At 31.7% G+C, this 127362-nt stretch overlaps 8 protein-coding genes across 14 annotated transcripts; 5 read left to right on the top strand and 3 right to left on the bottom strand.

Moving 5' to 3' along the window:
• The first annotated feature begins 10392 nt into the window (after positions 1-10392).
• Positions 10393-75869, top strand: LOC125064498 (diacylglycerol lipase-beta). 6 transcript variants are annotated; one of them, XM_047671574.1, is made up of 15 exons: positions 10393-10775; positions 59203-59298; positions 65111-65335; positions 66428-66540; positions 66882-67103; positions 68054-68369; positions 68921-69044; positions 69679-69802; positions 70321-70446; positions 70652-70744; positions 70878-71032; positions 71153-71305; positions 72525-72637; positions 72927-72947; positions 73118-75868. In XM_047671574.1, the coding sequence occupies exons 2-15, from the start codon at positions 59204-59206 to the stop codon at positions 73290-73292; spliced, it is 2055 nt and encodes a 684-aa protein (XP_047527530.1). In that variant the 5' UTR covers positions 10393-10775; position 59203; the 3' UTR covers positions 73293-75868. The 6 variants fall into 6 exon arrangements, with proteins under 6 accessions (XP_047527530.1, XP_047527527.1, XP_047527529.1 ...); XM_047671571.1 differs by lacking the exon at positions 10393-10775 and adding an exon at positions 18200-18534 and having other exon boundaries at positions 73118-75869; XM_047671573.1 differs by lacking the exon at positions 10393-10775 and adding an exon at positions 18200-18726.
• An 871-nt stretch (positions 75870-76740) lies between these two features.
• LOC125065005 (spatacsin) lies at positions 76741-88317 on the bottom strand. The gene is made up of 14 exons (XM_047672388.1): positions 87811-88317; positions 87207-87621; positions 84306-86179; positions 83964-84134; positions 83624-83815; positions 82905-83187; positions 81862-82794; positions 81465-81622; positions 80551-80712; positions 79906-80442; positions 79607-79804; positions 77820-78337; positions 77425-77571; positions 76741-77036 (listed from the first exon to the last, which is right to left on the bottom strand). The coding sequence occupies exons 1-14, from the start codon at positions 87985-87987 to the stop codon at positions 76964-76966; spliced, it is 5838 nt and encodes a 1945-aa protein (XP_047528344.1). The 5' UTR covers positions 87988-88317; the 3' UTR covers positions 76741-76963.
• A 151-nt stretch (positions 88318-88468) lies between these two features.
• Positions 88469-90082, top strand: LOC125065007 (intraflagellar transport protein 20 homolog). Its single transcript, XM_047672391.1, has 4 exons — positions 88469-88492; positions 88945-89130; positions 89600-89754; positions 89830-90082. The coding sequence occupies exons 2-4, from the start codon at positions 89007-89009 to the stop codon at positions 89944-89946; spliced, it is 396 nt and encodes a 131-aa protein (XP_047528347.1). The 5' UTR covers positions 88469-88492; positions 88945-89006; the 3' UTR covers positions 89947-90082.
• A 186-nt stretch (positions 90083-90268) lies between these two features.
• Positions 90269-95484, bottom strand: LOC125065006 (probable protein phosphatase 2C 11). 2 transcript variants are annotated; one of them, XM_047672389.1, is made up of 10 exons: positions 95276-95484; positions 94755-94989; positions 94571-94662; positions 94189-94312; positions 93598-93785; positions 93261-93513; positions 92857-93078; positions 92462-92593; positions 91934-92343; positions 90269-91544 (listed from the first exon to the last, which is right to left on the bottom strand). In XM_047672389.1, the coding sequence occupies exons 1-10, from the start codon at positions 95384-95386 to the stop codon at positions 91311-91313; spliced, it is 2001 nt and encodes a 666-aa protein (XP_047528345.1). In that variant the 5' UTR covers positions 95387-95484; the 3' UTR covers positions 90269-91310. The 2 variants fall into 2 exon arrangements, with proteins under 2 accessions (XP_047528345.1, XP_047528346.1); XM_047672390.1 differs by having other exon boundaries at positions 90271-91544; positions 92462-92590.
• A 6962-nt stretch (positions 95485-102446) lies between these two features.
• Positions 102447-105770, top strand: LOC125064756 (solute carrier family 22 member 7). The gene is made up of 8 exons (XM_047671957.1): positions 102447-102681; positions 102752-102834; positions 102926-103085; positions 103478-103804; positions 103873-104097; positions 104227-104444; positions 104854-105053; positions 105494-105770. The coding sequence occupies exons 1-8, from the start codon at positions 102464-102466 to the stop codon at positions 105683-105685; spliced, it is 1623 nt and encodes a 540-aa protein (XP_047527913.1). The 5' UTR covers positions 102447-102463; the 3' UTR covers positions 105686-105770.
• Positions 105771-106809: 1039 nt separating this feature from the next.
• LOC125064753 (BTB/POZ domain-containing adapter for CUL3-mediated RhoA degradation protein 3) lies at positions 106810-109794 on the top strand. Its single transcript, XM_047671954.1, has 3 exons — positions 106810-107167; positions 107250-107509; positions 107621-109794. The coding sequence occupies exons 1-3, from the start codon at positions 107002-107004 to the stop codon at positions 108071-108073; spliced, it is 879 nt and encodes a 292-aa protein (XP_047527910.1). The 5' UTR covers positions 106810-107001; the 3' UTR covers positions 108074-109794.
• A 495-nt stretch (positions 109795-110289) lies between these two features.
• LOC125064752 (INO80 complex subunit B) lies at positions 110290-111555 on the bottom strand. The gene is made up of 3 exons (XM_047671953.1): positions 111382-111555; positions 110951-111303; positions 110290-110883 (listed from the first exon to the last, which is right to left on the bottom strand). Exons 1-3 carry the CDS (start codon positions 111431-111433, stop codon positions 110338-110340), a joined length of 951 nt encoding a protein of 316 aa, XP_047527909.1. The 5' UTR covers positions 111434-111555; the 3' UTR covers positions 110290-110337.
• A 243-nt stretch (positions 111556-111798) lies between these two features.
• On the top strand, positions 111799-117086 carry LOC125064678. Its single transcript, XM_047671845.1, has 5 exons — positions 111799-113084; positions 113404-113657; positions 114624-115698; positions 116350-116535; positions 117042-117086. Exons 1-5 carry the CDS (start codon positions 111810-111812, stop codon positions 117084-117086), a joined length of 2835 nt encoding a protein of 944 aa, XP_047527801.1. The 5' UTR covers positions 111799-111809.
• The last annotated feature ends 10276 nt before the right edge of the window (positions 117087-127362 follow it).

Raw genomic sequence — 127362 nt, 5'->3', positions numbered from 1 at the left:
TTCTGGTTCTGTTCTTATAAAAACTCGTTCCTTATTTTATATTCATATGATTTAAGTTTTTATGTATTTGAAATTAATACCCGTAAGTACTAAAAAAAATTATTCTTAAAATTAAAAAATAATAATAACACGCTGTGTGACGAACAAGTGTTTAATTCGAAGGCAGTAAAATGTGAACGTATTATGAAAATATCGTACTTTTGGTAAATGAGCACAAGCCTTATTATAAAATAAACTGAATTTATTTTACGAAATTCCCACGTATCGGGAAAATTTTTAAAACATTATTGAAGTTAAAATGACTTAAACTTTTTATCATAGTATCAAAAAGTCAATCTGAACATGCAGTTGTGATTAGGATTGCGACCTGTCTAGCCGTCACCCTGATGAGAAATTTAACGAGTACTCTTTACATAACCTTAAAGAGGTTCCTTTAAGGTAAAAATCTCATTTTCCTCAATTAAAAAAATTAAAATCATGATTTAAACTGCCTTTTCAATATGGTTGTCTTATAATGTAGATTTTTTTTTATAATATCAAGTACACATGACAAAGGCACTACTTTGCGTTAAATCATTCTTTTTTTAATTAAATTTTTTATTTTCATAGTTTACAGTCCATTGTTTGTAAAGCAATTTAACTTATCGAAAACCTTAAACGAGATACAAGAGATTAATAAAATCTGAATACTTGTTCTGATCTCGACAATATTACCCCTTCCTTACCTACGCTTTACTAAACATAATCTCCGTTGTGTAAGTATAGAACGTTACCTTATAATTTAAGTTAAGGTTCATCCACCTCGTCTTACCAAACTATAACAACTTACAGGTCATTCGGTACTTAATTAGAAGGTGTAAGCTGTCACACACATGGTCGGATGAATCTAAAGGCAGTATAGGTATCTATCTTTTACCGCTAAGGCGCCCTACAGACCGAAGCAAAAAATATTTTAATTTATTAAACGTGAATAATTAATGTTTTTTTCTGTTATTTAAAGTCTGTGCGATACGGTCTTAGTTTTAAGTGACTTTTTTGTGACTTATCTAACTTGTTGAAAAGTGTCTTACTATAGAGAGAATTGATAATTAATGTTTTTTTTTTTTTAATTTAATTCAATTGTTTGTATGGCAAAATAAGACAAGCATATTGAATGGTAGTCGCATTAAGGAATGTGTAAATATTTCTCATGTTAATATTAAGCAAATGAATGTTAGGCTATAAATTGTGTATATTACATACATTCCTACTTAATTCCGCGTTTAAGTCCAGAAATCAAAGAAGCTTTAAAATGTCTACTAGTTTATAAGATAAGCTGTAATAAAAAATAAAATGTTTACTTTAAAATGACTGAGTTTGGTTGATTCAATGCTAGGTATTATTTGTATCCATGGATATATTAATAAAAAAAATGATTATAAATAAAAAAATAAAAACACGTTAATTGTATTCCAACATACTTATTATATACACGTGCTTCAGTTTTTCTCATAATTGTGATATTATCGTTGTAATTAATTGATATATTAAATACCGGTTCATTATAGTGATATTATTGGATTTTTTTTTTAGTATAAAGAATAGTTTTAAAATATATCTCATGTAAATAGAAGAGTGAAAAAATCACCTAGTTCAATTTTATAATTATATTCAATATGATTTTACGATTTTGTATTGATTTTGTTATTATATTATGAACAAATGTTTAAAATTAAATTTTGCAAATATATAGTTTGCATACGTGTGCCTATTGTCTGTGCATAGACAAGTTCGTTCAAGTGGGGTATCGTTTTGTATAATTTATGAGATTATAATAATCATTACGATCGGCCATCTGTACCTTAAATAAATAAGTATTATCTCTGTGTTGTTGTATTTATTTCCCTCACATTTCAAAAGGTTATTAAATCGAAAAATGAAGAAGAAGGTAATACTCTACTATCAGCTTAATTATAATTGAATGTTTTTTATTTTTTTTATTACAATACCTTTCGGTAGATATTTTTACAAAAAAAGTACTGCTTGTTAGAAGCATTGCTTCTTGAATCAAGCTTGAATCTTTGAAAATTAGTGTTATATTGTTTTACTTACAAACTATTCATCGTACGTAAGAAAGTGATTTGTTTATTTTTAAAAGTACAAATCTGTTATTAAAAAAGCAAGAAAATTTGTTTAACATTTGTTATAGATTTCACTGGTAGGGCTTTGCGCAGGCCCGATGAGATGACTACCCACTCGTTCTTTATTCTACCGCCCAATATCAATGCCCTTGTATTGCTGTACTCCGGTCTCAAGGACAAAAACAGTGTAATCACACTGTCTGTTGATTTTATCCTTGTTGTTAAGTCATAGTTAACTTTGTTAAAAGTGATATACACTTCGATTTATTCGTCTGCATCTCAAAAATAAATTAAAATAATACCTACTGATAACAATGAACGCAAAAACAGTGAAATTATGTCTAAAATATATGATTAAAATTGATTTAAAACCTTTTTAATTAATAAAGCGAGTGTCGTTTGAGTGTTAAAAAGTTTTTTTTTTTCATAATTTATTTTCAAATTGTTCAGTATAATACACTTAACTCGATTACTTGCGATTCTCGTGTAACTGAGCACTTATCTTAACAATACCGTTGTTAGAAAGGGCAAGGCCGATGCTCGCATGTCTTGTACAATTTATCGCAAATTGTATTAGTTCCTTATTTTGATTGTCCTTAGAAAGTACAACCTCTATAAACCATACCATTATTAAAATTTTAACTAGATACAAAAAATGGTGGAAAATTATCATAAAAGCATATTATAAAACATAAGAACTAGAATATACAAATTAGTTTGTAGACATAAACAAAAATATATTGTTAAATATATAACGAATAAGGTTTAATATAAATAATATCAAAAACTTTATTTAATATAGTTACAAAGATTCAATATAAACATTGCTTATAATTTTATTGTTTCCAAAATATTGTGTTTTCTTGTCATTTTTATTTGTATCATTCTCGATGCACAAAACACATGGCTTACGTTAAAATTTCTAACATTTTTTTTACATTTTCCACTTATAATTTTTTAAGATTTCTGTGATCCTGATTTGATTATACTTCTTTTTTGTGTAGTCCAGTCATTATATACATTTGGAAATGCAAATGAACAGAGGAAGCTGTTTTTTGGATATGCTGTAGGGACTGTGTGGTAGGGACGGAAAAGTTTAACTTGAAATTTTATACATTTCTGATCTACGGTTGATGATTATTGAAATATTGAGACCGAAACTGAAAAATAAAGGCATCGTACAGAGTGCTGGTACCCACAAAATCACAAATTTTACACAAAAATTACACTTTTCATTATTTATATTCTTCTACGTTTCGCTGGTCCTGGTTTCGCAGTCTTCTTGTTTGTGCTGATTGATTCTTGAACCACATAAAGCAAATTTTAATAGTCAAAGAATCGTCGTAATCCTCATCTAGCTGGATGTTGACTTTCGCGACGTTGTTGCATGTTTGCCCATAACCGACAACGGAGTCACAATCCCTGCTTTCCTACACCCACAGGCAGATTCTCATTTCCCTTTGCATTTGTAAGATATGAACTTCAAAAAGTCCCACCGGACTTTCGAATGCGCGGGTTCCGCTTTGTTGCTAATTGGTCCAAGTGCTTGGTTTGTCTTGCCCCCAAAGATGAGGTCTTTGAGGATCTTTGTTAAATCCGATCTGAGATATCAGGTACATGCTGTATGCGCTCTAAGATCAAAAGAGCAAAATCATCGTTATGTTCGCGCTCGGTATCTCAATAACCATCAACCGTAGGTTAAAAATATATAGGACCTAAATTGTATCATTGTATCATAATTCTCGTATCAGGTCACACATCACAAGCTATCGCAAAAAAACGAAATTCAACCCTGTTTTCAAGATGGCAGCGAATAGGAAATCAGCCTTCTCAGTTCATTTCCATTTCTCGGCCTTTTTTTGTCTATAATGCCTGGACTAGTAGGTATAGACGGTTTTGCTATGACTGACGGATGTGCTGTGTACTTTGTTTAATTCAATGTTTTTATTACAGTTTTTTGCTAAAATCAGGAAATACGCCTGGGAATCCAATTATTAAATATAATAAACTGCACCGATTTTTTTAATTAGCAACGCCACTTAGATAATTACTTTATCATTGAATTATTATATAATTAAGCAGTAGACACTCGATAGTATAAATCCATGAGATCATTTTAGTATACAAATTATGAAGACTATTATTAGGACAAATGAAATTGGCGTTTTGTACGGGAGGAATATAAAGTATTTTTTTTCTTTTAAATATATTTAATCAATCAATCTGTGCACTGTTGTTATTTATGCATTTTTGCCATCTCATAGGTAATTTATTGATCCCTTTACTAAAAAAACCATGGAGGCGAGAATCAATAAACTCCTTGAAGGCGGTTTGGACTGCCACATCGGAGTTGAATTTTTTCCCTTCTAAAAAGTTGTTCAAATTCCGTAAAAAATTGTAATCTGTTGGAGCAAGGTCTGGGGAGTACGGCGGATGTCACAGACATTCCAATTGTGGCTCATCTAACTTAGTGGTTGTTTGTTGTGCAGTGTTGTAGTCTTGCGTTGTCGTGAAGCAGCATTGGCCTAGAGCGATTGACCAAGCTTGTTTAGCAGCTATGTTTAGTTTTTTGAGTCAATTGTCGTTAAGTCAAATGACTGTTTTCAAAACTCAAATGTACCAGCTAAATTAATTTATAAATTTGAATTTGGAATTCTTAACCAAAGAGGAGATATTTCAGACCAAAGTGGTCAGTACGACAAAACGCTAATTTCATTTGTAAGGAGCGTAAAATATATAGTGGTAATTCAATGACGCAAAACATTTTAGTTTTAGAATAATCATACATAGTTACGGTATATGCATGTAAAATTAAACTTACTGACTGTAACTAATATTTGTTATATATGAGCTGTTCGCCCGACATACATAGTTCGCGATGAAGTTTGAGAATAACCGCAGGCGTGCAAATACAGCAACCGTCACGTTGAAACTCAATTTAATTAAATATTATCTACAATGAAATACCAATAATTTAGACATATTTGATCACGTGTGCTTTCTCCTAGTATCAAAATTGCGATGTGTGTGTACATAATATACTTTGTGTTTGTAATAATGATAAATATGTAGAAGATAGTTTTGCAATTAAAATAACCCACTTTTTCGTCTATCCTTATTTATTTTACGCGACAAAAATGATCATAATCTCTACAGAGTATAAAACAAAGCCTTTCTTTTATAATGTAAATAACGTTTACGAAATCATCAAATTCTGAGAACAATATTAAATAGAAAAGAAATTTTTGAACTATATGAATTATGTTTTCACATTAGCCGACCGTAACTTTTCTTGATGCTCAATTTACAAAACACATCATACTTTTCAGAATTACGGTATCATATTCTATTAAATTTTTCAATATGTTAGTAATTTTGTCAAGATAAGTTAAAAAAAAATATATAACAACACATAGAAGTGATAGTTGATAATGATTTATTTTTTAGGAGATATTTCGTTGATAGATCTTACCGTTACGTATTTTCTAAAATAAAAAAAAAAAAACAAATTTACGCACTTCGGCGAATACGAACTGTTTATATCATGAATTAATATCTAATATATGCTTGGAATCTTTTCCAATAATTGCATATTATATTACAGCACCATATAAAACAGCGGATACGTAAAATCCCATGACGTCAATCGAAAAGGTCGCCCCTGAGGTAATTTATCGTAAAAGGGAGGCAAAATATCTGTCGGAAGCGAGTTTAGAAGCTTAGCATAAAGAATTAAAGATTCAAGTTTCGGAGGAAAAACGTGTCGCTACTCGAGCTGTTAATCATGTGACCACATCATGTGTCATGGCATGTCATATTCTTATAATTGACTTGTTTAGAATGTCCATATTTTTTTGTGATTTAATTTATTATTCGTGGTACGTTCGAAATAAATGTATTACGTAAGTAGGAAATTGTCATTATAAATAAAAAAAAACAATACCTATTCGTATCAAAGGCCATTGAGCTGAACCTCAGACAAGTTAATTGCTTTACTCCGTTATTGTTGTTTGGTAACGATTCTCATTATGTGTTATATTTAGTTTTTATTGTAGTAAATATTTGAGCTCGCCTGAAGGCAGAATAATTTCAGATTACACCCGAACGGCTTTTACGCGATATGCGATCTCATTTATATGCTTTTTCACGCCTGTGTTTGCGCACAGACATGTGCACTATAATATCACCTGCGTGAGATAGGCTGTCGTAACCGAATTCGTTCAGGACGAAATCAATGTGATATTTTTTATAAGCGCAGCCAAATTTCTTTCCATCGTCCTCTCGTCCTCAGTAGCGACTAAAGAATATATTATTATATTTGAATTAGATGTGATTTTTCGTGAAAAGAAAAAGTGGTAAGCGCCAAAAGCTTTTAATCGTTATAAAATGAACACAAAAAGTCTTACAAAAAAATAGGCATAGCTAGTTCCATACATAAATTATACAGTTTTTGTCTCAATAAAGTAAGTAAAGTTATACAAGCTAAATAGACGAAGTACTGAAACTACATCGTAAAAGTAAATATTCTTATTGCTTAGAACACGGTAGGTATCACTCACGTTGAAGCTTATTTTAGGGTTTTTATTGCATTAGAAACGATGTTAGTGTAGTATGTAGTGAGTATGTGAGTAGTGTTGTGTTCAAACAGTAACAGTAGCTAAAATTATTTTACACATATATTAGGCTATCCATGTTTAGTATATCTCGTTTATTTAATACATTGCAAGCAGCGCAAGGCCAATTACAGGCTAGGAAAACCGCAAAGAACGTAGCAGATTAATATCAAGTAACTTAATTGCTTGTTTACTATTTTACTTAAGCGCAAAACTAGTTCATTGCATAGGAGTCCTTCTAAGAAAAGTAGTTTTGACACTTACGCGTGTCCTCGAAATAGATAATTATTAGCACGTGATTCGTATCTACTTATTAACTAAATTATTAGTATTTTAATATATTCTTGTTGAAAATTCTTGATATCTATTTTAATATGGCTAATAGAGCTACCTATACCGAGATTCTGGGTTCAGATCGCAGGCGCTTAGCTTAAGAAGCAATTCAATTAACAGCCTAGCCTTTTTACAATTTGCGCTGACCAATCAGCAGCCTGTATCTGTATTATCGTACTCCCGGTGACGTCTACGGCGGGGGGGGAGAAGGTACGCATAGCGCCAACGCCTGCTCCCTCTCCTCTTCTTCAGTTGCGGCGGTTAGCGGCTCCTCGCGCTACCGCTTCGTGGCTTACTTTTGCGACATGATACTTTAGCAGAATTATGTTCAAACCTAACCTAACAAATCTAAATATTATCCTAGAGCAAATAAGCCTATCCTATGAACGTTTTTTTTAACGGAAATTTGATTTCTGTTATTTGCAAGTAAAAAAAATAAAATATTGCTTAGAATATATGAAATACTAAAGCCGAACATTAAACTTGTCATAAATAATCAAATATAATAAATAATAAAAGTTTTTTTTAACATAGTCGCTACATAATTACAACGAATATTAATTGAACAGACTGCCTGTTGAATTTACGTTTATATTTTTTTATTTTTTTAGCATTAGCAGCCTGTAAATTTCCCTCTGCTGCGCTAAAGGCCTCCTCTCCCTTGAGGAGAAGGTTTGGAGCATATTCCACCACGCTGCTCCAATGCGGGTTGGTGGAATACACATGTGGTAGAATTTCGTTTGATATTAGACACATGCAGGTTCCTCACGATGTTTTCCTTCACCGCCGAGATGAATTATGAACACAAATAAGCACATGAAAATTTAGTGGTGCCTGCCTGGATTTGAACCCGAAATCATCGGTAAAGATGCACGCGTTCTAACCACTGGGCCATATCGGCTATCATATCGTTCATAAATCATCTTATTATTATTATTCGTGGGTAAGGCCGCGGAGCTAAGGTAGGCTCTCTCTGAGTTATAGGCCATTGGGCCACCTGATGGTATCGCCCATAGACATTGGGGCTGTAAAAAACAACCATTTCCTACATTGCCAATGCGCCGCCAACCTTGGGAACTAAAATGTTATGTCCCTTGTGCTTGAATTAATGTGCCTTCCCACCCAAAGTACAGATTTTGTGACCCGTGTAGTATATGATTTATCTATATATATAATACGCCTTCTAGTTGGTCACGATATTTTGAGGTTGGTTACACTGAGGTGTATTAGCCATTTAATTTTGATAGGATTCGTTTATTTAATAAGGTACTTATAATGTTTTTTTTTAAGTTTGATATTTTTTATTTGATTAAAATAAAATAAGGTTTTTTACATGATGGCACAATAAAATATATTCTAATGTGATGATTTTTATTTATGTTATTCTGATTTAAAGATGGTAACACTGTTGCATGGCGGTTGGCTGGTTGAAAAAGCAGCCAATCACGATCGAGCTCAGCTGACCTATTGGATGATCGCGTACATTTTGATGTGACATAAGAAAGTTGGAAGGAAGAAGGCAGACTGGTGTCAGACGGGGAGCTCAAAGGGGTTATCTTAAAATTAAGGGTGATTGATTGTACAACTTGGATAATTATGCCGATTAAACCTATTGTGTTAAAATAAAAGTATTTACATATAATTGAACTGAGTTTTGATTTACGAAACTAATATAATCAGTATCAAGCTTATCTATCCGTTTGTGCCTACTGTGTTAAATCAACTTATAGGTACCGCACACCGTAAATTTGTTTTGAGTTTATTAAAAAATGATTCTGATCCATGTTGCAAAATGTAAAAAAAAATTGTTATTTAGAAAAAAACAACTTAAAAATAATACGATATTTACATAAAATAAGAATTATCGCAAATACATTAATCGAATTCAAGATATCTTTTAATTTATTTGTATTTACCTTAACATAATATAAATATTTAGCGTGACTTATTTAATTAAAAGAAGCTGTCCTGGTTTTTGGTGCAGACATATTTAATGGCTTTTTTATTGTTTTTGCTGTTTCTTTTAAAAACCCCTCGAAATGATTTTTGACTCTGATTACGTTGAGATAATAAGATATGCAACAAATAAACATATTTGCTCGTAAATGTAAACGATCACAATTTGATAATTTTATACAAAACATACTAGTAGTTACTGCTTGAATCCCGAAAAACAAACCAAACTTACTTCTTTATATAAAAGTATATTCGTGTGATACAAGTTTCAAAAGTAACTTTCTCTTTTTTGACATACAATTTTATCATGTAATGTTTGTGTAAATAAATACTAATACTTGCAGTAAATGTTTTCTTTTCAAATATTTTTATTTACTTATACGATTTATTAACGGTACCATCATTTAACCTTTATTGGAGAGATGTTTGACGATATCATTACGGCTAGACAATAATAAGCGTATAAAACTATTGTCCTTGTTTATTATTCATTATCACAGTTAATCCGTGTTTACAATAACATTTTTTTTTTCATCGATGCTGTCTGCTTGTATATATTTGTTATAATAATTGTTTTAAATTTAGAATGGATAATAATGAATAAAAAAATCTTTTAATGTTGTAACAAAAACATTATAATTTTAACAAATCTTTTAAAAATACACTGTTTCCAAACGCTATTTGCTTCGCATATTTTATTAAATACCTCCTTAATTAATCGTGTCACAATCATGACAGAAATGCAAATAATTTGAATGGCACGATGTCAAATAAAAGCCAGAATAAAAAAATAAAAAATATCTTTTTATATTTTTTTTTCATATGTATTTTTTTTAATATATTTATTCATTAGATATAAAATAATTACGGATAATTGATAATGCAGTTGAACGCCTGATAAAGAGATATTGCCATTTTAGTAATTATTTAAAGAATTTTATGCAAATAACAGTACCTACTACTGAACCACGAATGAGCAATTAATAGTAATTATTAATTAAATGTTTTTTATAGTTCAACTCCCCAGACACACTTTAACTACTATAATTGTATGAATACTTAATCGGAGAAACACATTTTCATAGTGTTAAGTTTCTTTCGCACTTATTATTGTAAAACAGTTATATTTATTAGTGTAACGAGCGCGTACAAAATGTCTTAATATGAAAACATAGTATCCGATGGCGAAAGTGACGCTTGTGATGATTGATAATTTCTAGGGCATCCAGCAGACTAGGTCGACGTTCGCTTGCTCGAAGCAGCCCACCACTTGGTGGCAGGCGGCGGCTATGCGGTCGCGGTTGGCCGCCGACGGGCGACTACTAACCAGTCTTAGTTCTCACTATCTGTCTCAGTAACTGTTTGCCACGCGTCCTTCCACCGCGTATCGCCCGAGCGCCGGCGCACACGCTGCATCTCGCAACGTTCGTCATCGACATTTCGCCTAATTGTATTAACAATAAATATTTAAAAAAAAAGTGCAGGTGAAATCGCATTAGTTCGTTGTGGCTCATTTGTGTGCAAGCAAAAGTGGCTGTTTGTATTTACAGCTGAGCGAAAGCGGTCAGGCTGTCTGTGTCTTATTTTCTACGGTGTTTGTCTGTGTATGTTTTTTTTTTCTTATGATGTGTTGCAATTAAATTAAGTGTTAAAATGTTGAAATTTGGTTCGCGACGAGCTCAGTGAACGCGCTCATGCCACTGTAAAAACGAGCACACGTGCTTATGTAAGCCTGAATCAGTGGAAGGAACAAGTACGTATCTTCTCAATTATACATAAAATTAATTAAATTGCAATATTTGTTCAGCAAAGCGAAGGCAACTTCACCGACGATTTCTTGCACTGCGCTATATGAATGCGCGTATTCGAAAATAATAATAATACTTTTATATACATTATTGATTTAAAGTTATTTAGGGCACAAACATGTAATTTCACGTTATTTTTGTCTGAGCATCATTTTTACCTGCCCCCGTACCTTTAAAATTACAATACCTCATTCGCTTCATAAAATATGTCCTACATTGCAAAAAGTATTTAATAAGGCTTTTAAATATTTTTATTATACGATTGGCGAATCGTAAAAATATAAGTACCTTTTTTGCAATCTTTGCATACAAATATATTTATTTTTCAAGCTGATTTATAAGTATTTGCTGAAAGTTGATTACAAACGAATTAAGCATTTTAATTGCTCAACTTAGCATTTTCAAGCATTACAATAAATAATTGGTATAATAAGTACTCGTGAGAAATATAATTTAAGATTTATATAGACATTAGCTTAAAATTTACTCCGTATGTGATAAAGGTTCTTCGTATTTCGATTTTGAGCTTCTTGGCTCCTTGCCGGCCATTTCTGTTTATAGCGTGTTTGGTTTTGTTTACACACTACTATTGAGAGCGGCAATACAGTAACAGTTTAGTTATCATTACTGACGGATCGCACACATCTTTGATCGTCTTCAAAAGAAATTAGTTTCGTAAACGGATCCTTGGTGTACGTCGAAACTCGAAAGTATGTCGATGATGTTTATGAAAATTTATTTAAATATCGTTTATTCACTAAGTACTTTGATGTCACAACGATGTGTATTAAAATTTGTATGTTCCAATTTAGTTTTAGTTGTGAAACTTTAAGGAAATACTTTAATTAACATGACATGCCAAATAATTGTGATGACCCATCGCTGTTTGTTCAATTTATTGTTCGAGCTGAAGAGCGAAACATCAGTTGTTCAGGCGGAGTTAAATATTTTGGGGCTTCAGATTGAAACAAAAGTTTAATAACAATCGCAATCTTTGCTTAGTGCATCGTTGTTTTTACTTTATTTTCAGATCCAAATCTTTGTATGTATATACGTGTCACATCTCACTATGTGCGTCGATAACAAACATTTAAGAATTTACTTACCTTTCACAATATGTATATTAAATCTTGGACATCTTTGTCTATCCTTTATTTGCACTTGGCATACACCGCATTTGGTAGTAAGGCTTTGTGCAAGCCCGCCTTGTTAGTTACTACTCACTCATCAGATATTCTACCACCAAACAGCAGTACTCAGTATTGTTGTGTTCCGGTTTGAAGGGTGAGTAAGCCAGTGTCACTACAGGCAAAAGGGACATAACATCTAAGTTCCTAAGGTTGGTGTCGCATTAGTGATGTAAGGAATGATTAATATTTCTTATAGCGCCGTTGTCTATGGGCGGTGGTGACCACTTATCATCAGGTGGCCCAATTGTTCGTCCGCCTACCGTCGTATATTATATCTCTATTAAAATAAGCAATAATACTTATTATTATAATAATACATATTTAAAAACATGCTTATCACTTCTCATATTAATGGTCATGGGGCATATCTTGGAACTACAACAGAACAGACTACAAGAGAACAGTTTTTTTTTAATATATTGCAGGTATTATCAAAGATTAGTGAATCATCAACGAACAATTTACATGATATGTTGCTTACAGCCTCAATCATCAAAATAGTCTATGAACTTCTTTAAATAAATCCTGTAGTAAATCTCAACATATATTTTTACCGCAATTTAGCTGCACTGCTATTTGATAAAGGTAGTTTAGTCAACCGAACTATTTATAATTATACCAAATTTATACTTACATACTTCTCGTACGGCTTATATATACATACGGCTTTATTAAAATTCGTCCCACTTAAATTCTTCATCTGAAGAAATATATTTTATAAATCCGAACTCATCGGTCTGTACAGCCAACTGGCTTATATCCCGAATGCGTTAAAATGCCTCTATAAATTTGTTTTCAAACGGTCAATAGCGCAATGGTTTAGTTTAGCTTGTTTAAAAGTCTTATGATTGAACTAACTGCTCGAGCTATTATCGTCCTATCACAGGCTTTGCTTCTAATATGAGTAAGTATTTACAATGTAATTATTCGTAAACGGATATATATTTTTTGCGCCAAAATATTCGCCGTAGGTACTCAAATGTATGTCAATTGTCATGTCGGTCGGTTGAACAGTAACGAAGTTGCGTGTTTCTACGCCATCTAGTAGTGAGTTAGAACCATTGGTTAATACGAAAATATTCTCTAGGAGAAAACACATTTAAAATTCATGGGTCGTAGATACAATCGTAGGAGAACTTTAACGTTTTGCACGTAAGATATTAGAAGTGATTCTGTGTGAGTACAGTATTTTCCACGAACACAAAACTAACTTCCTAAAATGGAAAGAACAAACACGAGCGTTCATAAATACATTTCCTTTGTCTGCAATACAATTGTACTTTTGTCATATATGTGCACGAAACGACGTTCATTTCAAATAGTGTTTTTATTATTTCAAGATTGAATTTAAACTATCCGTTAATCTTGTTAGGATTAGGTATTCCTTGATGAGTTTAGCGACGACCGAAATAATGTAACGCACTTTACAAAATGTATGAACTTCTCCACTAACGCCCTTGATACACGAGAACGTTTTTAGTGGGAAGGAATAAATACATAATAGAATAAAAATATTTTAGACAATATTTCGTATGGGTTAAAACAATAGATTTCTTAATACTCATATAGATTTTACTATCTTAAAACATTACATTCATTTTATATTACAAACAAAAAGACCGCCGACATTTTGTTGTATAAGTAATGTATATTATTCTACGTGCGAGTTCAATTTAGAGATTTCCTGGACTTATCAAATTTTGTCCATCACAGATTATAAGGGTGATAGAATGATGAAAGTATAAATGTTCGGATTAAGTAAAAAAAATAAAACTGTACCCAGCTTTCAGCTTACTAAACTAAAGAGTCATTTCACTGGCACAAATTACCTTCTGGAAATCATAAAGAGGCATTAAGGAAAAAAGTGGACTCTCACGGTCTACTTCGTCTTTATTGTCCAAGGAGACTGTCTCGTTTGTTAATAGTACAATTAAAATAGCTCTTTCTGGCGTTTCAAATTCTTATCGTCCATCACAACTAAAAGACCTGACGGGCTGACACTGGATCCCTGGATGAAAATAGGATCTTTTTTAGGACGCTACATTCGTGACATTTTAAATTACAGACGAATATATTATTTATATCTTTGTGTCAATTAAAATACTTGGATTAACAGTGCGATAACATTTCTTTTAGGTAGACACCCTCTTCCGTCCCATTGTCTACACTGCTTACAGGGGAGATTCAAAGGGGAAATGCTGCTAACATTCTTGCCACCATTCCTCGCAGTCATGACTATTTAGGCCCTCAATGTAAATAATTATTTGTAAATAAATGTATTATTATCCATATTGATTATTACAATTTAGAATTTATTCTACAAAATTATCACTGCTGAGAAGATCAACAACACAAATATAATTCAATTCACAATTGGTAGAGTTATAATTTCAACAAGTATTAAATTGTCTGTCAGTAATCAGACAAATGCTGATGAGCTTCAATCCACCAATAAAGCAAGTACGAGTATCTGCTAAATGGAATCCAATTTTTAACTTTGTTAGTGATACTTATTGGAAGGCCCATCAGCTTGGGGATGTCACCTAAGAAAAGTATTATTTAGTGATAGATTTGAATATTTCTTAAAGGCTAACAATTTGGTTAATTATTGTTTGGCTTCTCGAGAAATACGGTTTAAATGTTCACACTTTAAAATATTCCAGAAACATTATCCTAAGTCCTTTTCTCCTCAAATTTTTCACTTGTACTAGTTATTTGCGATTACGAATCATAATAAAGAATTTATTATGTAATTTTATAACATATATTAAAGTAATTATTGCTGTGATGTGTTAATTAGATTCCAAGTAATGTACGTAACTCAAGTAAGTACGTTTAATCACTATATTATTACGCACAGAATACATTACTTTGTTCCTCAATGTGCTTTGTGTTATCGACTTCAACAATAAATGTATTAATACTCAAAGGTACAACTTATAAATACGTATATGAACTATTGAATACTTCGCGTATACCTAACGATAGGTAAATCGTCAAGCAAATCAATCCGTTATAAGATATAACAATGTATTAAAAGCACATATCATAAGTACCACTTAAAATGTTAAACTCGAGTGAATCTATAATGTTAGCGGGAGATAAGATAGAAGCAGGATCCGGACGGCCGTAGATACGACGTCCGCTTCTTTCGACCAAGCATTTGATATGACGCACCAGGTCAAACGTTATCTTACCGGAATCAAAGCTTAGCCCCGAAAATTTACGAAATGTTATTTTTTTATAAATAATCAACGTAAACAAATATATACATAGACACAATGAATAATACGCTATTGTTTATAAGTAATTGTAAGTTTTTTTGGGTTTTTAAATAAAGCGTATTTTTTTAATATTTTTGTTAAAAATTCATATGCATTGTAAAGTTTTAGTTACTAAGCAAATTTGACTTAATTTTATTTTTATAAAATACATATTTAACTTAAAAAGCGTATACATAGTATATGTCAAGTAAATAGAAAGTTTTTATGTAAGTGAGAGTAAGTTAATAATAATTGATGATTTCATTTTAATCTCAAAATTATACAAAATAAACAATTCTTTTTTTATTCTTTCGATCCTTTTCGCTGTATTCTTAATCCTTAAACTTCACTATTTATTTTCAAATAATAAAAAGTTGCCACTTCATACTATAGTAATGAATATGGACTAGTTTTATTATTAAAACGAATCGCAGAGGAGCAAGTTTTGAATAATTAGAACAAAAAATATTATATGTATGTTAAAGGAAAATTTACACTTATTACAAATATATTTTTTCCTTATATTAAAAAAAAAAAAATAACGAAACATATTTCGATTATCGATCTACTGGGCAATGAACCATTTATTGTTATTATTATTTGCTCTATCTCGGCTCTTGTATATGATTTTACTGATCTTGTATATGACAAGAGCCGAGATAGAGCAGTGGCTAGAACATGTGAACCTTAACCGATGGTTGCGTGTTCAAACCCGGGACAAGCACCAGACAAAGCAACCTGCATGTAAAATTTTTCTGCGTGTGTATCACCCCGCACTGAACAATCGTGGGAGGGTCTCCAAACCTTCTCCTCAAAAAAGGATAGGAGTCCTAGCCGTGGGACGTTAGCCGTAGTTATCCTAGCTTAAAATAGAACAAGCGAATCGTCCCCGACCTTCGCGACTACACAAAATATGTTTTGAGCCTTCAATATAAATTAAACCCTGAATTCAGCATGCCTTTCAAGGTATAAATTGAAGTATTTGTATTGTAAGTACCGTCTATGTTTAGGTTTTGTTCTATTTGGTGATAAAGCTTTTGCATAAGCCCGTCTGTTTAGGTACTGACTTATCACAATTCACATATTCTACCGCCAAATTCTCAGTAGCTTGAAGTTTCTCGGCTTGAAGGGCGAGTAAGCCAGTGTAACTACAAACACAAGGGCATAACTAAAAAAAATAAAATAAATGAATAAATAATTAATATTTTTTACGGCGCCAATGTCTATGGGCGGTGGTGCACAATTTCAATCAGGTGGCAAATTTGTCCGCCTGCGTATGTAATAAAAAAAAAACTTGTTTATGCCACACGGAAGAATATTGTTACTTGATAACTCACAAAAAATGCATAACTTAAACGATAACTTCTTTTTTTAAGAATATGAGTAAAAAATTATAAATCCAATATCATTACAGACGCTTCTCATAAAAAAAATTGTATTAATGCTTTTCCGTTTTTCATTTCGTTTAAATTTATATAAATATATAATTTACCTGCTATTATCTACGATTATATAAACTTTATTTATATTGTGGATAAATTACTTAAATTAACCTTCGCATTATCCTGAATTTTCAATTATATTCACTAAAAAAATGTGCTGTTAAGTATACTTTTTGTACATTTTGTATTGTTTAATATAATCATAAGTTATTGTCTTATTATGTTATTGTTGTTTTTTAATGTTATAGCTAAATAATGTAATTCGATATTTTTTTGTAAGGTATCATAGAATGTTTTTTTTTAGTTGAAATCGTTGTATTTTGTAGCGTTTATTAGCGTAGAATCGTTACATATAACATCTCGGGCTGAGTACAGCGCTGCTCTATAACGAAAAATAATCAATACAAATCAAATGTCTCTGTCGTATTTTGAAATATCTTAAAAAATAATAATAATATAATTTTATAACAAGGTATTTGTTATATCTACATTTTTCCATTAACGGTATTTAAATAGATTTATATAATCGTATATGACAATTCATACTTAGTATGGTTTTAGAGGAATACGAAATATCGATAAAAAAAAATATTAATCTTCAAACTCAAATCGAGATGACTGACTGGTAATAAAAATGTGCAGGCACACAACAATAAAAAAATATAAATTAAATACCACCAAAACAAAAACAATATGTGTGTGGAGATATAAAATTAAAAAAAAAACGGTTTTAAAGAAATGATTAAATATATAAATACTATATATATGCTCAGTCGACTGTCTTTTCACACCATTAGCACGTAACATCACATCGCCACTTTCCATTCAAACGGCCGTATCTCTGAAAGTTGTGAATGTCATGTATGCTATTATGATCGTTCAAGCTTTAGAGTAGGAATTATTTTTCTTCTTTAGTCTAAACGAGACAATAGTTATTTAGTATTTCTGCTTTTACGACCGCGACGAGCAAAAACAATAATTCATTATTTATTTATAATATATGATTAAAATTTATTCTTGGAAAATTCTTACATTATAATAATATTTTTAGATCTCTGCCGAATCTACGTGTTTACAAATAAGTACTGTTAGTGTACTGTTTTATTGTTTTGTAGGATACATTGAATGAAAAGTTAATAAAAACCATTGCTTGTGATCATGTTATTAGTCAATATTTATAATATATTATTTATTCTATTATTATATAACCAAAACCAATAAAGGCGAGCCGTAATGCGTGATATATTGCATGCGATTATGAAAACTCGCAGTTCCACTTTTCTAGTTTCTCCTCGGTCCGTCTCTCTTGGCCCCCAGATGCCCGAGTGGTGGCGTGAGTGTAAAGGAAAACACGATTTGGCGGTAACCGGGCCCGTTTCGGCTCGATTCGGAACTCTTCGGTGGAAATTCACGGCACTAGAAACGGAACGTCGTAAGTGTACGGCGCGTATAGCGATCTCGACCGGCGCTCAGGGCATTCTGTACTTCTGACGGCACTAGGCTGCCGGTCGCCGGCCGACACGGACTTGACGTATTCGTATCGTGCCATTTCAATAACCATTGTAAACAAACTATGTGACAGAAACCTCTCTGTTTATTAATTAAACTGAATGTTTGGACAAATATCTACAGTGAAAACTATTTAACCGTTGTGAAAATTTTAGGCATTGTTGCTTTTTCGCAAATCTAGACGGCCGGCCCCGTGGAATTTAGTGGAGTTGCAGTAATCATGCCAGGTTAGAAGGCGTATTTTGGTGTGCAGTGTTTAAGTGAAAGGAGCTTGGGTATTGCGGTATTGTTTATGATTCGGTGAGTAACTGTTACGGAGATCGTTGATCATCTACCCGGTGTGACGTTGGACTCGGGTCGTGTGTGAACACAGATACGTTGGACTTGGGCATGAAGATGAAACATTAGTGCATGTGGAAGATGTTAACTCAACTTTATTCGTAAAATTCTTTTCAATATCATCAGCGACTCGTACATGATCATCTAGAGTAGGTAAGGAATTATTTACTATCAACATTTCGATATACTTTATTTATATTATGACTTATATCCGTCCTTGTATTACCGACAGCGTGTTGTATTATTCGTATATGGTTAAATAATGACATATTTAATTAAATATTTACAACATTGGTAATTATTTTAGAACAATGGTCACATGAAGCGATAAAAACTTAGACAACAAAAGCACTACAATCAATTTATTTATTAGGGTCCTTGTTAATTTAATACTCCTTCATTATAGAACTATCTTCAATATAAATAAAATTTGTAAAGGTTATGAAATCAATTAAATTAATCTATTCACTGCGGCTTTGGAGTAGGAATAATAAAAACAATTACCTACTCATAACTTAACAATACCGGTTTAATAAAAATTTATTATAAAATAAGTACATATTCTTAATGAAATACAAATATTATTATAAAAAGAGGTTATTATGTATAATAATACACAGAGATAATATGTCAGCGGTTTTTAAAGTTTCCTAGTTATTATCAAATCAAATAATTTCTACGTCTACATTATAAATAGTTTTAAACATTTTATTCAATCCGTATAAAATTTTTTTTTTTGTACAATAACCAGTTTTTAGAATGTATCATTATTATTCGGATTACGTACGAAAGTTTCATAAGTCATTTAATGTTAAGTTTCTTTGGAGAATTTCTTTGAAAGACTGTTCGCGTTTTAAAAATATAAAGCTTGAGAGTTGCGACGTGTCCCTGAATAAAAAAATATTCGTCTAACTATCAATACATTTGTATGTAAAGCTAGTATATCATTTATGACGATTAAAATTACTTATTAAAGGCATAATGAAGTGTTCAATATGTATAAAATGTATTCGATTGCGCAAGTGTCGTTGTTTCATGCAGTTTACCTGGTTACAGAACTAGATATGATGCTTGATCTGAACCAAGTACTTATCGTTGTTATTATTTAATTTATTATCCTGTATATAATTATTATGCGGATAAATTATTTATAAAAGAGTAACAATAAACTGTGAACGGCAGCAATGCGAACAGCTATACTTATCTTCGGTTGTCAGCTATTTTTATCCGTTAGTAGTCAACCGTGACGTGTTGCGGTCTTTGATGATTTTATAAATTATTGCATTTTTCTGCTGGTACCTATCAAAATTATTTCGGTGCGACATCTTTATGTGATATTTTTTTTTGTAGAGTAAAAAAAGTAAAAAAATTTATGCTATATCAAAAATACAAGATATATTTAATAAGTTTTGGAGTCATGTTACTTTTAAGCATTATGAGTACTATAATATTCTATTTATAATTAGATTTGGCCTAAGAGCGCGCTATAAAGGCTTTAGAGATCGTGTATATTTAAATAAATAATTTATACGTAATTAAAAATATGAAGAAGCCGAACCGGTCAATTTGTATCTTCATTTTTAACTGGGCCAAGTTGACCTACCTTATAAATATTTCTTCGTCGTAAATAATGTTCAACTTGAGACTGGTAGCAGACCGGTACTTACAAGTGCTATGACAAAGTACTTGAGGATAAAATTACATGAATTTCACTTGCGTTGCGAAAATTTGAAGACAACAACACCTTTTTGCACCTTTTTTTCTTGATAATTGAAGCTTGTTAATAATTACCAAATAATATAAAAGAAAATCGGTAGTCAAACAAAATAGAAAAAGTTCCTGAACTGTTTTTCCTTTGTCTATTTACACATAGATACACTTGAAAATAACCCGCTGACCCGAAATGGGCCGGTAGATTGAACAATTGGACGTTATCCGAAGGTCATGAGTTCAGATCTTCACAAGCACTACTGAATTATTCATGGTAAATTTGTGCTTATAATTCATCTCGTGCACGACGGTGAAAGAAAATATTGTGAGAGAAACCTGCATATATTCGTAGAAATTCTATAAATCCATTTTAATAAGCTCCGAACTTTAGCACTGGATGATGTTTTTGTTCTACTGAGTGACATATAAAGAGTTTTATTGCCAAACATTAGTTATATTATAACTAATTAATTAATACATCAATAAATTGCGATAGATTTAAGAAATTTGCATAAAGATAATTGCTTCCATTCGTATACAAACATTACAGAATATTTTCTACTATGGTTTTGCATAAATACTCGTATATCAGTACATAGTACATAATAGTCAGACGCGACCTTTTTCACGTGTTTTTTATATTTTACTGTGTCAATTAAGAATTTATTAAATTTGGACAGTATTTTTAGAATCATGTATTAACTCGATACGACGTCTATTATCATTTTGATTGGTACTCCTATTTCCTGATATTTGTTTGATAATATAGTTTAACTTGTACACTGTATTTGTATATTTGATCTTATCGTATACGCTTAGTTAGAAACTTATTCGAGTTATGAAATGTTTACTAAGATTTACGGAGCGGAGGCAATTCGATAAATTAAATGGTTGTGTTTCGATCAATTCACTTAAAGGGGATTTGATGTTGCCTACAATAATATCGAACTTTTGTTTGACAATTTTAATTGACCTGCCAATAATTGATGTCATAGCATAAAATACAATTGTAATTATGTAATGTAATTAAACTCAAGTGAGAATAATGATTTCGGCTGTGTGAATTTCTTATAAGAATACAAAATTACATTTACATAGCGATTCGGAACATTCTTTTAGTTATTTATATTAAACAATTGTGGAGTGTGGTGTGCCGAGATGGCAATCAAACCGATGTCATCATTGTTTCAATAATATGAACATTTAGGTCGGGGACACAGCTTGCGTGTCGGAAAAATTTATGAGATGCTTTAAAAAGTTACTTCTTTACAGGATCGCTTTTGGCCCATAATCATGCCATCGAATATTCTACAAGCGTTTATTTAACTTCGCCTGTACGTATGAGTGAGACAAATGTTTTTTTTTTAAACCAGTTCTAGTTAGATCTAACATCTAACTAGAACTGGCTTAAAAAAAAAACATTAATTAGCTAAAAGCTAAAATTTTGCACACAATTAGTAATGGTGACAATACCATCTATTGTATTTTATTGTAAATCCGTAAATTAAAAGCTTGTTTCTAAAGAATATTTTTATTGTGAGTTATTAATATAACAATAAATTCATAACAAAACAGAAATAAATAATTTTGAATTATTAAATTATGCTATTCCTGTTATGACATATTTTTAGTGTAATTTGACATTATTATAAATACAGATAAATAAATCTTATCTCATATTGAATAATATATAAGTACTTTTTGGAGGCACATACTTTTTAGTAAGAACAGGGATTCAAGAAGTGTTAAAAATGTAGGGTATGGAGCGTAGGCTATCGATAATCTTTTGTAATTTATTTTGATTCAAATATACATGCCATTAACAAATATATATATTTGTTAACAATATGATTAATAATTCTTATAAAGTCTATTTAAGTTATTTGAAATTAAGAAAAACATTTTTATATATTTAATAATTCAAAAAACGTACAGCGAGTAAAGATGTATAGTACTGTACTGTACTGGGAACTTCTTGAGAATTTTACGAAATAAAAAATAAGCTCGTGTGAAAGTCACATTACAATCTTCTACTTCGAAAGTCATACGTACCTTTCGTTTTTACCCCTTAACCTAAATACTTATAACTTTCGGCCGTAACGACGGTGAACTAACACAGATTAATTTTACACTAGATAAAACATGAACCAGGATAAAACACGGTTATCGGACACGATCCTGTGGGTGGATACCTTGTTATAACTACATTCGTCTAAATTTAGCCCGACAGCTACCCGAGCAGGCTCTGACATTGATATATTCCAAAGATAACTAAGGGCTTATAAAGCGGCTTCGTATTCCTCAAGGAAAAGTAAACTAATTTGTAAGTCTATTTTTTCACGTGACAATCAATGTCTAAAAAGTTTCTGGTCAATTTTAGTTAAGTAAAGTTACTCAGTCAAACTGCCACGTCTTTTGTGGAAAATTAGCCAAAATCAGGCAAGATGAGATTTAATTGAGAATACCTTTGAATTTTTTTTTTTACTTTTGTAATAATTAATTTTTTGATACATATTTTATAATAGTACTATTAAAAATATTATCTAAATCAAAGTTTCGTCGTAATCATATTTAAATTTATTATTTAAGAATTTATATTTAATTATATTAAAATATATTATTTTTAAATTCCCAATAAATTTACTCGTGGTTAATTTCAATTACCACTTCAAAATTAACCTTTTTATTGTATAAGTAGTTTTGATGGAACAAATCTTGACCTTTTATTGAGAGCTACTCATCGCAGGAAAGAGGCTTTGTTCTTAGTAAAAAAAATCTTTAACATTAACTAAATAATTTATATTTTGTTACAATGCTAAAATGTAATATTTTAACCGTTAAATATTATATTTGGAATAATCTACCTAGTTTTCTACATCAAAATGGTCACCACGGTCCATAGACAATGGCACTATAGGAAATATTAACCATCTCTGCATCGTTAAAGCGCCTGTAATTCACTAGATCACTCACCTTTCAAACCGAAAAACAACAATACCACGTGTTGCTGTTTGAATATGCGATGAGTTTGCACAAAGTTCTGCCATCAAGTAGGCAAGGTTAGAAAAATAGTAGTGTTTTGAATGCCAAATCAATGGTAACAGAAATAGGGGAATCTGAATTTAACCCAACACCCGCTGAACGACGTCCATAAGTGAAGCCGTCAATGATTAAAATTATGATTATATACTTAAAATAGCTATGATTCAATGAATGTTATTGTTAACTCATACAACATGTTATGAATTTATTTGCAATTTACTAGCTCTTAGTCATAACACGTACAATACAATATAAATAAATCATTATACATAATATAACATCGTGACAGTCCAGTGGTTAGAAATCGTGCATCTTATCCGAAGATTGCTGTAACAAACTCTCAATTTATGGAAAAATCTCACTACCTTTAGATTTCACACATTGAAGCAGCATGGTGGAATGAGTGCAAGTTCTTCTCCAAGAAGGTTCATCTCCATTCATCGGGTCAATATCAGCCACTTTCGTATATCCCAAACTGGAGGAGCGTGGTGAAATGAACGCCATGTCTTCTCCAATGAGAGGACTACAGTACAATGGAATACTAAACAAATTGTAAATGTAATGAACATATTTTTTATATGATAGAGTTGCAAAACCAGCAATGCATCGAAAATTATTTCGATAATTATTTTATTACCATATTTAAAAGGTCTAGGAAGATATATTTAACGAATCTGCTGATAAAACTTTAAGAACTATATATACTTGTAAAATAGATTCTTATAATTCTAATAGAGTGAAATCTTATTCGATAGCTTGTCAAAACTACATTATTTCTTTTTAGTTTTCATTACTCTGTTAACTATTCGAGTGATGGATTATTCTTTAATTAAATATTATCTCTATCAACTCGCTCAAAACTTTAACATTTTATAAGTTTTATATTTAAAAAAAGATATGATTTCAAATATATTACCGTTTCTTGCAATCCGTTCGATATATATTCTAGGAATCATGTATAAAAACATTACACTATGATTATTTACATGACATACTTAGAATGCTGTTCAAATGGATTATTTTTTGTCTATTTTCGAATGATTGCATATAAAAATTGCAACAAACTTAGCAAATGTCTAATTTAACGCAATTTAATTTAAGTTGTTGCAATGTTCATATCACTCACGTTTTAAAATTAAAGTCTTAAAATTTCCGTTTACGTAAGTGTATTAAATTATAAATTAATTATTTATTCAAGGTCCATTTTAGTAACTCAGTTATGAAGAAAAAGAATTATGTGTTAGTGTTAATTTTTTATATACTACTAACGCGCGTACAGAAAAATGTAATTTAAATTCTTTTATAATATCAATTTTGTTTTTATTCGCCGGTAAAATTGTAAATAAATTTTACAACGAAGTCGTACGTCGTTTTAGTAAAAATTGTAAATAAATTTTACAACGAAGTCGTACATATAAATTTTTAACTTTAAAAATATTTAACAACTTAAAAATTAGCATAACTCGATTTTGTAATAAAACTTATAAGAGGAAAGTTTAGCGTTTATAAGTTCAAGAAAAACTGCTAGTAATATTAAACCAAAACCATTATGTTATCATGAAACGAGTAGCATCTGAATAGCTTATAGTTTTTCAAACATTAAAATCAAAAACGATGTTATGATATTTACTAAATAAAAATCTTTACTTCAACGAAAACTAGAAAATTAAAATTTCAAAAAATTATATGTTTTTCGCTATACAGCCCCATTAATTTCATTTAATCATGCAACTTAAGTATCGATATTTATCTAAAAAAAATTGTAGGTCTTTTTCACATCACTCATCATCATATTTGAATCACAGCGAGCTTGATGCTGGATTCATATATGATGCAACGCACGCGCACACGTCTCTACGTGTTACACCTTACCAATTAAATACGCATTACACATGTGTCGTAGATTTTAAATTATAGCAGACATGTTAAAAACTGGAGTAACTATTCAGCTTTGATAAATGTCTATCTTAATGATGCAATACTTTTTATCTATTTCTATGACAAATACATCTACAAACAATTTTATAGACATTTAAATTGTCCAGAGGCTTTTATTTTATTTAAACTTGTTAAATATTTATTTTTCGTATTGTGATTTCCTAAGTAATTTATATTCCACTAATCATCTCCAAAAAATAAACTTACCTGAGTTGATATATATTTTAATTTTTAATCAAATAATATTCGCATTCATATCAAATTGATTACTGACAGACTCTAATTGAATAATATAATATTATTATTGGCCTAGTTGCATAAAACAGCAACCTGTGGCATATTTTTGAGACGTTAAAAGATGCCAATCATGCTCATGGTACAATTATTATGTGCACGATAGATCGAACTATTTAGTTTCGTGCCAAGTTTAACAAACAATGAATTGAGTAAGAATTCCTTACCAGATTTACTATAGTAATTTACTAAACTCTGATACATTTCATTAATATTTATAATCGTAATAAAAATAAAGATTCTCTGAAAACAAAAATAGCATATAATGCCAATAAAAGAATACTAAATTTTGTCACACGCTGGCGCTAGTAGTAGATTAAATCGCGCTAACATTGTAATCTACCACTAGCACTTAACAAATTTTAATAAGAATTACGATTGCCATTATAAAAGACCCAACTGATACATTGCGTAATATGATAATGCATGGTGAGACTACCTGTAAGTAGTAGAACTTTTGCCTTTATAATTTTGAAATGTAATTTTTTATTTTTTATTTTGGATGTGATATTGTATCTACTGTTGGTTGTCCTAATGAAAATAAAATAAAACTGACTCGACTGAACAGCGAATGATGAATTTGGATATGAATCTCGTGATTATAATCTGCTCGTTCGTGCCTCAACTGACAACTATCGCAGAGGCACGTGTCGAATTACTGAATACGGACGCTGTTTATGAACTTAATTTAATTAAATACATTGCTACTAGCTGAGAGCCTTAACCTCCTCGCTACTTTGGCCGTTAAATTAACAGAATAGGGAAGGATTAACGGAATAGAAGAAATTAATAGTCTCATACCGATACGTTCAGTATTGTTCGAGTAATTGACGAACAAATAAAAAAAAAACTCTTACATAATTCTCTATATATACTGATAATATTACATGGCTTAGAGGTGTTCGATTTGAAGAATCTTTTTGCCAGTATTACAATAAGACAATATTACGTGATCATGCTTACGACCCACAGGCCACGAGAACTGACGTATATAAGTAATAATAACGCAGAGAAACCATTAATATTACTAAAACTCATGCTGTATGCGTTAAATCTTTATTTTGGACGTTATTTTGACGTTATTCATAGTTACATATATATATATAAAGAAAGACTACTTTCAGATGGCACGTACAAACTGTGCGCGATATTCATCAATAACCATTCCTATTCATCGATTTTATGTGTAATTTGTTAATGTAGCCTATAATTGCGCCGCTGGGATTGGTAGTATAGTCTGAAAAGCTTAGACTTTAAAGGTAATTTAAAGCGGACAGGCCATTTATCTGTGTTACCAAATTTTAAACACAACTATTTAGGGTTTTGCTGTGACTAAGTTTTACAATGTAACGCATTACAGTTATTACTTTCTGTTCTATTTATTATCGTAAAAATATCTATGTCCGACTTTCTTTTGTCACCGTAAAAGAAAAAAAAAAATACACTTATGTATATTCTTAGTGTCATAATGTGTTTGTGATTAAATATATATTAGGTACATTTAAATGGCATTTCTGATATTTATTTAGTACATCTTGTAATGTGTCCAGATTTGGATGAACTTAACTTTATTCTTCTTTTAAATAGTTATGAGTTTGTTGTATGAAATAAAATATTATACTTTCACTCAAAAGATTTTATAATTAATCTACAAACGAAAAGCTGACAATATATTTTCAGGGTCCAAGAAGTTAAATGGAAACAATCAATATGCAATAAATTTTGTTATTTAATGTCGAAAATACGATGTATTTTGTAGAGAATTTCGCTCTCTTTCATGAATTTGTTGAATTTAAGATGTCAATCAACGAGTCAGTCAATCTCATAGTAGTTATTCAGGTTAATTTATTACTTCGAGTTTCATTATCATTATTTGAAACAATCTGGATATTTTAATAAGCTGACAATATAAAAAAGTCAATTATCGTAATCAAGTTAAGGACTGATTAATCTTTAAGTACATTATGTAGAATTTACTATCTTATCGTCTTGAGTTAATTATCAAATGTATTCTATTTTATATTGACTAATTATAAAATAATTACTAAGTACATTATTTCTTCGATACAGATACAAAATACTTTATTCAAGTTTACACGACTACATTTGATTCGTCATTTATCAAAACTAATTTAAATTTAAAATTACCACATGTTTAGAGCTAACCAGAAAACCAGTAGTTCTCTCTTCTGTCGGTTAATTTACATACATACAAGAACTTAATTATTATTAATGGAAATTAAATAATACTCAATTTTTTTTTAATCGCCTATATATAATAATATTTTATTAAGTAATACTCTATTCTATCGGAATTTTTATAACTTTATAAATGAATGAAGAATCATCAGCAAACAATATAATATCATAAATAATTTTAACGTAAATATTGTAAATGTTTTTATTAATTAAAAATAAATTATTAAACACCTATTCATTCATTCAACCATCGACGTCTATTAATGTTTTCTTGTCTTTGGTCAGGGAATATTGCGGCAAAACCTCGATGTCTCTTATAAATAAATGCGTTGAACGGGGTTTTTAATACAAAACTTAGCTGCAGCGTGTGCTGATCAATATCAAGAGTAATTTCGGTATCCAGTGTTCATAAATTAAATATTAATTTTGTTTCGTTCATTTGTTGTTTGAATAGTTGATAGATAAGCGTTTGATAAGAGATAAATGACAACAAACGCAAAATTGTAGTCCGATTCTGCAAATGTAAATACAGATGAATGAGATACTGAGATAACACGAGATATTTTTTTAAATAAATACAATTAAAAGCGAAAGTATACCTACTTAAGTCTCGTGTATAAAATTTTACTTGTAAAATATAATAATTAAAAAAAATCACTGATTTATGCAATTAAACATATGATGCCGGGATGTGCGCGTTTTAATTTAACAAAAAAGTTTTGATTTTTACTCCTTATAAAAAGCTTTCTGCCAATGAAAGTTCCGTCAAAATCGATCCAGCCGTTCCAGAGATTAACCGGAAGAAACAGACAGACGGACAAAGATGAAAAAAAATGTTATTTTGGTACATATTTACCTGGTAGACATACATATGCATTTAATAAAAAGCGGTTATTTTAGTATTACAAACAGGCACTACAATTTTATTATATGTATAGATTAGTTGTACCCGCGGCCACTTAATCCCCTCGAAGGGTAAAAAATCTAGCCTATGTCCGTCCTTGATGTTTGTCAAATTTCAGCAATATTGGTTCTATTGTTTAGATGTGAACAGACAGACAGAGTCACTTTCGCATTCGTAATATTATTAATAATAAATAAAACTACAGTGTCAATTTTCGAATCTATTTTGTTGTAGATTTTATAAGTCAAGCATCCATATTTAAAGGTATACTATAAATACTATTCCTAAAGCTAGTCCAGACCGCTGTGTTTAAGTCTTAAAGAGTTTATAGCCTTCACAAAAGCTTCTTAAATAATGTAGGCCAGCGCTTAGTTAGGATTTTTAAATACAATAAAGCCGCTGCAGGGCGCTATTTTAATGCTATATAATATTGTATCCTTACTGATATTATAAAGGCGAACGTTTGTTACTCTTTCACGCAAAAACTACCGAATGTATTTTAATGAAACTTTACAATAATATATTTTATACATCAGAATAACAAATATGCTATATTTTATAAAGATAGATAGAAGAACCAACCCCTAAAACGCGAACGATGCCGCGGGCGATCACTAGTATAATTTTAGAACAAATATTACTTATACGGTATATAAAACTATGTCTGTCATCATATAGTTGTTCTCGTTCAAAGCGTAGGAGGTAACTGCAGTAAGGAAGTGCTAAAATGTGCTCGCATCCTTGAAACTATATGTTGTTTTAGTAATTAACTAATACGAGACTAAAAAATATTTAGATTTCAGACGTTTTATTAGGTTAGCGCTGCAACAAAACTATACGTTCTGAAAAACTGACTTCACTAAATATATTTTGATAATAATATATAAATGTAAATAATACTTTATAAATATTGGGGTCCTCTTGATGGAAATAAAACACTACAAGCGTTGTTATAATGATAAATTTTTTTCTCATTTTTATATGCATTTTTTTTTTTAGTTTCATTCTTTTATTTTTAAATAAAACAAAATTCAAAAATTTTATTTTATTCTTTGTTATTAAAGTTTTAAATTCAATTTGAAGTGCCACGGATTTTTTACTGTTTGCTTCCTACGTATAACTTTATCTTAATAAGATATAACAGAAGTTTTGTCATAGTTTCGCGGTTTTATCTCGTGGAAGTTTTCATTGAATTAATATATTGAGCGTGTGCATTACGTGATCAGTTACTATATGGGTTTAATACAATCTATATATGTATAAGTGTATCAGCAATTCATCATTTGCGATAATAATATCAAAACGGTAATGAAATATTATCTATTAATAAATAAAGATGAACGATATAAATAAAAAAAGTTTGTTCTCTATGCGTTCCTAAGCCGTTCATCTATGATGAAGTTTGTTAATTTATCCTGCGACCGGGAAGGTTCCTAGTCTTCATTTTTCTTTGTATTATTTTCCTTCAATGTAAACGTTTTGTGTACAGCCTTACCCTACCCGTGCAAAGCCGAATCGGGTAGCTAGTTATAAATAATTATCGTACATAGGTAATATCAATAAAAATGCAACTAGATTTAATTTGCTAGAACAATCGTTCCTTTACATGATAACCTTCGCATTATCGATTAGTTTGTTTCAATTAGAACTACGTCAGCATCAATCAGCTACGTTGCAAAGTCACTTCCATCATATGGTCTTTACATGTCAAATGTAATTACAGATATTCTAATTTGAACTTTATTTTTAAAGATATAGAGGCTATCCACCACTAATTCCTTAAACCTTATTATATGCACTGGTAGTTCCACAATCAGGTCACGGATTCCGACCACACCAATCAGATAATATGCAATTTAAAAGAGCCGGTCATTTAGCACTGCGCTTGCGCACGCTTTGCTTTGCATAGATTAAGCCATTGTGTGTACGACACAGTATTCATATTTTACTTATTTTTCCATCTGCTATATTGACATTGTTCAAGTTACCAAGAAAATATTGTGCAATTCTATAAGAAAATATAACATTTGTTAAGTAAGCAATGTAGGTTTTTCATCATACATATTTTATGAATTCTTATATTTTATTTATTTATTTAATGTTAAAGATAACCAGACACATACAAGGTACCGAAAAATAAATTTATTTTTATAAGAATAAAAAAAAATAAGTTATATTTTGACTTAATAGGCATGCATTACACATTTCAGAAAAAAATACCTTATTAATTTAATTAACGGTTAATTAAATTTAAAAAATAATAAAATCACGAAAAATTTAATATTATATAACTAATTTAAATATTCATAATATAATACTGTGATTTTCATAACTATATGAGATATGTATCTATTCTATCTATTCTATCATAAAAAAATAAAATGGAACTGACAATGAATTTTAAAATGGCGGCGAATAAACAACACTGACGCAACGCTATAATGACACAGTGCAAGCAATAGCAATTCTAGCTAGCAATTCCTTTTTAAATATTTCATTATATGATTATACGATTAAAAATATGGATACAATATGTTATATTTATTATTGTCATCCATGCCTATTTCAGTTATATGTATATGTAGATATTACAGAGGTGAGTGGGTTCACGAAAATCGAGTTCGTGAACCCACTGAGAGAGAGAATCGTTTAATCGAGTCATATTTTCATTTCAAAAGTATTACGCTAGATTCAGATAATCTCCAACATAGTCAAGTTTAAGTAAATCCTTACAAATGTTAGAAATATTTATTTATGCAGCTACATTTATATTATTATTATATATTTAATAAGCTCATATTTTGTTATTGTATCCGATTCCATAAAAATAAATGTAATCGATTTCAGAACGTCATTCGATTGGCTTTAAAAATTAATACAAGAGAGTTTCCCGCGTAAAATTAGAAATAAAAAATGGCAGTCACCAATTTAATGTAAATAGGAGATTTTTGTTATTTTAATCCAACGTCAGGATTATAAGGTTTATAAAATTAAACAAATATTCCGTATACTGATGTATTTATTACAAATGAAGTAGAGATCACTTAAGAAGATACCTTTAATCTTCTGACTGTCCATCCATATTATTTATATTATTTTTCTTTCAAGTTCCTCACTAGTGATCCTTTGCGATGGCAATCCGACACGACCGTAAAGATTTCAGAATAAGGACCAACAGCTTTATGTGTTTTTCAAGTCAGGGGATTGTAAACAGTACCAAATTCCAAACTCCGTATACCCATTGACCCGGCCTTTAAGCCTTCGGAATCTGTAGCCTTATAAGCTAGCCAATAATCTAAAGAGGCAATAAGACAGCTAAAATATCAATTACTTAAGAAGACTAATTAATATCTTCGTACCTACATTCAATGCCCGTATAAGAAATATCAAATTGCGAGGCGCCAACACGTACATAAAGGAAATCTATATAGATACAAGTAAATAAATTCAATATTTCTTAGCGAAATAAACAAGACGAATATATCTTGTAGATTGAGCGTGGGAGGTTCGTGGAAAGTATTAAACAAGTCTTATAAAATGTTTGTAGATATACATCCATCTTTTATATACCTACGCTATAGCTTACAATTTGGTATTTATTGAATAATCTCAATGGTAATAAATTAAATAAGATTTGAAAAACTAAGATACGAATTGTAATTGGCAGTTTGTTCGTGTGGTTTTCAAAGAAGTGATACAATTTTCACCGGTGGCTTGCGCGGCCTGTTTGTATAGGACTCCGCTCACTGTGAAATTAGCAAATAATCAAACTGGAACACTGATCGAACCAGTTTAATTACGCCACAATGACCACAACATCTTAGATTCGGTGATGACCCAGACGTGCATACGTGCATGTTGTAGTTTTATATTTTTTAGTGTTTTTTATAGTAGTTATATACTTACTTTTGAGTCGCTCTTTTGCTTATCTGCCTTCGTGAAAAAAGGTAATTTATTATAATGATGAGTTGCGTTTGGTTGCGTTCCTTCAACAATAAATAGTGTTTGGTCCATTAAAAATAATTAAATGCATTTCGTTTTCGTTATCAGTATAATGTCAAAATGAAATTTTGAAATATTACAAAAAAAAACTCTTTTGTACGGAGTTGGTGAAACGAATTGAACGGTTGAAACGGATAAAAGCCATTTCACACAAAATTTAGCTTTCCTTTAATTTTTAGGATTAAATATTAAATTACATACATACATTTGTTGGTAGTTATTAAATTGTTTCACCTTTGTTAGTTATTACAAATTAGGAGGAAAAAATTGTTTACAAACACAAAATCAACATCATTACACGTTTCATTTTGTTTTTGTTGGATTATGAACTTTATTGTGACTGTCGCAAGTTATGTAATACATAAACTTGTTTACAAGTTCGTTTAGCAGCATTTTTTTTTGTTTATCGTATTATTACTTCATTCGCTTGTTTTCGAACTAATGAAGCATAAAACTTCAAACTTATTATGTGCGTAAGCTTTGTATATACATAATATATATAAATATATAAAAAAAATGCAAACTGAATTTCAAACACACGAATCGAAAATAAATATAATTGAACATGATGATATCGCTTGTAATGATCTGAACACGAAAAATATTTGCGTTAGAAAAGTTTTACTAAAACGTTACGTACAGAAAGGATGCACTCTTTCAACTTGACAAGTAGTCACATTCATCATTATATTACATTAAATATAATTAATTAAAAAATTGAGCTCGAGCAATGTCACGCTCAAAAATAATTATAGCTGCAATCTAAATCAGGAAGCGGCACCTTGTGATAAATTTAAGTAAATTTATCCCAGAAACAAACCTATTTAAATATTTTATATAAAATATCTTTTCAAGATAAATTTATGCAGATGTTTTATTGTTTTATTTGTTAAATTTAACACCGCTTAAAGTTTTTCTAGAATTTAGGTCAACGTCACCTTCGGTCAAAGACTTCTCAGGTCTATAAGGGGAGTCCCTTATAAATATCATATTCATTATGCGTTTAACGACAGGATCTAAGTCATTATGTGTGTAATTACACTGCGTAATTCTCTAACATCTAAACAAGTATAATAAAGCACATGTTACCGTTCAAGTCATTACATTCAAGGCTGAAATACCTACTTTAGTCGAGGAGAGACTCCTACGTCTCAGGGCCCTTGTATCCTTATTAACTTTCTAAATAGTTTTTATTAACATTTATAAGCACAACGTGGGTACAATAATTCGTAAAATAAAAATAAAAAGTTAAATTATATACAAAAATTTACTCGGTTGTAGGGCTTTGTGCAAGCCCGCCTGGGTAGATATCACTCACTCATCAGATATTCTACCGCCAAATAGCAATACTCAGTATTGTTGTGTTCCGGCTTAAAGGGTGAGTGAGCCAGTTGTAACTACAGTCACAAGGGACATAACATCTTAGTTCCCAAAGTTGGTGGTGCATTGGCGATGTAAAGGTTGGTTAATATTCCTTACAGCGCCATTGTCTATGGGCAATGGTGACCACTTACCATCAGGTGGCCCATATGCTAGTCAACCTATTAAATAAAATTAAATATAAAAAATGTAAAATTTCACACTTTTAATGCTTGTGTGTATGAAAAATACATAAAAAATTTAGTATACTATAAACGGCGTAAGGAGGATTTTAAGCCAAGAGCCACGAAGCGTCTCTAAGCCATACTTACGGTGTTCAAAAAAACACGTTCAAGTAGACGTTATGTTAATTATGATTAATCTTTTACTTTCAACTGTGGCATTTATCTAGATTACATTTAGACTAATTCGGAAACTATATCAAGTGGAGCCAGCATCCTGTTTTCCCTAATATATTATATTTAATCGATTAATTAATCCTATTCTAGCGAATACTCAAGAACTTTCCGGCATAAAAAACAAACATGTCAGCGGTTAAAAACAGACTTTAGATAAATATGTAGATAATATGAGTTTTACAATATATATAATTTATTTTATTCGACGGTTAGAAATATGTTTTTTATAATTTATTTTTAGTTGTTTTATAAATAGTATTTTTTAATAAACAAATCTTACAAAAATGATAAGATTGAGAAAAATGATACTTTATTATGACGCCAGTAATAGTTGTAATCTTTATATCAATATGAATCTTCGGTACGTGTGTATGTGAACTCTTCCTAAACGGTTAGACCGATTCCGATTAAATGTTTTGAGTGTATTTGAGTCCTTGGATATTTTAGATCTCGGTAGGTGACGCGTACAACTGTCATTAGTATGCAATGCAAAAAGAGATTTTTAATTATTTGAAAAGAAATAAATTGAATGAATACATATTACATTACAAATTAACTTCGAAGAAACTAATATTGCTTTAATTGTAAAGTTTTACGGACTTAATTCGACACCCTTACTCTCGCTCAAACAAAGTCGTTCAAGTGTTTTGTAATGCAGCCAACAGCGAACAGTTTCTGACTCAACATATTGATTTTTAATTAATGAATGCGATGTTATTTAAAACCACATTATACATTCAAGTATTGGGGCCATCGCGTTTCTATTTTAACACGGATAATATTCGTAGTCAACTGTAACTAACTCTGTCTTAAGTATATTATTATTTTTGATTGGTAAATTAATTTCAATTTGAAATCATAACAAAGTTTAAGGTTGACTGTCGACTTGTACATTCCAATGTCACGTGTTACATGTTTAAAACGTATACGATTCACGTGGCCAGCAAGAAACAGCCTATGACATTTTTATTTTCTATCTAACATTTCAAACAAACCTATTTGTTTACGACAGTTGCCTCAATTTTGCATAATGACGTCATAGTATCTTAAATTATTCAATCCCATAAATTAAACTTGTCACTATTATATTTAATTTTAAAATTGGTATTTTTATGTTTTCCAAATTTATATTGTAAAAATGGTATTAATTTTTTCATTAAGATGAATCAATAAACAAGAATCCCTTTGTTATTTAAAAGTAAATGTTTTAGTTTAGACTTTACTTATCTAAATGGAAATCAATTTGCAGTTCTCGCGTGCACTCTATCAATCTTATTTGCGAATGCTTCCATAAAGTTAACCACGAGAGTTTACACGTGGACGTCAAACTATTGTTTCCAAAGCTTTTATGTTGTATTTACTCATCAACGTTGTTTTAAACTAGGTGTAGGTATTTAATATCTTTATTATCGATGTTTATATCAGTAGTTATTATCTGCAGTCTACATGAAGGTAGTTTCTCAAGATTATAAGAATAATAACTTCAAAGAAAATTATGATCAACTTTCAATTTATATCAAAATTTTGTTTTGTTATTAGTCGAGCCAGTGTTGTTATGACAGTCGAAAAGCATTATAATTTGAGTTATTGTCTTTGGTATGAATATTATATTAAAAAAAAAAAATTACATTGAGGCTTTTAAAGTGTATTTAATTGAACGCTTTTGCTCCTTCGTAATAATCTATCCAGGGATAACGTTTTTGTTTTTTCTAAACTTTCTTTTAATTAATACGAAGCAATATAGAGAGAGAAAAACACTTTCTACATACACATATAAACAATAATTATAGCTTTTTAAAATAATTCATACAAAATCAAAATCAAAATATATTTTATTCAATCTATTTGAATCGTCATTTTTACAATACTATATAAATATAAGCTATATAATAGATTCTACCGAGAAGTACGGGTAAGAAACTCAGTAGTTACTCTTTTTCAACATTTAAAAATACAAAGTTATATTAGTTAAATGCAATTTGTATATGCATTCAATATATCTAGGGAATGCAGTCCCGGCCCTTATTTTCAATCCCGGGATTACGGGATTGAACAAAGACAATCCCGGGATTTCGGGATAACCCCGGGATTGAAAATTTGTATTAAAAACGACAAAAAAATCATCAGTTATCATTTTTATTTAAACTCAGCAGTCTTTCATCAACTTCCTACATTAACTTTTTAACTAAAACATATTCAACTTGAAATCATTTTTAAAACTAACAAATTAAACATAAAATTCTTCTTAGGAAACAATTAGGAACTTAGGAACTAAAATAAAACAATCATTAACACTTCAATGTGCACAAACAAAAAACAAAGAAGTCTTCTAAAACATTAACCAAAATGACTATGACTTGAAATTATCTTAAACATAAAAATTTACTAAGAAAACAACTTTGAGTTGAGACTCAATACGTACGACTAATAATAATCAGCTGTCAATGCAAGATGGCCGACATTGTGTTCTGTCATGTGTGACATTGACTGTAACATTGCGTTTACAAAGAAAGTTACGATAGGTAATTTCTAAAAAAAAATTACAGTTATAAACTTTTAGCATTTTCGTTAATCCTGAAAATGCCAGGATTGGACAAATCTAATCTCGGGATTTTCAGGACTGAAATAAGGCCAAGATTCCGGGATCTCGGGATCCGGATCCCGGGATTCCATTCCCTAAATATATCCTGCCTGGAAATCAGCAATTATTAGCTCCAAGCTTTTTATCAAATATAATATGTATATACTTTGATTGAAAAAAGTCCTTGACTTCTGTAAAATTAAAACCAGATTAATTTTGTTAAAATATAAAACAGGATTTTGAGTGAATTTTGTAAGTCAGTATTTATAAATGGATGAGTTTTGTAATCAAGCCCACATTGCGCCTTCTCATTTCTATTTCACATGAATATTTCAATTCCTTTGCGTAGTACCCAATAGCGCAAAACAATACTGTACAAGGTTTTTTTTTATTTTAGTTCTTATTACTTGAGCAATAAGATGTTCTCCTTATGCTTTCCAGCTCATGAATACCAAATGCGTTTTCTTTCATCGCGAATTCCCGTTGTTTTAGCTCGACGCAGGCGCTTTTTAAATATTAATAGTAACCGCCCCTCGTAGGTGCTATAGGTTTTCAGTTTAAGTAGGTAGTGCCTACAACATTGTATTTCAGAATATATGCATGTTTTTAATATTTTAAATGCTCTTGAACGTTTAAATATCTTAACTTATATTTAGATGTTGTTGTTGTAGAACTCAGTATTTGAAGAAAGATTTATTATTATTTTTACCGACTTCTAGTTTGTTAAAATTCCGAAATGTTACCAATTCGGAAATTTCATGAAAATCTGATGATAATTTTGGGAGATAGACAACGGAACTTTTCGAAAATGCCAGCAAATTATTCCTGTCATATTATTGATATATAGGCTAAAGTTATAATTATTATTATTTTATATGAAATATTTGATCCCATATATACATATAAGTGTAAAAGATAAATAATCGATTAATACAAAAAGTCATAGAAACGGACATAATATGCACGATTTTACAAGAATATCGTTGTCAGGTATGTTCAATTTCAGCTGTACGGTTAATTGAGGTTACATCCATAAAAAATAATTAGTTTTTACTTCGAGTACCACAATGTCGCACAACGGTAAGGCACGATGTCTCTCAGGAGACACTAAATGAGCTGGCCCGGTTTTTAAACACTAGCCTACAATTTGCAATTTCATTAATTGCTTTTCTTTCATTCGGTTGAATAATTTACTACAAACATATTTATGTATATCTGTGGTCTTAAAATAAAAACATATACGCTCGTCGACTTTTTGACAATTGGTTTTTCGATAGTTTGTCTATATAAATAATTTGAATAGCTTTATTTACGACTGCAATTCGTAGACTAATTTATGCATTTTTTATAATGTTCATTACATTTCATTGTATAATAATGTGCGATAACGTGGATATAATTAATACGAATGTGGGTTCATTATTTCATATGCACAGATAAAAATATTATATAAAAAGAGGTTTTATGTGTCCTAAAAACAGTTTTTATAATTTATAATGTTATAAAACATATAGTGTTAACGTTATTGAAGATAATGTAAATATTCCATGCATGTTAAAGCTAACTACCGTTCCTTTTATCCTTACCGTGGCACAATTTCTGCATAATTATATTTCGAGGATGCTTTGTTGAGTTAGGCGGAAGAAACTGGAATTTAATATACGGGAATATGTTTACATTATTAATATGATACCTAATGTATAGCTTGCTGAAACAGCTATAGATAATATTACCCTCTACCTTAATGTACCCTCATATTTTAATAATCAATATGTTTTAAGACTAACCTACCGGGATTCGTAATAAAATACGCGCTATATAATACAGATTATAAAATATGAATACTGTATTAGAAAAGAATCCACCTTAAAACTAAATTATATAAATACTTTTTATTTCTAACAATATAACATATATTTTATGGTTAATGCGGCAAAATATTTTGCATAAAAAAATAAAATTGGACTTATACGGAGATAAGTTGATCTGTTAGGCTATTAGGCTGTAACACGAAACTCGAAAGTCACCGCAGAACACGATCATGAAATGTCAGAATGTGATATACGACATTGACTATAATAATTATAAAATTGATACGATACACGTGTCAAAATGGCGTATCACTGTAAGTCGGTTGTCAATATTTCACGAGTGAGATGAGAAGTAATTTCTTATAATACTGAATACTAACTAAGTGGATGAAGTTTGTTACAAATTGAAACGCATTAGCCATAAAATATATGTTATTTTCTTAGAAAAAAGTATTATAAATTAGTTTTAAGGTGGATGAAGAATAATACTGCTGCTGCTGGTTCGAATTTAGGCAATAATATTAAGGATTTCTGGTGTTAATTATGCATTAGTTAATCCGCAGTCTACCTTTACGAGTTCACGTTATATCAAAATTAATACAGTTCGTATAAAATTCATTTCCAAAGTGAAGCGTCACACTTGATTTTGCAAAGCAAGGTATAATTTGCTTTCAATTACAATTACAAATGGTAATTATTAAATTATATTTAATTTAATAATTAGGTAAAAACAAATGCTGACTCAAAAGCGATACACGTGTGTCGTTTGAACATAATTATGAATATTTTTCTACGACGATATTTTATAAAAGTACTGAATTAATTAATTCCACGGAGGCTTGTATTGGAAATGAAGTGGAAAGGAGTGGCAAATTAATTAATTGCTCTGAAAGAGTACCGTCGTTTTAAACGTACGGATGGCGAAACAACAATTGGATAGTTTGTTTTATTTGTTTTGGCTTAGTCGTAAATCAATTATAGATTAAATCCTGTAATGTAGAGTGGAAACTTCTATCGTATTATCGGTCTGCGAGATCCATTGGCACGTACACTAATCGTTTTTATAATTACTTTATTGATTTTTTTTCGGATAATTTTCATAATACATTAATAAAGATTAACAATGTGTTGACGTAAATTAAAATTATTTTAAGATTTGTTATAAACTGGAATATATATTTTTTTAAACCTAAATAAAATTATTTTGCAACAGTGTTTTTTTAATTATTTTTTTGTTTGTAAGGGTATATAAATTCAATCCCTTGGTTAATGGAGCTGATTTTAAAATGAGTTGTAACATTCGGCACACATATCAAACATGGGAAGTTAAATAAAAGCTTGTACATACACGCTTTTATTCTTTTATGAATGTACTTTTGGTACGTTCGTCCGGTGGTCGAAATCGAACCGTAGTCATTATTAACTTAATTATAAATAATATAATATTTAATGAATTTGACGTTTTGAAAATGAACAAAAAGATACGAATAAGATATCGTTTTTTCTTTGCCTATTTACGTAAAGATAACATTTGACATTTATTTAAAATCAAAATGCTTTTGTTTCTGAATTAAAAAAAAACCTACTAAAACGTTAGCTTTTAAACAAATCTCTATTCAAACATAATTCAGCACAAACCAAACAACAAGGCAATCCGATTGTCTGCGATAAATATAAAGGTATTAGCTAAGTGCTGTTGTGTAACTATAATCCGTTCACCGCGCCTTTACTCCTAAAGCTTCCTTTCAACCCTTTCTTAATACAATAAATTATGTAAGACTAACATTTTGCATATGAAAAGTCGAAACATTTTAATTGGACAGTGAATGAAACATGTGTATCTTAGTTGTAGGTCGCGGGTTCAAAGTCGGACGAGATGTTTTTATAATTTACATTTCGCATTACAATTACTTAATTATAAATTCTTTATCTCGGGTATTGTGAGTAAAATTATGTATGTATGTTGAAATGGAAAGTTATGTATGTTAACTTCATCAAGTAAAGTAAGATACAACATCCAAATCATTGTTAATAATACTCAGTAATGGCATAGTAACACGTATACACAGTTAAGTTTAACATATTTTGTGAAATGGTAATTCAAAATATTTTTTATATATATAAAGAGTTTATAAATAATAAATATTTTCGACACAACAGACCGTAATTTAAACATGTGTGGGTTATATAATATGTAAGAGTGTATACTCAGTTAAACGCTTGGATAACTGTTAGCAATTTGGCTAGTGCAAAATTATTTTTGCGTTTTTGTTCGAGTTATTCATTGTATAAGAAAGTATTATTATTATTTATTATGTTCAAACGAAAGTATTAATTACACGATAAAATAAAAATTGACTAATTAAATATAATTTCTTAAAAATAACATCTTAAAGACTCGACGGATGATGATAAAAATGTATATATTAACAATATAATTAAATAATATTTTTAGAAAGTCAAAATAAATAACCAAATCGTACGAACGTGTTCAGGAGCAAAACTCTAACGTTTTTTAAAACACTTGGATCTTGGAATAATAGTGCAAAAACATTTCTGAAACGTATAACGCGTCTTATTGCCTCCACTGGTGACAAGAGGGCTGGTTCATTTTTCGCTTAGAGAATCTGAATTGCGATTCAATGGGGGCGCGCTGCTAGCATTATTGCTACCATTCCACGCAGTCATGATTTGTGGGTACAGTAGTTACTTGTGCTTAATGGAAATACTTTTATTGTAACGTTGCAAGGCTGATTTTCAAAATGTTTTATATCAAATATTCATCGGTTCAATTGAAATTTAAATGACACAGGTGACCTTGAAATAAAAACCTTTGAAATTCATCGGTGTGGAATGAGAATGCATTCACAAAGTTCCTCGCAGTTTGTTTAGTTCAGAGAAACTCGAATAGCTATTCGAAACTAGTAACAAAAGCGGTCAAAGCTTTCAACGCGAAATGGAGCGCAAAAGGACGTGAAAACTTGATGTTTTAAATACGACATTTGTATATCCAACGGGATAGTAAAGTTGGATAAATTGCTCCATACTTACTTACAACTACATAGCTTGAAACAAGAGAACTAATCCCAGCTGTGGGATACCATCAGGCTGTTTCTCTTCGTTTATTTACTATTTGTTAATAATAAAATAAATAAATCACGTTTTGTTATCAAAAAAGACTTTATTTACAAGATGTCCCTTGAGTCTTCATATCAATGTCGCGCAGGTAACTCTATATAAATGTGATCCCTAAACGTGTCTGCTTGCCTTTATGTTGAGCTATTATTGAAAACAATTGAATGAATTTAGATCCGATTTCCCCATAGAATTTAAAATAGAAAATAACTCAAGTACCGTTCGCTAATACAATTATGATATTGAAAAAACAAATTTAATTTATGTAAATCAAATAAAATATACATAAAGTAAAGCCTACTTTTACGGATTTTGAATCGTTATAAGCTTAAGATAAAATAATATATTATTTATACAGATGATTTTGATAAATAACTAATTTACATTATTAGGCATTTGCTAACAGTTCTGGCTGCGCATGTATAGGATAAGGGTCTACATAAAATGTTTATACCGTAATATATGTCTCCCAGCCGCCGTGACTTTTTCAACCCCCTCCTCCTACAACATCTTCAACAATTATCATCATATTAGTCAATTTACACAAAACCATAATAAATGGAAATGGAATAGGTGTACACTTAACTTTCTCCATAAAAACACTTCGTCCGTTGGTTTTGCTCAGCAAGTCAAGAGTATTTCGCGTCGGCCCATCGTCTAAGATTATACAGGCGAAAATTCGACCACATATGGAGTACTGCTCTCATCTGGGCGGTTGCTTCCCAGCACCAGCTCCTTCCATTTGACCGTATCCAACATAGAGCAGCTCGAATTATCGACGATCAAGCCCTTTAGATCGTACGATATATAGACGATATGTTTGATCCTTTGGCTTTGCGTGGAAATGTTGAATCACTCTGCATCTTCTACCGAATTTTTAACGGGGAATGTTCCGAGGAATTGTTTGGATTAATCCCGGCAGCTGAATTTCTCCTTCGGGCATCTCGTCAAAATTCTAAGTTTTACCCGCACCATTTAGATGTAAGAATATCCGCAACAGCGTGATTTTTAAGACATTTTTTGCCTCGCACAACCTCTCTGTGGAATCAGCTTTCGCCGGCGGTTTTTCCAAACCGATACGACTTGGGAATCTTCAAAAAAAGAGCGTACTCCTTTCTTAAAGGCCGGCAACGCACCTGCAAGCCCCCCGGTGCTGCAGATGTCCATGGGCGGTGGTAGTCACTTTCCATCAGGTGAGCCTCCTGCTCGTTTGCCATATATCATATGAAAAAAGTGAAAACTGTATGAAAATTGGATTGATAGTTTTTGAATTTACCGCGTACGGATATATAGACATTCAGAAGGGGCATAAGACTCTGTCTTGTAATAAGTATTTATAGGAGAACTTTGTATCATAAAATAGATGACGCACTGAGAAAGTATTTAATTCTAAATCATTTTTGTCATCCAACGCCCTTGAAATTGACATTATTTTTAAATATACGAAGAAAAATAAAATAAGATATTTTTGGATTTAAACCAAGTGTTGCACTAAAATCTGTTAATATTTATTATTTTCTTTCCGAGGACGAAGTCGCGACGCTATTATTAAATTTGATGATATAATTAAGTTAAATATTACGAACTTTTATGCGTATGTACTAAATATCAGAAAATACCGTTCAACGGCTTTCAATCATTTTTCATAAAATATCAAAGTAAACATTTTGAAGTAATTTATTAATTATCAGTACTTATGTTGTTTACAGCATTACTAATATTGTAAACCAGATAGTTTTTATACAGGATTATACACTTATAACGTTCTATACTTTGATTACTTAATGTGAACGGAAATTAACAGTAAATTTGTAAATAAAAATGTAATGTAAGAAAATTTTTTACAATTTCTGTGACGCTTGTAATAAAAATAATTAAAAAAATGTTTGTTTGATAAAATAAATAAAATGCTATACGTACAAATAGACTTATGATAACAAATTGTACGATTAAAATTAGTCCTGGTTGATAATAAGAACTTTATCTCTAAATACACTGTATAATACAAGATTTTCTTTGTGTAATTATACACTAAGAAAATCAAACTATATTCGACATTTATGTAAATGCTTAGGTATATGAAAACTATACCTACTTTTTTATTATTCAAAAAAAAGGAAGAAATATTTGGATTATTTGATGGTCCCTTATTACAAATGACAATAAATAATCCAATTCTTAGTAACTAAGATGTTATGTCCCGTATGCATGTAATTACAGGGTTCACACACCCTTAATAACGATTTTTCGTATGTGTGAATATGTGATTGTGTACTTATTAAAAATACTATTATATTTATAATGCTCGTGACGTTTTACGTTCAAACTTCTGGATTTCAGCCCCGTTATATGACGTCTGAAATAAGAAAAGTCACGATCCATCACAATGTTCCAATAACTCAAGACACTTTAAGTGTAGAATGCTGCGTCGTCGGTCACCGACCTCACAGGTGACGTCAATCGGGATGCAGAGTTGCGATTCTTTATTAAAATCATGCGTGATTTGCTGTTCGTGTAACCGCATTTGTTTGTTGATTGCCGATGATTATTGCAACATATATATAATGTTTAAACAATTTGAAACGCGAGTAAAGAAAAAAAAACACAGTTTATCTACTTAATACAATTTTAAATTGACTAACTGATGTCAGTGGTGTGTGGTGTTATTTACGCACTAAGTAAATAATATACCGGGTACACAACATTCAAATATAAAGGTCACGTAAAAAAAACGCCTGTAAAATGATAAGATGACAATTGGACAACTTTGAAAATTGGAATATTAAAATTTATTTTTATATTCCAATTGATTATGATTGAGAATGATTCAATTAAAAATAGCGAGCCAAGCAAATAAGTGCTTCAACGAATATAAATAAATATATAATTATAATTTTCAATTATCACATTTTAATCAAAATCAATCAAATGCAGATTATTATTTAAGTAAATATTAAACCCATTCAAATGTAGCCAGATACCTTCGTGAGAACAATACGCATTTATTTATTCAAAGGAGAGTTAACACTTATATTTTGACCTTATTTTAATACGTTATTATTAAAAGATTACAGTGTGATATTTAATGATGTGTCATAATTTGTATTTATGCATTCAACAATGTAAATATTATTTATTTTGTTAAAGCATGATATTACAGGCGATGGATTGCGCCGACAGCGATGGAATCGTTTTACATGCAGTCATGTTTTAATGAGTTCGAAAAATATCATATTTCGTCGACTAACGAATACTTTACCAGTTTACATTACTCTCAAGATAAAACGTTGAAGATAAGATCCCGTTAGGAGTCTCAACATAAATACCTTTATGCAAATCCAGCTCAAAGGTCACTCGTATCTGAAACCTTGGTTCGAAGGTCAGTGGGGTTAAAAATGAAATCGTGTAAATCGGAAACTTCGTCCCGTTTCAGCGAATAACCCCCTCCCGACGTCCACGGAGCCAGTTATATCGTTTCGTGAGGGAATAGCTATCATTAATCGGACAGTTAAGCTATAATGACATTATTATGTATGTGTCAATAATAATAACTGTACATACATAATATATGTTATCCACGGCCGGATTTACGGGACCGGGGCGACTGTCTCAGGGCCTCCAGACTTTTAAATCGGATTCTGATTATATACACAACTCTATTAAAACAAATATCAACAAATATTTATCATTTCATAATAAATATTTATTGATGCGCTTAAAACTATTTAATATATAATCATCTAAATTGGTTAGTTAGTATTTAGGTATAAAAAGTTAGTACAAAATGAAAAGCTTCGGCAAGTAAAATTGATTATAGCGAACGAACGTAGTTCATGGTGAAGATCACTAATGAAATTAGTGGAACCAATCACGTGGCGAGTATCTCTCTACGTATGTACCTATATAATCGTTACATGTATGTAAGTTTGCGCGTACACGTGAACGTGTCATATGATGAGAAAATGTAATTAAAACTAAGCAGAGGCTTAAAGTGAATAATAAAAAGATTACATGATTTATTTAAACATATCGAAGAACATTTCTACATCTAATAAATGTCTTAAATATTTGGTCGGCTTGTTGGTTCAGTGGATATTCAGTCTGTTCGGCTGCAGATTATGTACCTGGGTTTGACCGGGTCGAATAGAAAATTGAGAGCCCTGATCATTTGCAATCAAGGTGCTAAAGTTATAGACTAAAACAAAATGACTACAGATTATTAAATACGTATATTTTTATACATTAGTCCCAAAAACTAATAAAGTATGTGGAAATGTTATAAATTTAAACCATTAACATTAATCATTACCCTCGAACGGTATTTTACTTATTTATTAATTATTATTGAATTAAATGATATAAAAGTTCGAAATTAAACTTACACCAATAAGATTGAAATAGATTCTATACATTAAAAATAATCGAAATCAGGTAATTAGCAAAGAAACTACATCCGAACATATAAATAAATATATTGAGATAAACCTTCTAGTTCATTGAAGTTAAATACGTTTCAAAGCATTTAAACAAAAAACATTATGCCTCGAAATGATCATCAGAACATTTTTACACGTGCATTTTATAATGTTTATATTATGCTACTTACATAGGGCGAGTATTCAATACTATCACTTTGGCAATATTTTAACGCTTACTCGATTGTTTTATTCGAGAAAATATAGTAATTATTAATAATTGCTGGTTGTGATAAAATTGTTGAATAAAAACGTCAGTAGTCCGAATAAATTTCGTACTATATTATCTGAACACAAAATAAAAGAACCCAACACGCTGACATGTATTTAAAATTAAAAGAAATCCAATGACATATGAACAGACGGCAAAATAAAAAATACATACACTGTTTTACCTTCGTATAATATAAAAGCCATTTAAAAAAAAAAAGTTTTACTGATACTGCTTAAAAATAAATATTCTCGCACAAAGAAATTACGTTTATATTAAAATAGTGTTTCAATAATGATATCACAATGGCAACATTCTTATAATCTTAAATTCATACATTATCTTTGGATGTTGGATCATGGATTATTATTTTTTTTAAGCTACACAATAAGCATATTTATGTTTCCGTCAAAATTTTTTTCCGATTGCCACTCTATATTGGCTCTAGTCAGTATATGTATGTACTAAGCAAAGCGTACCTAACAAAATCCGAACTTGTATTATGATTCAATCTTATAAATCTTTTGCTTGCAATTATAATTCCATCATGACATTTGGACATTTTTTTATTGTTGCTCGGTAAAAATATGCTATTATAAAATTTAAATATAAATAAATTAAATTCCTTCGTTAAAATTCGTCAGTTCATTTTAAGTGTAATTTTGTATGTAATACACATAGATAAGTTATAATAGCGTGGCTTCGACAATAACCCTGTGACAGACATACTTGTACTAAACGTGCCTACAATATTTCACACATACGACCAAACTATAATAATTCAGAAATGTGCGGTTAGTGTGCGTTGAAAGCTTCACCACTATATACAATTAAGTTTTAATTTAAACTTGTATGGCGCTGTGTTCCGCTTTTATACATATCTTTGTAGGTCGCTCTTATGTACTCTAAATGCATTACCATATAAATTGAAATTCTGGTTTACTCACCGTTTGATAAACACAAAAACATTGCATTGATAATCATTTAATTATTTTGTGTGAACATTAAATATATAAACAAAGATGATTGAAATGTTAATGTAGTATTTGTAAACAAAACCTAGCTATATATTAATCCATATGGATGAAGAAGAGATGACCCAATACGAACACATAAATCTCCCATCTCCACTGAATTTTCATGTGCTTATTTCTGTGTTTACTATTAATAAGGTTAAGGATTCAATATTAGAAGTGAAGGTAAACATCGTGAGAAAACCGGCATGTAACGGATTTAATTCTGTCACGTGTGTACTGGAGCAGCGTGGTGGAAACGTCTTCAAATATTATCTCATGATCAAAGTAAATGTATGTAAATAAAAAACATGCGAACCAATAAAAATAAAACTGAATCAAATTAATAGAAAAATACCAAAGGTTCTGAAAAAACGTCCATGTATATAGAAAATAAATAAAATTCTTCACGACTTGAGAGAAAGAAATAAATGACTACATAACTTCGCGCTAACGATGTAAAGGGTTCAGAATCTATTATAAATTTCAACTTATCTGGAAAATCTAGGCAATTGCTCATCATATAAATACTATACAATTTATCATGAGTGTTACCAATGCACACCATTAGTATATATATATATATGTAATTATGTAAACTTCATCCATTACAGCAATAACAACCTGTAAATTTCCCACTGGTGGCCTAAGGCCTACTCTCCTTTTGAGGAGAAGGTTTGGAGCATATAGCACGCTGCTCCAATAAGGGTTGGTGGATAAAAGTTCATTATCAATCCAGTATTATAGGTACATTTTTGTATAGTTATAAATATATCCGAGATAAGTATACTTACCAAATTAAAACGCTTCTTTTTATTGCGAGAAAACCAATTCCAAGAATATTTCATTTTCTATTTTTAATAAATTTTCAGAGCGTTCTATATATAGGGACTTGAGTTTGAAGTGTAGACAAGAACCTTAATTAAACCGATGATTCACCACACCATCAAAAAAAAGAAAATTCTTATGACATATTTACATATATGTATTTAGTAACTAACTAACGCTTATAGTGATTGCCATTTGCCAGTGATTTTATCGTGCTTGCATATGGCATTGTATAGTTTTATTTAGACGTTAAAATACGATAAACCAAACCACTAATGAAATGTATATAAAGTGAGCCGATAAATCCATTCGTTAACTGGAGCTCGTAAAATTCGGAAGACGTAAAAAAGTAAATAAATATAAGACCCATCGAATAAATTACTATTTGTTTAGACTTTCTGCGTAAAAAGAATGAATAAACTACTCAATATAGTAAAATTATCAAGTATTGATGGGCTAAATTTTCTTCTATCAAGAATATTTCGGGAAACTTGTTCCGAACATTTTTTGCGAATATTATGTATAGTTTTTAAGCTTAAAAAAGTCAAGTTATAACTGTTTGGCTGTTTATCAGCGATTTAAATCAGTTACAAGTAAGGCTTTAATATTATCAGTATAAATTATTTGCAATACGAAAGTGTATCTATAGAGTATCGCGCAAGTTGCTCCGTTAACTTAATTATTATTTATCGATTGATACGATGAAGTATAAAAAATTATGATTTTCCTTTAAAAAAATGTAAACTGTATTGAGTAATGTAATTTTGTTAAGTGCAAGTATTAGCCGTATTAATTGCTTACATGCCTACGATATAAATTTATAAAACTATACTCCTAACCGTATCAATTATCAATCTTGATACTTTTCATGAAATTCACATATTTTTGATAGTTGTCAAAGTTTAAAAAACTACATATATAAAATGAATACGATGTATAAATAATATATTTTTTATTATTAAATGGTAATGTTAATCTGTGTTGAACTTAAACGTTTATAAAATAATGTCTTTACTGGTAAAATACACAAGTCTAATAACTATTATAATTATATAAATACTTGGAATCTCGTTAATCGTTTCAATTATATGATAAAATTGTTATATGTTGTTATGTGTTTACTTTTAAATCAATAGCTCGTAATATTTAAGTTTATTATTTTAGACTAGGTTCATTGTGTTCGAGTCACGAGTTAGAATAAAACATCAGTCATTAAAATATTTGCCTTTGCGTATTAAGGCCCTAGGTACATAAAAATTAAAAGGTATAGTCGTAAATTGCAAAGAAATAAATAAAATTACTTAGTTTTATAACAACACCGCACTTGTTCGCATATATGCACGATTCGACCGAACAGTGCGATGTGTGAAGGATTTGATTATGTTTGCTATTAATATGGAATACAATGCAAATATTAATTAGGTAATGAGTTACATTATTTCGCTAACTTGTCGGTTTTTAGTTATACATCGAATATGTCAAATTAGGTAAATATTTAATATGACCGACTACACGTGGATCGCTCTATGGAGTTCTGACGTTAATTTAAATATTTTAACATATTTGAGTTATTTGCTTTTTTCGACTGCCTCGTTCTATCGATTAGCTTTTAGCTCATACGGCCGCAAGGTTTTTCCGTCGAGAAGTTGGCAATGTTTACCGGGCCTCGAGAGGCATCGAAAATCGTTGATCTCGTTCCACTAGTACCTATAGGATTATATCATTTATTTCAAACTATTTGTCCATTTTTTAACTAACAATTTTCTGATCCTAGTGTTAGTACGATAAAAAAAAACTGTTTATAATCACTGCTGCGCCATTCTGTTAGAGATTGCACATTAGTTATTGATATACAAGTAGTCAAGTCTACTGGCAATCATGCTAAGGATGCTGTTAAAAAATTGTAACAAATTGCCCCGATAGGCCGCGAAAATTCCGGCCATACTACAGAATTGCGGTAGCCTCATCAGCAACCTGAAAACACTGTTGTATTGCGTCCGAAGGACGCTGTAGGATTTTTGACTATTATGAGCCCACAAACTGCACGAGTAAGAGGAAGTACAGTCTGATCTGAACAGAGTAGTTTTAACATCTCTAGAGCGTCGTGCAAGCGTCCGGGCTATCTTATTAGCCCTTACCGTCGCCGCCATTCGATCCCGCTCTACATCAACATCGTACTTGAAGTCAGAGGTCCAGAGTCAATAGATGTCCTAGGTTTTTAAATTTCTGTAGTCTATAAAGTTCCTTTCCATTTAATGTAACTTCTAGAAAGTTAACCTTATTCTTAAAATTATGAGAATGAAGGAACACACTTTGGTTAGTCTCACCAGATAGTCGCCTCAGCCGAAGTCGGTCTGAAACACTTTATCGTCATAATTTTCAGTTTTAATCCACTTGAATGACGAGCAATATTTGTTAATACTCGCTAAAACAAATAATTGGTCTAATAATATCCAAACAAAGAAACCAAGTGAGGAGCCATCGGGAGACTTTATTATAATATATTTAAGCAGCTGTTCTAAGACATTGAACTTTGAATCTAACCATTTAGTCTCGTTTATATGTAATTTAAAGTAGGTGCAAGCGGATCACGAGGTCATTGGCCTTCATTTAAAATATTAGATGTTAAAACGTTTAAACGTTAGAAGGTGTTAATTCTGCTTATACTTAACTTAATTGAATACTTTATGTCACCTTCACATACTAAAATTCCAATTAATATAATAAAAGTAACAAAAACATGAATTCATATTAATCCAATTTAATTTAGATTTATAATATAATAATTATTTATCTATATTATTAATAGATAAACGTCACTTAAAAAAAATAATTCAATGTTTTACTATGTATATGTCATTTATTAATTTTATTTTAAAATATATATTTATGTAATGAGGAAAAATTTCATTCTTTTTTGTATAAAAAAAAATACAGTTTCTACAAATAATTTTGTAATTTTTCAAATGAATAGCTTACAAGGCAGAATAGATTTACATGCTTAAAATAGTTGTTTTTTTTATGGTGTTATATAAAGGTGAACGGGTAAATGGACCACCTGATGGAAAGACCACCTTAGGCACTGAAAGAAATATTACCTTGGAAACTGAGATGTTATGTCTGAGACGCAGTTACACTGGCTTATCGTATTGCTGTTTGGCGGTATAATACCAGAGGGGCCTGTAAAGCCCTACCTAAGTTATTAGGTACATATAGTAGCAATGCGGAGCTTGGAACTTGGCACTCTTTCCTCTCCATGCTCCAAAAACACGATAATCTGTTGGTCTTGCGCCTGACTTCTATCCAATCGTGTTAAATTGCCGATTATGACAGTGAGGGAACAGGGCATCTTTGTTAGCGCACACACATGGGCACTATAATTTTCTGTGCAGTTAACTAATTTCCATTTCATAGTAAAAATATTATCATATGAGAAGACATCTAGTTAGACTTAATTTAATCAAATCATTTATATGTTATCATACATTTATTCATAGTATAAAACAAAATCGCTTACCGTTGTCTGTCTGTCCGTGTGTATGAATATATATATCTTTAAAATTACGCAACGGTTTTTGATGCGGTTTCTTTTTTAATAGATAGAGTGATTTACGAGGAAGATTTATGTGTATAATAAATGCACAATATAGTAGAGAAATACTATTATTTTTAGAGGTTTGTAATGTGATGTCGTAAATAAACACATTTTTTTTTGCGCTTACATTGCAAACACTAACTGAACCCACAAGAGAGATCAAAATAATGTACTACAGTATTTGTACACCTTAAAAAGGTCTACAAAAAATTCCGCGGATAATCTCTTAGGGATAACCCACAATAACCATTTCTTATCCTTTACTTTTTACGAGAAATAATGGCTTATTTTCGAAGCGATTTTAAGCAATACAGCATTAATACTTACCCAATTAAGTACCTTTATTACATTGTGCATTTAATATAGATCAATATGGCTTTTTATAACATGTAATTTAAATGAATATTTTTGAAAAAAAAAACGCAGGGAGTGTTTTAAATCTGTAATATCTCCGCGGTTTATATTGTCTAATGACTGAAAAACTGTCAATATTGTACGAGTATATAAAGACATACTGTAGTATATATAGTATCAGCATTGCACCCGTGCGAAGCCGGTACCGGTTGCTAGTATTTCATGAAGAAAAAAACTTCTTTTTTTTTCTAACAGAAACTTATAATTTATTAACTGAAAAAGTAAACTCAAATTGAAGCCGAAATGTCACTTCGTCTGTTTAAGATTCATTTCTTGCTCAGCTGTTAAGGAATCGTGAGGTATCCTGCTAGGCAAATGCAGCGTGCTGGTGGTATAAGTTCCAAACCTTCTCTCCAAAAAGAAGCCTCTCCAGCTTTGGGAAAGTATAGGCTGTAAAGTATAAATTATACAATATGTAATAATAAGTCTACATATATTTTTACATGTGCGGGTGCCCTTTGTCGGAATATTCAGTCCAAAGTCATGTAATGGTCGTTTTTATTGGTTGAAAATAAAATGGCACAACATCAACTTGCTAATAAGTGGTGGTATGATTGACGTCATTCGATCGACTGAGAGGAATTTTGCCGTACGTTTGTGGTCGCAAAAAACTTATACAATTAACAAAGCATTACCTACGAAGATCATTAATATCTTAGCGGAAGGTTTTTATTATTGTTTTTGTATAATTAACTTTAAATTAAATTAATAAAATGTATTATATTTAACATTTAAAGACATAATAAAAGTTTATATATATATAAACTTTTATCTACATATAAACTAAAACCTTGCTTACTTCGTATAAAATTTCATTACATTCAGTTCATAGGTTTAGCCGTGAACGTGTAACAGACAGACAGAGTAACTTCAGTATTCATAATATTAATATAGATAATCTATAATATAAATGTTTATTTAAGTTGTCATTAGGAACTACTTAATAATAATGTCACTTTTAAAAATACATTTTATCGTATAAATTATATTAATTCGACTTTCATAATTTAAGCTTCGCCAATTAATTAATTAAAATGTCATGTGAAAATTTTAGATTAAAAAATTAGATGAAAATTTATGCTTTATTAAATATATTACTATTGATTTATTTTTATGCAGATTAAACATCATTGTAGGGTTAAATTTATTTAGGTAGAATCTACATTCCGAAGCGATGACAAGGAGATTTAAAAGTTTATGCAGTCTACTTTAATAAAGTATAATTTGATTTGATTTGGTATCGATTACGAACTAATTTTATCCGACGCTTAATTGTGCAGCGAACTCATGATTAATGCTTAAACAACTGGCGAGCATTTCAGTACATGATTTAATCGAATTTGATACCGATAGAGATTATACCTGATTAATATTATACTATTTAGTTCAGTAAATTAAGGACGTGGGTCATCGTGATATTGCGTCTTAGGAATCGTAAAAAAATACAAAATTATATGATAAAATAATATAACTCGGGTCCTCTACATTATTTTAATTTATAGAAATAAGCATAGACAATATATGTCATTATTATTAACGTTATAAATAAACATTATAAATATATAAATCATTATTAATATTTTGTAAAAAAAAAAAAATTTTTTATTCTATTTTTACGAACAATTCAAATAATTTGAGCAACGACAGACCTACCTCGTAGATTTCTTTAATTTTTATAATAAAAATGAACTTCAGTCCAAGAGGCAGGTATATGTAAATTTGATAAGAAACATTTTTAAAGCGCTGTAAATTGAAAACGAAAAGATTTCCAACAGACAATTTTTCTATGGTCTTTCACATTGTATTGAATTTAACAAATCAGGTCTGCTATGTGCGCGTATCGTACACACATGCTTTTTTAAAAACATAAATAAGTCTTTAAAAAAAATCTAATCCTTTAGTGCTGTCAATTGATAACGATACTCTAATATTGAGGAAGTCCTTATGTTTCTTATTCTACAGGATGATGTCGTCCTGACCAAATTCAGCCACGGCGGACAATTTTAATGTTTGCAGGACATATTATAGTATACATTTGTGTGTGTAAAAACACAGGTGCATTATCTATTCCCTCACTTACATAATCCGATAGGAAGGCAAATCAGACACGACCGCAAAGAGAAAGTTCAGGCGCAAAACCAACGGCTTTACATGCTTTTCGAGGCATGGGAGTCAATACATTTCCAGACTCCCGGCTGTTAATGGGTATTTTTCGATCGAAAATCCAATAACTTTTTATCAGCCCGACGTGGGGTTTAAACCCAGAACCTCGGGGTACGCGGCCTTATATCTAGCCACTAGACCAACGAGGCAGTCATACAAGACAGTTATATTAAAATTACCACTATAAAGAAGGTCTGACAAATGATCTAATAAATCATTTGGAAATTTGCCTCTTCAGCTCCCTAACCATTATATGATTTAGCAGTTTTTGCACAATAAAGAAAACTTCATTAACAGTAGATGATTACTGTCTCTAAGCACGTCAAATGGAAATTGATAGTGTGGGCAGACCGCATTCAACATTTTGTCTTATAATAAATATTTAAATCTATAAATACGTCACTGTTACGTACGCACGTCATCTTATGCCCACGACTTCATTCGTGTGGAAGACAGTGTATGTAGATATTTTATTTTAGTAGCTTATTTTTTTCTTTAAAATAATATTTAAACTCTGTTTATAGTTATAATTATATATTAAAAAACTCGATCACACAAATAAAATAACGAAGTCGGTTCTGCCGCCGTTAACGCTGTATATATATATATATTATATATATATATATATATATATATATATATATATATATATATACAGCGTTAAGAATATACGGATTCCTCGAATATGTTTTCTTTCTGACTAACCTTGAATTTGTCTTTGAACATAGTTAAGTACATAATATAGTTTGGTACGCGCGTAAGAGATTTTATTCAATTACCGTTTATTAAATTTATTACTTGGTAGTAATTCAGTTAAATTCCTGTAGGTTGCAATATAACCAAGTTAAAAAGAGGTGAAGTTTGTAACTTTGTAAGTTGTTCTTTGTATTTAGTCATTAGATTTCAAAACATATTTTATTAATAATTAAAATAAAGCAAAATAAAGCGACATGTAAAAGGGTTATAACGAATGCGTTTCTCACGAACGAAGTCTTAAGAGATATATACATTATTTTAATAAACAGTTGTAGAGAATACGCTATAAAAAGGCACATATATATCTTACAGTTAATACACAAACTGAGAAAATAAAACTCAAAGTTAAATGTATTTAAAATTTAAATGTCATTAAATATTTGGAATAGTTTTAGAATCGTTCGAGTAATACTTTAATTTATCTCTAAAACCTTTACCTGAAAAGGCAATGACACGCTCTCTTTTTATAGATAAGGCTTGTAGAATAGTGATTCTATTACGGTGCTCCAGTGAGAAAAAAACAACGTCAAGATTTTGTTACTCTTGTCCCATTTATGTGGAGGCGATGCGATGTAGTCTCTAAGGTGTATGAAACAAAGATTTGATGGAATGTTACGGTCGATCCCTAGCGTAATGTCAAATTATAGGATTCATTGGAATGGTTTTATTGGTTGTGACCTATACGAACCACAATGCAACCTTAAGTATTTTAATAATTGAAAGAAAGAAAGGGCGAGTAATTAGCTTTCGTATATCAAAATTTACTTAAATGATATCATAATTAAAGAGTTCGAGACTCCCTTCCAGGTGTATTTTAGAAACTAACAGTGCTCGTAATATACTTATTTATACCAATATTATGTTTATCACAAAAAAAACATTGAGTATCTTGATAGAAACAGTAACAAAAATTGTATAAACATGACAAGTCACTGCTTTGTTTTTAGAAGTTAATCAATTGAAATCTTACTAAAAAAATTAATACGTAAACTACATACTCAATACAAGATTATATACTTGATAAAAAATGTGTGTGTGTTTTTTTTTCCTGTCTAATACCAAATGGTATTTAAGTAACACATTTAAGTATTATTTTTGGCACTCGAATAAGACATGGGAATTTGCCCATTAATGACATTATATATTTTTTCGTAACTACATTTGATTTAAAAGTGTTATTTTTTTTAATAATAAAATATGAACGATTCTGTACGAATTTTTTTTACGCAAAATTTAATTACTGGTGGTACCATTGCCAGATAGTAAAACGTAATTATTATACTTAAATACAATTAAGATTGTAAAACGTATTTCAAAATACTAATTCCAAATTATTTGTCTGTGCCACTTGTAGTTGAATAACTTGGACCTTGGACGAAGTACAAAAAAAAAAACAAACGTAAAACACTCTTATTGCTTCGACCGGTGACAAGAGGGTTGGTTAATTTTTCGTCAAGGAATTCGGATTAAACGGAGAAATAGAATAATGTTTATTAATCATCATTCTATGCGATCAAGATTTGGGCAGTAACTATTTAATTGAATTATATATGTAGTAGTAAATTTATTTCAATTATGTACAGAATAGTGTATATTATTACATTTATACACTGGGTATGAACTAGATATACTTCTACACAGATCGTACTACAACTAGGTACACTTAATTAAGAGAGGTATACTGATTTGAGTATTATTTAAAATCGTCGTTATTTACTTAAATAATAACATACATTACTTTAGCAGCCTGTAAATTTTCCCACTGCTGGGCTAAAGGCCTCCTCTCCCTTTGAGGAGAAGGTTTGGAGCATATTCCACCACGCTGATCCAATGCGGGTTGGCGGAATACGCATGTGGCAGAATTTCGTTGAAATTAGACACATGCAGTTTTCCTCACGATGTTTTCCTTCACCGCCAAGCACGAGATGAATTATAAACACAAATTAAGCACATGAAAATTCAGTTAAATAATAAAGAGTTTAAATATAAAACAACTGTTACGTTTATCTGTTTAAGCAAGGAAATATTTATCTAAAAAATATTAATTTCTTAAATAATAAATAGTTATCTCTGTAAAGAACAATAAAAATATGAACAAACTTGGGTTTGCACAATAGTAACAATGTACTTAATGAAAAGGAAAATGATTTAATGACGACTTTTCGGAGAAGCATTAAACATTTTACGAATTTTTCAGTAAACTCTTGTTTATTAAGTCCTATAATATTGGTATTAATGCAATAAATTGAATGTATACACGTAAAAAACACCTCATAATTTAGTAACTCCACATCGTTTACCCACTGACCGACTTCATTAGGCCAGATAGTAAACACGATCGAAGAAGATTCACTCGCATCCCGAAATATTTAGAATCCAGAGCATCCGGGTTCGGTGTACGATGCGGAATATAGGATACGAGGGCAGATTCGAGTAAAGACGGCGACACATCTTAACGTTGTTTATTTGTTTTATAAATATTTCTCATAATTATTCGACGGATCCTTTGAATCGAAAAGAAATAAGCTTCGTTTTTGTTGTGTGTCGAATAATTATAATTGACCCAATTTAAAGTTTCCAAAAAAATTGGCGCAGTGAAGAACATGTGAATCTGAACCGAAGATTGAAGATGAAGTTCAAACGCTGACGAGCAGCGCTGAAAATTCAGGTGTTTATAATTTTGTGCTTGGCGTTCAAGGAAAACATCGTGAAGAAAATAACCTGTTTATATCGGGTGAAAATCTGCCTCATGTGTATCCTTTATCCAACAACAGCATGGTGGAAAAACTTCATACCTCCGCAAAAGGAAAGGTTGTTACCAGTGTAGAACTGACCATATGAACTATATGGCCAGTTCTACACTGGTAATAGAAGGTGTGAATAATGCCTCAGAACGGACTGAAACGGTCTTAGCCTTACTTTAATGTTATAACTATGAAACGTAAAAATTACTTTTTAATATTTACTTATGAGTAATAAAGGGGTGACGCAAAGTTAAAGAATATCGTTATGGCTTTATTATAATTCACTTACCCAGAAACAAGATACATGTATACGTTACTCAATTTAACCTATAAGATAGGCCGTCGGCAGTTTTCGAAAACTTCACAAAAATATTCACAGACACGTAGCTCTCGTAGTATCAATGTACTCGTATAGAAACTTCTTCTCATTAGTCACTTTTGGAAATACCACTTTGTTAATTGCGCGTGAATTCAAAGTAACTGAATGTCGTAAAAGACGAAATATCATAATATAGATGGTTATCGTAGTTAAAGGAAAATAATGAGTCGTTTTTTTTAGGTTTTGTAATGGTTATTATGAATAACATAAGTTAGAAAAACATTATTTCATAATTTAAAATTTTAATTAAGTATTATTTTGTTTCGTTTCGTAAAAATGTATGAGTACGTTTACATATAATTAAGATCATGTTTTAATGAATATAATCAGAAGTTTGTTCATCTGAAGATTAAATATGATACATATCTATAATTTTATTCGTTCCTCTCCAGTTAAGTATTTTATGTATGGAAACATAGTTCAGGATGTATAGTCTAGGAAACGATGTGGAAAAAAACGCCCATTTAATGTTGTCGGCACCATTTACGCGAATTACGATATCGCCTTACGCAAAATAAGCAAATTCTCTTACACAACAGAACTGGATTTTCCGTAGCAAGAAGTACTATTCCACCATATCTATAATACGTGTTTTTGACATTGTATACTCTAATATGTATTTTAACTCATTTACTTAAGGTATATTTTTTGTTACAGAATGCCGGCGCTCCGGCTTCTGGGGCGTAAATGGCTGGCTGCCTCAGATGATCTTGTATTTCCGAGTATTTTCGAACTTCTTTTCCGTTTCGTCTGGTAAGTTGTGTTATTATCGAATATAGAATTTGCGATATTGATATTAATTGATTGGGTCAATTTTATTTCCAGTTACAACTATATTTTAATCCAATACAACATAGTTTGAGCATATGATATATAGTCAAAATCGTTGCGCGTATTTACATGGATTTTTACTAACATTTCTTAATTGAGTTAGCAAGAAATACCAAAGCAATGATTAATTAACCTTGTCAGCAATATGAAGTAAGTGCGACGCAGCCTAGTTAGCCAAGGCTTTACACCTCCAGTCATCTGACAGAAAGTGCTCGTGAAGACAGCAATTCAACGCTTTGAAATGTCACACAGTCACACTAATTGTCGTACCTAGATGCTATTTTTAACTAAATTTACAGTTACATTTTACTTGTGATACAAAAGTTTCTCACGTCTTTATTTTTGTACCAAATTATTATTTTTTCTTTAAAAAATCCTTAATTTAACAAATACGTATTGATGTAATATAGTCTAATTGCAAAGGTAATTAAAGCTCGTGTCGACATTGCACGTTCCTTTTTTTTAAATTACATTAATAATTACATTAAAACTAGAAATATTTTAAAAAATACAATCTAATTTAATAGAACATTATATATATATCAACATTCTATTAAATATGTATTTATTACACATACCATACACACACACATGTATTATTACATACAGTACATATGCATTTAGTCGATTTCACGTTATGGCAGAGTTTTTTTACATTAATTACAAAATAGATCGAAAAACATTTAAGATATGTATGAAATTATCTATTTTTTTACTATATTCAAAATATCAGCAATTGCCGTATGTTAATCGTGGTTGAGAAAGTATTAAAATATTTTTATTCTGTGGAACGATTTGAGGAAAAAAATATTTGGAAATAAGCATTTCGTATGACTAATAAAAAGTCGTTAAGATATTTATTATTCTCGTCCAATGTCACATTTGTTATCAATTTTGTATTTAATATATTATTACAAAATTGATTTTAATTAATACAGTAAAGACTAACTGCTTGGTTTATAGAAGATTTCGTAAAGAATCTCGTACAAAAATAATAACATTTTAAAACTCTGGTCGCTTCTGGTGACTTCTAAAAAAACTTGATTACTAGTTAGAAAGTTTTTATAAGAATTTTTTTTTTTTAATTAGGCATTTCTTTTGATTTCGTGGTAACCGACTTTCCAGTACAGTTGTAACTTGGTAATTATAATGAACAGTTTTACGATATAAAAAGTGTTTTTTTTTTAATATATATTCAGAAATATAGCAGTTTGATGATTTGCTGTCTGTCTGATGTATATTATTTAAGGTTTACGGGTTTTATTCCCATAACATACATATATATTGACCTTACACATACATTTTTTTTTTACTTTTCGATACTTTTTCTTCTCTAACTTTTTTTATCGCCTTAACAAGCTACTAACACAAAAAGTTGACAACAAGACGAGAATAAACTACTGGACTGTTTTGTCTATTGTTATGACGTACTAGAATCAATTAATTACATTTTAATAAGAGTGTAAGAGCCGAGATGGCCCAGTAGAGCCGAGATGGCCCAGTGGTTAGAACGCGTGCATCTTAATCGATGATTTCGGGTTCAAACCCAGGCAGGCACCACTGAAATTTCATGTGCTTAATTTGTGTTTATAATTCATCTCGTGCTCGACGGTGAAGGAAAACATCGTGAGGAAATCTGCATGTGTCTAATTTCAACGAAATTCTGCCACATGTGTATTCCGCCAACCCGCATTGGAGCAGCGTGGTGGAATATGCTCCAAACCTTCTCCTCAAAAGGAGAGGAGGCCTTTATCCCAGCAGTTGGACATTTACGGGCTGCTAATGCTAAAAAAAAGAGTGTAAAAACCCAAAGGAAATGAATTGACGACCTCCGTGGTCGAGTAGTGTGTACACCGGTTTTCATGGGTACGTCACTCTGAGGTCCCGGGTTCGATTCCCGGCCGAGTCGATGTAGAAAAAGTTCATTAGTTTTCTATGTAGTCTTGGGTCTGGGTGTCTGTGGTACCGTCGTTACTTCTGACTTCCATAACACAAGTGCTTTAGCTACTTACATTGGGATCAGAGTAATGTATGTGATGTTGTCCAATATTTATTTAATATTTATTTATAATATTTAATATTTCTTTTGTAATTTTCACCTTAATTTTAAAATGAGAATTAATTTGTAAAATGTATTATGTTCGAAAACAAGTATGAAGATTTTTGGTCATTCTCCAAAATTCGGTTTTGATGTTATCGTAATTATTGGCGGTGTTGTCGTTTTTGGCTCGGGAAATTAGTATGATATGACATTAAAACTGCTCTTTCACTATTTCATTTATAATTACACAATATTTGTATATATACATATATGTATTTTGAATGTTTTATAAATCATATCGTCTATTCCATTAATAAAACCCTTTAAGTATGTCCTAGATCATATGATTCCATTTAGCCATTGTTGTATTATGTATATTCTATAACAAACATATAAGCTAACGCATTTATAATAATAATAAGATTTAAATTATTATTCATTTTATAACCAATTATATAGTTAATCGTTAACGTAAACATCGCAATTTAATTAATTTACTTGTTTAAGAATACTTAACAATTTAATTATTTTTTGTATTATATTCGATTATTAATCGGAATCTGAATGTATATCGAGAAGTTGAAAATGTTGTTACTTTTTCACCAAGTCAGTTTCTAATAAATTATAGAACGAGCAACATGTAAGTTGTTTAAATTATTAATATAAATATTAATTAATCGTAATTGAAAAGGTGCCATACTAAGTAAAGTAACCGCCTCTTTTTAGAGCTTATTCCACCACTACGCTAGTTCAACGAGGGTAGAATGTCTTTTCATATCATAAGATCATTAAAGACTTAAAAAAAATGTTCAGATAACTGAAATTAAAATGAGTTAGCAGTTAACAAACGAACAAGTAAAAAAACTTATTTAAAACAGAAATACAGTTTGACACGATAATTAATTTTCCACGCACATTTCTCACAAAGATGTTCAACTTTGTACTTGCTGACCTTGTGATCTCAGTCTGATTGCTTCATAATGGCTTTTAAATTGTCGGGAATCGTTTTGATTGCTATTATTCGCTAGGCACATAGCTGCTGGAGCTGCTGGACCGGACATTTCATTAGTTTTGGACATGTCACGCTTATTATTCAATTCAGAAATCATTTGACATAATAAAACTTGATTACACACCGCGTTTTTTTTTGTTTTTTACCATTATTAACTTATTATGTTTTTTTTTTTGTAAAGTTAAGTAATCATAAAAATTATATGATTACATGATATGATACTATAATGAAAGCTATCAGTTCTGGCTTCGTGCGGGTACAATAAGGGTATATAAACAATTTTTACATTTAAGAACAAAGATAAAAAGTTTTTTCCGCCTAGGAAATTTGAAAATCTTGTTTTTTTTTCTTCTGTATTATACGTTTTAACCTTTCTCTTAAATTACTCTGATTATTGATGACAACCACATTAAAATCTGTTTCGTAGTTAGAAGATATAAGCATACATAATATGTCGGAAAGTGCCTTTATTATATACTATATAGAGTTTTATCATATATTTTTTTAATGAATATTTTATATGTATAAAGCAAAGAAATAAATAGTAGGTTTTAATAACCACTGTTGAATCGTCATTTTACAGGTATTTAGTTTATATTTCGATATATATTATATACTGAGTTTGAATTATAAATTCCTAAATGACAAGAAAATTATAAGCGTTTGAATAGAAAAATGTTTGAGCATTGAACAAGGAGATTAAGAGATGATAACAAAAGATGCTTATGAAAATTTCAAGAAAACAGATCTCACAATGACTTAATTCATCTCTACAACTTGTTGAGTACGGTACGGATGCTGGAGTTCATATAACAGTAAAAAAGCTATTTTTAAATGTTTTGGAATATGTATTTATTTAAGATAGAAAATGTCTTTTTCGAGGAATTACCAATATTAAATGATTCCCTTTCACTTAATTTAAATGTGTTAGTAATGGAAAAGACGATTTGGTTAGGATCGAATCGGCGACTTTCATGTGCCACAACGCCTGTGCTGTGATTTTATATCGATATATTTTAGGCTTCTGGCCTTCTGGGGATAGAATAGACTACATTCGACAATGATTGTCAAAGTGATTTCAAAAATCGAATTCGGCTAAATATTTAAATATGTCAATAATATTTCATTTCAATACATTTTTGCCTTTGGTACAAACGAAATGTACTTTGTCTAGGTCCACTGTTTAAATCGTTATTAATTCATATAAAAATACATACTAAAAGTTACTTCGAAACTCGTTAACAACTCAGGTTAATTCAATAAAACGGAATCGACTTTGATGTACCCTCTGCAAAATAATAGTCGGAATTTCGTATGAGACATTTTTATACAAACATCAAACCTTTGAACCTTTTTCCTTTTATCGATGAATAAATAAAATATATAATTAAATATTCTTTTAGTGTCTGTACTTGATTATCATATTTTTAACTAATTGGGCCGCGTGGTTTCTTTATGAAAATAGCGGTTAATAAATATGTGCGTAAACTTTAACGTAACGTTATTCGAAATTGATACGTTCGTCGACTTTGATGGAGGAAAGAACAAATATCACTAGATAGTATGTTTTTTAATATAAAGAGTGATTCAAGAGGTAGGTTTTTGTGTATAAGACATGCATAAAATACTAGAGAAACACTGATAACTGTAGAGGTTTCTAATGTGATGTCGTAAATAAACACTTTTTTTTTTGCGCTTACATTGCAAACGCTGGCTAAATCCTACGAGATAGATCAAAATAATGTATTACAGTATGGTATTCCTTAAAAAGATCTACAAAAAGTCCGCGATGCTACTTATATGTCTATCTCTTGGGGATAACCCACAATAACCATTTTTTGTCCTTTACTTTTACGAGAAATAATGGCTTATTTACGAAGTGATTTTAACCAACACAGTATTGATCCTTATCCAATTAAGTAACTTTTGTCATTGAGAATTTAATATAGATCAACATGGCTCCTTACAGCATGTAATTTAAATGAATATTTTCGAAGATATTACAGATTTTAAATGCAGGGACATGGCAGTTTGTATTGTCTAATGACAAAAAAGCTGTGAACGTTTTGTATAAAAACATTCTGTAACATGTATATAAACATTCCGTTGTTAACATTAGTAATTTTAAATCATTTTGAAGATTATCCTAGAATATAAACAGACAGACACATGAAAATAAAAATAATGCTTGTTTTGGTTTTGGTAACTGGCAAAAAGCTATGTTAACTTTAAAAAGGCAGTTACTTTGATATCACAGACGAATATTGGTACAAGAAGCGTACTTACCGCTATTACTGTATTCTCTGCGAGTAAACCTTTTTGCTGAGCAACTGTTTATGATACCTGCCTTCTTAAAACTACATTAACAAAATATAACAGAAATAATTTTACTACAAAGGTCTATTTCAACGTATAACTTAATTTATTCCACCGATGTATATCGTATAACAAAGCAGAATAATATTCATGCGGAGTATTGCTCTGCTTTTCTAAAAATTATTCATAAAGGGACTAAGGGATTTACTATGTGTCCGTCAAACGAAATTAAAATAACCTTTACGTCGGTACGAACATTAAATTTTATATGATATTCGAGTTAATATATAAATTCATTGTATTTTCAATTTTACGGTAAATATATGAATAATAAATTGTTTTTTTTATTTTTTCATTTTGTATAGGTTAGTACTCATCGCTTTGGTCGTCGAAGTCCTTTACCCCATAACATGGCAGTGTCAGACGGATGGCTGGCACGGCGGCGCATTCGTCCGACTCTACTTGTGCGGCACATTGGCATTACAAGCCTCCCTAATGTTGCTGCTTGCGGCACTGGCGCAGCAGTCCGCCAGAGGGACTATTACAGAAACGGACGCAAGAAAACTTGTGTCACCTTTACTTTTACTTAAGTAAGTATTTTTAATTAATTTTATAAAGTTATGTTGAAACATCTATTGGCAATAAACGGCATGAACCTCCGCCTCCGCCCTCTACTTCTCGTGTCTGGCGAGGATACAACGAACCTCGTTGCTTTATACACTTTTAATAATAAGACATATTTATTTTATTACGGAACTTGTTGTTTTTATTTATTTTTCGTTAACTCAAAATTTTTAAGGGTCTCTTTAATTTTATAAATTATTTTAATAACTAAAACTTTAATTATACATATTCACCGTTCGTCTCGGCCGGCCGTAATACGTGCCGAGTTAATTTTGTACGCTACTTTTTAAATAACTCTATTTTAAAATATTCTAAAATGACATTACTAGTAGAGAGAAGGAGGATTCATCAATTCATAATATTTTGCTGAGATTAATAGGCTTGATTGATCCCCTTGTTGATAACGTACAATAACGAGATAATTATTGTTGGGAAGCTTCTAATCTAAATATTATATAATGCAATGATCGAGTTTTCAGTTAAATGTCCCGCTCAACAGAGAGACGGATTTTGTTGTGGCTGAAAGAGCTTTCATCGCAAATGTCCTTTGTGGAATATATTCTCTTATCGTAACGTTTACCCTCATGTTCACGGTTTTATTTCACGTCACTGATAACGTCAACCCTTCAGAACATAAAAACTGTCTTAAATGTTAAAAATCATTCTATATACGAAAGTTAACAAAAAAATTACAGCCAAAACACTTATTTATCTAGATTATTATTATAAATGCGAAAGTAAGTCTGTTTGTCTGTCTGAGCCGAATTTAATGTAAGCAGCTTGAAATAGGAGGAAAGGCATAGGATATTTTTTATGCCCAACTGACGAACAAACACTTATACGCGAGTCGAATACGCGGTCGAGTTAGTGAAGAATATGATCGAAAGGAAAACAAAAAAATGTTTTATGTATTTTTTTGTCTAAACAGTTATATATTCGCTTTTAGTTTAAAAAAAAAAATTGACAAACCAAACAAAAATATCACTTGTGAAGCCGTGCCTCGTCCGATACAGTTCAATATCTCTGTGTAAAATCGACATCACAATTTTATTTTTCAGAGTATTTCTGGTCTTACCGGAGGTTGCGTTGAATGTTATGGGAACCATGTGGATGTTCTGTGAAGTCATAGAGTGTTCCGTAACGGATACGTTTTCTAGTATCGTTATACAAAGTAAGTTTATGTTATACATGAAATGTTTTATATATGAAATCTCATTATTCATAATAGGTTGCTTTTACCATTATATTGATGTGATTAAAAGTAACAGGACGTAAATGTCCCATTGCTGGGCAAAACTCCTTTCATCTTAAGAAGAAGGATTGTAACATATACGTTTTATTCTGGATACCATTTATTTTTTCAGTACACTAAAAAAGAACACTGGATTGAACCAGCTATCTTGTCATATAATCTTTAATAATATCATTTATTTTATGATGAATAAAAAATTTAAAAAATATATACTTGCTTATTAACAAAACGTAACATTAACACTTTTTTTTTAATTTCAGGTATAGTTCTTTTTAATTGGGTTCAATTGGCATTAACCGTGTTTGGATTGTTCATGGTGTTCGATCCTCTGGGTTCAGTAAACTATGGGGACATGCAGGATACGCCCAACCAGGTGCGGCACCATAGGAAAGTGACCGGACTTTGGTCTCGACGGTTTAGGTGGGCGTTTTGTTGGCTGAAGAGAGACGAACACGGAAAGGAAGCCTTTCAGCAAGTTGCAGGTAAATAACATTTATGTTTTGTAATTGATAACGATTGTGTTTTATAGTAATCGTTTTAATTATTACACATACATAAGAAGTAAGGAACCTGGTACTTCGGTAGAGACTTTTGATAATCGATTTGTGTGACTAAAAAATCATTAAAAAAAATTATATTAATTTTTTTACTCAGTCAGGACATTACCACGCCATTAAAAGACTTTAGAATGCTTGGCGAGTAGGAATACCGAGAACATTTTATTTACTATTTTTCTTACGAAAAAATTGATCCCCGATGTAAAAAATTTTATTGCACCGTTAACTTATTTTTGACATAAAATGACACTTTGAAAGTAGTTAAATACATTTTAAGTGTTGCGGTTATCGATATTAGTTTTATCTATATTTACGTATTTATTACAAGTACTTGTCTTTATTATTTGTTTATATATACTTAACAATAACATAATTAAGTAAGAAAAAGCCGAACAGGCTAAAGCCTCGTTCTCTTTTAAAGAGTAAATCTTGGAGTTTGTCCACCACACTACTCCTATATCCACGATATTTAAAATACAAATTAAGGATGTGAGAGTTCAATGGTACTTACCGTGTTGGCAACCTTTAATAATCTTCGGTAAATATTTACACGTTTCAATGTTTGGGTCAACTTGACTTCAAGAGTTACAGTATGTATATTACACAAAATAAACTTAAATTAATGTTGAAATTATACTTATAGCATAGATAGATAGATTCTTAAATAATTTCCATTGTTAATTTTCAACGTGTGAAAAATGTTCGTGCTGGACAATACATAGTGAAAGCTCATTCGAAACGATAAGTTCGTTTAAGTTTCTTCACAATTGTTTTCTTCACCTTTAGCTGAGATTCACTTACAGACACTATATCAAAATATGTTATATAAGTATTGTTTTATTTCACTAGTGTACATTCTTGTTCTTTTTTCCCAGCACTCCTCAGTGCTTTGTTCAGATCTACGGACCTGGTGCCTTCTGACGTTGTCGCCGGCTGCGTGCTGCTTCGAGTGCGTCAGAAACGTGAGACGAGAGAAATGCGTCGCATACAAATGCTTAACGACGAGGAACCAATTTATACGACTGACGTCAACAAAGTATTCTCCGAAACGCCGCCCTGGATGAACTTAGATGATGCGTTGCACTATTTGAGGCTATCGATCGCTGCTTACGGATGGCCATACGTGTTGTACCGACATTGTCTCACTGGCTTCTGTAAATTGGCTCGGCATTTGACCTGTTGTTGTTGCCGGTAAGCAACCTTTACGTATTTCATTTCATTCTTACCTCGTGTTAGTATACATTTTTAATATTACAAAATAGAAAAAAATATTGTTGTAGTTACATATAAAAGTAACATCCAGTATACATTTCTTTGCTGACCAAAAACTCACTCTACTCTTGAGGGGACGGTGCTTGACTCACCAAATTGCTTCAATGCGGGTTAACGGCTACAAATGTAGCAGAATTTCATGTGTCGGATGAAAGTTTGAATACGATGGTTTATACCGAACACGAGATTATTTAAATGCTTGATCGGATTTGAATCCACGATAACCAGTAAAAACGATTGTGTTTAAATCACGAGGCCGTCTCTGTTTAATTAGTACAATAAAGATTAAAATGTGCATTAATAAATTATTTACTTCTTTTTTTGATTTAACATTTAAGATATCATTCACGAGATCAAACTATTATTTTATACAATAATTTGATTTCGTCTGAAATCTTGCTCAGAGAAATAATAGAACAATAATTTGATCCTTGTCTTCGATCAGATATAATGTCATAAACCATTTCTAGGCCAAAGAACTCTATAGTGACGGACGACAATTGCTGCCTTTGCCACTTTGCCGGAGTCAAATACATGTCGAAGCTCTCCGCGGATGATATCATCTTTGCCTCGTTCAACAATCGCGTCTTTGAAGTAAGTTTATTTATTATGTTATGATTCGATTTGATATCATATTGAGACATTCCTTTTGACAAAGATAATCGTAGAATGTTATTTATATCGTATCAAATAAAAATTATAATTTGAAATCAAATTAAGTTCATAAGATCATACATAAAAACATACGATTTTCCATGTTTTTTTTATAACATAAACGTTATTTATATTTGTCCTGTTGGTGGTCACATTGCTCATTGAAATTGGTATGCATGTTTCAAAATTACATCAACCGTTGAATCTAAGATTATAGGTCAAGGTCACTTGACCTTGTCCCTTCAAAATCGACCTCACCAATACAATACATTGTTGTTTAACATTGTTTTGATTACTGATTATATGATCATAATTACACAGTGATAGAAACTAATATTACTAATATTCAAGTTCGAAATCTTCGCTGCCGAACATATTCTTCGTAAATATTTTGCTAATTAAATTAATTTAGTAAATGGTTCCATCTAGTACGAGTGATCTACTTACTTCTGAAGGATGACCTTTTGTTTCATCGGCTCTCGGACCATAAGTCAATTTGAGAATCCATTCAACGACCGTTCCTGCTGTATAACGAAGTTTGTAAGATCAAGTAACACCGTTTTATCTTTTTCAGTTGCCATTTTGTGTGATATCGGATCACGATAGAGAGAGCATAGTCGTGGCCGTGCGGGGATCCATATCTCTGAGGGATATATTTACGGACTTCTCGGCAGGATCTGAAAAATTTGAGGCTGACGGTACTTCGTTATTTTGTATTGTTTGATATGAAAGATTTTAAATTTAGAATATTTTTTAGTAATATTTATTCCATGTATACTGCTCTTGTTGGTACATATTTTGATATCTATGTACTTTAAATGTAGATGTATTATCAAAACATTTTTAATTAAGAATAGAAACAAAGAAATTTAATGTTGCTAAAATTTATATATTCTTTTTTTTTTGGTCATTATGTATATATGCACTGTCAAGGAATCTACCACAGCAACCAACTTTGTATACTCGTATAAGTTATATGTATTGCTCATTGTATAAGTGAACTGTAAGGTTCTTTATGAGTAATAACAATTATTTAACCTGAATAATAAATAAATAATTTTGATAAACGTTAATAACTATAATTTGAATATTTATCGTAGTTTTATATTCAAAAAATTATGTATTTTTAAAATGCAATAAAAATAAAAAAAAATAAAAAAACTTTCGTAGATAATCACATATTTTTAATTATAACGATTATTTTCTACCAAAATAGGATTACCGGAAGATACGGCAGCACATAAGGGCATGTCTATGGGAGCAGCTAAAATGCTAAGACGCCTCCTCCCTGTGCTCGACAGAGCGTTCGCGCAGTTCCCGCATTATGATTTAGTTCTAACAGGTAATATTTATATTAATAATAAAAATATTTATTAAAATCTGTCCCGCGTCCAAAGCATTTAAAACAGTATTTAAAAAAAAATGCGTCTTGGAAACAATGCCTAAGATAATTAATTGTACGTATTGATTTCTTAAAATATGCAAACGAAATACTATTTTGTTCTTTTGGTAATAACATTTTTTATTTTAAACAATTCCCGTTTTAGGTCACAGCCTTGGAGCAGGAGTAGCAGTATTAGTCGCGTTAAAATTAAGGCCAAAATACCCACACCTCAAAGTGTTTGCATTTTCGACACCAGGTAATTAAATTACATTAAAACTTTTTGTTGGACAGTTAGTTATGTATATATCATTTTATATTTAATAAAAGAGTTCTGACATAAATTAATACAGAAAACAACTTCGAAATTAATATAATTGATTTGGTTTCAGCGGGATTAATAAGCCGAGAAGCGGCCAGGTTTACAGAGAGTTTTGTCATGACAATAGGAGTGGGCGATGACTTAGTGATGAGGCTCAGTGTTCACAGCATAGAAAATCTAAGAACAAAAGTAATACAGACGATACACGCTACTAAACTGCCGAAGGTAAGAACACTTTATATTTAGAAACATGTAATTGCATATTCTAGGTACATCTATTATATAAAACATGAATTATTTCATGTGTACAGAACGATCGTCTCACGTAATATGTGAACATTTCAGTACCGAATAATGCTGAACGGGTTCGGCTACGCGCTGTTCGGCGTGCCGGCGCGCGACCTGGAGTCCACGTGGCGCCGGCCCGAGGACCTGGAGGCGAACAACTCCGACGACTCCGACGCGCTGCTCGTGCAGGGCGTGTCCACCGTGAGTGCTGTCAGTTGAGATTTTACCAATTTACGTGTGTGCCGTGATCGTCTGCTTGGGACTCACCGCGTTGTTGGATTCATCACCCACATCCGTACCGGGCGCTCTGCGCTCAGACCTTGTTCTTAGTGATCGAGTCTGTTTTCTCAGAAATGGAGCTTTATAAAACTAACATACTCTTTAAACTATACATTCAAAAATTCATAATAAATTAAAAAAAAAAAAGAAAAAAACGCTGATAGTATTTTTTAAACATGAATTCAAGCTTTTATACACCTCTATTTTGAGACCTTCATGTCGTACACCTCACATCAAAAAAGCTTGCTGAATTTTTATTATTTGCTTAAAATATAAACATTTTACATTTTATCAAAAGCTGTATAGTATATTAAAAAATATTTTTATTTACTTATCATTACATTAAAATTACCCACATTCCAGTTCATACCGGTTATTTCATCTATATCATATCCATTCAATTACATATCTATTGCGTATAGGAAATATTAAATTTCGCTCTTCGACGATTCTTAATATATTTATAAACAGTTTGTGGTAAAATGGAATATGTACCTATTTCATACACGTAACATTATTGTATTTGTTTTAATAACGATGTGTTCGACAGCAAAAATTGTTATATATAACACAATACATGACATTTCCAAACGATAACATCTATGTTTAATATTTTAAATATTATTAAAACTTTTATAAATTTTTTATTCGACTTTTACACAGTTTAATTATAATAATATACCTAACGAGCATAATTTGGTTAATCTATTCTAGAGAGGGATGAGAGTGTCAATAATATTTAACTAAAGATTGAACTAAATCCAACTAAAGTTTTATTGAAACTATATGCAAATGGACCTTAGACAATTTATAACTCTAAATATCGACAACACTAAATACCTCAGGAACTAAAGTATTTAGTGTAATTAGTTATAAATTAAATAAGGTTTAATAAATTAATATACTAAAATAATGGAAATAATAGCTGTGTTGTATTTGTTATTTTATTGCTTTTTCATCAGTGTGCCTACTAAAATAATGCTTTTTTTGCTTTACTTTTATATAATCTAATCATAAAAGGGTATTTTAAGGGAATATAATTATTTACTGATAGAAAAACTTTACAATTTAATTCATTTATATTAATATATTTTTATACATAAACTAACTATGATTTTTACCCCATCATGCCCCCCCAAAATATTTCCAGGAGGCAGCGCTAGTTTCACGGAACGTGTTCGCGCGTCGCTTCTCCTCCGCGCGGCTCTTCACTCCCGGCAGGATCCTACACATCGCACGTCGAAAGCGCATGGGAATCGAAAAGTTTGTTACTTTCTAATTACTTGTCTTAAAAAACATGAGTATTCAATTAAAAAAAGTTTTCATGTCATTCGTTGTTGTTTTGGAATATATATTCTTAATAAAGTCCGTACGTACACTCATATCAAACTTGAAACTGAATTTTCGAAACACAAACAAACGATTTTCACAGCCGATCGATGTTAGGTTGGTTCTAAAGACAGTATTATATATATGTTTATATGTTATTATACATTGATTAAATTAATAATTTAATTTATAATATTATCTTTTATCGCATGTCTGAAAATAGCAATGAAGCTGATGAAGAAGGGTAATTAATAACATTAAATCATACTTCTATTGTCAAAAATAATAAATGGAATGGTGCAAAAACATTTTAACATTACTTTTAGGGATAAAATACACTAGATGGATATTATTTAATAACAATAATCAGGAAATAGTTTAATGACCTTGGAATAACATCTTTTTTATTTATAGGAAAGTGCGCACGCAAGAACCCACTTATGAGATGAGGTGGGCGTGTCCTGAGGACTTTATGGAATTACAAGTAATGCCTAGGATGCTCTTAGATCACCTGCCGGAGAACGTACATCGTACTATACAAACAATTATCGAAGAAAAACATTCGTACCGCGTCACTCAAGTCGTTTAGACCATACTATTCTGGTATTTTGAAATATTGCCTTAAGTAGAAGCGAAACTGTATGTCATATTCTGTATGAAGCAATATAAAACTCGTCGTCGAATTCGATGGTTAAAAGTGTTATAACCAAACTTTATTCGAGAAAAAAATGTATAAAAACAAATACGTAAATTAAAATAAAAACCATAAACAATGCATATCAGTGTACATAAGGCAGAATTTTTGTATTCCATTATCGAATTCGACGTCTAGTTTTGGAGCTTCAAGTACTTACAGAATAACTTTACAGGTGACACTAAGTTATTTCCGCGCTTAAGTTGTATACTTTTAGTGTCCAAAAGTTCTATGGAGTTCGAGGTTGTACTTGATATAACAGTGATACAGATATCGATTGTGCAACTATTTGGTTTTTTGACAGTCTTATTAAAATAAAATAGACAAATTGATAAAACTTTAAATAATGTATTAAACTGAATACAGTTCAAATGGTATCAAGCAAAGCTATTCGTAAGATATTCTGTTGTGTAATTAACACTACATAGTACATTTCTTTTACACAACAATGCAAAGTTATACATACTTATTTAATCACTACGTTCCTTGCTTTAAATCCAACTGCCGCACACGCTTGCCATCTCAATACGGCCTTACTTATAAATGTTGTCAGTCATACACGGATTAATCTCGATGACTTCAATAATTTGACAAGAAGACATAACACTGTCTAGCAAAGTATCAATTTTTTTTGTGGCTTTTATTTGTATTACCATCTTCACAACATTTATTATAGGTAAAGCCGAGAAATTCCACTTTGTATGAATAACTTATAGCTTATTGTCTATGATCAAATGAATAATTGTGATCAATTGTGTATTTTAGTATTAAGGTAGTTTGCTATCCTCAAATTGTAATTCCTGATTTAACGTGGTATACTATCATTGAATAAAATTGAATGTCGCGTTCTCTTCGCAAAAAAATCACTCGAACAATTGGATAAAAAAGGCACAACATATACAAACAGTCATTTATAACAATTATTTTTCACACATATTACTATATAGAACTAAGTATGACAAGTGTTAGCTAATTACTAAATTTTAATCAAATAAAATGTTTATTTTTTTCGTATTTCTGTAAATATAATCTTAAGTAAATATTGAACATATACATAGTTTTTAAGTTATAAAAACTGAGAATGGCATTCGTAGATGTAATGTGAGAAGACTGTGATGACGTTAGTTTGAAAATATAAAATATAGAAGAATATATATTTTGGAGTATAAAGTTAGTATTGATTCAACAGGCTTATGATTTTGCATGTAATTGTATATAGGCTTTTTATATATAAGGGTACGTTCAAACGTTAAAAACGTTCTGACACATTTAAGCGTTGCTTCTTCGATATTATATTCATTTCATAAAAACAAAATTTAGGTCGGTTGCTTTAAATCGAGTTGAAAACTCAAAGTTGATTTGCTCAATTGAAAAGCAATTTATTTTCAAAAAATGTTTTTAATTCGCGTATTATTTTTGTGTGTAATGTTAAGACTCGCGAAGCTACCATACCACTTAGTACAATAACTAGATAAAGTAGGATACTGCGTTACCGGTGTCAATTATGTAGAAAATACAAAATAGTTTTATTTTACTCTCTGTAAGTTTATAACTACAAAGAATTCGGAGATATTTCTTGCATAATGTTCTCATAATATTATCTAACTAATCGGTCAATATTAGTTTAATAATTGCACCCATTAGGCATTTTATCTAGGGTATAAAAGATTTTTATTGTAATTTTGAACACAGCTATTGTAAATATATTACGTACCTCACATTTAGAAAGCTTGCCAACATTGGATCCAATCTATACTACACCAATTATGATCTACTTAATATTATAAACTTCGGGAACAAATTGAGCGAACTTGATAAATAATTTAACAATATATATCTCGACCTTAGCATAAACGTCTACTATGTACGTTACAGCATTTACCTCGTATATAAATATAATATAGAGTAAACTATACATTCCAATTTCCGTAAAGATAACTCAGTCCTATTTTCTTATGCTGTCCGGCTGCACGTAACGAATTCCAACATATACATATATTCCTACTTGTTGTTCGAAACGTCTACGCGGTACAAGTATTTTTAAACTATTTTAATCTGTGGTTTATAGAATCGACGACTCAAATATTTGAAATTGTGTGAAGGAGATTATGTACTGACTCAGTGCAAACGATAGAATAAAATGATAGTTAATTAAAAAGAAAAAAAAAAACAATTTATTTCTTGTTTTCTCGTGTCTTTTCCTAGTATAACGAAATATCTCTTTGAAGTAGAGTTAACTGTTTATAATTACTATACAATTGCAAATTGTTAGTCGTGTAGCCGGACTATAAGTTGCTTCGTGATGCTTGGACAACTTTATGTAGTGCCTTAGTGGTTCCAGATTTTTAATGAACGTTACTTAGTGTTTCTTAATTTATATTAAATTTATCCTTAATAATATGAAAGTTTTGTTCACTTAAAAATGGTTACTTATTATTATTATTTTTATAAATATAAAATACTCAGATGAATTGAAATTGTGAATATTTTTTTACTAAAATGCTGCATCATTTAAGTTATAGTATTTTTTTTTAAATCATTTTATACATATTTTTTATAACGCAGTATAATTGATACTGAAATAACATTAAATATATATTTAATTTATCAATGAGAATTATTTTTTCACTGGACTGTTGCGAATCTCATATATTTTTCTTTATATTGTTAAATAAAACATTCGAAATTTTATAACTAGAAGCATTTCTTTAGGAAACTGTTTATAATATTGTTATAACATTGTGTTACTTAACTGTGTATGTTCGAGTATTAGAAGGACTGAGGTTCTTTTCACTTGTACCCTAAATTAGGGCTTTATATTCTGTCTCTATATGCATTAGATGTAGCCAATATTTTGTGTTGGGTTTATGTTATTTATAATAAAATATATTTTAAGTATTTGCTCTTTTATTTTAGATATTATAAAACTCAGGCCAAAAATATACCGATACCAAATAAAACTATGAGATAATGTATTATATATGTACGGAACATTCGACTATGAAAGTGAGAAACCAGAAAGAGCACTGTTGTGTGCAAAAACCTTTTTTTAAAAAGAAGAAAATCATGTACATCACTTGCTTTACTTATCAATTTTACAACTTATTTACAATTTTTATTCATGTCCAAAAAAATATTAATGCAGCATTTTATAGTTTCACTATGTTAGGTAATTGAAATTTATTTTAAAAGAGCCTCATTGCGCTGTATACGAATAAACTCAAGAGAAATAAACACACGATGCAAATTGGTTTTTTTTTAATATTATTTTTTAATGTCAGAGAAATAAAAGAACATTGATGATTAACAAAGATTTAATTTCATACTACAAAGCTACAAAAATAAAGTTTTTCAGTCAATTTAGAATATCACAGCGATACATACACTTAACAATTATAAACGATTTAAAAGTTTTAAAATCAACATCATCTCTACTAACTAACATTTTATATAAAATTATTACAATAACAAGAGTATGATTATCATTTCAGACAATTCACTTTGGATAATAAACTAGATGAAGATTACATTGAGATCTTACGACGTTAACGACTTTTAATCCTATATCATCTAATGAGGGTGCGAAGTTCTGCAGTAGCGGACTGCGATGTCGGAGTCTTCTTTTTTTCTGATTTATATCTGTGATAATGGGAATTAATAAAATATTATAATTAGATTATACTTATTATAACCTATTAACAGTAGCTGGTTTATACGTCAGCAGACAACTTGACTGCAATTGCGACAGGTCACCTTTTTTTTTTAAGATATCATCAATCATAGTATTATAAAATTTGGAACGTTCGTTACGTTATTTTCAGCAGTAGTAAGTATAAGGCAGTTGGCTTTTGCCTGATCTCTATCCGCTCGGGTCCGATTGACGGCCATCGGAATGCTCGAGTGAGCAAGTAGATTATATATATATGCACACATGCTTTGCTACTAGCTGGTCCTTTAGAAGCTGGTTTTTGAAGACACTCATCGATCGACCAGATAGTCTATACATTATTCTAATGTACATACATACCTATTCAGGAATTCGTGCGCGATGTCCGGCCTGTAGATAGCCATGTCTCGTATATAGACCTGGTCATTAGTGAGAACGCGTCGGTAAGCCAACTCCCGCCATATGGAACCTCCTCCGCTCGATAAAAGCACCAAGCCTTCCATGAAACTAAATAAATTTTCATTACTAATTGGCATTCAGTAAATAACTGAACTGTAATTATTTTTCTCAGAATATAGTAAAATAGATGATGTTTTTCTTTCCGTAATATGATAACATATTGGATAACACGGCACTCCGGTCCAAAAATGTCGTTCTACAAATATCTTGCATAATTTGTCAGATTATCGAATTAAGATAAATTTTATTAAGGATAATCAATAATAATTATTATTACGATTTGATAAATAAAATACCTTAAATATTCACTGACGAGATTGTACGTCTGCTCTGTGCTCCTGTTTAGAATGAGCCTTGTGGGCGAGGCATTTAGCAAGGATATTTGAAGCGCGATCTGTTGAGCGAGGGTCGCCATTTCACCCGCAAATCCAGTACATCCACCTTGAAGATACAACTCACAGGCATCCGTGCAGTGATTCAGCGCAGTCTCGAGTAAAGATCTCGTCGAAACATTATCGTGTATGAGATGCCAAACCGGTTGGGGAGTTTTCTTCGAAGTTTTTGTCGAATCTGATGCCATTTTCTCTAGGTCGTGTATTAAATTTAAAGCCTGCTTCTTTTTCACGTTTGCGGCTTCGGCGTACATGTTAAAATGTAGCGCGACCATAATGTACGTGTCCGTGTCGCCCGGACAGTGAGTTTTTAAAAAGTCGAGTAAGCCGTGTTTGAATTCAGCGATTTTGTCTTGCTGTTGACCCAACATGTAGTCGAACTGTCCGAGCAGGAACTCGAACTGATGATTATCACGCAGGGCCTGGCGGAAAACATAATTTTCAGGTATGATTCTATTTCAACTCAATCCAACGGTACAAAATTGAAATGCTAGTTGGGTTAGCAAGATTTTCTTAAGAACTATATGTTGGCGTTCTATAGTATGTAGGTTGGCGTATGGCGCACCACGAGGCGCCCCGAGCGCGGCCGGCGGCCCTACCTGCAGTATGTAGGCGCACTCGGTGTAGCGCGCCAGGCCGGTGAGCAGGCGCACCATGAGGCGCCCCGAGCGCGGCCGGCGGGCCCCCTACCTGCAGTATGTAGGCGCACTCGGTGTAGCGCGCCAGGCCGGTGAGCAGGCGCACCATGAGGCGCCCCGAGCGCGGCCGGCGGGCCCCCTACCTGCAGTATGTAGGCGCACTCGGTGTAGCGCGCCAGGCCGGTGAGCAGGCGCACCATGAGGCGCCCCGAGCGCGGCCGGCGGGCCCCCTACCTGCAGTATGTAGGCGCACTCGGTGTAGCGCGCCAGGCCGGTGAGCAGGCGCACCATGAGGCGCCCCGAGCGCGGCCGGCGGGCCCCCTACCTGCAGTATGTAGGCGCACTCGGTGTAGCGCGCCAGGCCGGTGAGCAGGCGCACCATGAGGCGCCCCGAGCGCGGCCGGCGGGCCCCCTACCTGCAGTATGTAGGCGCACTCGGTGTAGCGCGCCAGGCCGGTGAGCAGGCGCACCATGAGGCGCCCCGAGCGCGGCCGGCGGGCCCCCTACCTGCAGTATGTAGGCGCACTCGGTGTAGCGCGCCAGGCCGGTGAGCAGGCGCACCATGAGGCGCCCCGAGCGCGGCCGGCGGGCCCCCTACCTGCAGTATGTAGGCGCACTCGGTGTAGCGCGCCAGGCCGGTGAGCAGGCGCACCATGAGGCGCCCCGAGCGCGGCCGGCGGGCCCCCTACCTGCAGTATGTAGGCGCACTCGGTGTAGCGCGCCAGGCCGGTGAGCAGGCGCACCATGAGGCGCCCCGAGCGCGGCCGGCGGGCCCCCTACCTGCAGTATGTAGGCGCACTCGGTGTAGCGCGCCAGGCCGGTGAGCAGGCGCACCATGAGGCGCCCCGAGCGCGGCCGGCGGGCCCCCTACCTGCAGTATGTAGGCGCACTCGGTGTAGCGCGCCAGGCCGGTGAGCAGGCGCACCATGAGGCGCCACGAGCGCGGCCGGCGGGCCCCCTACCTGCAGTATGTAGGCGCACTCGGTGTAGCGCGCCAGGCCGGTGAGCAGGCGCACCATGAGGCGCCACGAGCGCGGCCGGCGGGCCCCCTACCTGCAGTATGTAGGCGCACTCGGTGTAGCGCGCCAGGCCGGTGAGCAGGCGCACCATGAGGCGCCACGAGCGCGCGGCCAGCAGGCGGGCGGCCAGCGCCTGCGCCGACCGCAGCGCCACGCCCACGCCCTCCGTGTCGCACGCGCAGGAGAAGCACTCGTGCGCGACCACCAGTAGCTCGATCGATATTATGTTCACCTTGGAAAACGGACAGCAAGATAAATCTTACAGTGATCGGTCCGAGAGTATGTTTCGATACTGATCGTAAGGACGAACACGTGCACGAAATCTAACGTTACCTGTTTCGTGGACAATTTGGCGCCCTTTGTGATCTTTCGTATGTTTGACTTGACTTCGTATCTGATGTGGACGTTGCTCCTCGATATCACGTCGAATAAATTTCTACGGCTGTCGCGGGACATTTTGTTTCCTGCGGTGTATACGGTGGAGACCGAGTACACGGATTCGGTTTCGGCCGACATGAGTGTACCTTCTTCGGTTAAAATCGATTCGACCTCATCACCCTCCACGTTTTGGTACTCCTCGTCGATCAGGGTTTCCACGTCGAGGCAACTATCGTCCAAAGTATTTTCAGGTATTATCGATGCGTTTGTTGCGTTGTATATTTTTTGGAAGGCTATCAAGTGATCCAGTATGAGTCTGCCGATATGGCTGCACGCGTCCGGCCGCATGTTCAAGAACATTTCGATATCCGAATCGAGAACGTAGCCCCAGAGAGTGTATTGAAAATGTTCCTTCTGTCGGAATGTTGAAGTTTTTACTAGATGTGGCGATATAATTGCTGCGACCATCTCTCGGCATAAATATTCGGCAATCTAGAAAAAAATTACAATTACGCTTAATATTTAATAAAATGATGTTCAGTATTTAATCTTAATATTTCTACTGAAATATAATATTAAATTAGGTTAAAAATCATATACCTGTTTGGATGGTATATTGAAAGTTCGGAAGACGAGATTAGCCAACGACATGCGGGCTCTGCCGCTCACCAAGTTGATGAAATCCAACGGCCGGCTTTGGTACTTTAATACCGACGTGTAGTCCCAACCGATCTGTAGCGCAATGCGGAAGTAATTTGCTACCTGCGCCAAATGTTTGGTATTATGATCGGAAAGCAAAATCAAAAAAATATAAATTTGTCATCTGGTTTTAATAGATTAATGAAAGTTCTTGTGATAACCATCACGAGGTCGATGTTCACAAACAAAGTTAATTTAATAATATACTCGTAATAATAATACACCAGAACAATTGGTAGATTCAACAATGTACAATAGATTTTAGTTAAAAAGGTTTTTTTTAAATACATTGTATAAATAAAATGATGTTTTTCAAATAATTTACTATTTAGTTTTACCGCGGTACTGTCATAAGTAAATAGTCTAGTCCCAAAATAACTTATTGACAATAATTTTAACAAATATACGTTTTAACTGAAAGTTCCTTAATAATCTATCGAAAGCAATATAATATTCTCATCATCAAGTTATAGAATTATTTCATTTATTAATTACAAGAAAGCCTTATTTTCCAACTCCAATACTAGCCATGAATCTAATTTTGTTTTCTGAACATTATTCTATCAAACAGGTGGTTAACGGTACACATGCCTAAATTTCATCCAATATAACTCCGTTTTTACTTTATATTTTACTTGAACGCCAAAAACGAGATAAATAGTACGACTGATCATATGGTCTACTGGACGGGCTATTTCGGCATTACTACAAATTTACCATTAAATATTAAAATGTAAAGAGTAATGAAATTTGTTACTTAATGTAAAATAATTTTAAGGGTGTCCATACAAGGAAACGATAAGAAAAATATTTACCTGTTTAGCTACAGAGAGGCCACTTTTAACAGCAAGTGCGTCTAAAGCAGACAGTCGATCGGCTTCTTCTCTCACCGCCAAGTGCGGGACACTTTCTCCGTCTTGACGTTCTTGTATCACGACTAATTCCTCGAAACTTGTTTCTGAAGCTTCTGAAACTTATATCAAACAATCTTATTAGTAAACATCACTACATACATTTTTAATAAGAGACACATATATTTTTAATGTTACATCACAATGTGTGTTTTATACATTGAGAAAAGATTGAGAATAGATTGGCGACGAAATTTACGCATCATTAACGATAAATAAAATTATTTTTCATAAAACTTGTTAAGTAGTTTATGTTGCTTTCTTTTATGACAAAAGAAAATTCAAATACCCAATTACATACCAGTCAATTTATTTTGTAGCGTGGGTGACGAAATGACCAACCGCAACTCCTGCGGCAGTTCGTAAGGCGAGCACGTCCCCTCGGCGAGTCTCAGACACGTCCGCATTATCTGCACGGGGCACGCCGGGATCCTATACATATATTCGTTCGACACTTTAAAGAGCACCGATAGACGAAATGCTTCTACCAGAAGTTTTAACTCTAACAGTTTATTGATTGTTTTTTGCCAACGGTCGATATCATCCTGCTCCTCTAGTATTTCAACTTTCTCAATATTCATCACGTCCGATTCTACTTCGATCTCGTGCAAAGTCTGTGAGAAAGATTTTTCTTCGAATAACATATCCATTTTTTGCGACGCTGTCGGTTCCTTCTGATTGTTGAGAATATATTTCAGGGTACCCTGGTAATCGTTCAGAAATATTGTCGTTTTAGGGTCGATCAGTGCGTACCAGTACCACATTTCGTGTTCGATTTGTTCTCTTTTTTCTCCATAAACATGATTTTCTTCAAACCAACCCATGATAATTCTGTAGGCATAGAACTTTTGATCTCGCTTTGTTATGTGAGCAGGAATACCGGAAAGGAAATCAACAGCCTTGTTTAAGGTGACACCCGCATCCTTAAAAGCTTCACTGCATTGGGCCACGAAGTATGTTATATCTTCATCCTCAATGGGCCCTTCTTCCCTAAATATCATGTTATTGGATTTCTTTTCCCATTCGGCTATCAAAATTTCATCCACTGGCAACTCGGCTAGTTTCGCTATTTTTAATGCTACGTCATAATTTTTATTACGCGTGTACATCAGAACGCACTCAATGAAATAGTCTTTCGCATCTTCTTGCAACATTTTTGATATGTTCATAACTGTTGACGTCGACATCGATATTTCGAATATTTCGTGTAGTGTTGCAAAATTTGGTGTTGGAACTGCGAATCATAGAAAGGGGTACTTGCTGTACAGTTGCAAAAAATATACAAGTTTTTATAACGTTACAGGTATATATTAAATACTAAAGTCTGTTTAAATTTCAACTTACCGATAAATTCTTGTGCGAATCGCGTATCAGATAAACATTTCAGGAATTCTTTTTGATGGAATGCCATGTCAAAGTTATGAATTAATGCTATTTTAATTAAGGAGACTGCTAATTTTTGCATTGATTCTTTCGACATTTCGTACGATAACCCGTTCGCATCAACACTATATCTTCGATGACAATACATAAGAAAATTAGACAAAAATTTTTTGGTCTCCGAATCAAAGACAAGTAGACGGACACTCCGGTATAGAAATGATGTGATAAATTGAAGAGGACTTTCCTGAAACAATATAATCAGAATAAAACTTTGTACAGTAAAACGCCGACTAACCGAATCGCCAATTATCCGAACCAGTCCTAAGCGTACAAATATTATATTAAAAAATTAAAACCAAGTATTTTTGTTTTGTTGTAACAAGTTGCAACTCGCTGGAGTCCAGATATATTTCAACTGTTATGGTTCTAGAACTGTGTTTGTTAAACTTAATAAAGTTTATTCTACATGAAACAGTTCGTTTTTCTTTATTACCAGTCCGATTATCCGAATCGACACCGGTCCCAATTAATTCGGATAATCGGCGTTCTACTGTATAATGCTAATAGAAAGCAAAATAGCAGTATAACATATTAAAAATAAAAGTATCTTTATCAAAATATGGATAAATATTAAGGTAATAATGACAGAGACCTAAAATATTTTATTTATTAATATTTACCGGCATAAATATGAGTATGGATTCATAAAGAGTTGCAACATAGCCTTCTGCGAGGCAGATTTCAGCAACTCTTTGAAATAGTTGTGCCGGAACATTTTGCGCAATTTCAGCTTGTAAAGCCTCCCGACTCCGAGCGTTTGGTTCTAAAGAGGAGAGTATCCAATGTGCCCATAATACATCCACAGCGTTTGGCTAAGAGAAAACAAACATATTATTGTTTTTATTAAGTTTAATATTTTATTACTATTTATCCGTCAAAGTAAAACCAATGAAACAAAAAATAACCCATTGAAAATATGGTAACCGAAATTGAATAAAAATATTATACAGTCAAAAGCACCTCATAGCAACTGGCAACGAGAACCAACAATGGCTCCCGATACACGTCAGCGGCTCGCAGCAAGGCGGCGGGCGGGTCCTCGGGTCCGTGGCAGGCCGCCACCACCTCCCACAGCTCTCGACCCATGTACGTGCTTGACGGGAAATCGAACGACACGCTTTGGGTTGGACTCTGAAATATTTAAAAATATCTCCTGTGAATATGTCTAAGCAATGAAACCATTGATATATATTTTTTTTTTTGGTTTAAGAAGTCATGTCATACACGAGGGACTTAAAAATAATTACAAGAAACGAAACACGATGCAACGAAATGACGACGCAAAATAGCATTTTAACTTACCGTATCAACAGAATTAAGCCTCATAATTCTTCTTTGACCATTACTTGAGTTTGATTTCTGTTCTTTATCATCTTCTGCGGTCCGATGCATCATTATGTATTTTAAATGCTCCGAATAGGATTTCTTTTCAAACTCTTGAGATAGTTGCAGCATCTGTGATAGCGGATATCTGAAGACGTCTCCAAAAAGCAAGAAATTAAACCAAGAATTATTTTTGACAAATTGTTTCAGCTGCATTTCAGGCAGAGGTAAATTATGTAGTATTGCAAATTTGACCATCGTTTGAGATTCATATAAAACTACAGACATATCAAATTTTCCTTTTGCCTCTTGTATTTCTTGCAATCTATACAGCGTAATCTCTTCTAAATAACGGAGAATAACTGTTGCTGTGTCATCGTTGTTTTGGATGAGTTTTGTCATAAATTCGTTAATTACTTTGTTGGCTTCATTTTCGGGTAATCCTTTCTGACTGACCAGATGATATTTTATCATTTTAGTAGCGGATATATGAACTCTGCATCTTGTAGGGTTACAACCAATCATTGCAACGAATGATATCGCACAAGCTGTCATGGCGGGATCGTTCCAATTCTGTAATGCTAACGCATGAGCTTCACAGCAAGCACTTTTAATACTCTTCTCTTGTAGACGATTGTATGTCTGGTATTGTTGTGAGACAAACGCTTGGCTTGCATTACAAGGACGATACTGTTTCAAATAGTACACGTGGTTCAATTTTGCATCATATCCATATCTTTTCATGAGTTTGTCGTTAGCAAAGTCGGGCATATCCATTGGTTTCTGAGTAAGTGTTTTGAGACCACGGACATCCACTTCGTTTGACAAAAGACTTCCCAAGCTTCTTCGGTCGGTTTTATCAGGTATAAGATAACTTGGGTTCATATTTATTATTTGAAATTCAAATATTTTCGACACATCTAAACCTCGATATCCAGAAAGTAATTGATAGACGTTTACGTCTTTACATTCGTATAAGCTATTTTCACTTGAATGTTTCTTATAAATATTGTATAAATGTGGTAATTTGCGTTTGTAGCCTTTATTTGGTAATTTAAAGTCTTTGAATTGCATAAATTCTTCCTTAGTAAATATGTCAAATAGATTTGCATTGTCTTCCAATAAAATCATACCTAACACCAAATGTGGATTAGAAGAAATATAATTATCAATATCATCTTTAGCTATTTGTTGGCAAGTTTTGTAAACTGGCACAACATGGCTCTGCCTGTCGGAAGTTTGTTCAATGCTTTTAAATAGCAACCACAGCTCTATGCAATCTCTGGCATCTTGTTCTACCTCCGACAAATCAATATCTAATATATGACCTTCAATGCAAATCGTTAGAACCTTGTACAATTTATTTTTTACATAATACTTCGCCAATTCTAAATAAAATTCTTGTATACCCATTGTCGCACAAGACTCAGAAAATATGTCATCAATTAGTTTTAGATTTTGAGTTCTAGATAATCGAGCAATAATTTGGTACAAGTCCTTGCGTTCCTTCTCTACAATGATTCCATATGAAGATAAAGTATCATAAATACACATTTTAGTGTACTCAAAGCAATCACATACGGCTATCTTTTGAATCATTTCTTCAGAAATAGGCCACTTACGAAATATTTCGTCCAAAGTATCGAGCACTTCATTTTCGAAGCCTCTAGTATCAACATTTAAAAGCTTTTGCACGAAATTATCGTTGTTAAAGAAATTGTATCGAGCATTCATGTCGCGCACAACTTCCGACATCTGAACGTTTATCCAACGTACAAGAATCATAGATTTATTATGTTCCACCAAGTAATTCCACATTTGAACAGGAGAAGATAAATCCAGTAAAGAAAATTCTAGAAAAAAAGGTCATTTTTAAAAACCTTTCAAATGTATGTACAGTTTTTATATTATATTTTTTTTTACATTAGCAGCCTGTAAATTTCCCACTGCTGGGCTAAGGCCTCCTCTCCTTTTGAGGAGAAGGTTTGGAGCATATTCTACCACGCTGCTCCAATGCGAATTGGTGTAATACACATGTGGCAGAATTTCGTCGAAATTAGACACATGCAGGTTTCCTCACTATGTTTTCCTTCACCGCCGAGCACGAGATGAATTATAAACACAAATTAAGCACACGAAATTCAGTGGTGCCTGCCTGGGTTTGAACCCGAAATCATCGGTTAAGATGCACGCGTTCTAACCACTGGTATAAGGTAATAAGAATTGTAACAAAATGTATGTAATGATCGTAGTAAAGCTAGTAACAGAACAATGCAACACAAATGTATGAGACTTGAGCACACCCTTCAATGGTAACTAATTATAGTAAAGAAATACTATTTTTTACTTGAAATTGCTATTTATTGGCATACTGGCAAATGGATGAACTGATAGAAAATGGTCACTACTTATTAGACCTTGACACTAAGAAAGTTATTCATTCTATATATTGTATTTTTCCAAAAGTCAACCATCCCTTACATTGTCAGTCCATTACCAATCTTGGGAAGAAGAAGTTACATTGCTTATATCTAAATTTATATACCAAATACACTTGCTTACTTAACTTTCAAACTGAAACCAAATAATACTGAGTATTGCTGTATGTATGTGATACATAGGTGGTACAGTAAAATATTAATGATACATTAAACACAGATCAAAAAATTTAAATAAACATTTTAAAATTCGATATTTGCCTATTTGATATAACACTAACATTAAACTTTATTACTATAGCAACTGTTTTACTTGATTTTTTTTTATTTGGTTTATTTTTATAATATACTAGTGGTTTTATTAATTAGTATTTTCATCTTTACTATTGAAGGTGCTATTGCATACTTTTAATGATTTTTGATTTATTTATTTACAACTTACCAAATGTGTCAAAGAATAAAGCAGTTCCAATTTTGCATTTCCATTCTGGTGAGTATTTTTCGATCTTTTCAATAGTCAGAGATTTGATTTCAGACTCATTTACAAAAACCCTATCATTTCCAATACCGAAAACCTTATTCTGCTTAAATGTACCATCAACTTCAAATGATTTTTCTAAGTAACGGAGCAAGTTCCAGTGTCTTTTAAAGTCATCCCACTTACTAATATTATTACTGTTCATGTCTTTGGTAAGTTTTTGTATATTTTCCACGATGAAGTCTCTATATTCAATTTGAGCCGAGGACTTTGCGAGAGTCATTAAATGTTCCTCAGGATTGATGTTACATTTATTTAAAATGTGTAGTACTTTAAATATTTGCTTCCTCATTAATAGTTGAACTGTCCATGCTTTGACCTACAATTCCAATTAGCGTAAAAAAAAAACTTACTAAAACATTCTTACTTAGTCTTGACTGAACATTCAATATTATATGTGTTTAAATGAATACAAATATAATGATAATGTATTATAAATCAAACAACAAACACTGATATGTAACAATGTACTGTCCAATTAAAATGTTTTACATAAATAGAGGCATACCTCTGCCATAAACCAATCCCTGGCTGTTGATTCATTCCAAGAGTTTTTGGCCTTAAGATATTTAATAGCAAGATTGATATGAGTCCCCTTAGCTGCTGCTTCACGAACTACGTCTCTCGGAGACTTGTCCTCCCAGCAATTCCAAACAATCTTCTCATTTTGACTTAAGCCTTCCATATTAATTATTTTTAAGATACCTTCTTTGAATTAATTTGAAAATTTTCTTATAATAAACATATTTGGTTACAATTCACTAACAACAAAACAATTGTTCAATGGTAGATGATAACAATTCTATACAGTCGATCTATAATAGAGGTATATAAACGATATCACTGGATAATGATTGAAGTTTAATTCCGCTTCTCGATGTTAGATACACTAGTTTTACTCAATACTTCAAACATTAAAATGAAATTAGAAAAGGTTAAAATTACACTGCCTTCGACGTATGATTTTTTTTTTGTAAACATTTGCAATTTTTGATGTTTAAATAATAATAACTATTGAGACTTCTATCCCACTGACACCTTTGACATATTCTAAAAGTATGATTACCACATAAAAAAAATGGCTAATATTACTCGATGTTTTCAATAACTTGTGTAGATAAACAATGTGTATTTATATTTAATAATATCAATATAAAAATCGAATTCAGCGATATAATAATAACAGAATAGTACTTACTGTTTATAGTTCCTAGTATTCGTTTTATCCTTTTTTATTTTGTTACCGTTATATCATATACATTTTTTCAGAAGATATTTATCATCTCTTAAATCATTAATGCGCCACTAACCTTGAGAACTCATACGATATGTCCCTTTTTGCTCATAGTTGCACTAGCCCAATTACTCTCTTTAACTGTCACCCCTCAACACAAATGTTAAATATTTTTATTGCCAATATTTAAATTAGAAGTATTTAGGATTATTAAAAACACATATACGTAACAACGTTATTCATGACATTAATTGGTTTTCAATAATATTAAGAATGCAGTGACACATCCAGCGTGTAGCTAAGGCCTAATAAAGCCAATCCTGCTACTTTGTAAAATCATGGTTTCTAGGCAACACATTTTTAAACAATAAGTATCTAAACTAAATATTGCATAAAACACCTTTTCAGATTTTCCTAAGAATATACAATCATCTCTATCGTTATTTAACAAGGTTTAGTATCTTTGTATAATGGCCGATGAACTAGAAAAAGTTCACCTACATTACGATGATATTAATAAAATCAGAGTTATTGATAGTACAGTTCTTAAAGAAACCGAAGATTTGAAGAATTCATGCAAGGATTATGATACAAGTACATATTTCTCGTATCTCTCAAGTTCGCAGCAAGAGGAATTTATATACTGTATATATTTGTTAACGTTACACATTTACTAACAAAGATGAGAATATTTACGGTCTTTTGAAATGTATTTAGATCATGAAATTCAAAAACCTATAGGGCAGATCTTGTAATCAACTAAAACCTTAGTTTGTGAAGTTTTTTCTAACCCTGATAGGTTAGAAAAACATCGATCGTTATAGTTAGAGAGCATATTTTTAATACTATAATTCATCTGTTAAATCTTAGCCGTTAAAAATGAGGAGCCTCATTTTAATTAATAAAAGTGGTGAAAAGAAGTGGCATAAACGCTATAATTTTACAGCAAACCAAAAGAGTTTCTAGAGATTACCCACAAAAGCACTATTCTAAAATCATGTATTCATAATAGCACTTTTAACAAATAATGTGTATGTTTAGTTATCTAGAAATATTTTTACAGAAGTACAAGACTTCGGGAATATAATTACTTCTTTACTAAATATGTTGAAGGAGCTTGGTGATAATGTTGAGAGGCAAAAAATGGCTGCAATAGGAGCTACTAATCTTCTTAAATCTATTGCAAAAGATAGAGAAAGTGAGCAAGCAAAACTACAAGTAAGAATCAAACACTTCCTCTTCAATGTCCTTATTGGTATCATACATAGAATTTTAATATTTGTATGCTTTCAGTCAGAAATAAATGATAAATCTATGATTTTGGAACAGCTGGACTCCGAATATGATGCCCTTCAAATCTTAGAAGCTACTCAGACAGAAACAATTGAATATCTGACACAACTTAGATAAATCTGCACCTGCATCTGACACAACTTTGGAATATTTAGTTTTAACACATAAATCACTTACATTTTGTTGTTGAATAAGTAATACAAATTTTTGGTCTGTAAAAATGTATTTTTTATTTTTTTAATTGATTCACACATGAAAGAACAGCCTGTAGACCAAACTGCTGTTTGTTGATTTATAAATGTCCGTTCAATTGTCTGTTTATTTTTTTTATGTTTAAGTGATAAGTCCAAAAATGTTTTGTTTTCCTTAATATAATCATAATTAAAAAAATATGACTACTTATGCAATTACAGAGTAACATATATAAATAATTACTGAATTAAAAATATACTTTCACTCCCTTGATTCACAACATTTTATTTTAGAATAATTTTAATGTAGGAACATGCCAATAACAATGTCACAATTGTTGTAACAAACACCTAAAAAGTAGTCTTGAAACAAAGTTTTTACAATTTAATGACAATAGTGTGGTGGTTATACTTACAACTAATGTTTTCTTTCATAAAATGTACTAATAGGTGCCAGTTAGAACAACAGTAGCTCAATTGATAATTTATTTTTTCTTTCATAATTTTACTGAACTTTTAATATTTTTTTATTTGTAAGTAGCAAATTTTGTATTTGTAATTATAGTATTAATTTAAATTAGCCCAGTTTGTGCCTTACCCAACAAACAAGAAAACAAAACTTGATATTCATAGTCCTTCTTTAACTCAAAAATAAATCTTATAACTAACACCATTACTTACTTTCTTATAGTCTATCATCATTAAGTCAGTTCTATAATATTTTATTACTCAAGCTGTTTTAGTCTTCCACTGGTATCAAATATTTTAAAAAAGTACAATAATAACAGTCAATTGTCTTTTACAAAATATTAAGCACAGTATTCACTATTAATTAAAGTTTATTTTCCAATGGCCAATCAAAAAGTAAAATAAAAAATGTCATAAATAGATACATATAATTAAACTAAAAATATAACTCATGATATTCATGCAAGATCGATAAACGAATGAATGAAAAATTTATGAATTGATTTTATTACTAGGTGAGCGTCAACATTTTTGTTTAAGAAAATCAATTCAAAATTATACAATTTAGAATATTTAAAAAATCATGATTGAATGTAAAGCACACAGAATATTCAAGAAACATATTGTACCTTCAGTGAAATGTTGGAAAAAAAATATTGTTCTTAACTGCTTAATAACAAGAAAAACTATTTCTTCCAATTTAGTAGAACGTTAAGAGTACCTGTTTTTTAAAACTACAGTAGCAAATCATAGCAATGTCTCTAACATTATACTATACTCTGTGTAGCTTGAACACTGTATACTTAAGTCAAATCGTAAGTTCTAAACACTCGACGTCACTACTGAACTTGATAAAGGATCATCAATTTTTTGCCGCTTTGTTTCCTGTTGGTCATCACTTTCGTCAGCAGTGCGTTTTTTCGAGCCCTCAACATTATTTGTATATTGTCCTACGTCCGCGACAACGCCATCTTTAAATCGCACTATAATAGCAGTCATGTTGTCACACCCTGTTCCATCTCCTATTGTACTTGGTGCCAAACAGTGATCAAACATCTAAAAAGAATATTATTTTTCTATTAAAGGATTTATATTAATCAATAACTATTTGCAGTGCAAAATATAGCAGAGCTATTAGCAAATTGCAAGGAATGCTTAAATCTAAGGCTTTTTTATCTTTATTCCTTCTTCAGTTGAAATAGGCTAGATTGCTTTGCCAACCCTACAGTGTGTGCAGAATTTCTGGTTTCATTTTGCAATTACACTATTTGATTCACACACTACAACTAATTAGTGAAGTTAAATATAAGCTTGTTAACATGAGTCAATATGGTTAAAAAGGAACTGTAGGCACGCTATTAAAGTATTTGATACTACCAAAATATATTTTTTTGTATCATTAAGCAAGGATAGGAATCTAAAACAAATGTGAAGCATTTACAAACCTCCTCACAAATTTGCGATAGCCTCTCTCTACCTTCTGCCAATCTGGGAAGGATAAAGTTGCAAACATCTTGACTAGACATATAGTTCCAGATCCCATCACAAGCTAGTACCATAAACTGATCTTTTGTAGATTCAATTGTTAATGTTTTCACATCTGGTAATGCTGTAATCATTTGCTCTTTAGCATCCAAGTCTTTGTTCTGTTTGTAAGAATGATCACCAATAGCTCGTGACAAATTTAGTCCACCATTGATGCGTCCATCATTGGATACCTTGCCACCTGCTTTTGTGATCCTGTCTAACTCTGGTGTATCCTCTGGTTTGTGGTCTATTGACATATCAATTGCTTTGCCTTCTCGACATATTATGCAACGGGAGTCACCAGCATTTGCCACATATAATTCATTGCCTATAAAAAAAAAATATTGGTCAACCCACTTTGGTGTCTTACATGTATGTAACTGTGGATTATTGTTAAGCATGTAATATATAAATAATCTTGTATAGAGCTTTCTATAAAAAAATACCTCTTAGAAGAGCTACAACTGCTGTGCAACCACTGTCATTTCCAGGTTCTTCTGCCATACTGAAGTCCCCTTCTTCATCACTTGATTCAGCTTCATATTCTTCTTCTTCGTCTTCTTCTTCTGGTTCACCTCCAAAAGTAATATTATTTCAAAAAAGCAATTGAATAATTATTTGGTTTTTAGAACACCTTAACACATGGTTAATATTACTGTACCTTATATAATTAATGTACCATAACCAAAATTTAAAAGTCAATTCATACAGATAATTAGATAAAAAGTATAATACTTAATATAAAAGACAAGAAGTATGGTTTGTTTTAAATATTAAATTATTCTAACAGTTAAATATTAAAGTAATATTTTATTTTTCATTAAACAATTCTTTCACTTACTGTCATTAGAAGACTCTTCCACACCATTAACATTTTCTTCATCGGAGGAATTAACTTCCCCTCCCTCAAAGTTTTCATCATTTGAATCACTTTCATCATCATCATCGTCATCTGCAGGGGTTTGTCTCAATAATGTTTCATATACAGCTGCAGCAGCCCTTCGCAGTTTTGCTTTCTTTGGCCTTTCAGGAGTAGCTTTGTTTGAACTTGATACAGATGAAGCTTAACAAAGATGTGATGCAAAATTAAACAGGATGCATATCAATTTCAAATATAAAATTTATATTTAAACATTGATCTAGATAATATTCTATTAATTAGAGAAAGAGAGTCATATGCCATGACATGGTCATGTATAATCTAAAAAAATTGTGTCATTTAATCAAAGTTTATGGTAAAATTACCTTTAGCTGAATCAGATTTTGCGGGAGTTGTTGATCCATTTGATGAACTGATGTTATTTTCTACATCAACCTTGGAATTAGTAACCTCTCCATTACACACTTCTGATACGGCATCATTATCAGATTTCTTCGAATCTGCACTTTGTTCTGGCTGAGTGCAGTTTTCTCCAGAACTATCCGGTGTATTCGATGTTTTATCTAATTCCATAGCTACAGTTTTATCAACATTGTCATTTTGATCACTAGTGGACACCTACACAAAAGTATTGTCATTTTATAAACTATATAAAAAAAAAAAATTTTAATCAGAATAGACTCAATAATCTATGATACTCACTTCACCATTGACTTCTTTATCATCATTAGAATTTGTTGAAGAGACTCCACCAGTGTCATCATCAGTTTTTTTTGTTTCCTCTACTGAAGATAAGCCATTTCTACTTGATGTAGCCTCATCAACATTCTGCTCAGAGCTGGATTCTGCTACTTCTACTAATTCCAAACTTGAACTAGAAGCTCCAGCACCTTAGAAAAATTAGTAAAATAAAGTAGCTGTTGTTACAAAGTAATATTACAAATATGTTCCTCACAGTTCTTTAGTAGTCTATTTCAATCAATGAAAAAAAGAGATATAACCACATCTACATGCAAAAATATTTTCACAAAACGTAACCTAATATAGATTATTCAAGATCTTCTAATATTTTCAATGTCAATGTTTAGTACTATAATGTGTACAACAAGATTTTAAATTTTACCTGAATAATTATACACTACTAATTCTACACTACTATTTAACAAAAAACTGTAGGAGCCTATAATGTTGTATAAAAATAAGTTTTACTTTAGTATTAAAAGTTTTAATTTAAAGTAAAATAGTTTTAATTCATTTGGCTAGTCTTATAAAAAAACAGATTTGTGTGTTTACCTGAACCTCCTGGTTCCTCATTATTTTTCTTGGCACGTAGGCACGGTGACAGTGGTGTAGCTGTATCACCTAGTCTTGCTCGGTGCAAAGATGTCAGTTTGTTTTCATACTTAGCCAGAACTTCCTAAATAAATAAAAACATAAATTTTCTTATTATTTTTGAAAACAAAAATATCTTTTCATTTGTGGTGTCATAGTGTACAATTATTCTTTATTATCAAGTATACTTTTTAAAACAATAATAATTATTCATCATTATTATATACTTTAAAACAACATAGACAAAATTGCCATCTTAGCCTAAGAGAATAGCATTTTAAAAATAAAAAATGAGCAATCCTTTGACTTTTCTGTGATATATTTGAAATATTTTAATTCATACCTGTAATGGCAGTTTTGCTTCCTTGTACAGGTTACTAATGTTTTCATCTTCTGACTCATCATTGTCACTAGGCCCTGGAGGGTTAATTTCACCTATACAATAAAATATAGTTACAAATAAGATACTAAAGAATGCATTACCCATTCGAGACTAATCTAGTAATGTGATATTGAGACGAACATACCTGCCAGTTCTTTTAATATATCCATAACCTCTTTTGTGGCAATACTTGCATCAAATCCAAGAAATGCATCCGTCAAAGCTTTAACCATATCCCCATTTTTATATGCCTCTATGTTCTTAATGAAATTTGGTAAATTTTGTGAACAATATGTAGCTACTTCGGCGCCCCCGTGGCCGTCATATACAGCAAACATTGATGTGTTCTCGTCAAAATCCAAAATTGTGTTGTGTGCATCCTAAAAGCACAAAATATTATCGTAGTCAAGTCTTTAGAAATGAAATATTGAAACACTCTGCAAACAAGCGGAGACCTAATACCTTTAAATGTTAATTATATGAAACGGTACTACCTAAATAAATATCATACGCTTAATACAACAACGTTTTGACGTTCTATCTATGGATGCACAAGCATAATCAAAAAGAATTTTCGTCAATAAGTTCTAAGCAGTGAGTTTTTAGCAATGACAAGAGCAACTAGATTCAGTATAATTACTAATGACTATCGAAACACTATCTTACCTCTTGGTTAACACGCCAACCCTGCATGGAGCTTGCACCGCATTCCAGTTTATCGTTTGCTTCATCACTAGACATCTTTTCAGTAACTGGTTCTGATAAATAGGCACCCATTTTGCCAAGTTATTGCATGAAATATATTATTGGTTCCTATTGTAATGCAACTGACGCGCGAACTTCTATAAAAATTGTGCAGGCGGCAACTCGGCAAGCCTAACCTGACATACAGATAATTAATATTTTATTTTTTGCTTTCTTGTAAATTGTTTATTTGTTGCCAGTCAACTAAAATTGACAATATAATTCGCAAAATTCAGAACACTCTAAAAACACATTTACTGTTACTGTCACTATATTGTACTGTTCTTTTATCTTTATTTTTGCTAATTCTTCCCCAGACATATTCATAATCGTCAAATAATAAAACTTTTTTTAACAATCCCTTTTGTTTTCGTTTTTTAAACCATGAGAGACATAGACTGCCATATCTCATTTTTAAAATACCTTAATAAAAGCCATAACCATTATGAGGTAGCAGGCAAAACAACCACTCTGGTGCCTCACGTTCTTACAAAACAACCCAAATAGAAAAAAATGTTTGATTCGCGCCTTATGCCGCACATTACGAAGCTTCTTCTTTATTTTGTCTGTCTTATTTACTGTACAGAGTGTTTTTCTTCTATCTCGCATTTTCAAAATTTAGTGCTAATGCTGTCAAATAAGAGGCATTAAAAAACGAATGAACATTTACTCCATGGTTACGATTTCTAGTCGAGGATTCCCCGTGTCTCATATTACTCAAAAAAAGCCGAGTGCGTTGCATAATTAATTGTTTGTTTGACACATATCTATCAGTAAGTGAAAATATTAAATCTTACTTTAATAAATAAAAGATAAGATAGAATATTTATAGTTTATTAGAATTAAGTATTAGAATAAGAATAAATCGCGATTTGGAAAACAATAAAAAGGCTTGTCATTAAAAAAAGTTAATATGCAATAATTTTTTTGCGAAACAAGTTCACGTGGTCGTATTGCCGATAGAAAATCAGTAGATCAAAAAGGCAACGAATTAATGAAAGAAAGTAAAAGAATATCTAAGTAATGAATAAATATATAAAAGTGCCTGAAAGTGGCACATTATCGCTATCATCAAACTGCAATAATAGTGATAAAATTTCGTCACCATCGTCAACGGTGTCGCAACCACCACGATAATAATGTTGAATCTCCAGCTCCAACGCTACCGCCATTTCCACTATCAACCAAGATTACATATCTGAGTCTATATTTGCGATCAAAATGCTCCAGGTTGGCCCTGAACAATTATTACTGTTGCAGACTAACCTAAGATTTTTTTTAAATCCATATTTCATATTAATTATTATTAATATTAATATTATAAATGCGAAAATAACTCTGTCTATCTGTCTGTCTCGCTTTCACGCCAAAACTACTGGAGCGATTTAAATGAAAGTTGGTACACAAATAGTCTAGAGCTTGAGAAAGGACTAGGCTACATTTTATTTGGAAAAAAATATTGTAAAGGGTTGAGAAGGGGGATGAAAGGTTGTAAATTGTTGAAAGTATTGTCATTTTTAGAACTAGAAGCATAAAACTTATATTTTAGGCTGTACACTTATAAAGTAACATATCATGACACCCACTAAGGAGCGAATTGTGGAAATTCTAAGCCTAAAGGGGTGAAATAGGGTTTGAGAGTTTGTATGGATGTCCGTAATTTTTTAAGAAACATGACACTTTTAGAAACATGAAACTTTATTTTTGGGATTCTGATTAAAAAGGAGTAGATACTTATTTAACAAGGTTTTATGACACACCTTGTTAAATAAGACATATTTCTCAAAACAAGATTATATTAAAGATAAAAAGGGTGGACTTCTTTATTGATTTCTAGGCATGATATGTAAAAAAATAATTGTTCTTTACTGACATACTAGTAATTAAAATGGTGAAAAAGAGTAACTACTGAGTTTCTTACCCGTTCTTCTCGGTAGAATCTACATTCCGACCCGGCGGTAGTCTTATATTTAATTCAACACAATACAAGACGATTTAAAAGTGTTTTTGTGCCTACTTGAATAAAGAATATTTAGATTTTTTAGCCTAAATTCAAAGGCAACAAAATAGACAGGGTCGGATATAGATGTTATAGAAAGATCTAGCAATCTTTTTATTTTGGCATCTCACAAAGTCATAGAGAGAAATAAGTATGTGTCTGTGTTCACCAAAAATGAGTATCAGAGGTAGCTTTTGATTACCTCGAAAAAGTAAAGTAAAGTATTCAAAATAAGCTTATAGAAAGGAGGAGCAATCCTCACAAAGACTAAAGTCTTTGACAAAAAACATAATACTAAATTCTTGATTTTCATTTTAGAGATCTCTTGTCGTTTTGCGTATTGGGTAACGTTTAATTATTATAGGATTTTTAGGTATGGTAGTGCAAGCCCGTCTGGGTAGGTACTACTTATCATATATTCAAACAGCAATAGTATGTACAGTTGTATTCCGGTTTGGAGGGTGAGTGAGCGTAACTACAGGCATGAGTTTAAAAGATTCATAGTTTCCATCGTATGCTTGAAATTGAAATTTGATTGAATTGATTGTTTTTTTTCTTTTTACTTTTTGCATCGTCTTGAAGTCTAGCCAAAATATTTTATTTTATTGCAAAGCTGTCCATTCTCTTTGCCGGTTCAAGTCAGAGGCGGACTACTTATTTTAAAAGCACACTTAAAATCTTTATCGTTAAAACCACTTTTCCGAACTATATGGATATGCAGAGTTAAATATCCAACAATAATTATTTTATAGACACTGGAAACTGATGAGTGAAATTATAGTAATTATTTTTGCACCATTAGGTACTTTAGAATATAAGCCTTAAATCATGATTACAGACTTTCATCAATGAAATATAAGATTTCCTGCTATTTTGTCTATCTAATATGTCACGTAAACTTTTACATTTAAACCAATACACTATTTAAAAAGGATCAATGTGCAAACCTTCATATATTCATAGGAGCCGTTTTATTTTGAACGGAAGTAACATCAGTAATTAAAACTATCACGTATTCGTTACGTAACCATATTAAATAACATAATTTGTTATTTATATAAATTAAGAAGATAGATTGACCCATAATAGATCCCTGTGTAACCTCTACGTTCACTTCCAAGTGAATCTTTTTCTATTTACTACAATTGTTTTAAATCGATCGTTCAGGTACGAAATCAGAAGATGTAGCGTAACTTAACTCGAATTATGACGTAGGTTCATAACCAGTGTCATCATCAATATTGTTTCTTTGAAATTATATTTTATCACATGAGTAAGTATTCAGTCTAGTCAGAATAGTGTTAAGCTGTAAGAAAAAGAGGAGAGTTTTATTTGTATTGTTTTAGGAATGACACGACTCCTATTTTATTAAACAATAGTTAATATTGCATGAAGATTCTGATTCTGACGAATCAATTTTAAGCTAGAAAACGGCATTCCTTTGGAGTTGCAGCAACCTCTAAATTAATGTTATATTAGAGTTAATATAAAAAAACACATTATGAGGAAAAATAACAACTAATTGAATACGTAGCATACATTTTTAAAATATTAAAATTACCCTTGGGGCGATAAGCTAGTTTATTCTTAAATAGGTAATACTTACCTGTTAGTATTTACACTTAAAGATAAAGAATACTCGAATAAATAAAATGATACTGCATTGCATGTTTTTGGGGAAAACTTTATTAGGTACATAAGAATTGTAAGATACTATTTTAGTGTTAATTTTAAATGAATGTGAATAGTATTTATGACCGCACACATTTTATATTTTTATTTTCTCGCTGCCACAACGCATTTACGTGTTTCCTGTATTAGAAGTAGAGTTTCCTCCCACATAGGCCTATGTGGGACTCACTGGCGCCAACTGCACCGGAATATACACTGAAATCCAGCGGTACATATCACACTTTTTGAGATGTCAAATCATATAATAATTGTAGGATTTTGTGGTACTTACTACACATGTGTAAAGTTATAGGTAATATCTGTGAATTGGATTGGACTGAATAAATAAACCAAGGTAAATACCATTAAAGATTTATTTTAATATTTTTATCAATGATAAAATGAATGAATGAGAAGATAGGCGTTTAGGTATTGTCCATATATATAATCCTTACATAATGTTATATAAAGTACTCCAAAAGCAACTAATTACTTTAGTAACAGTATGTCTTGTGTTGTGAAATTAAATACATATTTAACGTACGGGAAAACCTTGCATAAAACGAAACATAATTTTATCTAACTTTATTTATTGTTACAATCATTCTGATAAACAGAAAAACTGGAAATAACAATATCGTTTAACTTATTTTTCTATGGATATATGATTAATTTCGTAATTTTTAATGTTATTCTTTTGTAGAGAAAGCGGATTCATCACAAGTTATGATGCATTATATTGACAGTGATATGTCTACTGGGCATTATATCACCGTATTAGCTTCCTGAAACTTTTAAAGCAAAACTACACTAGGAACAACCCAAGCATTAGGATGTTAAAATAAAAGTCGTGATTCGAGACAATTACAACTTATAAAAGGCCTATCTCAAAATTCCGTTCTCCAAAATTATGACGATTCGATCGGGCTCTTGAGTTTACGACGCTGTACTGTCACTATGACTTAACAATCTTGGTACTTCTTTTATAATTTTTTACTTTTTTCTTGTATTGTTAATTTTGATAAGCTATTAAGGAATTCTTTTTTATTTCGATTCCACTGGATAATATAATAATAGACTATACATTGACATCGAAATTAAATAAAAATGTGGATTTTGTATAATATTTTAGTATTCTGTATAATATTTTTTAGAATGATTATGTATTAGCTTTAGCTTTTTGTATTTTTTAAAAACTTTAGCTAGTAAAGTATTTTAAAGAAAAATATATTTTGATTGAAATTAAACATTTATTTATTTTTGAAAACACTTAAAAAAAATTTAAAAACGTCCATCTCTTAGTGGCATAGATCTAGCTTTTCGAGATTCGATTATTTCGGGAAGCAAACTATAATTATAAAAACTCGTTAATTAGGGTAACATTTCGGTTTTCCAAAAATTGTTATGTTTGTGAACCCTCATAACTTTTATAGGATAATCCGTGCCGGTCCACACTGCAAATAAGCATATATTCCTATATGCTATCTGAAGCTGCCCCTGGTTCTTCGTTTTTTTTTATGATGTAGGTGTCAAACGGGCAGGGGGCTAACCTGATGGAAAGTGACTACCATAGACCCATAGACATCTGCAACCGGGGTGCTTGCAGTTGCGTTGCCGGCCTTTAAGAAAGGTGTAGGCTCTTTGTTTGAAGGTTCTTCCCAAGTCGTATCAGTTCGGAAAATTCGCCGGCGAAAGCTGCTTCCACAGAGTGGTTGTGCGAAGCAGAAAATACCTTGATGAATTTTCGGACATCTAGTTGGTTCATCGACTTGGAAATTTGACGATATGTCCGAAGGTGAAATTCAGCAGCCGGGATTAATTCAAACAATTCCTCGGAATGCGGAACTGGACGAGTTTTGAAACATCGACGCCAACTATTCCGATAGCTGTGGCGGCAATGGGAATGTTCTCAAAAAAGTGCAATCGCGCATTTTACGTCAAACCTGCTTTTGTAATTTTTAATTTGTATAAATAGCCCAATAAGCCCAAATAAAAAAAAGAGCCGCAATACTAATAACTGTTCTTCATTTTTCAATAAGTTAAAAATTTCAATGTCGTTTAGTTTCCCAAAAAACGAACACCGAAGTTTACCGTTTAATGAAAAATTAAGGTTAAAATGTATGTAGAGCCCTTAAAAATACCACAAAATGTGTAAATACCGGAAGATCAAGGCCGGCAGCGCACCTGCAAGCCCCCCGGTGTTGCAGATGTCCATGGGCGGTGGTAATCACTTTCCATCAGGTGAGCCTCCTGCTCGGTTGCCACCTCTGTCATAAAAAATAAATAAAAATCAATTGTTATTGTTGTAGTATTTCGCTGGGGTATGCATACGCTTTAAATAAGATTTATTATATTTTTTAGTTATAATCTAAATAGATAATTATAATCGATATATAATCGATAAAAAGACATGTTTTCTTTCACGACATTCTACTTACTTACATGATTTGTTAGAACAAAAAGTAGATTTGTTCTGCACCAGAGCGAACTGTGATTCTGTATCATCAGGAGGTTTTTCAGTCTTAACGTTTTCCTTTGTAAATTCACAAGAGTTCAAAACGAGAAGTTATGTACTTACCAAAATGATTTCTTAATAGAGCCATTATTTCGGCCGCTATGTGTCTATTCGTTTGCGTATCATTCAAAAACGTACACTGAGACACAAAATGGATTGGTAATCGTGATCTCGGAAGATATGCATAAATAATTATGAAGCTTGTGCCCCCAAAGCATTTTTATGTAATAGTCAAATCATAGTATTATTTCAGTGCACACAATTCACAAACTAGTTAATATTACATAATTGCATGTTATCAATAAATGAAAAATTAATTTATTTTAATTTCACACAACTGTGCGTTAATCGTAATGTTATATGATTACTTAATATTTATATTCCTAAAATGTAAACACATCGGCATATCAGTCGACTCACGTAAGTATTTACGTCTGTTCATAAATCGTAAGTTAAGTTTGTTTGTTTGAGGAAATGGCACAAAAAAGCCTAGTTCGAAATAGGTATGCGGGCTAAATCAACTGTAGGATAATAAAAAATGGCGTTACCATTGTGTTTTGTGCTATTGTTTAAGTTGAGGTAGTGCCTCAATTTTTAATTAGGGTCAATTAAAATAATGTCTAAAATATCATATACGAAAGATACCAATCTTTTATTTTATATATGTAATAATCTTATATATTTATATAATCTTATATTTTAATACCTAACTAATATGGTAAAAAACTGATATAACCCTTACGAGTTACGAGTTTGGGCGATAGGCTAGTTTATTCTAAAACAATGCCTGTGAATATTTACTTATAAAGAGATAAAGAAATCTCAAATAAATAAAACGACACAGCTACAGTTTGTGGGTATACCGTTAGTAGTTTATATATAAGAGTTGTAAGATACTGTTTCCTCATTATAATTTTGTAACAAAATGGATAGTATTTATGACCGCACACTTTATGAGATTGGAAATGAGAGCAAATACCAAAAACGTTTTGAGATTACATATCTCGTAATATTTATAGGATTTTGGGGTATGACATATATGAATATGATTCTCTCTCTGGCAATAACACCACACATGTGTAAAATTCCAGAGAAACCCGGAAATATCAGTGAAATGGATTGGAAAATTATAAATATACCAAGGTAAGGATAATTATGAAATCATTGTTGTTTTAATTTTTCTATTGAAAATAAGTTTGAAATCTTTTTTTAGGTACGAAGATATTATTACGAAGCAAACAAAATTCGAAAATTGTCTAGTATATGCTGAGCCCTACAAGAATAACAAAACCATGGGTACGTAGGTGCGTACGTACCTATATATGTATCAATATAATTATTCTAAAATAACGAGTAAATCGTACTTATTTGTCAATTCTTAATACAGCATGTCAAGAATATACTTTTGATACTACATGGTATGATACGACGGTGCCATCCGATTATAACTGGGTGTGCGACAAAGAATTGAATGTTGCTAATATATTGGCTTACAGCAAAGTTGGAGATATTATTGGATCAATCTTCTTCGGCTGGTTCAGTGACGTGTACGTATTGACCATTTAATTTTCAAAAAATATAAATTGTTAATATGTTCTGTACAGCCGATTATAAAAATGGAACACATTTAGGATACCGACCGTATCCTAAAAGGGTTCTGTTCTTCTATACTGTCTTAACTTTAAAGAATTGGGGCAAGCAAGCCATCACCTTTGTAGATTCATACTTGCTAATTAAATTTATCATAGAACCACCACATTGGGAAGTAAGGTATCTTGGAAATAATTCTTTACTTATTGTACAATAATAATTTTAAATTGTCAATTTTTCTCTTTATATATAATTATTTATTTATATAATTCTTCTGTACGTGTGTATGTAACTGAACTCCTCCTAAACATTTGGACCTCTTTCGATGATATTTATTGTTTACTTACAGATATGGCCGACGCTATACATACATAATTTCAGTGGCGATGTTGTTATTTGGACGTTTAATTTCTTTAGTAGCTGGAAATTCATATATATTTTTTTCTGTTGGATGTTTCATTGCAAATTTACCATCTTGGTCAGCACCACAAAACGTTACATCCATATCCATAGAAATGTCTTCAACAAGACGCCGATCTCTTATTGCCAGTATGCGCTTTACAGCTTATAGTACCGGACTATTTGTGATGGGCTTATTATTCTGGTGGATTAGAGACTGGAGAATTTTTACTATAGTTACAACAGCTCCTCTAATTCCTTTTTTAATAATGTCTTGGTAAGTACTTTCATAAAGTTACTCAAAACCAAATGCTCTTGTTCGTAATATATTACTTGACTTTGCAGGACAATGATTGAATCTCCTCGATGGTTATACACTCAAGGTAGATTACAGGAATCATTAACACAATTAAAGAAAATTGCAAAAGTTAATAAAAAAAAAATCGAGGACAGCACAGAAAAGGAACTGCTGAGCGCAAATTTCAACGAATCACCTCAAATTTTTGGTGTGATGATGTTGTTTTCCTCAAAACAACTTACAATAAATACCATATTACAGGCAATAATTTGGTAAGTATAGATTTCCTTTTTTCTATAACAAACCTTTCTTCCAAAAAAGACGGACTTATGTTTTAAAATATAATCGTAATGAATACATTTTTTTGAATATTATTTTAATAAGCCTCCAATAACTTATAGGATTGTTGCTTCGTTGAGTTATGTGCTGTTAGTGATGAGATCAGGAGAAAAAACAGACGGAAACCCATTTCTCGATTTCGCATGGCAATCATTAATAGAGGTTCCTGCAGTCTATCTAGCTGCTTGGCTTGCGGATAAAATTGGTCGCCGTTATACAGGAATAGTATCAATCGGAGTTACAGCAGCCATGTGGACAACTTTAGCTATTAGAGAAAATAGTACGTACATAAAATATACTAGATGAAAATGCCTTGAAATTTGATATCATATTACATTTCATTTTTTTTTAATACATTTCATATGTACATAATTATTTATTAGTACTTAGTTTTTCATTAATGATTCCCGGTCTAAAATAATAAAAAAATCTATTTATGTTCTGTGATTGTATGTTTGCCGATTTTAATGTACGTTTTTTTTCTGTATTTAATATTTATCGATTATGTGTGTAATGGTAAATGTAAATTTTATAAACATAATATTTATAAATGATGATTTTGTCTTTAAGTTCATTTTGTATCAGGTTTGGTTCAAAATGGGACTTGTTAGTTTTGACTCTGCAGTGTTTTTATGTGTACTTTTTTTAATCTATACGATTTTGAAAATAAACTTTCTATTTTAATTTAGGCGCAGGAGGATGGATTCGCAAATGGTGGATGGGAACTTTATTGAACATTCTTGCCAGATTAGCAACAACTGTGATATTTTTTATAATTAATTTGCTAAACATGGAACTTTACCCAACTTGTATTCGACAAACGGGTACGGCTTTAGGAAATATCGTAGCTGGAACAACTTCAGTAGTGGTACCTTATGTGTTATATTTGGTAAAGATTACGTTTATTTTTATTTTATATTTAGTATTTCTGTTAGAGGATTATTCGTGATCATATTTTATAAAGTAAAACAACTTTTCATTATTTATAATGTTAACGATGTTAACTTTAGAAAAGGGAGAAATATACCTAAATAATAAAAATAGAAAAATATAATTTCATCTTTTATAAGATATTAAGGAGCACATGTAGCAACAAAATATTTTAGTAAAAATATTTATTTTGTCCCACACATTATTCTATACTATTTTGATCATGCTATATTTAATGTATTAGAAGCGATTAGGATAAAAATACAATTTATCTTTAACCTTTGTAAACTCAGTATCCTGCATTCTGTGCCCTCAATTAGGAAAAAGTGTAAATAACACATAGTTTACTTTACTTGTGTATTATAAATGTACTAATAGGTACTTTGTATTGTGTTATAGGGCCGGCGAATTGATTCAAGGCTACCTGGTATTATAGTGTCACTCACATGTTTACTGGGTATTTTAGCATCGTATTTGCTACCCGAAACTTTAAAAGCGAAACTACCGGAAACGCTAGAAGAAGCCCAAACATTTGGACGTAAAAATAAAAGTATTGATTCAAGACAATTGCAACCTTTAAAAACACCATAAAATGTATAATAATGGCAAACTTACCATTTGTATTATTTTATAAAAGCATGAAATGCAACATATACATAAATTAAAATAAACAAATCGATTAAAGAGAATAAAGAGTTTTATTCCTTAACTTGATATACATTGACTTTTGACTTTCGCTACAATTGTAAAGTGCTGTGTGCAGAGATGGCCCAGTGAATAGAATAGTTGAATCATATAGTGATGATCTTCAAGTACCTGAGTTTATTTGTATTGGATATTCTGGTTTATTAAAACTTTTCTGTTATTATCCAAAGATAATTTACTTCATTGAATTATTAAAGCTAAAATGACACTGCACTTGTTCTTATATTTTAAATATTTGTCTTCTCACAGTCGATGAAGACTGAAATTGGGGGAGTACGATAGTATTAATTACTTTATTTATCATTTTATTATGTGTTGTGTCGTAAAGTGGGAGGAACTCTCCGTTTCCGTTTTCATCCTTGATTTTCATTAGCCGATAAAATCCTACGCCATCTTATCCTTTTATCACGATTCTCGAATATAGTTTTCGTTTATCTCTACCAACAGCTTAGAATTCACAATAACATCTTGATGTGTCATTGGTGTGGCGTGGACAGAAGCACCACCCAGCATATGCCGCTGGATGTGTCCAGCGTAGAATGCTGAAGAGTGAGTTGGTCCTGGTTTGTAAGATAATATAACAAGACCCGTCATCGGTACAAGTCATATCGGTTATCCAAGAAAAAGAGAGGTAAAAAAAACTAAAATTCTTGATTTTGTGGAAATCTTAGTTTTCTCATTAGGTTTTAGCTAGCAACTAACAACAATGCATTGTACTTTTAAAATAACTTGAATTTTTCTAAAACTCATTGGATTCTTTACAAATTACACATCTTAAAAACGTTTTACGTCAAACCTTTTATAGTCATTTAAATTTTATATCATATTATTTAATAATTAAATTTAATGGTAAATTCGAATAGTTACATTTTTTTAATACATTACATAAATACAAAATTACTTATTCGTACTTAGTTTTCTGTTTCTTAGTGTATATTCTGTTACGTTTTTATTGTATTTTTTTATCTGTATTTAATATTTATCGATTATCAAATATCTGTGATGGTAAATGTAAATTTTATAAATGGCGCCTGGCGGTGCTTATTAGGGCTATAATTCTAACGTTGTTAAATAAAATTTTGTTCACAGAATGATTGAAATAATAATTTAAGCTTAAGATTTTGTGATTTTCACAACACGTAATTATTTGACGTGTTATCATTATTTGTGTTATAAGGTATCCAACAAATTAGTGTTATAAAATGTCGGGCGATCACAAAACATTGATAAAGGGTAGCCCATCGCAATATGTAAAATTAAACGTAGGTGGAACTTTATTTTATACTACAATTGGTACTTTAACCAAAAGTGATAATATGCTGAGAACAATGTTTAGCGGTAGAATGGAGGTTCTTACAGATTCAGAAGGTACCTAATTGTATTTTTTTACAAACACAATTATTTATTAAACTATCTAGTTATATTTATTTACGTATATTAAATTTTGTAGGATGGATATTAATCGATCGTTGTGGCAAGCATTTTGGTACTATTCTGAATTATCTTCGTGATGGAACTGTGGCACTGCCTGATACCTTTCGGGAAATAATGGAATTATTAGCTGAAGCTAAATACTTCTTAATCGAAGAGCTCACCGATTCATGCCAACAAGCTCTAAGTAAGAAAGAGAGAGAAGCAGAGCCAATATGCAGAGTTCCTTTAATAACATCACATAAAGAAGAACAACTTCTTATTATGTCAACTTCTAAGGTTTGTATTATTAGTTAATGATTTAAAAATATAATTGAATTATGATATTTATGGCAACATATACTATAAATATTATTAGTTTTGAAAATAATTATCTCATTTTTCCCACAGCCTGTTGTAAAGCTGCTGATCAACAGACACAACAACAAGTACTCATATACAAGCACATCAGATGATAATTTGCTAAAAAATATTGAATTATTTGACAAGCTATCTCTACGCTTCAGTGGGCGTGTCCTTTTTATAAAGGATGTTATTGGCTCCAATGAAATCTGCTGCTGGTCCTTCTTTGGTCATGGCAAAAAGTGTGCTGAAGTTTGCTGTACATCAATTGTTTACGCAACTGATAAGAAACATACTAAAGTGGAATTTCCTGAAGCCAGAATATATGAAGAAACATTAGGCATTTTACTGTATGAAAGCAGAAATGGACCTGACCAAGACTTGATTCAAGCCACATCATCACGTGGTGCTGTTGGTGGCCTGTCTTGCACAAGCGATGAAGAAGAAGAGCGCTCTGGCTTAGCTCGTTTGAGGTCAAATAAGCAGAACAATCAATCTTAGCGGTTACAGTCCGGTTTGGCTCGCCTCCGGAGCTCCAAACGTACAAACGTTTGATACCAAGCCGGTTTTTACTTTCCACTATGCTGGCTACCATGCTTAGGATTTTAAATTTGACTGAACTATTGTCTACACTGTGAGTCAACTTTCTGTGACTTCCTTATCTAATGGTGTTTTGAACATTAAGTGAATGAAGCATTTACTCTGAGAAGTTGGAAACATGGACAATACACATTTGTGTACAAATAAAAACAGAATGAGTGAAAAAGAACAAACATGTTTTAAACAAAGTTTTAGTTCATGATATGTGAATTAAATAAAATAGCCTGCAAGACAGTGTAATCGTGTCTCTTTTTAAGGAAAAGATTTAAAAAACAAGTCATGAACTAAAATACTATCATTTATTAGTATCAGTAATATAGATATTTCTGGTAGCATTATTAGACCTACATGTGTAAATGTATGCTTCTTACAATATTTACCTAATGAGAAGAGTACATAAATTATTTCTGTTCAAATTGCAGTATTGTATTTGTTTATGGATGTTTAATGATAGTTGATGTTTTACCAATTCAAACATATGTCCTATTTCCTTCATACTTGAAAAGCATATTTATTTCATAAATGAGTATTATATAACAGAACTTTGCTGAGTAGTATTTCAACATGAGAACTGTGTACAACCTTTATAGTACATTATTCATAGAATAAGATTAAAAAATTATCACATTGACAGCTCAATAAAATGCCAAATTGATGTTGTCTTTAAAAATTAGATCCAAGTCTATATTTAGGCTATGTATTTAAATTATTCTAGCAGTACTCTATTAGAATGATCTTAATGTAATTGTATGTGCACTTAAGTATGGAGATAAATTCCAAAACATAAAATTAAAAACAGATAAATGGAGATTACAAATTTTTAAAGATGTATTTATACTATGAACTGAACTTGAGTTATTTTAAATACTACTTTTTTAGTGATGTATAGTATGTTAGTTGAATTTGCATTAGTCATGATAAATGTTCCCAAGATGTAGATCGTAGGTGCGGCGGCAAGTAGTGACCTCTTGCATTAAATATAAGGTGCATGTTCAATGTATTTATGTGTATCTTTAGCATTAAGTTGTGATATAGCGGGGAAGTTAACTTGAGACCTTTAAGACCTTTATAGAAAAAGACATCTCGACACAGATGTTGTGTTAAATTTTATTGTAATACATATTATATCTCCGAGTGAAAACATTTAATAAATATTTTTGAAATAATATACTGCTAATTTGAGGTCTCAAGTAAGCTTTGAGTTGATGATTATGCATGTTTAAAATGAGATGTTATTGATGCCACTAGTTAAAAAGCTGAGTCTAGTCTGATATTTATTGTTCCAATTCTATTGTAATGAGAATATTTATATCAGTGGGAATGATTTGAGGCTATTACTTATTTGTTATTATCCTGTAAGACATATTTTTAAGCCTTTCCAATTTAAAGTTACAAAGTGTTGATAGATTGACTTTATATCTCTCTTAAATTTTGTATTTAAAATATTTACCTTTAAAAGTGTCTAAGTCATTTCATATATTTGACCATAGAAAATTTACTTCATTAGATTGAGGTTTAAATTTATTAAAACTAAGTGTCTACAAAGTAATAATAATACATCAGTTATGTATAACATCTTAATAAATGTTTATCTCTTTTTAAATATATGCTCACTGTTTAGATGTCACATTAGTGTTGTTTTATTTTAGTAATGCATACCATCTGTCCAAATACCTATTTCTTATTCGTTATTTCGAAATATATGTATAATTTTTATGATAATCTATTTTGCAAATACACTAGTTTAAATGTATGTCAAACAGGAATTCAATTATTGAATGATTTTTACAATTTTTTCAAATACACAGATGGAATATCCCCAAGTAGTTTCTTTTGAGTTTATACTTGTTATACAGAAAGAGGTAAGTCTTATTATGTAGATAGGATAGATTTAGGTTACATTACATTCATTGTGACTATCTTTCATGGTTTGTTGTCATTTGTGTCCATTTTCGGACACTGACCATTTGGTATCAGATTTTTGCCACACCCAATGATTTCTTTATACAAATTTACCTCATGAATATTACACATTACAGTAAGTAATTATTTAACTTTATGTAGTCGATGTCAACATTATAATAATAGTAAGGAAATTAACCCCTAGCAGTTTAAAATTTTTATTATTAAAATCAAAATAAGATAACACCTTTTTATAGGTCACTTTATTGACGTTCATTTGCAAGTAAATTTTTTTTATAACATTCTAGACTACATAATGGTACATCTGTTTTGGAACAGTTGTATTTTTTTATTTGATTACATCCATCAACCCCACACATTGTTGGTTTTGGGGCATCTATTGGTGGTTTGTTTTCTAAAGGGAATGGTATACCCGGTGGAAGAGACAGTGATATATCATTATCTCTATTTTTGTACACTATCATAGGCTCCCATTTCCTTATTGGTTTCCCCCTTTGGGAATTTTTAAGGTTTTTAGATTCTTGTTTCTTAAGTAGCCGGTCCATAGTTTTCTTTTTGTCTTTTTCCCTCTTTTCATCGGCTAATTGTTTTCGCTTCTGTGATTTTAATGCAGCTTTTTGTATGGCTTCAGCTGTCATGACTTTTTCTTTATAGCCTGATGGTAGTGCAAGCAAAACCTCCCTACCAGGACTTGTTTCTTTATCAGTGCCTCTTTCATACATGGCTCTTTGTCTAGCAGTCATCATTTTAGGATCTTTAGGTTTAATTTTCTTTAATTCCTCATCAACCTGTAATTAAACAAATTATATAAAGTAGTGAAAAATAAATTGAAATAACAGTGTATTTTAAAAATACCTCTTCAAGTTTTCCAGATTTTATTGCATCAAGCCATCGTTCCTCTTCACTTGAAGTTCCACTATCACGACCTTTTGTTTTCTTCTTTTTTGAGGACACCTTTGGTGGGGTGCTTGATGACGATCCTGGCATTGACTTTCGAGAATCCGAAGATGACTTAACAGTTTGGGCTTTAAGAAGGTCGGCTGCTGATGTACTTGGGAGTTCTTTTTTGGACTTCATTTTAAAAGATTTATCTAAACCCTCCTCATAGGCGACATCAATTGAACTATCACTATCATAATCGTTGTCGAACTTTCGTTTTTTGTGTTTTTTATGTTTATGACGTTTATGTTTCTTTTGTGGAGAAGTATCTAAAAAATTGTTACATTGTTGAGTTTAAATGGTGTGTTACTTTTTTTTTCAATAAAATACTAAAGTAATGTCTTTACCGATGACTATTTCATCCTCCGTGGTACTTTGATCGCGTTGTCTTCGTACCATTTTCTTTTAAAATCGTAGTTTTAGAAATTCAACTTCATGTATAATTTAGTATTAATAAAAATCGATACTAACAGTTTCTTGAATCTCTAATGTAAATAATATACAATCGTGATATTGGTAGCAATTCAATTCTGTCATTTTTATTTGCTTATAACCTATAGATGACAGCTTGATTGGAAATTGAAATGTCAAACAAAGTTTTAATAAAAAAACACATAATTTGAATAGGAGGTCTGTGGTATTGTTTACTACACGTGCGCGATTTCTAAATTAGGTTTTTTGTACTAATATTGCTTAGTTCCACTAATATTTGTGTTGTCCTGCGTTATTACTTGTTGTGAGGTAAGTGTTTTTTTTAATAATTTAGTAGTTGGTGATGGAATCTGAGGAGCCCCCGGATGGGGGCGGAGGTGACTCCATAAGTCATGATTGTGTGATGTCTAGTGAATCTATAATCAGAGAAGACTCCAAAAAAGTCCTAAAGGCTGCCAAACGCTCTCAAACCGCTGCAGAGAGTATTCTAAACAAACGGGATGCTTCCTCTCCCCCTAGCGCTTCGATTCAACACACATTCACACTCCCCGAATTTAGCGGTACTAAATTGAAGTATAACGACTCCGATCAAGGCCCTTTTATTGTCCACGCCTCACGAGTGGAACCCGACCCATCAGCTGGTTATACGATTAATTTACTTAAATTTGCTCAAATTATTTACAGAAGCAAGGTTTCTGGTGTTCTCAAGGGAGGAATTAAATCAGCAGGACGCAACCGTGTTGTTGTTGAATTTGAGAATGCTTCTTCTGCCAATAATTTCATTGACAGTCCATTGTTCCAGGAGCATAATTACAAAATAATTATCCCAGCTTTTCACATTACCCGAATGGGTATTGTGAAGCAAATTCCCATCGACTGGTCTATGGAGGAGTTTCTGAGTAGTATCGAATGCTACACCCCTGGTTGCCGGGCTATAAAAGCAAGACGGTTGAACCGAAAATCTGTTACTGACGGTAAAACTGAATGGTTACCTACTCAAACAGTCGTTGTGACATTTTTAGGTCAAACCTTACCTGAGAGAATCTTTTGTTGTTACACTTCACTTCCAGTATCCCTCTACTCCCTTCCCACTATCCAATGCAACAATTGCTGTCGCTTTGGGCACACTCAAGATAAATGCAGGTCCAAGCCAAGGTGCTTTGTGTGTGCTCAACCTCATCATGGACGTTCCTGTAAAGTACCCCATTGTGAGGCTACATGTCTGTCTTGCTCAGGTCCACATCTGGCTACTGACCCCAATTGCCCAGAACATATGAGACAGAAACAGATAAAAATTGTGATGTCAGAGGAAAATATCCCATACAATGAAGCCTCTCTCCGTTTTCGCCCTACCCGTCGCTCTTTTGCTGACTCCGCACGTTCTCCTCCCAACTCTATGTCCACTCCCACTCGCCCTACGATGAGCCCTCTCACTCCTATTTATGAAATCTCCAGCCCTCTAATCCCTCCTGTTTCATCCCAACGGAAAACTGTTCTTCTCAACCAACGACCTCGCCCTCCCCTTAGTAAGGGATTCGATAAAGAAGCTCACTCTGCCCTAGTTAGTTCTCCAAAATCTTCCCAGCCTAATGGCTGTGCTCTTATAACTTCAGATAATTCTAAACAAAATCCTGATTTATCCAATATCATCCAACTTTTGCTTTCTTTAATCGATATCATTACCAAGCATAATATCAGTTTACCGTACACTGTCACTGAAAAACTTAATCAGTTCACTCCTTATTCTTTTAATAAAAATGGCGACAATTCTCCAATGGAATTGCAAGAGCATTAGACATAAAAAACATGAAATCATCTCTCTAATTACCTCCTACCATCCTCATATTTTGGCCATCTCGGAGACATGGTTAAAGCCGGGTTCTCGTTTTCGGATTCCTGGATATTCATGTCTCCGCGATGATCATGTTAGTGGATGGGATGGAAGTGCCCTTCTTCTTAAACAATCCCTTATCTATTCATTGATTCCTCTCCCTCACCACTCTCCCTCTTTTAATATTGTAGCCGTCAGGGCTATAAATACAACCTTCGTGTCAATTTATATTCCTTCTCCTAATTCTTCCATTATTTCTGAATTAAGCTCTATCCTCTTAACTCTTCCTATCCCTTTAGTTGTTGTAGGTGACTTCAACTGCCATCATACTATGTGGGGTTCCCTTCAGTGTGAATACCCTTCTGCTCACCTCATTGATTTGTTTGATAATAATAACCTTTGTTTATTAAATGATGGCTCGCCTACTAGAAGAACTCCTCCATCTCAGAATCCCAGTTGTGTTGACTTGTCCTTAACGTCTCCCAATCTGGCCTCTCAGTGTAACTGGAAGGTATTATCCTGCTCATATGGTAGTGATCATCTCCCCATTCTTATCTCCTTATCCCATACTGTTCCTGTCTCGCCTATGCCATTTCCTCCTCTCTTAAAGTTTCGTATCTCGAAGGCTAAGTGGGCAGAATTTCAGCAATGCGTTACAAGCCAGACAGATCAATTTCCTGTAATAACTGTTGAAAACTTTTTACAAACTTATAATGATTTTATTTCTGCTTTATTAAATTCGGCCAATCAATTCATCCCAATTAAAAAGTCTCCTAAAGATTTCATACCTTCCCCCCCTTGGTGGGATTATGAATGCACGGAAATCATCCGCAAACGGGATGAGATGGAAGAGGTCTTTATGGAATTTCCGTCTTTAGAAAACTACTTAAATTTTCAAAGTACAAATGCCAAATCAAAAAGGGAATTATCCTTGAAGAAACGTAACGGCTGGTTTCGTTTCTGTGAGAGTCTTTCTCCCCGAACCCCTTTTTCACTTGTTTGGAAAAAAATTAAAAACTTCCGAGGTTCTTTCAGTGATAGCAATCCTGTTTCTAACGACCCTTCTGTCTGGCTCTATGATTTTTTGGATAGACTGGCTCCACCTTTTGTTCCTCCTGAAAATTGTTTTCCTTCATCTTCCCCTTCTCCTCCTTCCTATGATCGAATGGATGATCCTTTTACACGTGATGAGCTCTGCTCTGTTTTAGACAATCTCCACGACTCCTCCCCTGGTATTGATGGTATTCCTTACTCCTTTCTAAAGAAATGTTCTGACTGTTCAAAATTAATTTTACTCTCTATTCTTAACAAAATTTATGAAACTGGGTTTGTTCCTGAGTCATGGAAACATCAAATCATCATTCCTATCCTTAAACCTCATAAAGATCCTAAAGATCCCTCCTCCTATCGTCCTATTGCCTTATCGTCAGTTCTGGCCAAAATTATGGAACACTTAATAAAAAATAGATTAGAATGGATTCTTGAAAGCAGGAATATCTTGCCAAAATCGCAGTTTGGGTTTAGAAAAGGTATGGGCACGATGGACAGCCTGAGCGTGTTCTCTTCGGAAATTCGCCTGGCCCTCTCAAGGGGACACCATCTTGTTGGTGTCTTTCTTGACGTCACTTCAGCCTATGATAATGTTCTCCTCCCGCTACTCAGGCAGAAAATGCTCCAGCTGAGTCTTCCCGCGAGGATGATTAATGTTATATGTAACCTTTTCATGCAACGTTATATTTCTGTTCGAGTCCAAGGTACTATGCATCCCCCAAGAATAGTATGGAAGGGGTTACCACAGGGATCAGTTTTAAGTCCCATTCTCTATAGTTTATATACTTCTGAACTTGACTCTTCTTGTTCATCCAATTGTAACATATTACAATACGCAGATGATATAGCCCTATATTACGCCTCAGAATCTATCGACGATTGCTCTGTTCGCCTTAATTCTGCTATACAAAATCTTTATATCTGGCTAGAGGATCATGGCTTATCTCTGTCTGGTCCCAAAAGCTCTGCAGTGGTGTTTTCCAGAAAAAGATTGATACCAGATGTTGATATTATTCTGGAAAATGAGACCATCCAAGTAAAAAATAACGTAAAATTTTTGGGGGTATACTTTGACTCTCGTATGACTGGCACGGTCCATCTTAATTACATTAAGGAAAAATGTGAGCTTGGTGTAAATGTTTTGAGGTCTCTTTCAGGTGTGTGGTGGGGTTCTCATCCCTACACTCAGAAACTCCTTTATAACGCCATTGTTCGGATTCATTTTGATTACGGGTCATTCTTGCTTGAACCGTGTAATAAATCTGCTTTAGCCGATTGGGACAAAATTCAAGCTAAGTGTCTCCGCATCATTTGTGGTGCCATGAAGTCCTCCCCCATAAAAGCTCTCCAAGTAGAATGTCTCGATCCTCCCTTATTTCTTCGTAGACAATATCTTTGTGATAGATTCCTCTACAAAGCTGTTCAAAATTCTTGCCACCCATTACTTACTTCTCTTTGTCACCTTTCAAATTTTATTCCATCTTCAACTTATTGGACTCATAAAGAAGCTCCTTGCCTTTTCAAAAGTTATGAAAAATTTATTGCAGCATCTCCTCTTTTTCAATTTCCTGGTAATCCTTTGTTTGCTGTCCCTTTTGATGCACTTGTTTTTAGGCCCAATGTAATTACATATTTTGGTATTAATAAAGAAGATCCTGGAGCCAACGTTCGGTTTAAAAACCTCTTAAATGAACAGTTTCCCGGGTGGCGAACTATATTTACAGACGCCTCTAAACTATCTGCAGATGACCCTGTGGGTTCAGCGGTGTGGGTTCCTGACATGAAGCTGACCCTTAGTTTTAAATGCTCTCCCAAGACATCTATTTTTTCTGGAGAAACAATAGCTATTTATGAAGCTGTATCCCTGGTAGAATCCCACAACCTTAATAAAACTATAATTTTCACTGATAGTCGCAGTTGTTTAGAAGATATTTTAAAATTTCCCTTACGTTCTAGAGATGTTCACCCAATTAACCTCAAAACTCGGGAACTTCTTTTTAAGTGTCACTCTGCTGGAATTGAGGTAGCCCTTGCTTGGATTCCTGGCCACTCCGGGATTTCTGGCAATGAACAGGCTGATATATGTGCTAAGTGGTCTATTCGCAATGGTACGGAGACTTATGCTAACTGTTTTGCCCAAGATTTACGTTCTCTCGCTAAAATTGATCTGAATAAGCGCTGGAATGATGTATGGAACTTTACCCGTCATGTAAAAGGTAAATTTTATGGCAGTTTGCAACCTAATATTCCATTAAAACCCTGGTTTTCTGAGTTCCGTAACTGCTCTAAATTTTCTACTTCGACAATAATTCGGTTGCGTCTTGGGCATAACTGCAGCCCTCATTTTCTATCGAAAATCAGGGTTCGGGATCACTCTTTGTGTGAATGTGGCCTTGATGAGGGTACCGTTGAACATATTTTCTTTGATTGCACCAGATTTCCTGTTTCACTGTATGATGTTCTTCCTCCTACTTTCCCTCGCCCTTTCAACATGTCCTGTATTTTGTCTTCTTCAGAAATCTCTATTATAACTATTTTATTTAAATATATTGAAAGATATAACATTAAACTTTGAATAAGTTTAAGTATATATTATTTATAGAATAAGTATATTTATGTAGGTAGTTTTATTATTTTATATCTTAGTTGGTGTTGGTGTTAATATATTATATTGTGATGTCCTGTTTGTTTTAGATCGTGCTACTGGTCATTTGGCAGAACGAAAAAGTGCTGTTTTAAGCAACCACGTGTATTTTTCAACCCTGACACTGGCAGAATTGTCAACCTATTGACAGATGCCATAAACATAATAATAATAATAATAATAGATGACAGCTTTGGATGCGAGTCATATAATCCATCCTATGACGGTACTACACTTGGCGTAACGTAACAATAATGCGTTTTTTTCTCTTTATATTTTGTAGTTTTATTATTTGCTAATTTTAATATTAAAAAAAAAATGTTTTAAACTCTAAACAAATTTTAATGTATTAAATAAAAAGCATTCATGGACAATCCATAGAGCAATTTTTTTTTTTATGAAATAGGCGGGCCGGCGGGCAAATTTGCCGCTTGATGATAAATGGTCAACACCGCGTATAGACAGTGGCGGAATTTTGTCACCAATCTTAGGAACTAAGTAATTATGTACCTTGTGTCTGTTGTTACAGTGCCTCACTCACAACTGGAACACAACGAAACAAAGTATAGCTCTTTTTATAGCATTATCACTGAGTAAATTATGGGCTATTTATTTTTTGCTTCTAGTTATTATAATTTTTATTTGTTTCAAGTGCATTTGGTGACTCGCCACTCCGCCGACGAATGCGTCTATAAAAACGGTGGGTGTTCTAAAATGTGGTATAACATCTAAATCGGCAAGTAAAGAGTTAAGGGGCAGTTAAATATTTAGTTGAAAAAAAAAACAGAATATCTTTATGAAATTTTATCTTTGACTAATAAACTTGTTAAAAAATTTTTATGGTCTACACTTATCGTGGTGATATCTAATTTTCGAAAAACTAAATGGAAATCAGTTAAAATAAGGTCTGATAAGTGTTTTGGGCGTCACACCTGTATTTTTCAGACAGTCCGCCGTCCGCTGTGTAGCAGACAGTCAAAGCAGAGGTTTTAGTGACTGAGGAATCCCACATAATCCGGTTATGTGGGATTCTTACTCCTATTCCTAATATCCCCAGGGTACTTGGGTACCCGAGTACCTGTACCTGTGCTTGTCTAAAAGTTTTAGCTGTTGTGAAAAAAAAAGGTTTTAAGAAGATATAAGAACAATGTCGGCATAGTTTCATCATATAATTACAATTATAAGTGGCATAATATTTTGAAACAATCAGTGAGTCAATCAATTTGAGACATTATCTAGCTTCGTCCCCTATATCCAAGTGCTGTGATGAACGTTTTCAATAATTGTCATATAAGATTAAATTTTCATCACAAGTAGCAATCCGATTTGCAATCTCCTCCGTGTCTATTCAACAGGCAAGTTTCGGCCCCATTTTGCTGTTGTTGTTCAATGAGTTCATACGGTACTTACTTTGCAAACTTGTTGATTTGTATAATTTGACGTTCATTTACTGGTACAATAAACACGTCGTTGGTTTTACGTGGCGTCTGCTACGTCGGTACCACGACGGAACTCGTTATATAAATATCGCGCATTAAATTATATATATTGTAAAATACATTTTAATATGGAATTTAAAGTATACTAATAAAAGTAATTTCAAAAGTAAGGATCTAACAAAATTGAAGTACTTTTCTTTGGGTGTAATTAACTAGAATTACATCCAAATAAAAGTAGGTAATATTGATATTTTTATTAAAAAAAACTATCTGGGTTCATTATGTTGAAAATCGGAATAAAAACTGGTCCGAAGTCCGAAGGGAAAGAGCTCTACACGTGAACGTTTTTAGCTTATTTAGTGCTTCCGCGATGGAAAAATAACGTTAACAAACCAAGCGTTATTAATTTCTTCTTTCTATTCGATCCGACAGCATTTTTCCATGTTGTTCAATTTTGAAATATTGCCTCGCATGTAGCAGATTTATGTGTAAAACTTTAAAAATGGCAGTATAAAATTTATGTGTTACAAAAATGTTATTAAAAATTGTGTTATTAGATTAAGAACATCATTAAATCGGCAAATTATGTTGGGTTCTGTGACTAATGTACTGCCTATATTCATTTAGATAGGTATATATATGTTAATATTTTCAAAAAATAAACATTGAACTACCTCGTATAATGTCTGTTTACATAGGACCCGTAAAACATATAAAAAAAAAAAATTACAAGATTTTATGTAAGTTCACTCATTCGTACATGATAAAATTTTGCAACTGATTTTTAACCAGTCCTGCTAACCGATAGAGCTGAAATGAGACTTCAGCAAATAATATGAACTAGAAGTTCAGGGCTTCATGATAAAGCGAAGATGTGATTACAGGTGCTCCTCATTTACTTAATAATTTAATTATATAGCAATTATAAATAAGTTCAAGTTGGGACATAAGGATTAAATGAAAGCTTGGTTTTAAAAAGTTTTTATATACTTTTTGCTGAACATATTCGTGTCGATATTATAAATTCAATCGACTATAGAGGGTTAGAAAAACATTTTATTTTTATGTTAAATTTTATATGTACGTCAGCGTTAGCTACGTTAACCGACCCTGCAAATTTTAAAAAATAAAAATTAAATCACGGGTGCAAATTGTTAATAAAGAAAATGAGAAATGCGCTCAGCAAATATTAAACACGTATATTGATTTTATAACGTTTATTTATTAGTTTATATAAATAAATAATATGATATTAATTTTATTGTAAAATATATCTATGGTTTATAGATGTGAATTTAAATATATTTTTTAGACTGACCACCGGTTTCGCTGCGTACAATTTTTTGCATGTATTTTGGAAACTATGATAAAATCAAATTCAAATGCTACAAGAGTAAAAGACAATTTTAATCTATATTAAATGCCCAAGGTAACTAGCATATTTATCTAAAACGGATTAATATCGGAATAATTAATTGCAGAAAATAGCTTAGCATATAACCTATGTTTTTTTACTAATTTGTAATAGATAAAAATGGTTATTATGACCTTAGAACGTTTCATTTATGTGGGTTCATAATCAAATATTTTTAGACGTCTATCATCAAAGTGTGATTATATTGCATTTTATTAATTGATGTAATAAAGTAATCACACCGCCTTAAAAACAATATTTATGCAAATGATATTATGCGTCACTCGCGGCTAAGCCACGGCACCATCGCCCCAGTAAAACACGGAAAATTCGCGTGTCATTCTATTGGAGATGTCTGCACGGGGAGCACTGTCTCTAAACATGCGTCGTGACGATTATAATATTCGACTCGGCGTTCCCTGTATATTTTACTCAAAAGAGTTTGCAATATTTGAGCATAGCTGTCCAGTAATATATTAATAATATTTAAAGAACCTTTCTTCAAAGGCACTTTACAAATTCATGGTTTTTGCCATGATAAAAATATTATTTTTATTTGATTTATATTCTATGTTATTCTATTAAAATTCTATTAACAGTTAATTTAATGTAAGGTTATCGCTAGTTTGCAATGAAGATTCTACCGAGAAGAATCGACACGAAATTGAGTTTCTATTTAGATGTGGGTGATGAATTTCTAGTTACCTTTTTTTCGAATGAAATTACACATTAAATCGTGTAATTTTTTTATAAAAACAAATAAATATATTTATTACATGTATGATAAAATGTACGGTAAATGTATGTTTATTATTATGTATCGAAATTTTATAATTTTGTTATTATTAACAAAAGTTAAAGCTTTTTTATCATCTCTATTATTATTTTTTCGTATAACAAACCTTAACTCTACCAAATTTATTAACAGGTAAAATTGTATACTATATACATACTTTCCATGTAAATTTTTTATCTAAGTATTGCCTTACGAGTCCCATATAATGCATTGCATTGGCACATTTCCTGCCAAGGATCAACAGATTCATTAAATAAAATTGTTACTCCTTTAATTGCATTAGCAATAGCTGACGCGACAACGGCGTAGCTGGAGGAAGTAAATAATTAAATCATTATTCCATCCGCGTACACTTGCAGCAGTTGGTATGTTGAAATTGCTAGTTTCATTGCAAAAAGTAGTAAACGTAGATTGCGAGCTCACCAAGAAACTTCGTACGAAATATTTTCACTAAATCGTACGCAAGGAATTAGATAAGTAACGACGTTTTATTTAACTTTATTGAACGATTCTTTCGGTTATATTCTATTACGACTCATTCCTTGTGAAATGTTAATTAGGATTGAATAATGTATATTGAAATTGTATAATTTGTGAGGTAGTGTTATAAAATGTATGCGTTATAACAAAAAAGCTTTTTTGGTAGTGGTTTGTAAAATACTTATATCCGAAACATAACACTTGTTGATTTTCAGGCAGAATATATTATATATTTACAATTGTATTTAAATAGCAACTTTGTATTTTAAATGTTGGAAAAGAGTGACTATTGAGTTTCTTGTCGGTTCTCTGTAGAATCTAAATTCATTCATTCGTCATTCCAAACCGGTGGTAGCTTCACTTAATATAGTTTGATAAATGACGATTCAAAATTTCTTGTTCGATTCAAAAAAGCCCACTTGAACCAAGTATATTTTGATTTTGATTACGTTCGATCGAGGAGTATTTAGGACGATAACATGGTATACGTACAATACAGTACATATATATATATATATATATATATATATATGTATATTAATGAACTCTATGCAGTTCACCCGCATTATATTATTCACAGTGTACTAAATTATAAAATTCATCATAATATATGCAAGAGATTGAAATAATATTATATTGTAACTATTTATTGTTCTGTTGCTAATGTAAATTTAAGTGTCCGAAATAAAATGTAATTCGATAAATAGAAATATAAGTAACATTGTTATTAAACTAATTAAGCAACGCCCTTCTTTATTCCATGCGTGTTTTGCACGATGCAAAATAAATAATCCTATATTTAAACCCATTAAAAATTTCCGTGCTATATTAAATTTTCACAAGCAAATACATTGAAAACTTGAATGCGGCATTAAAACTCATTGTTCGCAAGTTTCCGCTAAGCTAACGAAAGCCCACGACAATCTCCAGTCCGCTGAAACTCCGCAGCCGCGGCAACAACTTCACCTGCAATTTTATTATGAAAATATGTGTTTCTAGAGTTACGACTCAATTATTATTTTAATAAAGTTTTAATAAGTATTGTTTAACTTATGCTGAGTATACCAATGTTGTTTTTTTTTGAGTTTTTGTAATGCCTTCTTTAAATCAGATGCTAAAGCCCAGTTGTTAGAACATGTGCACCTTAACTAATGTACGTGGGTTCTATCTCTAGGTTTTCCTTTGTTTAATTTGTGTTTATAATTCATTAACATGTATAAGGAGGCGAAGAAAAATATTATTTGTTGTTAAGAACAGTTATCATAACAAATAGTAAATCATTTAGATTTCCATTGTAATATTTACTTTTAATGTGACTTTTTGATATTAATTTTAATAAAACAGTTATAGGTTCTGAAAACTGCATAATACATTTATTTTTTTATAGTATTCTAGATGCAGTTTAGTTGAGAATGTCACAATAAAAATGATTTTCATTTGTCAGTATTAATGGGACTAAGTGACTGTATATAAACTGATAAATATCTACGTTATCTCTTTTTCATTACATAGTATAAAACAAAGTCGCTTACTGCCGTCTGTCCCTGTGTATGTTTAGGTATTTAAAATTACACAACGGAGTTTGATGCTTTTTTTTTTAATAGATGGATTGATTCAAGAGGAAGATTCAAATGTATAATACATGCGAAATATAGTAGAGGAAAACTGATAATTTCTCTTCGTTTCTGAAGTGATGTCGTAAATAAACACAGTAAAAATAATTTACTACAGTATTGTACATCTTAAAAAGGTCTTCAAAAAAATCCGCAACGGTATATGACTATCTCTTAGGGATAACCCACAATAACCATTTTTTATCCTTTACTTTTTACGAGAAATAATTGCTTATTTTCGAGACAGCGAGACAGCATTTAATACAGCATTAATCCTTATCCAATTAAATACATACATTGTGCATTTAATATAAATCACTGTGACCTTTACAGCATGTAAATTACATTAATATTTTCGAAGATATTACAGATTTAAAATACAGGTACATAGCGGTTTGTATTGTCTAATGCCAAAAAAGCTGTGAACGTTGTAAGACATTCTGTAGTATATTTAGTATCAGCATTGCACCCGAGCGAAGACGGGGCGGGTAGTACTATCATATAACATTTAGTAGAGTTACTTCGAGAAAGGATAAACTAAATTTCCCGAGATCCAGAATCCCAAATTACTGACTCGTAACTTATTACCATGTTACATTACTGAAGCATTAAGTTTGGAATTTCTCTAAAGTGTGTCAACGCTGTTCCAATTAAAGCTATTATTATTATTAATTTGAAAATCAAAAGTATTTACATATGTGTGTGTAATGTATAAAAGTTACAATGTAACACCTATACAAGGTTCATATACAAGAAATATTTTATGACAAAGGTATACTATAAACAGCCATAATGGGAATATAATTCATTGCGTATGCACTAAAGTAATATTTAAGTAAAGCCTCGTCACCATTAACTTTTGTAACAAATATATATTATGAAAAAATCGTTCCTATTTTTGGTCTAATACTCCGCCTAAGCAGGTACTTAGTATGTTAAGGTTATTACAGCAACTGTCCCACTGTTGGGTATGATTTTTATTGTTTTTTCTTACATAAAATAAAACTAAGAATGTTAACTGGATTTAAAAATGCATCTAATTTATTATTTTTAAAAAATCGGGCCGAAAAAAGTATTTTATGTTTATTTTTATATATTTTATTATATATCTATCTTTTGGGCGAGCATCTTATTTTTTATTTTATTTTAGTGTGCCTGCAATTTTGCTTGTTTGTTTTAATGGTGTTGACTTTTGTATCTAACGTTTTTATTTAACTAAAAGTCCTTTAAACAAAAGGACCGCCTTTTGTATATACTTTTCTAACATCATTATCTATGTATCTCATTTTTATTGTTTGGTGTACACTTTTATTTATATTTGTATGTCACTGGTGGACAAAGGCCTCTATCCTCTTGAGAATAAAGTTTGGAGCTTACTCCACGATGTTGCTGTTTACTGGTTGGGGGAAACATAAAGTTAGTTAAAAATATTTCGTCCATTCATATACAAATCGTATTTTGTAAGAATTCTAACCTACATTTCGCATTTGTACGCTGAAACACTCAAATGCTACTACTATGGATGTCTCTTGTTCCAATAAGAGAGCTCTCGTCTATGCGTATCTAATTGACCTGCTTGATGACTATACGTTATGATGACGTCATTTTCAACCTTATTCCCTTTTGTTTAAAGATCATATTTGTACAAAATATGATGTTCCTGTTAGCTTTACTATTAAGTATAGTTGGCACTTATTTGCAACGTATGCATTTGTAACTGCTTGAGAAAGAAATTTTATTATTGAAACTTCTTCATTGTTTTTCTTTTAAATATTTCGTTCTGTTTATAGACACATATATGTTCATTTGTTTTTATGCGTTAACAAGAATGTTGAAAAATAATAATTAAGAAATAAACTGTTAATCCATATCTCAAAATGACAAAAAAACAGCTTAAAAAGTTTTATGTTATATTTTAGTAATCGATTAATCAACGCTTAACGCTTTTATTCGACCCGTAAAAATGGCAACATTAAAAATAATATATTTTAAATTAAGAATTGTTTTAAGATTAAACTTCTTAGATAGTCTATGTTTTTGTTTTAATCTGGTAAGTTTAAATCAGTTATTTTTTTATTGTCAATAATGAATGTGTGAGTTCGACAAATTAGCTCCTTATAAAAATAAAGTTCTGTTCTGTCGCATTGTTTTTTTTTTTTTACTTTTTGAATTGATCGTCTAAATTAAATTGAAGCTTCCATATTGTTTTTTAGTAAAACATTTTCCGCAAATTCCGGTTTCAAATTATTCGAAATTCTAAGCCTTATGTTCCCGGAAATTGTGAATTGGGGCGCATGTAAAGGTTCAGATAGTTTCCGAAAATAGTTTTTCAAACGTGAACTGATGAAGCAATTTAGTAGTACAAGTTTTTCGTATTTATGAGCTGAGATGGTCTACTGGTTCAAACGGTAGGAACTATTGAGCTTTCGTGTAATTTGCGTTTATAATTAATTTCGTACTTGGCTTTGGAAAAGGAAAATATCGTGAGGAAATTAAGGATGTTTTCACTACGTGTCGGATATTAATTTAATACATAAACACACCTGCACTGAATAACCTTGCTGAGCTTATAACATATAAGCTCCAAACCTTCTCAGAAGGTTAGTTTATTTTTTTATAGAATAGGTGTCAAACGAGCAGTAGGCTCACCTGATATTAAAAGTTTTTTTTTTATATACATTAGATACAAATAGCGTTCAGAAGCGAGTATTTAATCGATTCCGATAAAAAAAATCAAAACATATTTTACAAAAAAATAATAATTTAAATTTGTAATATTCCTGTTTTTCATTATATTACGACGACATACCGATGTTACGTGATGTACGAACAGCAAATTCACCGTCAGTATTAGATTAGCAGCGATTCGTGATTACAGGCTGGCATGAATGCAGCGGGGATTTGCTAATATAGCTTTCATTTGTAAAACTAATGATTTAGCAACACGACGGAATTCACGATGGAAAATCGGACTTACAAACTATTTATTAATTACCTTATATCGTTATTTTTTTAACTTAAAATAATACTAATTCATTAATTTATAATCAATATATTTTTAGTATGGTTTTACTTTGCGGTAGGACTTCGGAGATGCCCGCTTGTGTATGTACCACTCACTCACTAAATATTCTACCAAATAGCAATATTTAGCATTGTTGAGTTCCTGGTTGAAGGGAGAGTGAGCCAGTGTAATCGCAGGCACATTTGCACCACTTACCATCAGGTGCGCAACAGCGCCAATCGGTACTTTACGTTTCAATTCAATATTTTCAGACACAATTTTTTAGGACGTATTGATTTTACAAGGTTTTATTTAACGCTAAGTGTTTGTGCATTTAAACCAAACCTACTAGGTTTGGTTCAAATGTGGCCAGTATCAACCAACATATAGGGGTGTATATCCTTGAGGTGATAATACGATTTGATACACTCAATATTACACATGTTAAAATAAATACTTTATAAAGTTAAGGCGCACAATGTGATATTACATTGTTCAACATAACAATGTAATATTAGTTTTGTTTGTTTGTTTCGTGAGATAAATTAAAACAAATTTTAATGAATGCGATGGCAAAGCCGCGGTGTAAACTAGTTAAAATCCTTTGAAAACTTTTCGTTAAATAAATTTTAAAATGAATTAGTGAGCTGCTATTGATTACATGAAGAATTCGGTAACAAAAGTGTAATATTTTCAGGATTCATATATATACGTATAACAAATACAAAATATATATACCTATATGTGAGTTTCTTTATTCCAACTTGCCTTGGACATATGAGGTATCGTTATAATCGTTATATTCTTATTACTTATTCCCGAGTATCACTGTCCGTAAATTAATTAATTAATTCAGGGCTTTCGTGTGTTCTTAATTTTAATGGTATAAAACTGTTCCTTTATTTTAAACATGACATTAAAAATGTTTTCCTTACAAACAGTCTTTAAACATTTTATTAAAACAATTTTAAAAATTTAAATATTTCGAGCATGATTTTTCGTTTGGGTAAAGTATTATACAAACAGTTTTTTTTTTCGGTGAATTTCATTTCAAAGGATTGAAAGCCGTTTTCCTGTAAATCCATCAAATGACGCGTGATAGATACAATAACAAAACGGTCCAACTTGATTTTACTTTTAAAATACCTATCATATAAAAAAATGTTGTTACGGTATTACAATATACATAGTAGTAACTTCTCATACCAACTTATGATTGACTTTTCTCAGATTTGACTCATGATGAAACATTTATGTAAAGTATTTTTTATTCAGTCGGAATACTTCTTCGGAATTTAAAGTATAGTACCATGTATCAGTATCGGGTCTTATATTATAAAATTTTTTTAGTATAAAGTAATGTTGAATTTCTAATTAACATATTACTTATATAGTCAAACATCTTTTTATGTTATTGAAACTCAGAAAAATATATTTCGGACTAAATAATAGTGTTTAAATAATACCAAATATTTAAAAAGAAAATTTTTAAAATTGTAAACAAGAAAGCGAACATTGATATATGTGATTTATTTTATAAATAAATAATTAAGTAATTGTCCGTATCAACTTTTTAAGGGTATATTAAAAATAACCCTTAAAAAGTTGATACGGACAATTACTTA

This window comes from Vanessa atalanta, chromosome 6, assembly GCF_905147765.1.
Source record: "Vanessa atalanta chromosome 6, ilVanAtal1.2, whole genome shotgun sequence".
NCBI lineage: Eukaryota > Metazoa > Arthropoda > Insecta > Lepidoptera > Nymphalidae > Vanessa > Vanessa atalanta.
The sequence above is the reverse complement of the archived record's forward strand: the minus strand, read 5'-3'. Positions and strand labels throughout refer to the sequence as shown.

Coding starts and splice junctions, on each gene's coding strand:
- LOC125064678 (XM_047671845.1), top strand. CDS start 111,810: ATGGAATCTGAGGAGCCCCCGGATGGGGGCGGAGGTGACTCCATAAGT. Junction 115,699..116,349: donor CCCCCATAAAAGCTCTCCAA/GTAGAATGTCTC, acceptor CTTCTTTTTAAG/TGTCACTCTGCTGGAATTGA. Junction 116,536..117,041: donor TGAATAAGCGCTGGAATGAT/GTATGGAACTTT, acceptor TGTTTGTTTTAG/ATCGTGCTACTGGTCATTTG.
- LOC125064498 (XM_047671571.1), top strand. Junction 65,336..66,427: donor TCACCTTTACTTTTACTTAA/GTAAGTATTTTT, acceptor TTTATTTTTCAG/AGTATTTCTGGTCTTACCGG. Junction 69,803..70,320: donor TGAAAAATTTGAGGCTGACG/GTACTTCGTTAT, acceptor CTACCAAAATAG/GATTACCGGAAGATACGGCA.
- LOC125065007 (XM_047672391.1), top strand. CDS start 89,007: ATGGCCGATGAACTAGAAAAAGTTCACCTACATTACGATGATATTAAT. Junction 89,131..89,599: donor ATGCAAGGATTATGATACAA/GTACATATTTCT, acceptor ATATTTTTACAG/AAGTACAAGACTTCGGGAAT. Junction 89,755..89,829: donor GTGAGCAAGCAAAACTACAA/GTAAGAATCAAA, acceptor GTATGCTTTCAG/TCAGAAATAAATGATAAATC.
- LOC125065005 (XM_047672388.1), bottom strand. CDS start 87,987: ATGGAAGGCTTAAGTCAAAATGAGAAGATTGTTTGGAATTGCTGGGAG. Junction 84,135..84,305: donor GGCTTAATTCTGTTGATACG/GTAAGTTAAAAT, acceptor TAAATATTTCAG/AGTCCAACCCAAAGCGTGTC. Junction 80,443..80,550: donor TCAATATACCATCCAAACAG/GTATATGATTTT, acceptor ATTTTTTTCTAG/ATTGCCGAATATTTATGCCG.
- LOC125064753 (XM_047671954.1), top strand. CDS start 107,002: ATGTCGGGCGATCACAAAACATTGATAAAGGGTAGCCCATCGCAATAT. Junction 107,168..107,249: donor GGTTCTTACAGATTCAGAAG/GTACCTAATTGT, acceptor TAAATTTTGTAG/GATGGATATTAATCGATCGT. Junction 107,510..107,620: donor TTATTATGTCAACTTCTAAG/GTTTGTATTATT, acceptor TTTTTCCCACAG/CCTGTTGTAAAGCTGCTGAT.
- LOC125065006 (XM_047672389.1), bottom strand. CDS start 95,386: ATGGGTGCCTATTTATCAGAACCAGTTACTGAAAAGATGTCTAGTGAT. Junction 94,663..94,754: donor TATATTAAAAGAACTGGCAG/GTATGTTCGTCT, acceptor TTTATTGTATAG/GTGAAATTAACCCTCCAGGG. Junction 91,545..91,933: donor TATCGCAAATTTGTGAGGAG/GTTTGTAAATGC, acceptor TATTCTTTTTAG/ATGTTTGATCACTGTTTGGC.
- LOC125064756 (XM_047671957.1), top strand. CDS start 102,464: ATGGATAGTATTTATGACCGCACACTTTATGAGATTGGAAATGAGAGC. Junction 102,835..102,925: donor CAAGAATAACAAAACCATGG/GTACGTAGGTGC, acceptor TTCTTAATACAG/CATGTCAAGAATATACTTTT. Junction 105,054..105,493: donor TACCTTATGTGTTATATTTG/GTAAAGATTACG, acceptor ATTGTGTTATAG/GGCCGGCGAATTGATTCAAG.
- LOC125064752 (XM_047671953.1), bottom strand. CDS start 111,433: ATGGTACGAAGACAACGCGATCAAAGTACCACGGAGGATGAAATAGTC. Junction 111,304..111,381: donor GGAGGATGAAATAGTCATCG/GTAAAGACATTA, acceptor ACAATTTTTTAG/ATACTTCTCCACAAAAGAAA. Junction 110,884..110,950: donor AATCTGGAAAACTTGAAGAG/GTATTTTTAAAA, acceptor GTTTAATTACAG/GTTGATGAGGAATTAAAGAA.